Raw genomic sequence first — 128,117 nt, 5'->3', positions numbered from 1 at the left:
TCACACACACACTGCAGGGACAGGAGAGGTCCATACCTTTTCTCTCTCTCTCTCTCACACACACTGCAGGGACAGGAGAGGTCCAACCCTGGCTCTCTCTCTCTCACACACACTGCAGAGATAGGAGAGGTCCATCCCTGGCTCTCTCTCTTTCATACAGACACTGCAGGGACAGGAGAGGTCCAAACCTCTTTTCTCCCAGCCCTGAAACTTTACTTTGAAGTCACTCATGGTCTTGCCCTATCCTTCACACAGGTTTTTATGATGATCTGAGAAGAAGTAAAATATCACCTGCCCCCCCCCCCCCCCCCCCACACATCCAGGGATTGGAATCTGAAAGGTCACTTGGAAGAAAAAACTGTAGACTAGATGGGCAATCTCTCACTCTTCCTGGAGAGAGAAAGAAAGAGGTGATAGGTACGGGACAGAAGAGGGAGTGAGATTTCGGTCCAATCTGTGAAAGGCAAAGCTCAACTACAGCTCCAAGCGGACAAAGAGTTAATCAATGGTGTTTTTCAGGGCAGAGAGCACAGTTTCTGTTTGTCTCACAGGAAGAGAGAGTTTCCCCTCCGCTACTGTTCAGTTCATCTGTGGTGTGATGTCTTACTCAGCTCCTCATGGGGGCTGGGGATGAGAGGATAACAGAAAGCCTGCAGCAAGCAATGCACTAATGATATGAAAGCCACAAAGTCAGGCGTTATTCGGTTTCTACATCCTTCTTTGTCTCAACCAGGGCCTGTGTTCATCTGTCCTTCAGTCCATCCATCTTCCTTTCCTTCTGCTCAACTATCCAGCTATCCGTCCAACAGTCATTCTAGCCATCGTCTACTCACCTGTCCAACAGTTTGTCCAGTTCACTTATTGACTTTTCATCTGTCAATACATCCATCAGCCTATTCATTGTCTATCCATTACATCTTTTAGTTCATTCATTCATCTATACATCCATCCAACCAACATCATCCATCGGTTGCTCATTCATCTAACCATCAGTTCATTCATACATTAGCCCATCTCAAAATCCATCAATCTATTCATCAATGTTTCATTCATCCATCCAGCCATCAGTCCATTTATTCATCCTTCAGTCCATCAACCCAAGAATCCACCAGTTTACCTATCCATTAGTTCATCCATACATTTATCAATCCTCCTATCAGTTCAGATGCCAAACCATCTATCATTCAACCACCTATAACCAGAATTTTTAAAAAACCACAGAATCTGAGCAAAGGTGCATCACTTTCTCCATTATCTACATACCTTTCTTCATCTCAACTATCCTTTCATCCAGCCTCCCACATATCCACTCATCTAATTTCTTATTCAAAAAGATGGGTAGTAAATCCAAATAAGAAATAATAAACTATCTATCCATCCATCCATCCAACCTCCAGACATCCATTCATTCAGCCTTATAACCATCCATTTGTTAATCTTCAATATATCCACTCATCCAACCCCTTTCAATCCATTACCCCAACCTCATATACATGCATCCCTAAAACATACATATGTATACCTTGTCTCCTAGCTTTCTATTCCCCTAGCCGCTATCCATTCCCCAGCCGACTATCCATGCATCCCTACAACCTCCTAGACATGTATCCCTCCAGTCTACCTATTCATTCCCGTAGCCTTCTATCCATCCATTGGTCTACCCAGTCATGCATCTTTTCATGAGATATAAGACCAGAATTTCACCATCTAGCTCTCCCCGGTCGCAGCCCTGACTCCTCCCCCACCCTCCTAACTCCCCCCCCCCCCAAAAGAAAACTCACAAATCACCTGGTGGTCCAGCAGGGGGCCCAGGAGCCATCTGCCGCCCCGGGTCGTCGGCTGCCACTAATCAAAATGGCGCCGGTGGCCTTCAGCCCTACCATGTGACAGGGGCTACTGGTGTCATTGGGGGAGGCAGGGTGAGGAGGGGGCTGGCAGAATTTTGAAAGGGCACTTTTTTCTATTTCAAAATTCTGCCGCCTGCCGCGGTGCCCCCTAAGTCTCAGCACCCTAGACATAGGCCTAGCTCGCCTAGTGGTTCCCCCAGCCCTGCCTCCATCTATTCATTCCTTTTGCTGCCCATTCATCTACTGAATTACCCATTAAGGGGGCAAAATTCACCATCCATTTTGGGCCAAGGACACTGCATGCTTTCTAACCATGGGCTTTGCACCGATTCGCAAAGTGGAAGGATGTGCAGGCTTTTACTGCACTGAGAGAGGGCAGTTTTAAGACAATCGATTCACGTAGGTAAAATGCTTTTTACCCACGTGAATCACTTTGAAAATTGTCTTCTAAATATTAATCCATCCATCACAACAAGGTACAAGATCTCCATCAATCCATCACCATTGTTCTATCTCTCCCTCCCTTCATCTGAGCGAAGGAGCAGCCATTTCTCAGGTTTACTCTCTCTCTCAGCCTTTCCCTCTCCTCTTTCATGTATGTCCTTTCTCTCTCTCCCTCCCTCCCTCCGTTTCTTTTTCTCTCTTTCTTACCCAGACACAAAGAATGTGACCCGCTACAGCCACACAAACCCAGATATAAACTCGCACATGCAACGCACCAACACGCACAGCGCATACAGCAAGCATGCCCAGCTTATGGACACACAGTGCATGCACACACAGCCATGCAGCCTTCTTGCAGCAGATCCCCCGCAGCCCACAGATTTAAGTGCTGAGAGCTCAGTGGGCAGGGGGAGTCTCATGCTGCACATGTCTTCCTACATAGGGGAAAGCAGCTCTTTGACTGCTGGGATTGCTTTCATCAACCTGATCATATCCTGTCTCCTTTTACCTCTTTCTTTCTTCATGTGTAACTCTCTCTCTCTCTCTCTCTAAGCCAAACATACTAAGCTTTTTTTTCTCATCGACATAATATGGGAAAAAAAACCTTTAGGACATCTGGCTCTCGATGCCTCTATCCCTGTTTCTCCGTCTGCCTCTCTTAGGGTGTCCTACTCTGTTTCTCCACCTTGGTCTCTCACTGTCTCTCTCGCACTCCCTCTCTCCCAGGTTGCTAAGAGACCGTGTGTTGGGTGTTTCTGTCACAATCCATTCTGCAGGCACAAGGCCTGTCCTCCTGCAGGGAACGGTTTCAATTTATCCACCCTGAGCTGTGAAAATTAAACACGGAGTCCGCAGAATGGAGGGGGGAAGGGAAGGATGAAGGAAGGGGGAGGGGGGGGGAGAGGGAGAGGGAGAGATCAAGGGTATGAGGGGTGTAGAGAGGAAAGGGAGGGAGTGATGGTGCGATGGGTGGATGTGACTGTGTGTGACTGTGTCAGTTTGTCATGCTGCACACACACAATGCACCCACACCTACATATGCATACTTTGCCTGCTTCACACAGGTTAGATATAAGCACACATATGCACAGACACTGTCACATTTCCCTACAGAAGTGCTCCACCACTCCCAGATCTCATCTCATATTCATTAATGTATGTCCATGTGCAGATGAGCTCTGCACTCATCCATGACAGCTCCATCAATCTGAGGCCATCGTAATATTTCCAGCAATTATAATCTTTAATTAGAAGGAAATTACACTGTCTGACAGAAGAAGAGAGTCCAAGAGAAGGCAAGGATCAGTTATCGCTCGCGCAAGTCTTAACTGGCTAATGTTAACCTAATTCACATAAGACCTAGCTAGCTAAACTACACCCAACTCTCACAAGATCTAACCAGATAATGTTAACCTAACTCCTGCACAACATAACCAATAAGACTGAACCCTTAATCTAGTCCCTAAAAGACTTAACCAGCTAACGTAAACCTAACTCCAACAAGACTTAATCAGCTAATATTAATCTAATTCCCACAAGACTTAACCAGCTAATGTTAACCTAACTCCACCAAGATTTAGCCAGTTAATTTTAACCCAAGTCTCCTAAGACTTATGTTAACCGACATCTCCTAAGACTTAACCAGCTAATGTTAACCTAATTCCAACAAGACTTAATCAGATAACATTAACCTAACTCCAACAAGACTTAGCTGGCTAATGTTAACCTAACTTCTGTAAGACCTAACTAACTAAACTAAGCTTAACCCCCGCAAGACATAACCAGCTAATGTCAATCTAACTCCTGAAGGACCAGCCAAACTAAAACTAACTTTCACAAGACTTAATTGGCTGTTAACTACCCTAGACCTAGCCAGTTAATGTCAACATAACTTGCAGAAGACCTGCCACCTAAGGTTAGTCTACATAACCTACAGATCTATACCGCTAACTCATCCTAACTCTAAAACCTTAGTATCAGAGAGAAAGAGACACAAGTACAGAGACCAAGAGGTGGAGACAGACAGAGACATATATGGAAAAAGACAGAGACAGACAGTGATTACAGGGAGTCTGAGAGCTTACCGGACTCCTTTGGGGCAGTGTCGGCTATGCTGATGATCCTCTCAAGGGCAGCCAGCCCCTCCTCGGCCACCCTCCCACTCTGCAGCAATCTGAGCCGCCACTGTGCCTGGTTCTCGCGGTGCACGGGACTGCGCAGGTGCTGAAGCACGCCCAGCCTTGAACCACTCTGGAAGTCACAGAGAGTGCAGCAATATGGGCCGGGCTCCCCACAGGAGTTCCCCTCCTTATCCAGCAGGAACTGCAGGAGAGACAAAGACAAAGCAACATGAGAAGGAGCAGGGGCGAGCCAACACCGGTGCAGCACTCATGGGAACCCCCCCGAGGGGCATTTGAACCCCCTTCTGCCCAGATGTCAACAGAGGTTGCAGCAGGAGCCGTAGAGAAGAGGGGGCCTGTCGGGAACGCCACACCTTGCTTGATGGGCTCGGTGTGCTGCAGTGGCTACCATGGCACACGGACAACTCCCTCTCACCAAGTACCTTGTAGACATGGAAGTTCTCCTCATGGTCCCCGCCCCGGACGTGGAGCCGCATCTTCTCCTTGCTGTTGGATTCGAAGTCGCAGAGGTTACAGCGCAGGTGGAGTGGGAGGGTGGCAGGGCTCAGGCTGGCCAGCTGCAGGTCAGCACCCGCGGTAGCCACGCCCCCTTCATGGAGATGGGCTGCCAGCTGGTACTTCTGCGCGTGCTTGTCGGTTTTGAGGTGGAGCTGGAAGTTGGCCTTCAGCTGAGTGCCGTACGAGCAGAGCCTGCAGCGGTGCGTGTCGCCGGACACCTCCTTCCACTCGTGCTCCGGCAGGCTCCGCACCAGGCTGCTGTGGTAGAGCAGCAGCTCCAGGTTGTCCGTGGTGAAGGCCTGGCAGACCAGGCAGCGGAAGACTCTCAGGGAGGGATCCTCTGCCGGCGGAGGGGGGGAAGGGGTTTCCTGCGGCGGCGGAGGAAGGCCGGCGGAGGAAGGTGTGCTTGGCAGGTGCTGCCCCGCCGGGGAGCGGGTCTCCAGGGGTGAGGTGCTGCAGCCTGAGGAGGGAATGAAGGAGAAAGGGTGAGAAAGACATTTTATAGTGAAAGGGAGGCAGAGAGACCCACAAATGCAATGCTAGAACCGTAGCCAGGGGTAGGGAAGCAGGTAGTAGAAGGTTACCTGGGATGGCTCCAGTGGCAAAGTTTTACATGGTAGAATCTTACCTGGAGGGGGCTGGTGGTAACATCTACAATGGCGGAGCACAGCTCGTGGGGGGGGGGGGGGGGTTAGGGGGGGATCATGTGATGGCGGTGACTCCAGCGGCAAAATCTTACCAGGAGGGCTGGTGGTTGTGACTGCAGCTGTCCCCTTCCTGTTGGCAGAGCTCAGGTGAAATCCGTTAAGAAGAATGTGGGTGTCCATAGAGCTTTTCTCTTGACGCAGACCCTGGGAGCCATAGTACTGATAGAGGTCAGGCCCTGGCTGCAGAAGCCCCGGCAGACCGAGGGGAACGCCCTGGTGCCTGAGCAGCGTATTCTGCATGTGCTTCTCGCTCGTCATGTGGATCCGCAGGTTCCGGGAGATGCTCGTCTCGTAGTTGCACACTTTACACTGCCAGCAAGCCTTCTGCTTGGGCTGCTTGTCCTGGGGCGAGGGAAGGCTGCTTTCAGGAGGGCTGGCACTCCCAGTCCCGCTGCTCCCAGTGCTGGGGGCAGCAGGCCCTTGACTGGCCCCAGGACCCTGGAAGCCCTGCAAGTTGGCCAAGTGCTTGTCGGACTGCATATGGATGCTGAGGTTGCCCTTGGTGGTGGTGGAATAATTGCAAGCCTCACAGCGGTAGGGCTTGTAGCCACAGTTGTAACTCTCACCCCGGGCCAGACGAGGATGGGGCTGGCCTGAGTTGCAGTAGGTGCAGTGACTCCTTCCTGCCTCTGGGTGCTTCTCTTTCATGTGCATGTCCAGGGTCTGCTGATACTTGTAATGCCAGTTGCAACGGGGGCATTTGAGCGTCTTGCAAGAGTTGCGGGAGTGCAGCATGGACATCTGGCTGGAGAGGGAGAGACTTTGGAAGGCGTTAGGTCCTGAGGTTGGGACGTAGTCATCATTGGTTAAGATGCTGAAGCTGGCAGGGCCCCCGGGTGCTCCACTCTTCTCGGAAGCGATGTAACTCTTGGTGGGGTCTTCTGCTGCTAACAATTTCTCCTTTGCGCTGGGGTGGCTGACAGACTTAGGGCTGTTGCTTTGGTCCTCTGTCTCGTCACCATGGTGGGAACAGGCAGGGAGAAGAGGGTGATCTTCCTTTGGATGGGAGCGGGCCTGCACAGGTAACACTGGACTTTCACACACACTTTGGTTTGTAAGAAGTTGCTCGGGGACTGGAATCCCCTCAGGCTCCTCCGTCTCCTCCTCTCCCATCTCTCCCCAGAGGCTAGCCCCATCAAAGGAAGGAATCCAGTCCAGTTCACCAACCGTCAAATCTTTGGCTTCAGTTGGGTCACTGGATCCTTTGGGGCTCAGGGGAGTTGGGTCGAGGTGAGTTTCCAGTGCAGTCCTTGGGAGTAGCTCCCCATAAAGGGTTGTAGGGCTTCCTGCACTCCCATCTTGGTCCTCCTCAGCCAGGAAGCTACTAAGAACACCCAACTCTAAACTGGAAGAGGTCTGGCTTGCCGGCATCTTGCTGGGAGCACCGGTGGAGACTACATTCACCGATCCATTGAACATTCCGGCCGCTACATCACTGAGGTTTCCAGTAGAGCCTGGCAGCTCCCAGGCAGCTTCAGCAGAGTGGGGGCTGACGGTGCTTGTTTTTGGTACAAGAAAGCTGAGGAGAGGCCCCCTCCCATTTCTGAGGCCCTGCACCATGGCCGAGGTCTGCCCAGACTCTAGGACCTCCTGCTCTTCCTCCAACACCTCTAGCTGGTGAAGGTGCATGGCATGGGTGGTCAGCGAGCCACCATTGTGGAAGGACAGTTTGCACAGCAGGCAGATCCAGAGAGGTTTCAGCCCATGGGGAAGCAAGTTCCCCCCACAAAGAGTTGACTGTTGGTCTTGTTTTTCCTCCATATCATCCTCCTCCTCCTCCTCCTCATGGTTTTCTTTGGGATCATCTTGGTTTTTGGCAGCCTTGCTTTGCTTTAGGTAGTTTTCTTTGCTTCGGAGTCGGACGTTGGTCACATGGAGGGTGTAGAAGGCGGGTCGGCCCCCCGCCCCTGCTGAGGTATGCTGGGATTTTTGGTCAGTAATAAAGCCTTTGTGGACATGGAGAGTGGTGATGGCAGTTGGTGGCATGGCAAGCTCCGGGTCTCCACCGGGCGAGCCCTTTGGTAGACGTTGGTTGAAGAGACCCGGTAAGCCATCCATCCCATTTCCGTCGGTGCAGTCTAGGAGGTAAGCAGAACCATCCGAGGAGAAGTAAACACAGTCTCGGATGTCCTGTGCGTCTTCTTCAGCATTATCATTGTTATCTTGGTCTTCTTCATCTTCCTTCTCGGTCCCTTTCTGGCTCCGGGGTGGAGAAACAGGGGTCTCCTTTGGCAGAGGTGGGCGGGAGGCCAAGCCCAGGCCACATGTGAGCTCTACGGCATCACTCCCACAGCTGGCAGCCTCAGGGCCAGGGTGGGAACGACAGAGCTCCATGGAGGGCCTCATGCTGTCCGCAGAGGTGGAGGAGGAGGAAGAAGAGGGTAGCGGATCGGGGGTATCTTTGGTGATTGGATCGTGGAAATGGAGGGAGGAATCCTCAGGCCAAAAGGGAGCAAAGCGCTCATCATGTCCAGCAACAGGAAGGGATTTAAGGGTGTCCATGATGGGGAGAAGAGCATGGGGCGGTCATCTCAGCTTCACCGCCCAGACCCTACAGAAGAGAGAGAGAGAGAGAGAGAGAAGAGGGCAAAGTGAGGTCAAACAGATACTGTTTCATATAGAAAGATCAAAAATAAACTGAACGGCCTTGAGGAAAGGTCCCAAGGTGGAGGACTGGATTAGAAATGGGGTGCATGACAGACAAGAGAGGATGGTGGTAAAGGTGTTCACTCTGAGGAAGAGGGATGGAATGGAGTGCCTCAGGGATCCGTCCCGGAGCCGATTTTGTTCAATGTCCTGCTGAGCAATACTGCAGGAGGGCTTAGGAGGAGCAGTCTGTCTCTTTGCAGATGACACTAAAATCCCTTCCCCTTCTCCTCTACTGTCAATTCCCAAATCTGTGCTTTCCACCTGGCGCTCAATGATCCCTCTCTTTCCTTATTTAAATCCCGTCTACAAAAACCCACCTTTCTGAGGCTGTTCTTAAATCTTGACCCTCGATTGTCCTGCTTACAATCTCACCACCTACAACCTCATTCATTTTTAAGCATTTTCTTAATACATGAAATCCCCCGCCCCCCCCCCCCACAAGTCTCATTTGCCCGCCATGGTTGCCGTGATTAGATTGTAAATTGTACGAGCAGGGACTGTCAGATAAGGAGTCAGCCACCTAGATTCGCTGGGGTAAAAATCTACCCCCTTTTCCGAGCTTTTAAACATAAAATAAATACAACATGGGCATTCTGGGAGGAGTGTGGAGGTGCGGGGAGAAAAACGATGTGCGTACCTTGGATTTTTCCAACACGCGTGCGTCGATTTTTTTTTTTTTTTTGTGGAAGTCAGCCCTGCGACATAACAGGTGCGAGGATACGCGGATACCCAGGAAAATCCACTTAAAGTTAAGATGGTACAAAATTCCCTTGTACCGTATTTCGCATACTGAGGCCTTTTTTTTTTTTTCTTCTTAAAGTTGACCTCGATGAGTGATCTCATAAAGCCTGAGGTGAGGTGGAGCGCCTAGCGGGTACAGTTTCGACGCATTGAAGTGCAGGGTCATTCATGGGTGCTGAAGTCCAAGGAAGCAGCACCCACGGTGGGCGAGATCTCGTTGCCCTTCAAAAGCAGGAATGAGACCTCGGGGGGGAAAGGGAGGGGTTGCGGGTGAGGGCATATTTGATCATCTCAAGGTAGGGAAAACAGTGCAGCAAGGCGATGGCCAGAACCAGAGGACCACCAAGGATGCACAGAGAGAGGTGTAACCAAGAGAGAGAGAGAGAGAAAGGGAGGTGACCATGCTTCTTGTACAGGAGGATGGCGACGCCTCTCCCGGAGTACTGGAGAGGGGAGAGGACTTGGGAAGGCTGTGCATCCAGAACGATACAGGAAGAGTGAAGGCAGTCCGGACAAAGGTGAACCAAAGGGTGCAGGGTCTGCAGCAGAAGCCCAGTGATATGAGATGTAAAGTGTGCATGCCCCAGAGAAGGGGAGAGATGGGAGGTGCGAGAGCGAGAAAGCCTTCAAAGGTGCAAATACTGCACAAGAGGCAAACCTTTTTCAGCAGAGGCAATTCTGGAGCAAACCTCTAGAGCAAAATGATGAGATGAGGCTCCAAGGGTGGGGTAGAAGCAGGAGTATGCTCGGGAAATGCTTCTTGCGGCCATGAACTGCCAGGTGGAAGATCTCCAGGCAAGGTTCATAGTCCCCAGTGGAAGCAGGGGGTTGCAAGGGGCGGGAATTGTAGGCTCTGCTTAAGGGCGACCCCCTAGTGTCCAGATTCAGGGCTCGTGACCGCAGGAAAGGGTCCTGGTGCACGGTCCTTGGGCCAGAACAGTCGCTGTAATGACCGAACTAGATACGTGGGAGGATGAGACATAAAATAAGGGAAGACCCCACTCCCTACCGGATAGCTGCGAATGAAGGCTCTCGGCACCGGGATCTCGGTCCTGCTTCCGTCCGAGCTGGAAGTAGAAGGCAGGAGGAGAAACCTGCCGCTGTCAAAAAGTAATTCTTAATGGAAAGGGTGGCGGGTGCGTGCCGAAGACAAGAGTCGGGGACAGGCATCCAGGGTCGGAGCTGAGGAAACGTGAAAGGGCCGGAAATCAGCTGGGGTCCTCCTGCCTTGCACCAGGATATAAAAAGTGGGCAGATCAGATGCCATCGCGTTCTGCGGCCCCACGGGGCCACCCTTGCGTACCCAACGGGATGACTGTGCAAAGCCTCTCCACCCCCCCCCCCCCCACCTCCATCCGTCCGTCCTGCCTCAGGGAGCCATCATGCACAGCCTCCATCCTGATGACAACTTCCCCATCTGGCTCTCATCAGGGAGCCCTCATCCATGCAGTCCTCCCCCATCTTTGTCTCATTCTCATTTTGCAAGTTTTTCTAATAGTTTTATGTTCCTCCCTCCCCCCCCCCCCCTCTCCAACCTGAGTTAAAAGGAGGAGGAGGAGGAGGAGAGCTTTGTCAGGTCCCCTCCCATCCATTCTCTGCTTGCTACCCCTCTCCCTCTCCATTTATGCCCTGCCAGGGGAGATGCTGAAGTGATGAGAGAGGGAGCAGGGCGGGTTAATGAATGTTAATGAGTATGGGAAGCATTAATGAGGAATGTCAGGCAGGAGGGGGGGAAGGAGATGGGGGGAAGGTCAGAGAAAGACGCCAGGCTCCACAGAACGGAGGAAGGATCACGCAGCTTACACAAGCCCCCACCACCCACCCATGAACACATCCAGGCCACGCACATACATCGACCACTGAAGACACGGGTGCAGCCACCAATCCATGGCAGGGGGCACACACAGGTGCGCCCCTTCACCTCCGCCCATGGGGGCACACGTTCTGCCTCTCCTGACTGTAAGTTAAAATCAATGTGTTCTGCAAAGAGTCCTCCAGGAGCTCACAAACGCCTCCCCTCCCCCTCCCGGCACCGCAAAAGCCACAGCAGAAATTAATCACATCCCACAACGGCTCAATTAGAACCGTGGCACTCCAGCCCCTCCTCCCCCAAACCACTGCTGACCGCAACGGGAAAGCCTTCAACTCATACAGGCCCTCCCGAAAACAGGAGAGAGGGTCCACAGGGGTCTCGCTCTCTGACCGTGACAGGAAGACAATCACCCTATACACACTCCCAAAAAGAGAGGAGAGGATCCACAGGGGTCTCGCTCTCTGACCATGACAGGAAGACCCTCACCCTATACACACTCCCAAAAAGAGAGGAGAGGATCCACAGGGGTCACACTCTCTGACAGTGACAGGAAGACCCTCACCCTATATCCCCTCCCAAAAAGAGAGGACCACAGGGGTCTGCTCTCTAACAGTGACAGGAAGACCCTCACCCTATACCCACTCCCAAAAAGAGAGGAGAAGATCCACAGGGGTCTGCTCGCTGACAGTGACAGGAAGACCCTCACCCTATACCCCTCCCAAAAAGATGAGAAGATCCACAGGCTCACGCTCTCTGACTGTGACAGGAAGACCCTCAACCTATTACCCCTCTCAAAAAAGAGGAGAGGGTCCACAGGAGTCTGATCTCTGACTGTGGCAGGAAGACTCTCAACCTATACCCCCTCCCAAAAAAGAGGAGAGGATCCACAGGGGTCACGCTCTCTGACTGTGACAGGAAGACCCTCAACCTATACCCCCTCCCAAAAAAGAGGAGAATGTCCACAGGGGTCATGCTCTCTGACTGTGACAGGAAGACCCTCACCCAATATCTCTCCCAAAAAGAGGAGAGGATACACAGGAGTCTGCTCTCTGACCATGACAGGAAGACCCTCACTCTATACCCCTCCCAAAAAAGAGGAGAGGATCCACAGGTGTCTGCTCTCTAACAGTAACAGGAAGACCCTCACCCTATACCCCCTCCCAAAAAAGAGGAGAGGATCCACAGGTCTCTGCTCTCTAACAGTGACAGGAAGATCCTCACCCTATACCCCCCTCCCAAAAAAGAGAGGATCTACAGGGGTCTGCTCTCTGACTGTGACAGGAAGACCCTCACCCTATACCCCCTCCCAAAAAGAGGAGAGGATCCACAGGTGTCACGCTTTCTGACAGTGACAGGAAGACCCTCACCCTATATCCCCTCCCAAAAGAGAGGATCTTCAGGGGTCTGCTCTCTGACAGTGACAGGAAGACCCTCACCCTATACCCCCTCCCAAAAAGAGAGGATCTTCAGGGGTCTGCTCTCTGACAGTGACAGGAAGACCCTTACCCTATACCCCTTCCCAAAAAGAGGAGAGGATCCACAGGGCTCTGCTCTCTGACCAGAACAGGAAGACCCTCAACCTATACCCCTCCCAAAAAGAGGAGAAGATCCACAGGGGTCTGCTCTCTGACCGTGACAGGAAGATCCTCACCCTATACCCCCTCCTAAAAAGAGAGGATCTTCAGGGGTCTGCTCTCTGACAGTGACAGGAAGACCCTCACCCTATACCCCCTCCCAAAAAGAGGAGAGGATCCACAGGGCTCTGCTCTCTGACCAGGACAGGAAGACCCTCAACCTATACCCCTCCCAAAAAGAGGAGAAGATCCACAGGGGTCTGCTCTCTGACCGTGACAGGAAGATCCTCACCCTATACCCCCTCCCAAAAAGAGGAGAAGATCCACAGGCTCACGCTCTCTGACCGTGACAGGAAGACCCTCACCCTATACCCCCTCCCAAAAAGAGGAGAAGATCTACAGGGGACGTGATCACTGACAATGAAAGGAAGACCCTCACCCTATACCCTCCTTCCCAAGAGCAGAGGCTGTGCTCCCAGCCAGATCCTCCATTTGTAGCAGATCCTGAAATTCAGCACTTGGATCTCTAGAACTACAGATGTCCTCTATTTTCCATTGTAAATGTATCCATCTGCACAGTGAGTGATATAAATCCGTCTGTATATATCCACACACACACACAGGCACAGACACACAAATAGGGAGACTGAGAGAAAAACACACAGATATACACACAGCCAGCCAGTCACAGATACATACCCGACTACGACACCCCCACCGAGTACAGAGAAGACACCCAGCATGCTGAACAAGGCTCGAAAATAGCTTTAAACATTTTAATCTCAGCGATTACCTGCTGAGTGGGGTTGCAAGCTTTAAAACCTGACCCAAAAGGCTGTGCATGGTGGGAAAGACAGTACATGAAGACTCCCCAGTGGGTGAGAAAATGTGAGCCCAAAGGGCTTCCAGGAAGCAGAGAAGGCTACTTGCACCTGCTGGGCTCTCAGTCTGGACAAGCCTGCCAGTGGGCTCTCCAAACATGGGGGGGGGGGGGGGGGGGGGGGGGGGGGTTGTCCTGAAATGCAGCCCTTGACCCAGTCTGCTTTTCTGGGTTTGCACAATGAATACACAGCCTGCTAACAATCTGGGAATCCTGGATGAAAACCTGGCTTGGTTAGGGCCCTCGGCTTTGGGAGACCCCGTGGCCCCCATCTCTAAATTCCAGCCACGTCTGGTACCGAGCTGCAGAGGTGCTGCACTTCACAGATCTGCATGCACCCGCTGCTGGGCTGCAGGGTGCAGACAGGCCTGTGCTGGGGTCCGGCTGCGCCTCCCGCTGGGCTCCAGGAGTCCGGGTGAGGCCCGGTGTGCGTGATTAACCTTAACTGTGCTGGCCTGAGCTGGAAGTGCCACTCAGCTCAGCCCGGCACTAAACCAACTATGTCCCTCTCATCCCCCCCGGGCACCCGTACAGCTTTACCTGGAACTGACCAAACCCTCGTCCCACAGTCGGGGAAACGGGATGGGAAGGACCCAAAAGAAGACGCTCCATAACCAGACGAAAAATAATGGAAAAGGGGAGAGTAAGGACCTAGTATTTAGGGGTTACTCCCACCCCCTGAGCTCTCACTGCAACCCCTTCAGACCCATCAAACCCACCCACTGCCAAGTGCGTAGTAGAGGGCCTGCATAGCTGGAAATGGCTTGCCTGCTCCTTGATCTCCAGCCAGAGGAATCGACAACACGGACGCACAAACTGTGTTATATACACACACCTGGGTACGTATGCAGATGTATGGCTCTGGATAGCCAGCCTGACACAGATATACCAGCGTTATTTATAGGGATACAGGCTTCTCTGTACAACTCACACACACACACACACACACAGACGCACAAACTGTGTTATATACACACACCTGGGTACGTATGCAGATGTATGGCTCTGGATAGCCAGCCTGACACAGATATACCAGCGTTATTTATAGGGATACAGGCTTCTCTGTACAACTCACACACACACACACACGCACAAACTGTGTTATATACACACACCTGGGTACGTATGCAGATGTATGGCTCTGGATAGCCAGCCTGACACAGATATACCAGCGTTATTTATAGGGATACAGACTTCTCTGTACAACTCACACACACACACACACGCACAAACTGTGTTATATACACACACCTGGGTACGTATGCAGATGTATGGCTCTGGATAGCCAGCCTGACACAGATATACCAGCGTTATTTATAGGGATACAGGCTTCTCTGTACAACTCACACACACACACACACACACAGACGCACAAACTGTGTTATATACACACACCTAGGTACGTATGCAGATGTATGGCTCTGGATAGCCAGCCTGACACAGATATACCAGCGTTATTTATAGGGATACAGGCTTCTCTGTACAACTCACACACACACACACACAGACGCACAAACTGTGTTATATACACACACCTAGGTACGTATGCAGATGTATGGCTCTGGATAGCCAGCCTGACAGATATACCAGCGTTATTTATAGGGATACAGGCTTCTCTGTACAACTCACACACAGACACACACACAGACGCACAAACTGTGTTATATACACACACCTAGGTACGTATGCAGATGTATGGCTCTGGATAGCCAGCCTGACAGATATACCAGCGTTATTTATAGGGATACAGGCTTCTCTGTACAACTCACACACAGACACACACACACACAAACAATTTAATTGGATGGGGGGGGGTTGCATTTTCACACCCGCTGCCTGGCCCGGCTCCACTCCCCCTCTCTCCCCCTTTCAGTGGAAGATAAGGTTATTGGACGCATAATAGCTTATGAGGAAGGAAAAGGAAAGGAGGGGGAGCGGTGGATTTGTAATTAGATAAAACGGAGATTTATTAGATGAAGGAGAGGGAGCGGGAACCATGGGAAATAAAAGGCAAAATGAGGGAGGGAAACGGGGAGAGAGAGAGAGAGGAGAGGGAACAAAACAAAAGGAGAGGCAGGCGGGACAGAAGCCCGAGTGAGGGGTGTGCATGGGGGGGCTGGGGGTAGGAGCCAGGAGTCCAGGCAGGTGAGGGGGGGGAGGGAGCAGGAACATGGGTGAATGGTGGGACTTTGAGGGTAGGCGAGAGTGCAGGCGACGCATCCAGCTGCAGGAAATCACAGCCCACAGATGTGCAGCCTCCCTCCCCATCCCAGGCTGAGCTCTCCTTCCTATCCAGCAGCAAACACTGGGTAACAGGCCACCCCCCACGCCTTCTCTAGTAACACCACCCAAATCCAGTCCTCTCCAAACCAAAGTGTGGTTTTCTCACTGCATTCTTCCATCCCTCACCTCCACCTCATTCCTGGGTTATGCGCCTTGAACCCCAGCTCTGTCACTGACTGTATGTGTGTGACCCTGGAGAAGTCACTTTATCTGCCCCTGCCTCAGTTCTAATCCCCGGCTCTGTCACTGACTGTATGTGTGTGACCCTGGAGAAGTCACTTTATCTGCCCCTGCCTCAGTTCTAATCCCCGGCTCTGTCACTGACTGTATGTGTGTGACCCTGGAGAAGTCACTTTATCTGCCCCTGCCTCAGTTCTAATCCCCGGCTCTGTCACTGACTGTATGTGTGAGACCCTGGAGAAGTCACTTTATCTGCTCGTACCTCAGTTCTAATCCCCGGCTCTGTCCCTCTCTATGTGTGATCCTGGAGAAGTCACTTTATCTGCCCGTGCCTCAGTTCTAATCCCCGGCTCTGTCCCTCTCTATGTGTGATCCTGGAGAAGTCACTTTATCTGCCCGTGCCTCAGTTCTAAACCCCGGCTCTGTCCCTCTCTATGTGTGACCCTGGAGAAGTCACTTTATCTGCCCGTGCCTCAGTTCTAATCCCCGGCTCTGTCCCTCTCTATGTGTGACCCTGGAGAAGTCACTTTATCTGCCCGTGCCTCAGTTCTAATCCCCGGCTCTGTCCCTCTCTATGTGTGACCCTGGAGAAGTCACTTTATCTGCTCGTACCTCAGTTCTATTCCCCGGTTCTGTCCCTCTCTATGTGTGACCCTGGAGAATGTCACTTTATCTGCTCGTACCTCAGTTCTAATCCCCGGCTCTGTCCCTCTCTATGTGTGACCCTGGAGAAGTCACTTTATCTGCCCGTACCTCAGTTCTAATCCCCGGCTCTGTCCCTCTCTATGTGTGACCCTGGAGAAGTCACTTTATCTGCTCGTACCTCAGTTCTAATCCCCGGCTCTGTCCCTCTCTATGTGTGACCCTGGAGAAGTCACTTTATCTGCCCGTGCCTCAGTTCTAATCCCCGGCTCTGTCCCTCTCTATGTGTGACCCTGGAGAAGTCACTTTATCTGCTCGTACCTCAATTCTAATCCCCGGCTCTGTCCCTCTCTATGTGTGACCCTGGAGAAGTCACTTTATCTGCTCGTACCTCAGTTCTATTCCCCGGTTCTGTCCCTCTCTATGTGTGACCCTGGAGAAGTCACTTTATCTGCTCGTGCCTCACTACTAATCCCCGGCTCTGTCCCTCTCTATGTGTGACCCTGGAGAAGTCACTTTATCTTCTCGTACCTCAGTTCTAATCCCCGGCTCTGTCCCTCTCTATGTGTGACCCTGGAGAAGTCACTTTATCTGCCCGTGCCTCAATTCTAATCCCCGGCTCTGTTCCTCTCTATGTGTGACCCTGGAGAATTCACTTTATCTGCTCGTACCTCAGTTCTAATCCCCGGCTCTGTCCCTCTCTATGTGTGACCCTGGAGAAGTCACTTTATCTGCCGTGCCTCACTACTAATCCCCGGCTCTGTCCCTCTCTATGTGTCACCCTGGAGAAGTCACTTTATCTCCCTGTGCTTCAGTTCTAATCCCCGGCTCTGTCCCTCTCTATGTGTCACCCTGGAGAAGTCACTTTGCCTGTGCCTCAGCTCTAATCCCCGGCTCTGTCCCTCTCTATGTGTGACCCTGAAGAAGTTACTTTATCTGCCCATGCTTCAGTTCTAATCCCCGGCTCTGTCCCTCTCTATGTGTGACCCTGGAGAATTCACTTTATCTGCCGTGCCTCACTACTAATCCCTGGCTCTGTCCCTCTCTATGTGTGACCCTGGAGAAGTCACTTTATCTGCCGTGCCTCACTACTAATCCCCGGCTCTGTCCCTCTCTATGTGTGACCCTGAAGAAGTTACTTTATCTGCCCATGCTTCAGTTCTAATCCCCGGCTCTGTCCCTCTCTATGTGTGACCTGGAGAAGTCACTTTATCTGCTAATCCCCGGCTCTGTCCCTCTCTATGTGTGACCCTGGAGAAGTCACTTTATCTGCCTGTGCCTCAGCTCTAATCCCCGGCTCTGTCCCTCTCTATGTGTCACCCTGGAGAAGTCACTTTATCTGCCTGTGCCTCAGCTCTAATCCCCGGCTCTGCCGCAGACAGCGTGTGGCTCCGAGGGAGTCACTTTTACCCCTTCCCCTCTCTCGCCTCGCGCTGCGGCGCTGAGGGACAGCGAGGGAGCGCACGAGTGACAGAGACTAAGGAGAGTTTCCGCTCTGCTGCCAGGACGGATTAAGGAGGATAGAAAGAAACACACGAGTTCCCTGGATTCTCGGCTGCGGGATTAATTGTTGCAGCGCAGAGCTCGAGGAGCCAGACTGGTCATGGAGGAAAACGAAGGCCTTTGTAGGTTCGGCCCTTACGTTCCACCCACATAAAAAGAGGCTGCAGGACACGCGGCCCAGAGAAGCCACCAGGGCCTTCTTTGGATGCGACCGCAAGGAAGGAGGAAGGGAGTGCTTATAATTTAGGGAACGCTCAATGTCCTTCAGCCTTGTGATCACATCGGAAGGAGGCACCCACGTGGTCTCCAAAACACACAAGGCCACATGACTTTTTTTTATTTTGGCCCTTCTAAAGGAATCCCAGCCTGCCAGGAAAGTTGTCCCCTGGTGCCGAGGGATCACGCAGCGATCCACTAGAGAGGAAATGTAAGTCACCGCCCTGCGTGCACACTGACCTCGCCGGCCCAAGCCCACTCACCCTGGCTGGCCTGTCAGTGATTTAATACAATCCTCACAGCCAAAAGGAAGGGCCAGGCGACGACTCCATTCCTCAGAGGTAAGCAATATACGAGCTGTAATTACATCTATGCTGAGCTGGCGGCCTGCGCGGGGGCTGCACCAGATGTCATCGTATTTATACAGAGCTGACGGCTTGCGCGGGGCCGTTCCAGGTCTTACTTATATACCACTGACAGTGTGAGGGGGGGGCCACACGAGATGTTATTAGACTTACACAGTGCTCACAGTGTGCGCAGGGCCTATGAGGCATTGCATCTATACAGAGCTGACGTGTGCGCGTGGGGCCATACGAATATTTTATATTTTTACAGTGCTGACAGTGTGCGCGGGGCTGTAAAGGTATTATACTTATACCGTGCTGACGGTGTGCACAGGGCCATACGAAGTGTTATTATATTTATACAGTGCTGACAGTGTGCACGGGGCTGTAAAGGTATTATACTTATACCGTGCTGACGGTGTGCACAGAGCCATACGAAGTGTTATTATATTTATACAGTGCTGACAGTGTGCACGGGGCTGTAAAGGTATTATACTTATACCGTGCTGACAGTGTGCACAGGGCCATACAAAGTGTTATTATATTTATACAGAGCTGACGTGTGCGCATGGGGCCAGACGAATATTTTATATTTTTACAGTGCTGACAGTGTGCACAGGGCCATACGAAGTGTTATTATATTTATACAGTGCTGACAGTGTGCGCGGGGCTGTAAAGGTATTATACTTATACCGTGCTGATGGTGTGCACAGGGCCATACGAAGTGTTATTATATTTATACAGTGCTGACAGTGTGCACGGGGCTGTAAAGGTATTATACTTATACCGTGCTGACGGTGTGCACAGAGCCATACGAAGTGTTATTATATTTATACAGTGCTGACAGTGTGCACGGGGCTGTAAAGGTATTATACTTATACCATGCTGACAGTGTGCACAGGGCCATACAAAGTGTTATTATATTTATACAGAGCTGACGTGTGCGCATGGGGCCAGACGAATATTTTATATTTTTACAGTGCTGACAGTGTGCACAGGGCCATACGAAGTGTTATTATATTTATACAGTGCTGACAGTGTGCGCGGGGCTGTAAAGGTATTATACTTATACCGTGCTGACAGTGTGCACAGGGCCATACGAAGTGTTATTATATTTATACAGTGCTGACAGTGTGCGCGGGGCTGTAAAGGTATTATACTTATACCGTGCTGACGGTGTGCACAGGGCCATACGAAGTGTTATTATATTTATACAGTGCTGACAGTGTGCATGGGACTGTACAAGATGTTATGTTTATATACCACTGATGGGGTGTGTGGGGCTGTACAAGGCATTATTATATTTGTACAGTGCTCACAGTCAATGTTCCCTCTAAGGAATGACTAGGTGTATGCACATTTTTTTTTTGTGTGTGAGCAACAATTTTTGAGCACCAGTATTAATGTTGCATTTCTGTATATAGTACAAAGAAAAATTTGTCATCGACATTCTGAAATATATAAGCAATTGCTCACGTGCTCAGCTTAGAGGGAACAGTGCTCACAGTGTGCGTGGAGCCTATGAGGCGTTATATATATACAAAGCTGATAGGTGTGCTCAAAGCCTTATGAAGTGTTATTATATTTATACAGCGCTTATAGTGTGCACAAAGCCATATGAAGTGTTAGTATATTTATACAGTGCTGACAGTGTGCGCAGGGTTGTACAAGCTGTTATTATATTTAGATCGTGCTGATGGTGTGCACAGGACCATACAAAGTGTTAATATATTTATACATGCTGACAGTGTGCGCAGGGTTGTACAAGGTGTTATTGTATTTAGACCGTGCTGATGGTGTGCACAGGACCATACAAAGTGTTAATATATTTATACAGTGCTGACAGTGTGCACAGGGTTGTACAAGGTGTTATTGTATTTAGACCGTGCTGATGGTGTACACAGGACCATACAAAGTGTTAATATATTTATACAGTGCTGACAGTGTGCATAGGGCCGTACGAGATATTATATTTATATATCACTGATGGCGTGTGTGGAGCTGTACGAGGCGTTATTATATTTATACAGTGCTGACTGTGTCCACAGAGCCAATCAAGGCATTATTATAATTTAAACAGTGCTGACAATGTGTGTGGGGCCATATGAGGTGTTATTATATCTACACCATACTGATGACACGCACGAAGGCCATACAAGGCATTATTATATTTCTATGGTGCTGATGGCATGTGTGGGGCTGTACGAGGCGTTATTATATTTTTTCCACGCTGATGTGTGCCCAGACCTGTACGAGGCATTATTACTTTTATATTGTGCTGACAAGGTGTTATAATATATATATATATATATATATACATACAGTACTGATGGTGTGCATGAAACCATACGAGGTGTTATTTTATACAGTTCTGACAGTATGTGCAGGGCCATATAAGGCATTATTATATTTATATACCAGTGATGATGTGTATATGGCCATACAAGACATTATTATATTTATACATCACTGACAGTCTACGCAGGACCGTATGAAGCGTTATTATATTTAGATAACACTGACAGAATGTACAGGTCTATACATGGCGTTACTGTATTTATTCAGAGTGACAGCATGTGGGGACATATAAGGCATTATACTTATATGGCGTTGATGGTATGCGCAGAACCTATAAGAATGTTATATTTATATTGAGCTGCCAGTATGTGTGGGATTGAGAGGCGTCGTTATATTATATATCGTTGACAGTGTGCACATTGTCTACAAGGCATTGTTATATTTATATAGTACTAACTTTATGCATAGGGCTAATCAATGCATTATTATATTTATATACCACTTATGGTATATTACATTTATGCAGTGCTGATACTGTGCATGAGGCCAAACAATACATTATTATATTTATACAGCGCTGACAGTGTGCGAGGGGATATGTGAAGCATCATTACATTTCTACAGCACTGATGGTGTACACGGGCCATATGAGGCGTTATTATATTTATACGGTACTGACTGCGTGTGCGTGGCTATACAAGGATTTAAAATATTTATATGACCCTGATAGAACACAGGGCCATACAAGATGTTTTTGTATTTATACAGCCCTGACAGTGTGCACAGGGCCATATAAGGTATTATTATATTTATACAGCGCTGACAGTGTGCTCAGAGTCATTTGAGTCATTATTATATTTATACAGGGGGGAAGGCCTGTGCAGAGCCATAAAGCACTGAAGGTGTGCATGGGGCCAACTGAGGCGGTGATGGAGTGCACAGGTCATACGAGACATTATTTATACAGTGCTGACAGGGGGCACAGGGTGTACAAGGTATTATTATATTTATATGACAAGAAGTGTGGAGCAATATGAGGTATTATTATATTTCTACAGCCACGATGACGTGCAAGTCCATACGCGATTTTATACAGTACTGATGGCGTGCACAGGGCTGTATAAGGCATTATCATAATTGTAAAAAGCTGACAGGGTTCAAGGGTCATATGAGATGTTATTATATTTATATGGTGCTAGTGGCAGGCATGGGGGGGGGGGGCCCGTACGAGGCGTTATTGGGCTGACGGTGTGTATGGAGTCGTATGAGAAGTTATTAAATTTATAAAGCATTATCGGTGTGCATGGGGCTGTCTGTGGTGTTATTATATTTATATGACAGTGATGGCAGGCACATTATTTTATTTATGCAATGCTGACAGTGTGCATGAAACCATACGAGGTGTTATATTTATATACCACTGATGGTGCGTGCGAGGCCCTATGAGGCGTTATTATATTTATACCATGCTGATGGTGTGCAAGGGGTCATAAGATGCATTCATATATTTATACAAGGCTGATGGCGTGCAAGGGTTCATACAAAGCGTTATTATATTTATACAACACTGAAGACATGTGTGAAGTCATATGAGGTGTTATTATAGTTATACAACGCTGATGGCATGCAAGCGTTCATAGAAAGCGTTATTATAGTTATACAACGCTGATGGCGTGCACAGGGCCATACAAAGCGTTATTATATTTATACAACGCTGATAGCGTGTAAGGGGCCAAATAAAGCATTATTACATTTATACAATACTGATTGCATGTGAAGAATCATATAAGGCTTTATTATATTTATACAATGCTGACTGCATGCGCGGGAGTCATATGAGGCATTATGTTTTACAATGCTAATGGCATGTGCGAGGTAATGCAAGGATTTATATTTATGCAATGCTGACCGCATGCGAGGGGATCATATGAGGTATTATTATATTTATACAATGCTGATGGCCTGTGCAAGGTAATATGAGGAGTTATATTTGTATAATGCTGACTGCATGCTAGGATTCTGACTGCATGCAAGGGGGTCCTACAAGGTGTTATTACCTTTATACAACGCTGATGGCATACAAGGGTTCGTACAAAGCGTTATTATATTTATACAACACTGAAGACATGTGTGAAGTCATATGAGGTGTTATTATAGTTATACAACGCTGATGGCATGCAAGCGTTCATAGAAAGCGTTATTATAGTTATACAACGCTGATGGCGTGCAAAGGGCCATACAAAGCGTTATTATATTTATACAACGCTGATGGGATGCAAAGGGCCATAGAAAGCTTTATTATATTTATACAACGCTGATGGCATGCAAGGGGCCATATAAAGCATTATTACATTTATACAATACTGATTGCATGTGAAGAATCATACAAGGCTTTATTATATTTATACAATGCTGACTGCATGCGCGGGAGTCATATGAGGCATTATGTTTTACAATGCTAATGGCATGTGCGAGGTAATGCGAGGATTTATATTTATGCAATGCTGACCGCATGCGAGGGGATCATATGAGGTATTATTATATTTATACAATGCTGATGGCCTGTGCAAGGTAATATGAGGAGTTATATTTGTATAATGCTGACTGCATGCTAGGATTCTGACTGCATGCAAGGGGGTCCTACAAGGTGTTATTACCTTTATACAACGCTGATGGCATACAAGGGTTCGTACAAAGCGTTATTATATTTATACAACACTGAAGACATGTGTGAAGTCATATGAGGTGTTATTATAGTTATACAACGCTGATGGCATGCAAGCGTTCATAGAAAGCGTTATTATAGTTATACAACGCTGATGGCGTGCAAAGGGCCATACAAAGCGTTATTATATTTATACAACGCTGATGGGATGCAAAGGGCCATAGAAAGCTTTATTATATTTATACAACGCTGATGGCATGCAAGGGGCCATATAAAGCATTATTACATTTATACAATACTGATTGCATGTGAAGAATCATACAAGGCTTTATTATATTTATACAATGCTGACTGCATGCGCGGGAGTCATATGAGGCATTATGTTTTACAATGCTAATGGCATGTGCGAGGTAATGCGAGGATTTATATTTATGCAATGCTGACCGCATGCGAGGGGATCATATGAGGTATTATTATAGTTATACAATGCTGAAGGCCTGTGCAAGGTAATATGTGGAGTTATATTTATGCAATGCTGATGGCCTGTGCAAGGTAATATGAGGAGTTATATTTGTACAATGCTGACTGCATGCTAGGATGCTGACTGCATGCGAGGGGGTCCTACAAGGTGTTATTACCTTTATACAACGCTGATGGCATGCAAGGGTTCATACAAAGCGTTATTATATTTATACAACACTGAAGACATGTGTGAAGTCATATGAGGTGCTATTATATTTATACAATGCTGATGGCGTGCAAGGGTTCATATGAGGCATTATAATATTTATACAACACTGAAGACATGTGTGAAGTCATATGAGGCGTTATTATATTTATACAATGCTGATGGCGTGCAAGGGTTCATATGAGGCATTATTATATTTATATAACATTGAAGACGTGTGAGGTCATACAAGGTGTTATTATATTTATACAACGCTGATGGCGTGCAAGGGTTCATACGAGGCATTATTATATTTATACAACATTGAAGACATGTGTGAGGTCATATGAGGTGTTATTATATTTATACAACGCTGATGGCGTGCAAGGGTTCATATGAGGCATTATAATATTTATACAACACTGAAGACATGTGTGAAGTCATATGAGGCGTTATTATATTTATACAATGCTGATGGTGTGCAAGGGGTCATAAGATGCATTCATATATTTATACAAGGCTGATGGCGTGCAAGGGTTCATACAAAGCGTTATTATATTTATACAACACTGAAGACATGTGTGAAGTCATATGAGGTGTTATTATAGTTATACAACGCTGATGGCGTGCAAGGGTTCATACGAGGCATTATTATATTTATACAACATTGAAGACATGTGTGAGGTCATATGAGGCGTTATTATATTTATGAGGCATTATTATATTTATATAACATTGAAGACATGTGTGAGGTCATATGAGGTGTTATTATATTTATACAACGCTGATGGTGTGCAAGGGTTCATATGAGGCATTATAATATTTATACAACACTGAAGACATGTGTGAAGTCATATGAGGCGTTATTATATTTATACAATGCTGATGGCGTGCAAGGGTTCATATGAGGCATTATTATATTTATTTAACATTGAAGACATGTGTGAGGTCATACAAGGTGTTATTATATTTATACAACGCTGATGGGGTGCAAGGGTTCATACAAAGCGTTATTATATTTATACAACATTGAAGACATGTGTGAAGTCATATGAGGTGTTATTATATTTATACAACGCTGATGGCATGCAAGGGTTCATACAAAGCGTTATTATATTTATACAACATTGAAGACATGTGTGAGGTCATATGAGGTGTTATTATATTTATACAACGCTGATGGTGTGCAAGGGTTCATATGAGGCATTATTATATTTATACAACATTGAAGACATGTGTGAAGTCATATGAGGTGTTATTATATTTATACAATGCTGATGGTGTACAAGGGTTCATATGAGGCATTATTATATTTCTACAACATTGAAGACTTGTGTGAAGTCATATGAGGTGTTATTATATTTATACAACACTGATGGTGTGCAAGGGGCCATATGAAGCGTTATTATATTTATACAATGCCAATGATGACTTAGGGTTCATATGAGGCGTTATAATATTTATACAACGCTGATGGCATGTGTGAGGTCATACGAGGTGTTATTATATTTATACAACACTGATGGTGTGCAAGGGGCTATAAGAAGCGTTATTATATTTATACAATGCCGATGACGACTTAGGGTTCATATGAGGCGTTATAATATTTATACAACGTTGATGGCGTGCAAAGGGCCATAGAAAGCGTTATTATATTTATACAATGCTGATGGCATGTGTGAGGTCATACAAGGTGTTATTATATTTATACAATGCTGATGGTGTGCAAGGGTTCATATGAGGCATTATTATATTTATACAACATTGAAGACATGTGTGAGGTCATATGAGGTGTTATTATATTTATACAACGCTGATGGCATGTGTGAAGTCATACGAGGTGTTATTATATTTATACAACACTGATGGTGTGCAAGGAGCCATATGAAGCGTTATTATATTTATTCAATGCCAATGACGACTTAGGGTTCATATGAGGCGTTATAATATTTATACAACGCTGATGGCATGTGTGAGGTCATACGAGGTGTTATTATATTTATACAATGCTGATGGTGTGCAAGGGGCCATATGAAGCGTTATTATATTTAAACAATGCCAATGACGACTTAGGGTTCATATGAGGCATTATAATATTTATACAACGCTGATGCGTGCAAGGGTTCATATGAGGCATTATTATATTTATACAACATTGAAGACGTGTGAGGTCATACGAGGCGTTATTATATTTATACAACGCTGATGGCGTGCAAGGGGCCATACAACATTGAAGACGTGTGAGGTCATATGAGGTGTTATTATATTTATCCAACGCTGATGGTGTGCAAGGGTTCATATGAGGCATTATTATATTTATACAACATTGAAGACATGTGTGAAGTCATATGAGGTGTTATTATATTTATACAACATTCAAGACATGTGTGAAGTCATATGAGGTGTTATTATATTTATACAACGCTGATGGCATGTGTGAGGTCATACAAGGTGTTATTATATTTATACAACACTGATGGTGTGCAAGGGGCCATATGAAGCGTTATTATATTTATACAACGCTGATGGCATGCAAGGGGCCATAGAAAGCGTTATTATATTCATACTATGCTGATGGCGTGCAAGGGGCCATAGAAAGCGTTATTACATTTATACAACGCTGATGGCGTGCAAAGGGCCATACAAAGTGTTATTATATTTATACAACGATGATGGCGTGCAAAGGGCCATAGAAAGCGTTATTACATTTATACAACACTGATGGCATGCAAAGGGCCATACAAAGTATTATTATATTTATACAACGCTGATGGCGTGCAAAGGGCCATACAAAGCTTATTATATTTATACAACGCTGATGGCGTGCAAAGGGCCATACAAAGTGTTATTATATTTATATAACGCTGATGGCGTGCAAAGGGCCATAGAAAGCGTTATTATATTTATACAACGCTGATGGCCTGAAAGGGTCATATGAAGCGTTATTATATTTATACAGCACTCACAGCATGCGTGGGGCTGTTTAAGGCGTTATTAGATTTATACAATGTTGACTGTGTGAGTGGTCATACGAGACATTATTATATTTATACAGCACTTATGGTGTGTTTGGGGGTCATACAAGGCGTTATTATATTTATACAGCACTGATAGGCACGGGGCCTTTTAAGGTGTTATATTTAGACACCGTGCAAGGGGCTACACAACTTGTTATTGAATTTATACAGCGCTTACTGCGTGTGAGGGGCTGTACAAGGTGGCATTATATTTATATTTACACTGATAGATTGATTGTGGCTATAAGAGGCATTATTATAGTATATTTGTAGGGTGCAGATAGTGTGCATAAGGTCTACAAGGTGTTATTGTATTTATATGGTACTGACAGTGCGCACGGGCCATATAAAGCATTATTATATTCATACGGTACTTATGGCATGTACTGGGCTGCATGAGGCGATACTGAATTTTACAGAACTGATAGCATGCTCGGGGGCTGTATGAAGCGTTATATTCATATATTGCTGACTGTTTGTGCAGGGCAGGATGAGATGTGCACAGGCCATATGAGGTGTTCTTATGACGATATTGTTCTGACAGAAAGTGCAGGGCCGTATGAGATGTTATTATATTTATAGAAAGTTAACTGAGTGCGCAGGGCAGTCCTAGGCGTTTATATCGTGCTGACATTGTGCATGGGGCTGTCTAAGCCTGGCATTATTATATGTATACTATGCTGTCAATATGCACAAGACCATACGAGTTGTTATATTTCTACAACACCAATAGTATGCACAGCACCATTAGAAGCGTTATTACATTTATATCATGCTGACAGTCTGTGAGGCCACAGAAGGCATTATTATATTTATACAGCACTAAGGCTGTAGAAAACGTTATTATACCGTGCACAGGGGCTGTATGGGAGGTGTTATTATATTTATATGGAACTGAGCACGTTCGTTACTGCCTGAGGCGTTACGTCCACGACAGCGCAGATCCAGTATGACTCAGGCGTGTACGAAGAGACTCCCGACCAGCGGTATGCAAACACCCCTGGGTGAGATGCACCCAGACGCACGGTGACAGGCAGCCACCCAGGCTGACCGAGATACATACATGTAGAGGCCCGGCCGCGCAGAAACAATGGGGGCTTGAGGCAAGTCATTCCGCCTGCTGGTGGTCTGCAGGTTGGCTGCAGGAAGGTGAGGGGGTGCCCGGGTATGGTGCTCGGGGTGGAGATCTCCTGCTGACAGCTGGATTAGCACGACAGGCTGGGCAGGGAATTCTATCCACTTTTATTGTTGAATATAGACAGAATCTGACATGGACATGGGAAAAATAGCAGCCGATAAAATATCGGCCTTAGAAAAAAAAAAATGTATGCCTTCAATAATAACAGAAGGAATACGGCTGAAGAGGGACCTCGGGAGAGCAGGCATCCGAAGAACGAAGACGGCGCAAACAGCTGAAGGGTCGCCTCATGGAAGGAGACGGCAGAACGCAGCTGACAAGAGCACGGCCTGCTTCATCTCTGGCCTTCCCCCTCTCCAAGGATCTTCCTAAGTCTGCCCCCTTTCTCTCTCAAAGCCCCCTGCTTGTTCCATGGAAAATGCTCCTCGTGCATTATTTACCTTTCCTTTCAGCTCTCTGAATACCTCTATCATACTCTTTCCTCCCCCCCTAGCTATAAATGTGTAGGTCTTTAAGTCTCATCACTCTCTCCTTTCTGGCTGCAGAACTATACCCGGTACTCCAGGTAAGGCCTCTCCCCCACCACCGCCCCCACCCACCCCATTACAGAGGGACTGTCACCTCCTACAGGGGACAGGGTAGGCGGCCTTACTGAAATATCCCAGGACACCACAAGCAGTGCTTGCGCCTGGTCCTAATCCCTTGGTCGCATTTGTCTGGCGAGTTCTCCCAGGCTGCCTTGGGTGCTTTAAGCTGCTGGACTCAAGGCAGTCCACGTCCCTTTCCTCTGCCCCTTCAGCCACCACTAGGCAGCCTCCTCCCTACTGCCTTACACACCCCCACACACAGGGCTACCCTGTCAAAAGCTTAAATGGGACTTGTGCATTCAAAAGTCAGGGGTTACATGAGTAGCCTGCTGAAATGTCCTTCGGAGGAGCTTCTGTCTCATGTTACTGATACATTTGGCTGCATAAAAAAAAAAAAAAAAGAGAGCAGATTTTTTTTTTTGGAAGGGTGGTGTTGTGAAATGAGGCAGGTAACTTACATTCGGGCCGATACAGTAAAGTCCGCGGGAGAGCGAACGCCCGCTCTCCTGTGCGCGCGATTCTGTATTTAAATGAGGCCCGGCGGTAGAAACAGGCAAAAGGAGGCGCTAGGGACACTAGCGCGTCCCTAGCGCCTCCTTTTGGACAGGAGCGGCGGCTTTCAGAGGGTTTGACAGCCGACGCTCAATTTTGCCGGCGTCGGTTCTCGAGCCCGCTGACAGCCACGGGCTCGGAAACCGGACGCCGGCAAAATTCAGCGTCCGGTTTTCGACTCGACAGCCGCGGGCCGACTTCAAATTTTTTTTTTTTTTTACTGCTTTTCTGTGCACATTCCCGGTGACCGAAGAAATTCGCGCCTACCTTTGGGTAGGCGCTAATTTCTGAAAGCAAAATGTGCGGCTTGGCTGCACATTTTACTTACTGAATCGCACGGGAATACCTAATAGCGCCCGCAACATGCATTTGCATGTTGCGGGCGCTATTAGGTTTGGGGGATTGGACGCGCGTTTTCGGCCCCTTACTGAATACGGAGTAACGCGAGCGCGTCGAAAACGCGCGTCCAATGGCGGGGTTAATAGTGCGCACTGTACTGTATCGGCCCGATTATAAATAAGTAACTTACATTTTAAATTAGTTAGATCAGCGGGTGAAACTGCACACGGATATTTAACCTCGCAACAATCTGCGCCAGATCCGCTGAGCGTACCAAGGAGGCTTGTTCCTGTGCGAGCTCTGCGGTGAAGGACATGCATGGACCCGTGCCGGCGCGCACGGGACGTGCAGACCCCCCCTGTGCGCACGCATACCCGCGGGCGGGACACACGTGTGCCCGGGCAGGCACGCAGAGCACACACGTACGCACCACAGGCACATGCAGGAGGCATCCCGAGCCCACCAGCCTTAGGGAGCTGTGCTTGAGCGGAGGCAGGCAGTCAGAGAGGAGGGAGGGAGGGGGAGAGGGGGGACAGAAGAAGGATTGTAAAATCAATACAATGGGTTTCTAACGGTGTGTTAAGAGAGTGAAATGTCGACAGCCTGTCTCAGCCTGGAAAATATGAGCTTCCCCAAATACACTTCCAGTGGCTGTCAGCTTCTGAGGCCTGGCGGCGGAGAGAGCCCTCTGCACCCAGAGAGAGAAAGAGCCGCAGGCATCCAGAGACGGGGGACTGTGCACCCCAGAGAGACAGACAGAGAGCTGTAGGCCCCGAGCGAGAGGAATGGAACTGTGTGCAAGGAGGAAAACCGAGAGAGAGAGAGACAGAGAGGAGAGGGGACACCAGAAAAGGCAGGGAACCTCTCTTTGTCTCTAACCCACCAGTGAGAAGGATCTCCACGCAGCAGCCAGAGCTAGAGGGATGCGAAGGTGCAGGGGGAGACGCAGGAGCGATGCAGCCCGCTGGTGCATTGTATTTAGCGCTGGAGCCCGAACCTCCAAAGGGACATGGAAAGGATGGAGGCGCTGCAGACAGAGGCAACCAAAATAGTGCAGAGTCTGCCCCAAAGTCCTAAGAGATGAGACTTAAACATGTAAATCCTGGAGGAAAGGAGAGGGGGGGAGGGAGAGATATGGGGTTACCCGTCACCACGCAGCATACGCTGCCATGGGGAGCTCGCTGGACAGACTGGGTGGACCAGTTGGTCCTTTTCTGCCATCATTTCAATGTTACTATAATAGAGAAATTCAAATTCTTCAGAGCAATAAATAATGCACAGGAAGCATCTTCCAGTGGAAAGGAAATTGTACAACAAGGGGGTCACGATATGAAGCTCCCAGGGGGAGCAGATCAAGGAAATATTTCATGGAAAGGGCGCCGGACACATGGAATGGGCTCCCAGGGAAGATGGCAGAGGCCAGAACAGTAAGAGAATTCAGGAAAGCCTGGGATGGACAAAGGGAGGATCCTCAGAGGTTGGGACAGGCACAGAGGATCCTCAGAGGTGGGGGAGTGAGGGGTAAAGCCTGGGATAAGCACAGAGGATCCTCAGAGGTGGGGGAGTGAGGGGTAAAGCCTGGGATAAGCACAGAGGATCCTCAGAGGTGGGGGAGTGAGGGGTAAAGCCTGGGATAAGCACAGAGGATCCTCAGAGGTGGGGGAGTGAGGGGTAAAGCCTGGGATAAGCACAGAGGATCCTCAGAGGTGGGGGAGTGAGGGGTAAAGCCTGGGATAAGCACAGAGGATCCTCAGAGGTGGGGGAGTGAGGGGTAAAGCCTGGGATACGCACAGAGGATCCTCAGAGGTGGGGGAATGAGGGGTAAAGCCTGGGATAAGCACAGAGGATCCTCAGAGGTGGGGGAGTGAGGGGTAAAGCCTGGGATGGACAAAGGGAGGATCCTCAGAGGTGGGGGAGTGAGGGGTAAAGCCTGGGATAAGCACAGAGGATCCTCAGAGGTGGGGGAGTGAGGGGTAAAGCCTGGGATGGACAAAGGGAGGATCCTCAGAGGTGGGGGAGGGAGGGGTAAAGCCTGGGACAGGCACAGAGGATCCTCAGAGGTGGGGGAGTGAGGGGTAAAGCCTGGGATAAGCACAGAGGATCCTCAGAGGTGGGGGAGTGAGGGGTAAAGCCTGGGATAAGCACAGAGGATCCTCAGAGGTGGGGGAGTGAGGGGTAAAGCCTGGGATGGACAAAGGGAGGATCCTCAGAGGTGGGGGAGGGAGGGGTAAAGCCTGGGATACGCACAGAGGATCCTCAGAGGTGGGGGAATGAGGGGTAAAGCCTGGGATAAGCACAGAGGATCCTCAGAGGTGGGGGAGTGAGGGGTAAAGCCTGGGATGGACAAAGGGAGGATCCTCAGAGGTGGGGGAGGGAGGGGTAAAGCCTGGGACAGGCACAGAGGATCCTCAGAGGTGGGGGAGTGAGGGGTAAAGCCTGGGATAAGCACAGAGGATCCTCAGAGGTGGGGGAGTGAGGGGTAAAGCCTGGGATAAGCGCAGAGGATCCTCAGATGTGAGGGAGTGAGGGGTAAAGCCTGGGATACGCACAGAGGATCCTCAGAGGTGGGGGAATGAGGGGTAAAGCCTGGGATAAGCGCAGAGGATCCTCAGAGGTGGGGGAGTGAGGGGTAAAGCCTGGGATACGCACAGAGGATCCTCAGAGGTGGGGGAATGAGGGGTAAAGCCTGGGATAAGCGCAGAGGATCCTCAGAGGTGGGGGAGTGAGGGGTAAAGCCTGGGATACGCACAGAGGATCCTCAGAGGTGGGGGAATGAGGGGTAAAGCCTGGGATAAGCGCAGAGGATCCTCAGAGGTGGGGGAGTGAGGGGTAAAGCCTGGGATAAGCACAGAGGATCCTCAGAGGTGGGGGAGTGAGGGGTAAAGCCTGGGATGGACAAAGGGAGGATCCTCAGAGGTGGGGGAGGGAGGGGTAAAGCCTGGGACAGGCACAGAGGATCCTCAGAGGTGGGGGAGTGAGGGGTAAAGCCTGGGATAAGCACAGAGGATCTTCAGAGGTGGGGGAGTGAGGGGTAAAGCATGGGATGGACAAAGGGAGGATCCTCAGAGGTGGGGGAGGGAGGGGTAAAGCCTGGGATACGCACACAGGATCCTCAGAGGTGGGGGAATGAGGGGTAAAGCCTGGGATAAGCACAGAGGATCCTCAGAGGTGGGGGAGTGAGGGGTAAAGCCTGTGATGGACAAAGGGGGGATCCTCAGAGGTCGGGGAGTGAGGGGTAAAGCCTGGGAGAGACACAGGATCCTCAGAGGTGGGGGAGTGAGGGGTAAAGCCTGGGATAAGCACAGAGGATCCTCAGAGGTGGGGGAGTGAGGGGTAAAGCCTGGGATGGGCACAGAGGATCCTCAGACATGGAAGAGCTATGGGCAAAAGAGGGATCAGTGAGGATCTGTGACCCTACAGCAGAGAGTCAGAATGGACACAGACTGGCAGGTCCTGGAAGAATTTATTTGCTTTTATAAGCTGTGTTTCTCTCTTCACATTTTACAGCACTGAATCTTCCCATTCCCTTCCACCTCAAAACTCCTCCTTACAGTACTGACTGCCCCCCATTCTCCTCCTTATATTATTGATTCCTCCATTTACCTTCTTAGAGCATGCACTCCCCACAACCATTACTGACCCCCTATCTTTAATTTATTCACTACTCTTATCCACTCCCTGTAGCACTATCTCTTCCATCAGCTCCTTAGTTTCCCTCAACTCTTTCCTTACAGCTCAATTCCCCTCCTTATAGCACGCACTCTCCTCACCTCTCACAGTACTGACTCCCCATCCCCAGCATAATGCACTGACTCCTCAATTCCCCTCCTTAGGGCATGCACTCCCCTTACCTCAAAGTAGTGATTCCCCATCCCCCTCCATAATGCACTGACTCAATTCCCCTCCTTATAGCATGCACTCTCCTCATCTCTCACAGTACTGACTCCCCACCCCCCTCCATAATGCACTGACTCCTCAATTCCCCTCCTTATAGCATGCACTGTCACCTCTCACAGTACTGACTCCCCATCCCCCTCCATAATGCACTGACTCCTCAATTCCCCTCCTTATAGCATGCACTCCCCTCACCTCTCACAGTACTGACTCCCCATCCCCACCATAATGCATGAATCCTCAATTCCCCTCATTATAGCATGCACTCCCCTTACCTCTCACAGTACTGACTCCCCATCCCCCACCATAATGCATGAATCCTCAATTCCCCTCCTTATAGCATGCATTCCCCTCACCTCTCACAGTACTGACTCCACACCCCCCTCCATAATGCACTGACTCCTCAATTCCCCTCCTTATAGCACGCACTCCCCTCACCTCTCACAGTACTGACTCCCCATCCCCACCATAATGCACTGACTCCTCAATTCCCCTCCTTATAGCATGCACTCCCTTCACCTCTCACAGTACTGACTCCCCATCCCCCTCCATAATGCACTGACTCCTCAATTCCCCTCCTTATAGCATGCATTCCCTTCACCTCTCACAGTACTGACTCCTCATCCTCCACCATAATGCATGAATCCTCAATTCCCCTCATTATAGCATGCACTCCCTTCACCTCTCACAGTACTGACTCCCCATCCCCCACCATAATGCACTGACTCCTCAATTCCCCTCATTATAGCATGCACTCCCCTTACCTCTCACAGTACTGACTCCCCAGCCCCCTCCATAATGCACTAACTCCTCAATTCCCCTCCTTATAACATGCACTCCCCTTACCTCAAAGTACTGATTCCCCATCCCCCTCCATAATGCATGAATCCTCAATTCCCCTCCTTATAGCACGCACTCTCCTCACGTCTCACAGTACTAACTCCCCATCCCTCTCCATAATGCACTGACTCCTCAATTCCCCTCCTTATAGCATGCACTCTCCTCACCTCTCACAGTACTGACTCCCCATCCCCCTCCATAATGCACTGACTCAATTCCCCTCCTTATAGCATGCACTGTCACCTCTCACAGTACTGACTCCACATCCCCCTCCATAATGCAGACTCCTCAATTCCCCTCCTTATAGCATGCACTCCCCTTGCCTCAAAGTACTGACTCCACATCCCTTCCATAATGCATGAATCCTCAATTCCCCTCCTTATAGCATGCATTCCCCTCACCTCTCACAGTACTGACTCCCCATCCCCCTCCATAATGCACTGACTCAATTCCCCTCCTTATAGCATGCACTGTCACCTCTCACAGTACTGACTCCACATCCCCCTCCATAATGCACTGACTCCTCAATTCCCCTCCTTATAGCATGCACTCCCCTTGCCTCAAAGTACTGACTCCACATCCCCTTCCATAATGCATGAATCCTCAATTCCCCTCCTTATAGCATGCATTCCCCTCACCTCTCACAGTACTGACTCCCCATCCCCCTCCATAATGCACTGACCCAATTCCCCTCCTTATAGCATGCACTCACCGCTCACAGTACTGACTCCCCAGCCCCCTCCATAATGCACTGACTCAATTCCCCTCCTTATAGCATGCACTCTCCTCACCTCTCACAGTACTGACTCCCCATCCCCCACCATAATGCACTGACTCAATTCCCCTCCTTATAGCACGCACTCTCCTCACTTCTCTCAGTACTGACTCCCCATCCCCCACCATAATGCACTGACTCAATTCCCCTTCTTATAGCATGCACTCTCCTCACCTCACAATACTAACTCCCCACCTCCTCCATAATGCACTCACTCCTCAATTCTCCTCCTTATAGCATGCACTCTTACCTCTCACAGTACTGACTCCCCACCCCCCTCCATAATGCACTGACTCCTCAATTCCCCTCCTTATAGCATGCATTCCCTTCACCTCTCACAGTACTGACTCCACATCCCCCTCCATAATGCACTGACTCCTCAATTTCCCTCTTTATAGCATGCACTCACCTCTCACAGTACTGACTCCCCATCCCCCACCATAATGCACTGAATCCTCAATTCCCCTCCTTATAGCACGCACTCTCCTCACTTCTCAGTACTGACTCCCCATCCCCCTCCATAATGCACTGACTCCTGAATTCCCCTTCTTATAGCATGCACTCTCCTCACCTCACAATACTAACTCCCCACCTCCTCCATAATGCACTCACTCCTCAATTCCCCTCCTATAGCATGCACTCTTCTTACCTCTCACAGTACTGACTCCCCACCGCCCTCCGTAATGCACTGACTCCTCAATTCCCCTCCTTATAGCATGCACTCCCCTCACCTCTCACAGTACTGACTCCTCAGCCCCCTCTATAATGCACTGACTCCTCAATTCCCCTCCTTATAGCATGCACTCCCCTCACCTCTCACAGTTCTGACTCCCCAGCCCCCTCCATAATGCACTGACCCCTCAATTCCCCTCTTTATAGCATGCACTCCCCTCACCTCTCACAGTTCTGACTCCCCATCCTCCTCCATAATGCACTGACTCCTCAATTCCCCTCTTTATAGCATGCACTCTCCTCACCTCTCACAGTACTGACTCCCCAGCCCCCTCCATAATGCACTGACCCCTCAATTCCCCTCCTTATAGCATGCACTCCCCTCACCTCTCACAGTACTGACTCCCCAGCCCCCTCCATAATGCACTGACCCCTCAATTCCCCTCCTTATAGCATGCACTCCCCTCACCTCTCACAGTACTGACTCCTCAATTCCGCTCCTTGCAGCTATGACTCCCCCATCCTCCCCGTTACAGCCCTGTCTCCCCTCATCTTGCAGCCCCGACACGCCCCACTTATGCTTCGAATCCTGGCTCCCCCAACACCTCTGTGCAGCCATCTCCTCTCCTCCTCCTTAGAACTGTGACTTCCCCCACTCCTCCTTCCACTGGCGCCCCCAATCCTCAGTACGGCTCTCTCCCCCATCCTTCTCAGTAAACCCTCCATCCTCCCCTTAGCCCTCCCCTTTTCTCCCCATCCCCCTCCCTGCAGGGCAGTGGCAGGAGGCTGAGGCACAGAGAGGTTTATGAGAGGAAATGGAGGCAAGAGACAGGAACCTTATACCAGAGTCACAGGGCCTAGGGAGAAACAGAGGGGGAAAAACGAAAGGAAAAGTGCCAAGGTGCTTTATAGAGGGGAAATAGGGATGACAGTGAAGGTCATTTTCCTAATGGGTGTTAAATTGAATATTTTAGATAATTCTGATTTCCATCTGCTACTCCAGCCGAAATATTACCTGGTGGTAGCAGGGACTTGGTGGGGAGGAGGGGGGGAATTGGTGGCATCTTACCCCTACCCTCACCTTTCCCGTACTGTGCCCTCTCCATCCCCTCTTACCCCATCCCCAGGTGCATCAGGATCCAGGAGATTCACCTCCACACACCAAAAAGACCAGAGCTGCCAATGCATACATTCATAAAATGTAAATATATAATAAAAGGAGAAAGGATTCATTGGAGGGAATGGGGCAAGGGGAGGTTAGGTCTGGACACCCCCCCTCACCCCTCTTCCGCTCCAGACACATCTCCTGCTGAGACTATTTGCCATGTACTTACTGCAGATTCCAGTTCTCTAATGTCAGAGAGGGTTTAAAACTGCCCTCCCCCCCCCCCCCCCCCCGAACCCTTCTCCCGTTGTGCCCCCTTCCCTGACAAACCCTGGCTCCCTCTGACATCCATCCCTCCAGCCCCCAAGGTTAGAGACAGAGCCCAAGAGATGATGCATCTCGCAGTGCACCAAGCTTGGGTACCACTGCTTCCTGGTTTCCCCTTAATAGGATGGCGACTGATAGGGGAGACGGAGACAGGTATCAGGAGCATATCACTAACAGTCAGCCAGGTACAGCAGGTAAATGTTTATTCCACCCTCCCAGAACACATGTCTGCAAGAGACCCCCCCTGCCATTCTCTCTCTCTCTCTTTCTCCCTCTGTTTCGCTCCCTTTCTCTCTCTCTCTCTTTCATCCGCAAACCACAGAGAGGGAGAGAGAGAGAGACAGAGAGAGAGAGACAGAGAGAGAGAGAGAGAAAGAGTAAAAAAAAAAAAAAACTCAGCTAAGATTGAAAAATCAATGTTACTTACAGCTTGGCTGGAGTAAGAGGCGCTGAGCGGAGAATGGCTGAGAGCGGCGGGAGGAGGAGGAGGAGGAAGCAGCCAGGGTCGCTCTCTTTCTCTCTCTTTCTCCCTGTCCCTTATTCCCCCCCTCCCCCTTCCTTCAGAGAGGGAAGATGAAGAAGAAATCGGAAAACCTTGAAGAAAATCGATGCCTCTGGGTCGGTGCCGAGGTATTTCCCAGTCGGAGGAGAAAGCTGTTTGCCATTGATTTACAATACAAGATTCTGTCTCTCTCTCCCTCTCCCTCTCTCTCCCTCTCCTGGATTCATTCACAGCCAGCCACCCACCCCCCCTCCCTCTCCAGCACAATAGAATAATCAATATATACATACACTCTCTCTCTCTCTCTCTCACACACACACACACACACACACACACATTCACTCGCTCACACACACACACACACACACACACACACACGAGCGCGCATGTACAGAGCAGGAGCAGGGGAGCAGGTGCACCATGAGGAAACCTGGGAGATGGAGTTTTCATTTTTCATATATTTCTAATTGTCCTTATTATGCTATACCATAAAGATCCTCCTCCGCTCTCCCTGGGAAACGGAAGGGCGCAGAAGAACGGTGGAGTGGAAGGGAGAGGAAAGGATCAGGAGATCGTCAGGAGGGGCAACAGGAAAAGATAATGAAATAAAGGCAAGAAAAGGAAACGGTGAGAGAGGCAAAGGAAAACTAGGGAGGGCATTTCTGATGTTATCTCGAGAAGAAAAGGGGAGAGGAAAGGCTGTTCTATCTACCAAAGAGCAACGAGGGGGCTGAAAATACTAGGAGGAGATGCTTGCAAAATTTAGAGAGCACAGGGGCTGAAAATACCAGGACACACCAGCAACATGCAGACAGCACAGGGATGAAAATACCCGGGGAGACTCCAGCAAAATGCAGAGAGTGCAGGGGCTGCAAATACCAGGGAAGACTCCAGCAAAATGCAGAGAGCGCGTGGGCTGAAAATACCTGCAGAGACTCCAGCAAAATGCAAAGTGTGCAGGGGCTGAAAATACCAAGGGAGACGCCAGTAAAATGCAGAGAGTGCGGGGGCTGAAAATACCAGGGGAAACTCCAGCAAAATGCAGAGAGTGCAGGGGCTGAAAATACCAGGGGAGACACCAGCAAAATGCAGAGAGTGCAAGGACTGAAAATACCAGGGGAGACTCCAGCAAAATGCAGAGTGCAGGGGCTGAAAATACCTGGGGAGACTCCAGCAAAATGCAGAGAGTACAGGGGCTGAAAATACCAGTGAACACTCCAGCAAAATGCAGAGCGCACGGGGCTGAAAATACCTGCAGAGACTCCAGCAAAATGCAAAAAGGGCAGGGGCTGAAAATAACAGGGGAGACTCCGGCAAAATGCAGATAGTGCAGGGGCTGAAAATACCAGGGGAGACTCCAGCAAAATGCAGAGAGTGCAGGGGCTGAAAATACCAAAGGAGACTCTAGAAAATGGCAGGGAGCACAGGGATTGAAAATACCCAGGGGAGACTCCAGCAAAATGCAGAGAGTGCAGGGGCTGAAAATACCAGGGGCGACTCCAGCAAAATGCAGAGAACACAGGTGCTGAAATACCAGGGAAGACTCCAGTAAAATCAGAGAATGCAGGGCTTGAAAATACCAGGGGAGACTCCAGCAAAATGCAGACAGTGCAGGTGCTGAAAATACCAGGGGAGACTCCAGCAAAATGCAGAGAGTGCAGGGGCTGAAAATACCAGGGGCGACTCCAGCAAAATGCAGAGAACACAGGTGCTGAAATACCAGGGAAGACTCCAGTAAAATCAGAGAATGCAGGGCTTGAAAATACCAGGGGAGACTCCAGGAGAATGCAGAGTGCAGGGCTTGAAAATACCAGGGGAGACTCCAGGAGAATGCAGAGTGCAGGGACTGAAAATACCAGGGGAGACTCCAGGAGAATGCAGAGTGCAGGGCTTGAAAATACTAGGGGAGACTCCAGTAAAATCAGAGAGCGCAGGGGCTGAAAATACCAGAGGAGGCGCCAATCAAAATGCAGAGAGCACAGTGGCTCATAATACCAAGGGAAACTCTGGCAAAATGCAGAGAACACAGGAGTTGAAAATACCAGAGAAGACTCCAGGAAAAAGGAGAGAGTGCAGGGGCTGGAAATGCATACACCATTAAAGAACTACTTTAATAAATCATTTTAAAGCCTTAATTTGGAGAATGGCTAACAAAAACAAAGTGTGTAGCCCAGCGTAAGCTGATCCCCAGGCTGACAGATGCTAATAATAGCAGAGCAGTGACTGCCCAGTCTCATTCCCTTACATCCCAATGTCAATGTGCAGCAAAAGTCATGGCTGGGGCTGCAACCTCCGAGCCCAGATCACGCAGACGGGCTCATCCGGTCCTGGCTCCTGCCTGGATTTGGATTGTACTGGATTTTTCTTTTAAGCCATGCTAAATAATGCTGAACGTGGCATTCAGCAATTTTTTGCTTATTTTTTTTTTTAGAATTCAGGTACAATAAGTCCCTTCCCCAAAGAGCTAGCAATTTAAGTGTGTTCTTGAGGCAAATGGAAATAAAAGAGGGCAATTATCAGCCTTCCCATGGTGCTTGCAGTACCTGTGAACCTGCAAGCTAACTTACAAAGGAAAACGCTTCACTGGATTTTTCAATTCACTTTGCATAGATAAACATGCGTGGATTTCAAAATGAAATCCAGGCACGAAGTTCACCCGGTTTGACCTGGCCTCACAAGGGGAAGGGGGCAGGCAATTTTTAAAGGATTGGTTTTCCATAGCCAAGCTCTGATGTTCCTGGGGAAATATCTCAGAACTACAACTCTGCGCATGCAATGGGGTAAAATCAGGACTGGATCAGCCTGTTTCGCCACTCTGAGCGGATGCTAAAACCCTGCACAGGATGTGTTGGTCTCCATAGCAACCCAGGCTTCCTGGGGCCTAGCAGCACTGCGGAAGCCTTACCTTGGGGAAGGGGAAAAACTACAACTCCCAGCATGCTCGCCCACCAGTAAAACCATCCAGTGAGATTAAAAGCAATGTTTGAGGGTGTTATATTTTGTTAGTTGTAGCCAGGGACCTATTTCGTATTCAATTATTTGTTTTTGGAGCGATTCTGTTCATTCAGACAAAGGCTCTGACAGTCAGCTCTGCAGAATGCTGGGAGTTGTAGTCTGCAGTCCAGGCTCAGGCCAGTGACAGAGAGAAGGGAGGCTGTAGGCCTGGTAAATGGTTTTGAGTTCTCCCTCCTTTCTAGGGAGAAGGGAGGGAGCAGTGAAGGGGAAAGGGAGGAAAAGGGGGTGGCATGGTTCTCGCACGGCATACAAGATTGATTTTTCTTTGGCCGTTCTGGTTCTTGCCTTCATTTTGTTTGCTTGCCCTTGATTTGCAGCTGCTGTAATTCTGGCCGGTCCAAGGGAAAACAGGGAGGGGGGGGGTACGATACGCACTCGGAGCACCGGGCCAAGGATCCTGGTAGGGCGTTCTGAAGTGCGAGCGGTGAAGGGCTGAGAGGCAGGGGGACAGGGAGAGAGGCAGGGGGCAACGCCTCACTAATTCTGCTCCCCTCGTGGCTGCGCTCTTGATATCACAGAATATCATTTAACAAGTGGTGTCGAGAGATCCCATGGGCCTCCCCTTAGAAGAGGAAAAAAAAAAAAATGGAGAGAGAGACCGTGAGATATGGGGGAATGAGATAGAGAGCGGGGAAAGGGGAGGAGCAAGCTGTTCTCATGGCGTTTCTCTCCCTTTCTCCGCAGCATCCGCCATGGCGAGCGGCCCCGCCGTGCTGGAGGTGGAGCGGAAGTTCACCTACGGCCCGGAGGCGGAGGAGATGCTGCAGGCGCTGGGGGCCAGGCTGCAGGGTCGGCTCATTTTCCGCGACACCTACTACGACACGGCGGACCTGCGCCTCACCCTGCGCGACCACTGGCTGCGTAACCGCCAGGGATCCTGGGAGCTAAAGCTCCCCTTCCCCCTGCCTGCCGCCGCCGCCGCCGGCTCCATGGCCACGCGGTACCGAGAGCTGGCGCGGGAGGAGGAGATCGTAGCGGCACTGGAGGAGGCGCTGGGGTGCGCCCCGCTCGGGGGTGGCCTGGAAGCCCGGCTGGCGGAGATGGGCCTGCAGGCCTTTGCCTCCTATGTGACAGACAGGAAGAGCTACGCGGTGCCCGGGGAGGGGCTTCGTGTGGACCTCGACCAGGCCGACTTTGGCTTCGCGGTGGGGGAGGTGGAGCAGGTGGTGGCCACGACGGAGGAGGTGCCTGAAGCCCTGGAGAGGATCAACCACTTCTGTGTACGACTAGGTGAGGTTCTAATCCCTGCCCGTGCAACCCCGGGGGGGGGGGTCCCCTTCATCACTTCTAATCCCCAGCCCCCTCACTGGCTCTCTGTGTGTGACCTCGGGGGGGGGGGGGGGAGGCATTTTATCTCCCTGTGACTGGACTCTAATCCCCAGCTCCGTCATTGACTCTCTGTGTGTGACCTCGGGGGGGAGTCATTTTATCTCCCTGTGACTGGACTCTAATCCCCAGCTCCGTCATTGACTCTCTGTGTGTGACCTCGGGGGAGTCATTTTATCTCCCTGTGACTGGACTCTAATCCCCAGCTCCGTCATTGACTCTCTGTGTGTGACCTCGGGGGAGTCATTTTATCTCCCTGTGACTCGACTCTAATCCCCAGCCCCCTCACTGGCTCTCTGTGTGTGACCTCGGGGGGGGGGGAGGCATTTTATCTCCCTGTGACTGGACTCTAATCCCCAGCTCCGTCATTGACTCTCTGTGTGTGACCTCGGGGGGGGGGGGGGGGAGGCATTTTATCTCCCTGTGACTGGACTCTAATCCCCAGCTCCGTCATTGACTCTCTGTGTGTGACCTCGGGGGGGGGGGAGGCATTTATCTCCCTGTGACTCAACTCTAATCCCCAGCTCCGTCATTGACTCTCTGTGTGTGACCTCGGGGGGGAGTCATTTTATCTCCCTGTGACTGGACTCTAATCCCCAGCTCCGTCATTGACTCTCTGTGTGTGACCTCGGGGGAGGCATTTTATCTCCCTGTGACTCGACTCTAATCCCCAGCTCCGTCATTGACTCTCTGTGTGTGACCTCGGGGGAGTCATTTTATCTCCCTGTGACTCGACTCTAATCCCCAGCTCCGTCATTGACTCTCTGTGTGTGACCTCGGGGGGGGGGGAGGCATTTTATCTCCCTGTGACTCAACTCTAATCCCCAGCTCCGTCATTGACTCTCTGTGTGTGACCTCGGGGGGGAGTCATTTTATCTCCCTGTGACTGGACTCTAATCCCCAGCTCCGTCATTGACTCTCTGTGTGTGACCTCGGGGGAGTCTTTTTATCTCCCTGTGACTGGACTCTAATCCCCAGCTCCGTCATTGACTCTCTGTGTGTGACCTCGGGGGGGGGGGGGAGTCATTTTATCTCCCTGTGACTCGACTCTAATCCCCAGCTCCGTCATTGACTCTCTGTGTGTGACCTCAGATGCCAAGGGAGCAGTACACAATGGAAGGTCAGATGCCGATGGGCACCGAGCAGGACGGAGACCTTGGCGACAGAGCCAAGGGATATTAGGACAGTGCTTCTCAACCCGGCCCTCGGGGCTCGCCTGACCAGCCAGGATATCCGCACTGAATGTGCAGGAGATAGATTTGCAGGCAACGCTTGCAAAATTGTATCTATCTCAGCATTATTCGGAGTAGATATCCTGAAAACCTGATTGGCTAGGCGTGCCCCGAGGACCGGGCTGAGAAGCACTACCTCGCCGCTAGTGCCTCTGGTGAGATCACCTGGAGTATTGTGTCCAGTTCTGCGAAAGGTCGGAGACAGGCTGCGCGCCATCCTCAGAAAACGATATCTCACCAAAACCCCTATGATGAAAGGCCCTTGGATTCTCTGTGGGGCAGGAGGGTGGTAGACAAGAGACCTATATATACGTATAGATATATAGATATATATATACGTATACCCTGGAGGAGCTCAGAGAGAGGAGGGGTACCGCAAAGGTATAAATAATGCAGAGGAAAGAAGGCTCTAGAACAAGAGGTCATGGTAGGAAACATCAGGAAATATTTCTTCACGGAAGGGCCGGCAGACGCACGGCACGGCCTCCGCGGGGAGCTGGTGAAGACAAAGATGCCTAACGGAGTTTAAGAAAACCTGGAGGTGGGGGAAAGCCAGAGATGAGGGTGCAGGAGCTACGGCATCAGGAGGAGCTCGGGCAGGGCAGGGCAGCCCCCCCCCCCCCCCCGTACTGTATCTGGCTGCTCTTTGTTGGCGTTGCTTGTGGCCGCCTGTACCTTGTGTTATATTGTTTGCGGTAATGTGCACTGCAGGGGCTGGGAGGGGGTGGGAGGCGTGGTGCTGCCTCTGGCATTCTGTGGTGGCTGAGGGAGGAGAGAGAATGGGGGAGGAGGGGGGAGGCATCCAGCGGCTGATGGAATTATATCGCCCAACATATCACGCTCTCTCTATCCCCCTTCCCCCCATGCCTGCAAACATTCCCGTCAGCATCTCTCCTTCATCCCCCCCCACCCCTCAACCCAGCCATTTCTCCTCCCTCCTTCATTCACCTGCCCCCCCCCCCCCCACCTCCAACACCACAGTTATAATTAGAGTTAATGAGTTTTCACTCTAGGCCTGATATTAACACTCCCAGCAGCTCCCTGGGGTAGGGGGGAGCCGAGCTTGGGCTGTATAAATACAAATTATCCCTCTTCCCCCCCCATGGGAAGGGGAGACATCCAGGACTTAGCAGGGACAAGCAGCAGCCCCCCTCCCCCGGCTAGGACCCCCCCCCCCCCCCCCCACATTCCCCCACTGTCCTTCACTAGGTCTGCTCCGGCTGCAGCCAGGAGGAGGTTAATACCACAGCGGGGCGCCTTCATTACTGTGGTAATGAGGTTTGGCAGCGCTGGGCAGTCTGTGTGTGTGTATTGGGGGGGATTTTTCATGTCAAAGGAGGAACAGGAGAATGAATATTAAGAATCTGCCAGAGCCCACCTCCCCCTTCCATCTGTTTAACGAGGGGTCCTCGTCTTGTCCATCCCCTCCCCCCCCCCCCCCCCCCCCCCCCCCCCCCCCCCCCACCATGGCCATCTCACCCGATAAGATACTCGTTAGTGCTGGGAAGAAGGGAATTAATGATAGCCCTCCGTTCTTCATAGCCCTCTAGGCAGAGATGCAAGCAAGAAGAGAAGAGAAAGGATGCGAAAGCTTCCTCTTTTATAGCCCCGTTGTATCATTTTGGGATTAACAGCCAGCTTTAACTGGGCAGCCCCAGGCAGGGAGGAAGGCCCCGAGCTGTACCTGCACAGGTGAGAGCCCCAGGCAGGGAGGAAGGCCCTGAGCTGAACCCGCACAGGTGAGAGCCCCAGGCATGGAGGAAGCCCCCGAGCTGTACCTGCACAGGTGAGAGCCCCAGGCATGGAGGAAGACCCCGAGCTGTACCTGCACAGGTGAGAGCCCCAGTTATGGAGGAAGGCCCTGAGCTGTACCTGCATAGGTGAGAGCCCCAGGCATGGAGGAAGCTCCCGAGCTGTACCTGCACAGGTGAGAGCCCCAGGCAGGGAGGAAGGCCCTGAGCTGAACCCGCACAGGTGAGAGCCCCAGGCATGGAGGAAGCTCCCGAGCTGTACCTGCACAGGTGAGCGCCCCAAGCAGGGAGGAAGGCCCCGAGCTGTACCTGCACAGGTGAGAGCCCCAGGCATGGAGGAAGCCCCTGAGCTGTACCTGCGCAGCTGAGAGCCCCAGGCATGGAGGAAGGCCCTGAGCTGTACCTGCACAGGTGAGAGCCCCAAGCAGGGAGGAAGCCCCCGAGCTGTACCTGCACAGCTGAGAGCCCCAGGCATGGAGGAAGCCCCCGAGCTATACCTGCAGAGGTGAGAGCCCCAGGCAGGGAGGAAGGCCCTGAGCTGAACCCGCACAGGTGAGAGCCCCAGGCATGGAGGAAGCCCCCGAGCTGTACCTGCACAGGTGAGAGCCCCAGGCATGGAGGAAGACCCCGAGCTGAACCCGCACAGGTGAGAGCCCCAGGCATGGAGGAAGCTCCCGAGCTGTACCTGCACAGGTGAGAGCCCCAGGCAGGGAGGAAGGCCCTGAGCTGAACCCGCACAGGTGAGAGCCCCAGGCATGGAGGAAGCCCCCGAGCTGTACCTGCGCAGCTGAGAGCCCCAGGCATGGAGGAAGGCCCTGAGCTGTACCTGCACAGGTGAGAGCCCCAAGCAGGGAGGAAGCCCCCGAGCTGTACCTGCGCAGCTGAGAGCCCCAGGCATGGAGGAAGCCCCCGAGCTATACCTGCAGAGGTGAGAGCCCCAGGCAGGGAGGAAGGCCCTGAGCTGAACCCGCACAGGTGAGAGCCCCAGGCATGGAGGAAGCCCCCGAGCTGTACCTGCACAGGTGAGAGCCCCAGGCATGGAGGAAGACCCCGAGCTGTACCTGCACAGGTGAGAGCCCCAAGCAGGGAGGAAGCCCCCGAGCTGTACCTGCACAGGTGAGAGCCCCAGGCATGGAGGAAGCCCCTGAGCTGTACCTGCACAGGTGAGTGCCCCAGGCATGGAGGAAGCCCCTGAGCTGTACCTGCGCAGCTGAGAGCCCCAGGCATGGAGGAAGGCCCCAAGCTGTACCTGCAGAGGTGAGAGCCCCAGGCATGGAGGAAGCCCCTGAGCTGTACCTGCACAGGTGAGTGCCCCAGGCATGGAGGAAGCCCCTGAGCTGTACCTGCGCAGCTGAGAGCCCCAGGCATGGAGGAAGCCCCCGAGCTGTACCTGCACAGGTGAGAGCCCCAGGCATGGAGGAAGCCCCTGAGCTGTACCTGCACAGGTGAGAGCCCCAGGCATGGAGGAAGCCCCTGAGCTGTACCTGCGCAGCTGAGAGCCCCAGGCATGGAGGAAGGCCCTGAGCTGTACCTGCACAGGTGAGAGCCCCAAGCAGGGAGGAAGCCCCTGAGCTGTACCTGCGCAGCTGAGAGCCCCAGGCATGGAGGAAGGCCCTGAGCTGTACCTGCACAGGTGAGAGCCCCAAGCATGGAGGAAGCCCCTGAGCTGTACCTGCGCAGCTGAGAGCCCCAGGCATGGAGGAAGGCCCTGAGCTGTACCTGCACAGGTGGGAGTTGTAGTCTGCAGTCCAGGCTCAGGCCAGTGACAGAGAGAAGGGAGGCTGTAGGCATGGAGGAAGCCCCTTGGCTGTACCTGCACAGCTGAGAGCCCCAGGCATGGAGGAAGACCCTGAACTGTACCTGTGCAGCTGAGAGCCCCAGATATGGAGGAAGCCCCTGAGCTGTACCTGCACAGCTGAGAGCCCCAGGCATGGAGGAAGGCCCTGAGCTGTACCTGCACAGGTGAGAGCTCCATGTAGGCAGGAAGACCCTGAATTGTACCCATACAGGTGAGAGCACCAGACAGGGTGGAAGCCCCTGACCTCTATCCAGAAATTATGGTTCATTACTCCAATGCTGAAAAAAACTGCACTGGCTGCCACGGGAACAAAGGATCAAATTTAAGATTCTGGTCTTAAAATCATTTAAAGGGTCACGATGAACGTTGCATTCACAGGACGATATGCTCCTAACTGCTTCTCCCCCAAGGGGTACTCAGTACGTTGAAACCCACAAACAAGCTTTTTCAACAATTGGACCGCCAACTGTGGAATGATTTTCCTAGGCATCTATGTTTAACACAGGACATTAAACCTTTTAGAAAGCAACTGAAAGCTCTTTTATTTGCCAAGCTATTTGCCAACATTTGTACAATATAATCAATAATTTTAAAACTTGGTTATTGTCTGTTTATATTAAAGTATAATTTTATGAGTTTTTTAATGGTGATTTATGTACAATTGAATGCTGCTTAGCTCATTTTATATGAAATTTGCGATTTATACATCTTTTAAAATAAATAAATACTGGCTGTGACATTCAGCCCCAATACACCTCTCAGTACATAACTATGCTGGGGAGTGCTTTATACAATGCCCACACTAAACTTTCTATGCCATCTTCTTTCTACAGGGGTAACTGGTGTGAAAAAGGTTCCAGGCAAAATGACCACCTACCTGCACCAGTACCGGCCACAGCACTACCAGAAACTGATAGAGGCACATGTGCTTTGATCAAGGTGGAGACAGGAAACACACAGCCATCCTAACCAGGAATCATGGTTGAACCCGCTTTCAATTTCACCTCTACCAGCAACTTCCAATCCTACTGCTTACACCAATCTCTCTGAGAAATCCCACCGCTGCCAACAACTCATTAAGAAACTCAGCTTCAAATCCCCCGGCTGACACCAATTCATTCAGCAACCCACCTTCCAACACTACTGCTAACATCAACCGACTGACACTCAAGAGGCCTTGTTTCCAGTGCATTGTTACCATCAATTTAATAGTTGACCTTCAGACACCCACTTAACCTCCCAGTGTACAATGAACAGAGATGCCAGTTGCTTGAAACGTGAACCTGGTAATGATGTAATTTGCTTTGTATGATGCTGCACCAATTTAACAAGAATAAAGAAAGCTCCTTATTTAGCGTTACAAAAGACTAGCTCCTTCCTTCTAAATTTCAACAGCAAATCACAGCAGAGGTGTCCGGGAAGAGATGTGATGAAATGTGCAATTCTCTTCATGTCCTGGTTATAGGAGATAGATGCCCAGTGTTGCCCTCCAGCATAAGGAAATTGCGCAGCGCTTCTCTCACGTCTCTCTCTTTTGGGTGTCTCCCTCCATTGTTAGTTACCCTCTCTCTGATTTTGTTTCCTTCATCCTTCAATCCTCTCTCTCTTCTTGTCTCCGCCTCCACTCTTAGTAATTCCAGGTAGGCACCCGCATTTTACTCTCTCTCTGGTCTCCTTGCCTCTTCCTAAATCTCTCTCTCTTCAGCGGGTCCCCACTCTCGGCCCTTCAGCTCTCTCCATCACTAACAAGCTTACTGACTCTTCTCTCGCAGTCGCCATAGAAAGACAGAAGATGGTGGCAGATACGGACCCCTTACCCACCCACCCCCTCAACTCCTCTCTGCCCATTTGTGTCTGTTACTGCACTGCCATGGGGCTTACTCCATCTGTGGTGTTCTCCTTCCCTGTCTGCCCCAAGCGTGCTTGAATTGGTCTTGTTTTGGCTCCCGTAACCTCTCCCTCCTTCCTTCCCATCAACTCTTGGATCCCATCGCTCACTAATGTGACAACAAGTAAATCTACAGGTCTAGCACTAACCTTTCAAAAGGGAGATAGTTATACAAAAAATCTAAAAGTTGCAGCTACAAAGGTTAAGAGGGTACAACAGGCGTGGACATTGTTTAAAAATACAATCCTAGAGGCGCAGTCCAGGTGTATTCCACGCATTAAGGGAGGAAAGCCGAATGACGGCTGGCTTGCTTTAGCCCAAAAACTGGAAGGATCCACCTGAAGAAAGTAGCATAAGCATTGGCAAGTTAAACATAGACCACTAAGAAGGCAGGCTAAGAGAGAACTTGAAAAGCAGCTGGCCGCAGAGGCAAAAATTCATAATAAAAATGTTTTAAAATATATCCGAAGCCTGCGAGGGAGTTGGTTGGACCGTTAGATGACAGAGGTGTTAAAGGGGCACTTGGGGAAGGCCATCCTGGAAAGAATTAATTCTTGGCTTTGGTGTTTACAAACGAGGATGTTGGGGAGATACCAGTTCCTGAGATGGTTTTCAAGGGTGATGATCTGATGAACTGAACCATATCATAGTGAAACTCAGAGATGTGGTAGGCCAGATTGACAAACTGAAGAGTAGCAAATCGCCTGGACCGGATGGTATACACCCCAGGGTTCTGAAGGAACTAAAAAATGAAATTTCAGATTTATTACTGGAAATTTGTTACCTATTGTTATAATTCTCCATTATACCTGAAGATTGGAGGCTGCCCAATGTAACCCCAATATTTAAAAAGGGCTCCAAGGGTGATCCGTGAAACTATAGACCAGTGAGCCTGACTTCAGTGCCAGGAAAAATAGTGGAAAGTGTTCTAAACATCAAAATCACAGAACATATAGAAAGTCATTGTTTAATGGAACAAAGTCAGCATGGCTTTACCCAGGGCAAGTCTTGCCTCACAAATCTGCTGCACTTTTTTGAAGGAATTAATAAACATGTGGATAAAGGTGAACCAGTAGATATAGTATACTTGGATTTTCAGAAGGCGTTTGACAAAGTTCCTCATGAGAAGCTTCTTAGAAAATTAAAAAGTCATGGGATAGGAGGCGATGTCCTTTCATGGATTGCAAACTCTTTAAAAGGAAACAGAGAGCAGGATTAAATGGTCTGTTTTCTCAGTGGAGAGAGGTTCACAGTGGAGTGCCTCAGGGATCTGTACTTGGACCGGTGCTTTTCAATATATTTATAAATGATCTGGAAAGGAATACGAGTGAGGTGATCAAATTTGCAGACGACACAAAATTATTCAGAGTAGTTAAATCACAAGTGCATTGTGATAAATTGCAGGAAGACCTTGAGAGACTGGAAGATTGGGCATTCAAATGGCAGATGAAGTTTAATGTGGATAAGTGCAAGGTGATGCATATAGGGAAAAATAACCCAGGCTATAATTACACAATGTTAGGTTCCATATTAGGAGCTTCCACCCAGGAAAGAGATCTAGGCATCATAGTGGATAATACTTTAAAATCGTCGGTTCAGTGCTGCTGCAGTCAAAAAAGCAAACAGAATGTTGGGAATTATTAGAAAGGGAATGGTGAATAAAACGGAAAATGTCATAATGTCTCTGTATCGCTCCATGGTGAGACCGCACCTTGAATACTGTGTACAGTTCTGGTCGCCGCATCTCAAAAAGGATATAATTGCGATGGAGAAGGTACAGAGAAGGGCAACCAAAATCATAAAGGGGATGGAACAGCTCCCCTACAAGGAAAGACTAAAGAGATTACGGCTGTTCAGCTTGGAGAAGAGATGGCAGAGGGGGGATATGATGGAGGAATAAAAAACTCATGAGAGGACTAAAACGGGTAAATGTGAATTGGATGTTTACTCTTTCAGAAGGACTAGGGGGGACTCTATGAAGTTAGCATGTAGCACATTAAAATAAATCAGAAAATTCTTTTTCACTCAATGCACAATTAAGCTCTAGAATTCGTTGCCAGAGGATGTAGCTAAGGCAGTTAGCTTAGCTGGATTTAAAAAAGGTTTGGACAAGCTCCTGACTTAGGGAATAGCCACTGCTATTACTGGCATTAGTAACTTGGGATCTATTTAATGTGTGGGTACTTGCCAGGTACCTGTAACCTGAATTGGCCACTGTTGGAAACAGGACGCTGGACTTGATGGGCCCTGTATCTGACCCAGGACTTATGTTCTTATGTACTAGCAACCCCACTGCCTCTTCCCGCTGTCCTTCCCTCGCTTCTCCCTCCCTATCAGCTTATACCCCCATCCCTCAGCAGCAATCCTGGTCTCTTCCCTCTCCTTCCTCTGCTCTCTCCCTCTCCATCCTGCTTTTTTTCTTCTCTCCCTCCTCTCCATCAACTCTCAGATCCTATCCCTCACTGCAATCCTACCTTCTGTTCCCACTCTCCCTTCCTCTGTCTCTTCCTCCTCCCCATCAGCTCTAAGCTCCGTCACTAGCAATCCTGCTGCCTCTTCCCTCTTTCCCTCCCCCCTCCCCATCAGCTCTCAAATCATACCCGTCACTAGCAATCCTGCCGCCGCTTCCCTCTCTCTCACTCTCAGCAGCTAACCAGACTACATTGATTTTCAGCCCGTGTTTATAGGATTTCCACTTAGTCCTGATCAGTGTTTAAGTACTTTCAAATCCCACAACGTTCTCAGTGGGATCAATGTCATCGATTCCCTCCACTTTCCCTAATAGTGTTACAACAGTGTTAAAAGGCTCCAAAAATCACAGGGAATCCTTGTCAGGCAGGAGGGGGGGGCGGGGGGGAAGGAGAATGAGCACAGGAGGAGGTACCAGCCTTTCCTCGGAAACACAGAATAGAAAAGAAAAACCTAGCACACACGAACAACTCACACTGATCCGGCAATGGGATTCAAATCTGCCTCCCCCCCCCCCCCCCCCACCAAAGAGTCTCCCCTCCTCCCACAATGTTCCAAGAACTGAGACCCGGCCCTATCCTGGAGAGAAAGACACACACACACACACACACACACACACGCATGTGCGCACACATGCACACGCACACACGCACACACACACACACACACAATCCAATCCTCCTCTACAGAAGGCCTCACAAGCAGAGACCTTCACATGCGCACTGCTCCAGCAACGCAAACCAAGATTACTTGAAAAAGACCCCGACTCATACACACACACACATACACTGCTCCAGCAATGGGACACAAGATTACTCCAAAAAGACCCCATCACACACATATGTGCACCAGAAATGGGACCCAACCATACCCTATTCTACAGCAACGGAACCCAAGATTACTCCAAAATACCAGAAATGGGACCTCCCCCCATACACACACATACACTGCTCCAGCAATGGGACACAAGGTTACTCCAAAATACCCCATTACACATACACACACCAGAAATGGGACCTCCCCCCATACACACACATACACTGCTCCAGCAATGGGACACAAGATTACTCCAAAAAGACCCCATCACACACATATATGCACCAGAAATGGGACCTCCCCCCCATACACACACATACACTGCTCCAGCAATGGGACACAAGGTTACTCCAAAATACCCCATTACACATACACACACCAGAAATGGGACCTCCCCCCCCCCGATACACACACACACACACAGAGCTCCAGCAATGGGACACAAGGTTACTCCAAAATACCCCATTACACATACACACACCAGAAATGGGACCTCCCCCCCATACACACACATACACTGCTCCAGCAATGGGACACAAGGTTACTCCAAAATACCCCATTACACATACACACACCAGAAATGGGACCTCCCCCCCATACACACACATACACTGCTCCAGCAATGGGACACAAGGTTACTCCAAAATACCCCATTACACATACACACACCAGAAATGGGACCTCCCCCCCCCGATACACACACACACACACAGAGCTCCAGCAATGGGACACAAGGTTACTCCAAAGAAGCCCCATTATCCATACATACATATGCATATACAGCGGCTAATAATTAGAGCGAGCCGTGCCACTCGTCCGATGAATCACTGGTCAAGGCAGTTAGAGACCTGCTCATTAACGGCTAGAAATCGACTCTCACAGGACCCCGCTTGAATAAGACTCAATCAGATGCTATAGAAACCAAAGCCAGTTCAGGTGAATCTTTAAGAAAACATGCCAGCAGTGCGCCGGCTCGGGTGAAGTTTGGCTGGCATTATTTTCTTGTGAAGATCACTGCAACAGGACTAGGTCCTCTTGAGGAAGCCCATAACAGGGCGAAACAAAAGCTTTTGTGAGGTTATTAGTTCATCTATCACCTTTGGGATTGTTGGAAGCTAATCTTGAACCTTGGGATTGATTTGTACGATATGCAGTGACAGGAAGTCCATTAGTCCAGAAGATGGGTTTGTGGGAAAATGAGCCTGAGAAACAGCTGTGCCTGGCCTAGCCTATTATATAACATATTTTTAGGATGAGAAGCTGTTTTGCATTTTTTCTTTAAAACAAAACAAAAGGTGTTTGATACAGTCCCGCATAGAAGACTCGTGAACAAAATGAGAAGCTTGGGAGTGAGCGCTAAGGTGGTGGCGTGGATTACAAACTGGTTGACGGATAGAAGACAGCGTGTGATGGTAAATGGAACCTGCTCTGAAGAGAGAATGGTGTTAAGTGGAGTGACACAGGGATCGGTGTTGGGACCGGTTCTCTTCAACGTCTCTGTGAGGGACATTGCAGAAGGGATAGAAGGTAAAGTTTGTCTATTTGCAGATGATACTAAGATCTGCAACAGAGTCGACACTCGGGAAGGAGTGGAGAGAATGAGACATAATTTAAGGAAGCTTGAACAGTGGTCGAAGACATGGCAACCGGAATTTAATGCCAAGAAGTGTAGAGTCTTGCATCTGGGATGCAGTAATCCGAAGGAACTGTATGTGATAGGGGGTGAAGCGCTGCTGTGCTCGGAACAGAAGAGAAACCTTGGGGGGATAGTGTCTAGCGATCTAAAATTGGCGAAGCAATGTGACAAGGCGATAGCTAAAGCTAGAAGAACGCTGAGCTGCATAGAGAGAGGAATATCTAGTAAGAAAAAGGAGGTGGTGATACCGTTGTACAGCTCCTTGGTGAGGCCTCACCTGGAGTACTGTGTTCAGTTCTGGAGACCGTATCTCAAAAGGGACAGACAGGTTGGAGGCAGTCCAGAGAAGGGCGACCAAAAAGGTGGATGGTCTTCATCAAATGACTTATGAGGAGAGGTTGAAAGACCTAAATGTGTATACCCTGGAGGAGAGGAGGTGCAGGGGAGATATGATACAGACCTGATAGGTTTTAATGATGCACAATCAACAAACCTTTTCCGCTGGAATGAATCCAATAGAACTAGAGGTCATGAAATGAAACTCTAGGGAGGATGACTCAGAAGCAATGTCAGGAAATCTTTCTTCATGGAGAAGGTGCTGGACACCTGGAATGCCCTTCCAGAGGAGATGGTGAAAACAAAAACGGTGCAAGATTTCAAAATGGCATGGGATAAACACTGTGGATCCCTAAAGGCAAGGGGGAGCAGAATGAAGTAAGGCATGGGGGTAACTTGCTGGTGTGGCGGATACTACCCTTGGCAAATAGACTTCAAAATGTGATGCAACTCCATCATTGCTCACTTCTTCAACGGCAGGGGGAAAAGAGGAAAGAAGGAATTGGATTCAGACAACAACCAACAAAGACATTGAACTGTAGGGTCTGGGAAAACATGGGGCTAACTTGCTTGATGCGGCGGTTACTACCCTTAACCAAAAGCCTGATATTACACTTCTGATGCAGCTCCGCCATTGCTCTCTGATTCAACGGCAGGGGAGGAGGTAAATTGGTCTCAAACAGTAACCAACAAGAGCCCTGATCCTGGCGGTCTGAGTAACTGATCGGTATGGGAACCTGATAATCAGAGGAGCTTGCTGGGCAGACTGGATGGGCCGTAGGGTCCTTTTCTGCCATCACTTTCTATGTTTCTGTTTGTTGTGATACTGCTTTCAGGATGGTATGTGTGTGTGTGAGTGAGTGAGTGTTTTGTGATGTGTTTCATATAAAATTATAGTACTTACCATACAGAAGAGAGGGCAACGGACAGGTTTAATGTAGTTTAATGAAGTGAATAAAATCTATTTTGTAACCTTTGGAATAACAGTTCAATACTAATTGTGTATTTATTGAGGGAGGTATTATTTTGTGTTTTTTGGGTGTATACACATATACACTACTCCAACAATTTGCTCAAAAACAACTCCAGAGCGACCCCATCATATACATACACACAGAGGACATAAGACCCAACCCTAGCCTACTCTGCAGAGACCCTCAAATATATATACACTCTTCCAGCAATGTGACCCACCCTCCCACCCCGTACCAACTGCTACAATAGGACCCAAGCCGAGACCCTCTCACAAACACACCAGAAATGGGACTCTACCCTATAAAAGGCCACACACACACATATACACAAAATAGAACCCAACCATACCCTACCCTACAGAGAACTTCACACACACACACACAAAATAGGACCCAACCATACCCTACCCTACAGAGAACTTCACACACACACACACACACACACGAAATAGGACCCAACCATACCCTACCCTACAGAGAACTTCACACACACACACACTGCTCCAGCAATGGGACCCAGGACTACTCCAAAGGGATATTATCATACAAACACACACACACACACACACAAACATATATATATATACACACATATGCACATATATATACACATATGCACATATATATACACAGTGCATTCAGAAAGTATTCAGACCCCTTCACTTTTTCCACATTTTCTTCCATTACTGCCTTATTCTAAAATGGATAATATGTATTTTTCCCTCCTCAATCTAAAAACATTACCCCATAATGACAAAGCGAAATCAGGTTTGTATAAATTTGTGCAAATTAATTTTAAAAACCCCTGAAATATCACATTTGCATAAGTATTCAGAGCCTTTACTCAGTACTTTGTTGAGGCTCCTTTTTCAGCGATTACAGCCTCCAGTCTTCTTGGGTACGATGCTACAATCTTGGCACATCTGGATTCTCTGCAGATCCTCTCAAGCTCTGTCAGCTTGGATGGGGAGCGTCGATGCACAGCTATTTTCAGGCCTCTCCAGCGATGTTCAATTGGGTTCAAGTCCGGGCTCTGGCTGGACCATTCAAGGATTTTCACAGACATACCCCGAACCACTCCTGCGTTGTCATGGCTGTGGGCATAGGGTCGTTGTCCTGTTGGAAGATGAACCATCATCCCAGTCTAAGGTCCAGAACTATCTGGAGCAGCTTTGCATGAAGGATCTCTCTACACTTTGCTCTGTTCATCCTTCCCTCGAACCTGACTCGTCTCCCAGTTTCTGCAGCTGAAAAACATCCCCACAGTACGAAGCTGCTACCACCATGCTTCACCGTAGGAATGGTATTTGCTAGGTGATGAGAGGCGCCTGGTTTCCTCCAGACATGACGCTTGGTATTTCGGCCAAAGAATTCAATCTTGGTTTCATCAGAGCAGAGAATCTTGTTTCTCATGCTTTGAGAGTCCTTTAAGTGCTTTTTGGCAAACTCCAAGCAGGCCGTCCCGTGCCTTTTACTGAGGAGTGGCTTCCGTCTGGCCAGTCTACCACAAAGGCCTGATTTGTGGAGTGCCGCAGAGACGGCTGCCCTTCTGGAAAGTCCTCCCATCTCCACAGTGGAACTCTGGAGCTCTGTCAGTGACCATCGGGTTCTTGGTCACCTCCCTGACCAAGATCTTTCTCCCCGATTGCGGCCGGCTCTAGGAAGAGTCCTGCTGGTTCTGAACGTCTTCCATTTAAGAATGATGAAGGTCCCTGCATTCTTCAGGACTTGCAATGTTGCAGCAATTTGTTTCTACCCTTCCCCAATCCTGTCCCGGAGGTCTGTAGACAATTCCTTCCACTTCATGGCTTTGATTTTGCTCTGACCTTATATAGACAGCTGTGTGCCTTCCCAAATGCTGTCCAATCCATTGAATTTACCACAGGTGGACTCCAAGCTATTTGGAGGATCATCTCACGGATGTTTAATGGAAATAGGATGCACCTAAGCTCTACCTAAGCTCTACAGATTTGCTCACTGACACCAACCCTGATATCTGTGCGATCACAGAATCCTGGTTAAAAAAGTCTGACCATGTTTTTATCAACCAACTCCCCACACAGTCATACGACATTTTCTCAATCCCAAGGCCTAAAAAAAGAGGAGGAGGCTTACTCCTAGCTACCAAGAAACGCCTCAACCTTAAGCTACAAACCATCTCCCCCCCACCAAGACTTGAAATTGGCCTACTTAAATCGAAATCCCTGCAGATATGCCTTATCTACGCCCCTCCTGGAATACTCGAACAGGACCCATCCCCCTTCATCGAATACATCACTGAAAACATAAAACCAGATATACCCGCAGTAATTCTCGGAGACTTCAATCTCCATATTGACACCCTCCCCGCAACGCCTGCCTGTGAAACCCTACTCGTCACCTTAAACGCCCTGGGTTTCAGACAACTTATCTCCAAGCCTACACACAAAGCTGGTCACACACTCGACCTCCTTTTCGTAAATACAGACATCATAGTACCACACGCACCCACCACCACCCCCATCCCCTGGTCCGACCACTTTCTCATCAATGCCCACCTTGCTATCAACACCAACACACCAATCTCAAATCCACTAAAAAAGAAAACGATCTCTTTCCGTAAACCATGTCCTTCTGAGCAACTCTCCCTAGCATTCAACAATATTAGTGAATATCTCGACCTCACCAATCCAGATACTGCTCTACAGTCCTGGGATAAGTCCATCTCCGACATCGCTAATGCCCTCTGCCCCACCATCCACAAAACCATAACACCGACACACACTGAAAAAAAAAAACCATGGTACACAAATGAACTAAGAACACTAAAGCAAGAACTCCGATCCAAGGAACGCACCTGGCGTAAACAACCCACACCCTCCCTCAATATGGCTTACAAGCATACTTTGCATACATACCGGCAAGCTATTCTCCTCGCCAAACGTGATTATTATGCAGCCAAAATCCATAACTACACTTTCAACCCCAACGCCTTATTCTCCTTCGTTTCAGATCTCACAAAATCCCCCTTTCCCTCCCCCCAAGATGAAAACAGCTTAGAGAAATGTGAGAAGCTTGCCGACTATTTTAAAAATAAAATCTCCAAAATCTTAACTCGGCTCCCATCCAACCCTGCCCCTACAGACCCACTACCTTTCCACAATGGAGGTACCCTCAGCTCCCTTGACCTCACCTCCTTGAAGGAAATTGAATCCATACTAAAAAAGATGCGGCCAGCCACCCACACCGCAGACACCATCCCATCAAAAATCCTCCTTACCATTCCTACCGCCATTGCAAAACCAATAGCAGACATTATAAATTGCTCCATCACCACCGGCAAAGTTCCCGACCCCCTTAAGCTTGCTATTGTAAAGCCCCTACTAAAAAAACCCACCCTTGACCACAATGATCCTGCAAACTACAGACCCATATCGAATCTACCTTTTATCTCCAAAATCATGGAGAAGGTGGTCAACACCCAACTCACAGAATTCCTAGAAGAAAACAATATTTTACACCCTTCCCAATATGGCTTCCGCCAAGACCGAAGCACCGAAAAACTCCTACTCGCCATAACAGATACCATCCTTAAGGGCATGGACCACAGCCAATCCTACATCCTTGCCCTCCTAGATATCTCAGCCGCATTTGATACTGTGAACCATCAAATCCTAGTATCACGCTTAGCCGAGATAGGCATATCAAACACAGCCCTATCGTGGTTCTCCTCATACCTAGATCATAGAATGTACTTAGTCAAACTCGATGACTTCGAATCCGCTCACATTCCCCTCACGCAGGGCGTCCCACAAGGCTCCTCCCTATCATCCACCCTCTTCAATATTTACTTACTCCCACTCTGCCACTTACTCTCTAAACTAGGACTGAAATTCTTCCTATACGCAGATGACGTACAAATTTTGATTCCCATTCGAATATCCCTCAACGAAACCCTGCAGTACTGGGAAACTTGCCTGACCTCCATAAACTCACTCCTCTCCAATCTCCACCTTGCACTCAACACCTCCAAAACTGAAATCCTTATCCTAACAAATCAATCTTCCGACTCGATCCACCATACGATCCAAAATGCCTCACAAGCTCAATCACTACCACATAGCGTCAGAGACTTAGGAGTTTACCTAGACAACCAACTAAATTTGAAATCCCACATTAAATCACTGCTAAAAGGAGGCTTCTTTAAACTCCAAACCCTCAAAAAACTGAAGCCCCTCCTTCACGCCCATGATTTCCGCACCGTCATGCAAACCACCATGTTATCCAAACTCGATTATTGCAACGCCCTTTTCCTAGGCCTCCCAGCCTCTACTACTAAACCTCTTCAAATCCTCCAAAATGCCATGGCACGTATCCTAACAAACACAAGAAAATCCGATCATATCACTCCCATACTACAAAATCTCCACTGGCTCCCCATTGCATTCCGTTCCCAATACAAAACACTTACCATCCTACATAACACTCTATACAAAAACAGCTCCCCCTGGCTTGAAGATATGCCTCAATTCCGACAATCGAACCGCCCCACCAGAAACGCCCTCGCCGGCACCCTCCAAACCCCCTCACTCAAAATTGGGCACCTCACCGCCACCAGGGAAAGAGCCTTCTCTATCGCAGGCCCCTCCCTCTGGAACTCCCTCCCGGCCAAACTCCGACTAGAACCATCCCTGAGCCACTTCAAAAAAGGAATAAAAACATGGCTGTTTAAACAGGCCTACCCCAACTCCTCTCAACCCTAGGCCTCCCACGCATACAGGAACCTGCATTCTCCATACAGCCCTTCCCACCTTTCCCACCCTGGTAACCCTTCCAACACACCCCATGCTCCCCCATAACTCCCCCCCCCCACTCCCCCCCCCCCCCCCCCCCCCCCCCCCGCCTCTTAGCCTCTTCAGCCCCCCCCCCCCCGCCTTCTTTACCATATCAATCTCTCCATTACCTTTACCTCCCCTCTCGCATATTTTCTCCCCCCCTTTCCCTCTCCCCTCACCCCTCCCCCCAACGTTGTAAATAAGTTCACATATGTAATATGTAATTTTAAACCCATATTTTTCCAATTAAGTTATCCATGCTTGCTTTCTCTTTTCTCTCGTTCTTCGCTTTTTACCTTGTTCCTTTTATCCAATTATTATCCAATTCTCCCAGTTAAACCCCCCTTGTTCAATGTAATTTCCTTTCTCAGTTAATTGTGAACCGACATGATGTGTCCTACGAATGCCGGTATATAAAAAATTTTAAATAAATAAATAAATAATAAATACTGTGAGTGTCATAACAAAGGGTCTGAATAGTTACGTAAATGTCAGATTTCAGTTTTGGTTTGGTTTTTTAAATTAATTTGTATACATTTCTACAAACCTGATTTTGCTTTGTCACTATGGGGTATTGTTTATAGCTTGAAAAAAATGCATATTATCCATTTTAGAATAAGGCTGTAACGTAACAAAATGTGGAAAACGCGAAGGGGTCTGAATACTTTCTGAATGCACTTTATATATATATACATACACACACATACAACACACTGCTCCAACAATGTGACCAAAAATGACTCCAGAAAGACCCCATCATACACACACACACACACACACACACACAACGGGAAAAGGCGCATACAGGTTTCTGCACAAGATTTACCTGGGCTTGAGATTCCCACACACTGCATGCTGACGGAGCATTAAAGAGTGGAGACAGACTGCCACCTAGTGCAACTCAGAGGAATCACATGGGAACTCCTTAGCACCTGTCCTCAAAAGCCACCCAACCCCTTCCCTGCAAGCCAGAAAAAAAGGGCTAAGAGATCCCTGGACACCCCTCATAACTATCCTACCCTGGCAGTCACTTCCAGGATCCAACAGGAGACACGCATTGGGGATTGAAACATTCACCTTTCCAAACCCAAGCTCAAGGTAAGTTATAATTCAGAGCTTACGAACAGTTGATACCTAGGGCAAAGGTCATTTGCCCCCAATCACAAGAAGCAACCAAGAGAGAAGTGGGGGATTTGAACCCTAGCTTCCCTGATTCACAGCCCTCTGCTCTAATCATTAAGCCACACATCCACTTACCCACATTAGAGGGCTGGGGGGAGACCAAGATGAAAATTAACCATCAGAATGGACACTGCCTAGTTAGACAAAGTCACACACAGTTATGTAGTGACAAATACACATAGGTACATTTATATATATTTGTGCATGCTATAACACACAAATACAAGTAGTTACAGCTCAAGGATAGGGTTGATGGAGATCGTCAATGTCTATACACCAAGTGAACTGCATCCCGAGGTGAACAAAGCTCAGGAGCTGTATGCATCATGACCGTCATCCTCGGTCCTCACACCTGTTTCAGAGCCCAGACAGGAGAACGACTAGCCTCAGAGCGACCTACCCAACAGAGGAAGCCAAGATCATGCAGCTGGGAGCACAACCCATAAATGAAGATGCCCGCCCTGGGCCACAGTCAGCCCCTCCAGCAAGATGGCGGCGATGCCCTTGGGTGGATCAGCGTATCTTCAGCTCCCCAGGCATCCTGGCAATAGTTTGGTAGACTGGGAGCCGATGTAAAGGACCAGCTGCAGCAGCAGCACAGTGCAACAGGTCCGTAGACTGGAGAAGCGAGCCCGCCCGCCAGCAGCTGCCCAGGGTCAGAAAATCCAGACATACGAGTTTGGTGGGATGAAAATCCCCCCTCCTTCCCCATTACGGTCAACGCTCACCACCAACTCATGGCCAGGCCACGCTCCAGGTGTGCAGGGTTAGCATTTGGGCATAGGATATAGGAAGAAAGGATCAGTTCTTAGTAAGACATCACGATGAGGGAGAAGGCCCAAACCCAGCAGACAAGGGTGGGCGCAGCCTCCGATTGTTGGTAATGGAGAGGTAAGGGGTCATGCAGGTGGAGACACAGTAATGCAGGGTCAGGGAAAACAGCAAGAGTCCCACTCGAGGCTGGAGGTGGTGTTCCTATAAACCGCTCCCCCTGAGGACGTGGGCTCCTTCTCCTCAAAGGCTTATGCCTCAATAAATCTGTAGCTCTATGAAGTGCAACCAGCATCTATACTGTTTTTGCTCCTGCAGAATAACACAGCTTCCCCTCTGGAAGCGCGCAGAGCCCCCTCCGCCCATGCCCGATGCCCCTGGTTAAAGCTGCTCTGTGGCACCGATACCACTGCCCCATCTCACTTCCAAGAGTACAGAGTGTTTAGAAGTAGTTCGATGGCAGAGCAGCCCGACGGTTCTCCGTGGTGGTGTCATACGCGGGACTGGGGTTCGATTCCCACCTCAGGTGTTCTGCTCCCTGGGGCCGTCGGGGCTGGGGATACTTGCAGGACAGGAATCGTAGCCCCCTGGGCGCAGGAGCGCGTGGGAGAGTCCCACTCATTGTGCCCACGGCGATACCTGGTGGCTGGATTTAGGGGGCCCCCTGAGCGCAGGGTGCCTGGAAGGAATCCTGCACCCAGCCGAGGACCGCCGGCGGCACGACGCAGAGGGCGGAAAATCCCCGGAAAGCTGCAAAGCCTAAAAGAGGCGAGGAAATTCGAGAATTCCCATTCGCTGTCTCACCACGGAGCCACTTTATTGATTTCTTTTGTATTTTTTTAGATCCTTCGTTTATTTTTTCGAAATCGTGAAGTTTCTTTTCAAGGCGAGAAGACCTGGGGTTTTCCTGATTTAGGAGCTCAGAAGGCTACGTCTTCCTGCGATCGGGGGCATCTTGTGCAGTTAAGATACCCCATGTAAATGTACAGTGGTAATGAATTCAATTAGATATGATAATATCTTTCATCCAGGCTGGATGCACCACCCCCTCTTCACTTATTCAAGGTATGGCTCATTTTGAGCGGGTATTGCCTGGTTAGGACGCTACGGTTAATTGTCCTTAATTATTTCACGTTTTAGTACGGTCATTGTCCTAGATCCTTTTTCTTCCCTCTCCTGATATTTTTTGCTTATTAAGAGGTAATTACTTAGCGTTTTTACGTTGATATTCATATTGCTTTTTATCAGTTAGTAATTTGACCTCCGTTTTTCTTTTCAAATATGTTTTCAAATTTGAATTATTTATTTATTTATTTATTTAAGGTCTCTTTTATACCGACATCCGTTGACACATCGCATCGGTTTACAAAAAACAAAAACTTTTGGGCGGAGCCCTTACATATAACAGCGCAACAAGATTAACTTTTGGGCGGGGCCCTTACGTATAACCAATAGAGTACATTAAACAGGGGGGTGAAAACTAGAAATAAATATAAATCAATATGAGTAAACCAACTATATACACAGATAGGAGAATTAATGTTAAACTGCAATAAAAATGAAGTTTAGAAAACAGGTTGACGTCTCACAGTCTGAGGGCGAGAAGGAGGGACAGGGCCTTCTCACTCTCGTTACTGCAGAACTCAGTGCCAATAAAAGGGATGATAAAAGTCAGTTATCATCTTGAATACCTTGAATACTGAGTACAATTCTGGTCGCCGCATCTCAAAAAAGATATAATTGCGATGGAGAAGGTACAGAGAAGGGCAACCAAAATGATAAAGGGGATGGAACAGCTCCCCTATGAGGAAAGGCTGAAGAGGTTGGGACTTTTTAGCTTGGAGAAGAGACGGCTGAGGGGGGATATGATAGAGGTGTTTAAAATCATGAGAGGTCTAGAACAGGTAGATGTGACTCGGTTATTTACTCTTTCGGATAATAGAAAGACTAGGGGGCACTCCATGAAGTTAGCATGGGGCACATTTAAAACTAATCGGAGAAAGTTCTTTTTTACTCAACGCACAATTAAACTCTGGAATTTGTTGCCAGAGGATGTGGTTAGTGCAGTTAGTGTAGCCGTGTTTAAAAAAGGATTGGATAAGTTCTTGGAGGAGAAGTCCATTACCTGCTATTAAGTTCACTTAGAGAATAGCCACTGCCATCAGCAACGGTTACATGGAATAGACTTAGTTTTTGGGTAACTGCCAGGTTCTTATGGCCTGGATTGGCCACTGTTAGAAACAGGATGCTGGGCTTGATGGACCCTTGGTCTGACCCAGTATGGCATGTTCTTATGTTCTTATGTACAAAGGTTAGGCCTCCTGGGGCCCAGCTTTGTCACTGCTTCTCTGTGTGGGACCCTGGGGGGAGTATCTGCTTGTGAATCAGTTCTAACCCTCGGCTCTGGCACTGACTGTGCACGTAACCCTGGGGTAGTCACTTTTATCTCCCTGTGCCTCAGTTCTAATCCTCACCTCCTGCACTGACTGTGCACGTAACCCTGGGGTTGTCACTTTTATCTCCCTGTGCCTCACTTCTAATCCTCACCTCCTGCACTGACTGTGCACGTAACCCTGGGGTTGTCACTTTTATCTCCCTGTGCCTCAGTTCTAACCCTCACCTCCTGCACTGACTGTGCACGTAACCCTGGGGTTGTCACTTTTATCTCCCTGTGCCTCAGTTCTAACCCTCACCTCCTGCACTGACTGTGCATGTAACCCTGGGGTTGTCACTTTTATCTCCCTGTGCCTCAGCTCTAATCCTCACCTCTGGCACTGACTGTGCACGTAACCCTGGGGTTGTCACTTTTATCTCCCTGTGCCTCAGCTCTAACCCTCACCTCTGGCACTGACTGTGCACGTAACCCTGGGGTTGTCACTTTTATCTCCCTGTGCCTCACTTCTAATCCTCACCTCCTGCACTGACTGTGCACGTAACCCTGGGGTTGTCACTTTTATCTCCCTGTGCCTCACTTCTAACCCTCACCTCTGGCACTGACTGTGCACGTAACCCTGGGGGAGTCACTTTTATCTCCCTGTGCCTCACTTCTAATCCTCACCTCTGGCACTGACTGTGCACATAACCCTGGGGTTGTCACTTTTATCTCCCTGTGCCTCACTTCTAACCCTCACCTCTGGCACTGACTGTGCACGTAACCCTGGGGTTGTCACTTTTATCTCCCTGTGCCTCACTTCTAACCCTCACCTCTGGCACTGACTGTGCACGTAACCCTGGGGTTGTCACTTTTATCTCCCTGTGCCTCAGTTCTAATCCTCACCTCTGGCACTGACTGTGCAAGTAACCCTGGGGTTGTCACTTTTATCTCCCTGTGCCTCAGTTCTAATCCTCACCTCTGGCACTGACTGTGCACGTAACCCTGGGGTTGTCACTTTTATCTCCCTGTGCCTCAGCTCTAATCCCCAGCTCTGTCAGACTCTCTGTGTGTGACTTAAGGGGAGTCATCGTCCTGTGCCTTAGCTCTAATCCCAGATTTACCTACTTTCCGTATGTGACTTGGGGGAGTCACTTCCCCCGGCTGTCACCGACTCCCTGCCTATGAGATTCACTTTATCTCCCTGGGGCCAAAATAATAAGGTGCGCCATGCTGAACACATCTTTTCTCCCCCTGATGTGCATAACTTTACTTATGATTTAATAAGGATTTTAGCACAAATTCCATCTTAATAAAGGCATGAGCTAGTATTCTATAATACAGGGAGGTGTGGTTAATACCCTCAACGTTTTGACATTAACTCATACCTAATTCCTGCTGCGAGGTAAAGTTAACTCACATTTCTGAGGCTAGTATCATCTGCAGCTTTGCCAACATGGTTTTGAACCTGGAGTTCCTGGGTGCAGGAGTCTTGGACTCAGAGTCTGGGAGGTGGATCACCCATTCCTGGGACCCCTCAGCTCCAGCACCATACACTAAGCCTGGCCCCAGAAATACGACAACTCCTGGGTCAGTCAATGCCTACCAGAGGGCATGGGCAAAACCCGCACGGAGCAGCACTTATTACCCTTAACAAAAGATGGGGATAACCTGCCCAGAGTGGCAGCTGCTATCTTTACTGGAAAGCACAGGAGTTATCTGCATGAATCAGCAGTAATTACTATCGTTAGCAAAAGGCACAGGGCAGGGTTAGGAACCTGTTCAGAGCAGCAGGAACCACTCAAGCAACGTGTGGGGCAGACTGGATGGACCATTTTGGTCTTTATCTGACCAGGGAGGAGGAATAGCCCAGTGGTTAGAGCAGCGGGCTACGAACCGATGTGACATCTCAGATCGAATGTTAACCTCTATGTTAACCGTATATGTTTTTACTATTTAAGCAATTGCTCTCCGCTTATTTTGCTTTGCTCTCCAGTTAGAAATTGTTTAATCTATTCCTCTTCTTCAAACGGCCTTGTTCTACATTCCCTGTTTTAATGTAACTTTCGCTTTCTGTGTTAATTTGGTTTTTCCCCCCTAGTTTATTGTAAAGATTTAGTCTTGAGCATCGGTATATTGAAAGAATTCAAATAAATAAATCGAATGATGGTATATAAAAATAATTAATAAATAAATCTTTTACTATGAATAAAAGTTACATTTCTAATCCTAAGAACCACCAAAAAAAAAAAAAAGCTAAGCACTGGAGAACGCAAATCCAGACCCCTGAGCAAGAGATGCAGCATTGTTGTAGGTGCTTAAGCCCCCTGGGAAAGGCACTTTTTGCAGCAGAAACGTTACCGTCGTGCAACGCTCGTACGGATAACGGCAGAGGTGCTGCAGTCTCAAGCTTCTCCAGCTTCGTCTTCTTTCCTAGGGGTGTAATGGGATGGCTTTGCCTAAGTCTGACAAGCTCAGAACATGTCCAGAAAGCAGGACTGAAGGGTGTTCTTACCCTGACCCCCACATCATGGGACTGTAAAACCAGAAGCAAATAACAGGGAGAAAGCCAGTGGGAGCTGGGAAACTGCGGGTGCCTCTCAAAACCATGGTTTCAGAGGCGCAGATGAAATAACAAATCTTGATCCCATTCCGATGGGGGCACCAGCACCACAGCCCACAAGAGTTGCAATTTTAACAGGGTCTTGCAAACCGCCCTCTGCTTGGCCGGAGCAGAGCAAGGGGAGACCATGAAGACATCTCGAATGGAGCAATGTAGATCCAGAGCATAACTGGTACAAATGATCTCCATCACCCACTGATTAGTTATTTTTGTGAGTCTACTCCCTGTAGATGGGCCTCCCAACAGGCATCAAGAGTGGGTGAACCCGCAGAACCTTATGAGGCAGCTCTACCAACCCCTGAAGAAGAACCAGCATCCCTTCTATTTTCTGGCCCCACGAAAGGACTGAGCCTGGCCTCTGGACTCTGAAAACATAGTGGAGGTAGCACCAAAATATTGTCTACCTGGCCAATACCATCATGAGGCATGGAATTGTACACAGACTCTGTCATAGCTGTTGAGGCGCAGCACTATCTTCCAGCAAGCACTGGGGCTTAGGATCATAAGAACTTGCCATGCTGGGTCAGACCAAGGGTCCATCAAGCCTTGGTTTGGCCTCCAAAAGAAGCCAAACCAGGCCACAAGAACCTGGCAATTACCCAAACCCTAAGAAGATCCCATGCTACTGATGCAATTAATAGCAGTGGCTATTCCCTAAGTAAACTTGATTAATAGCCGTTAATGGACTTCTCCTCCAAGAACTTATCCAAACTTTTTTTTGAACCCAGCTCCACTAACTGCACTAACCACATCCTCTGGCAATAAATTCCAGAGCTTTATTGTGCATTGAGTGAAAAAGAATTTTCTCCGATTAGTCTTAAATGTGCTACTTGCTAACTTCATGGAATGCCCCCTAGTCCTTCTATTATTCGAAAGTGTAAATAACCGAGTCACATCTACTCGTTCAAGACCTCTCATGATCTTAAAGACCTCTATCATATCCCCCCTCAGCCGTCTCTTCTCCAAGCTGAACAGCCCTAACCTCTTTAGTCTTTCCTCATAGGGGAGCTGTTCCATCCCCTTTATCATTTTGGTTGCCCTTCTCTGTACCTTCTCCATCGCAACTATATCTTTTTTGAGATGCGGCGACCAGAATTGTACACAGTATTCAAGGTGCGGTCTCACCATGAAACGATATAGAGGTATTACGACATTTTCCATTTTATTAACCATTCCCTTCCTAATAATTCCTAATATTCTGTTTGCTTTTTTGACTGCTGCAGCACACTGAGCCGACAATTTTAAAGTATTATCCACTACGATGCCTAGATCTTTTTCCTGGGTGGTAGCTCCTAATATGGAACCTAACATCGTGTAACTACAGCATGGATTATTTTTCCCTATATACAACACCTTGCACTTGTCCACATTAAATTTCATCTGCCATTTGGATGCCCAATCTTGAAGTCTTGCAAGGTCCTCCTGTAATGTATCACAGTCTGCTTGTGATTTAACTACTCTGAATAATTTTGTATCATCCACAAATTTGATAACCTCACTCCCTATATTTCTTTCCAGATCATTTATATATATATTGAAAAGCATCAGTCCAAGTACAGATCCCTGGTTCAGATCTTCCCCAAACAGCAGTCAACACTTAAAGGACAACTTCCCCAGCCGAATCTTAGACCAAGAGTCAGCTGTCCAATTGCGTAGCCACTAGAGCCAATGCACTGTGACCAAAAGTGCCACTGACCGGGCGAAACTCTAACAAATCATACAGAGCATCCATCAAAAATGCTGCAGCGGATTCCATCCTGGCCACCTCCTCGCTCTCCAGAGCTGTTGAATCCAGCAAAGAGCCTGAACCACGAGGCCCGAGCAAAAAGATCTGCAACACGGTCACCAAAGAGACGAACAAGCTCCTCAAGGGGTGCTCCCTCTTCCTGTGGGTCCTTCAGAGATACAGCCCCTTCCACAGTGACAGTGGTGTGCCTGGTCGCACCTGGGACCAGGGTACCCACCACCAGCACCTGAAAAAACGTCTGCAGCACAGCCTGCAGAAGACAGATTCCCATTTCACCATCACTACCAACTGCTCTGGATGGAGTCACACACTAGAGCTTCCTGTGGCTTCAGTTCCTCTAGTCGAACACACGCAATCACCTGATCAATCAAAAACCCTCTCTCATCCCAAGGGAAGAGACGGATGACCGAATCATCGTTATCTGCACTGGACGAGTATTGAAGAAGTTGCGGAATACAAAAGACTTTAAATAGATTCAGGCCCAGGAGGAACCTCCCCCTCCTCTAGGGATGCAGAGCTCTCCGCGTCTCTGGGCTTCTGTGCGTCCATAGTACCCTCCCCCACAAGGCTTCCAGCAACTCAATGGCGTAGCCCGCTTGGCAAGAACTGGGGGAAGGCGGGGGAAGGGGCAGAGCCAAGACCTTTCAGAGCCCTTGTAGTCCCCTCGAGGCAACTCCTCCAAGCAAGAAAAGGCACATAAAGGCCTAATACAAAAAACGAAAACATTCTAGCAAGAAGTCCCACCCCCACCCCGGGGCTGACAGACACGCTCCCCAACGAAGGGCCCCACTGGAGGAATCACTGGCACCAAAATCAGCGGGTCACCCACGTCTAGTGCTGCCCCAGGGTCTGGGACCAACGGCGCAGGAGATTCTAAGCTGGTTACCGTCTTGGAAGCCACACGACAGATCACGTGTCACACCCTTCAGAAGTTGGTGCACCAAAGAGAGAAGCAGTTCGTGAGGTGAGAGCCAAGCCCGCCATTGAGCAGACCCAATGTGTCTCACCCATCTGGGCACACGCCAAACACACTGGCCCCTTCTCCAATGTGTCCCAGGCCTCGCAGTGCCGACAAACGTGGGCGTGCCTCTCCATGAGCCCACTGCCGTGAACTCACACCTGCTTCCCTCTAACCCCCCCACCCGGCTGCAACGCACCCAATACCGACGACGCCGGCACTTTCTGTCCAACTGCAGGAGCTGTGGTGGGTAGGGGAAAAGAGAAGAACCAGGAGGAAAACAGGAAACCTTGTAGAATAAAAAGTAAACCACTTATCTGAGGCTCCCCCAGAATGCTGTTCCTCTGACAGGCTCAACCAAACACCCCAATAGAGGGTGGGAGCTGAGGAATGGGCTGGCACTACTGCCTGGCACCTGGTTCTGACCCGAGATCCAACCCCAAGCTGCTGCACTAAACCAGACCTACCATGTGCTGGAGGATTCCTGCTGCTAGCACCACCCCTAAGGAGTGGCAATAATGTCCCACAGGAAATCCGTGGTGGTCGGGAGAAACAACGCACGCGTCAGGGCTGGACTGGTATAGCAGGATGAGATGGAAATGACTGTTCTGCTACAAAAAAGCTTGCATTACAACAGAGCAAGTGCTGCACGCTGCTGACAATACTTTCTTTTTCCTCTTTCCTCCTAGCAGGCCTTTTCAGTTGTCTGCACAGATCTGTGTTGACACCATTTTTCTAACTCTGTAATAATTTAGATGCCACTAGCTTACTGCCACGTGTTAACGCTTTTTTTTAACTCGTGTTTTGAAAAAAAACACACATGGTAAAATTGAGTGCATGGTTTTTGGGGGTTTTTTTACATACATTTTACCACAGTGACCCCCTGCACAGTTGTTCAAATCCCAGATCCGAGGAACTGGTTTATGCACTGTCTTGCTGTCCCCCCTCTCCTAAGCAGCTGCTGCTAAGCTATTCCCTCTCTTTTCTCTCACCTCTGGTATCCTCTTTATCCCCTTTCGCCAGTATTTGTCCACCATCGAAAGAAATGTCAAAACTCTTGGGTGACAACATTTTATTATTAAGGCCTGGTACACGTATAGATCGGCAGCAGATGTGAGCTATCTTGCGTTTCAGGGAACACAGTGGAGAGCACACTATGGGTTCCACCGAGTCCATTCCTTTCTTACAGCGTTGCTTTAACAGCCACGGCCACTCTCTCTCTGACTCAGCAACCTTTCCTGGCATGACAATTTGTGCATGTCTTATCAAAGCAGTAAGTGGTAAAAATGTTAGCGAGAAAAATACATCACTAGCAAGAGACAGTAAAATGAAAGTTAGAAAGACAATTCCTGGGTTCTCCTGCTGAGCTGGATTCTTTGCTCAGGTTACATTTCCGGCCCATTGAGAGGATCCCACAGACTGTGCTGTTCCTCCTCGTTTTGCTGCTCATTCTGTGTGGGAAGTCTTTGATTTTCGCTCTCTGCTCTGAGAAATGTGCATCTCTTCTCTGTCTGTCTCTCTCTCGCGCATAGCAAGACTGGCTTCTTGAGATCTCCAATTCAGTTTCTGTCTGCACGTTCCTATTTCTAATTGGTGGTCCCTTATTCTGTATATGTGAGAGACAGAGGTAAGAGTTTCTGCTAAAGTGTATCAGCAATTTGGCTTGTTCTCTTTTTCCAGTAGGAGGTATAGTGGGGTTCCGGGTCCCTATGTAATAGTTGCTGCACTGCCTTTTCCTCAATAGGGGTGTTGCGGCGTGAGTCCTGAGCGTTGGTGCTGTTTTGGTACGGCAGGTTTGCTAGATAATTGCAAAGGATGCATTTTGCAGAGTTTTGTTACTTCACCTCTTACTCTCTATTGTCAGACTCTCATAGCAAATCTCTTTCTATCTGGGGTAGCCAATGGGCCAGTCTTTCCCTCTCTCACCGGGTGGGGGCAGAGGGGGAGGAATCGCCTGGTTTTTCTCTTCAATGGAGGGTTTGCCGTGCTAGTCTCTCTCTCCTTACACGAGGATGCAGGGGGAGAGTGGAGTAGTAGTGTCACTGTGCTAACGTCTCTCTCTCCCCCCCTTTATAAGGGGAAGGGGTCATGCCAGTGGCTGTGATAAAACTTCCGAGGACACTGCTTTCCCCCCATCTTACACCTCATCCCGCTCTCCTTCAATGCCAGGCTCCTCTATGCAGCACAGGCACCACCCTTCTCAGCCTGCGCTGCAGGAGGACCCTCATCTCCTCAGAGCGCAGCCCATACAGTACCGGAACAATGCATTGGGCCAAGGTGAGAACTACCACACTCCCTGTACCCAGGGCCTGCACATGTGCCAGGGAGAGCCGTCCATGTTGAACTAGGATCTCTAGCAGCTGGTGCACCAAGCCTGGGAAGATGTAGAGCGCCATCTGCAAACCATGGAAGAGGACAGTGCGCCGGGCTTTCAGGTTCAGCTGCTGTAGTGCCCCATCCGCGGAGCGGACAAGGACGATGCTGAAGTAGGAGAAGAGGATAGCACCCAAGCCGGCCACCATGCAGAGGCCCACCAGCGCCTTGCGGAAGGTGTAGGGCACGGGAGCAGCATCCAGCCAGGTGCAGTTCTGGACAGCGAGCAGAAAACTCCAGCGTTGGGAGGAGAAGAGTGACACGCCGTAGGCCACCACCAGAAGCCCCAGCGTACCCCAGATTCCCAGGATGGTAGTGACCACCCGGCGGGGAGCGGCAAGAGCCGGGTAGCGCAAGGGCCAACGGATGGCCAGGTAGCGGTCCAACGCCATGGCACCCAGCATCAGCCGGCCGGCCTGCAGTGAGAGCACCACCAGCAGGAAGTTGAGAGCGCAGAGCATGAGGGGCACCTCACCTGTGGAGAAGACTACCAGCCCGTTGACCGTGGATGCAGCTAGGAAGACCGTGTCGGCCAGCACCTGGGAGGCAAGGAGCAGGAAGCGGGGCTTCTCGCGCAGAGCTGGCTCTCGCAGAATGAAGATCACCATCCCGGCTGACGCAGCCAGGAAGCAGGGAAAGAAAGCTGCGAAGATCAGAGCGACGTACTGCCAAAGGGGCTCAATCTGCAAACCCTCCATCATGCATGAACGCAGAGCGATGGCTGGAAAAATCCGCCGAACTGAGGGGCTGGGGGTGGACAGGAACGGTAAAGTCCAGCTAACACCGCTACCTCAACCGGCCACACCCCCAGGTCTTGGTGCTGCTAACACAGCAGAAAGAGCACCGTCCACCCCCACTTGGGACATCAGGAACTACTAACAAGATAATTAAAAGCAAGAAGCAGAGATAATGACCCCCCCTCATGGGAGTTGGAAGAAAGGACAGGAGAAGGTGAGCACTCCTGAGAATTTCCAGGCCAGTGCGCCGCTGATAGAATTGATGTGGACACAGATTAACCCTTCAAAAAGTAGCATCCCCAAAGGGATAGAGAGGTCACAGTGAGTAAGGTTATAAAAAAAAAAAAAAACAACCCACAGGCTTTAGACTCAAATCTTCTCTGGGTTTTTATTCAAAGTCACAAATATCCCCTCCCAATTACAATCTTTTGCACAGAGAGAAGCGAGTGAGCCGAGAACGTACATGGCTTCTGGGAAGGACACGGTGGGGGGCCTGTGAACCTTATCAGACCCCCCACGCTCCTCCGGCCTTATTCACCACATGAGAGCGTGGGAGGGGACGTCACCTCCGTCGACGGAAACCTGCAGACGGAAGACAAAGAAAAGAGAAAAATGAGGCTGGAAGAAGGAGCAGACACAGACAGCAAAAGATACAGAGCGAGAGAGAGAGAAAGGTCGAGGAAAATAAGTTACCACTGAGAGACGCACAAAGGCAAAACAAAAACTTCTCTCTTTCACCCAATTCAGCCAGAACCTCCACAGGAAACGCGTCTCGCGCTCTCTTGACTATAGAACTTGCTCACCTTTCTTTTTCTTCACTCGCTTTTGGGTTTTCTTTGACCGTTTCACAGAGGGTACCAGGTCCTGGCAAGACAGACAGAGCGAGTGAACTCCCTAGAGCTGTGAAGAGAAATCCGACGACCCCCTCCACCCCAACCCAGATGACTCCGCCACATGGGCTGGGGAGAGGAAGTCAGGGCAGAGTTCAGACTCCTGAACAAAAATCTGCGTGGTCAGGGGTCCCAAAGAAACGGCCTTCCTACGATACGCAAGTATTCATCGCTTTACGATAAAATGCAGGGAGGGAACAGGATGTCCAGCTAAGACCACCTCCCTCACTTCACTAGGGTGTCTGCAATCCCTCAGTGAACCTCTTACCTCGCTAGCGTTTCCGGCTCCCCCCATCAAAGCGCTGATGTCACTGAAGTGCGTCAGGGTCTGCAGCTGCGATGTCATCGCCATGGCCCTCTTCTTCTGGGCCTTCTCCTTCCGTGTCAGGTTCAATCGCACCATCATGGATTCCTCATAGCTAGTCCTGCAAATTAAGGAGGGGGATAAAGAATGGGAAAATGAGACAGCTAACCCTCTCCCCTCTCCCTGGTCTACCACCTCCCATCACCTTGCAACTTAAGCACCAGCTCTGCCCCTTGTGCGGGTGACCTTGCCTCTCTCCCTGTGCCTCTGTTCTAATCCCCACTCTGTCACTGACCCTGGGCAGCGAGTCCCCAACCCCAATCTCTACCCCGCCCCCCCCCCCCCTCCTTACAAACCTGCGCTGCTCCTCCTGGCTTTGCTGCATCATGTGGTAGCCTCGTCCCTCCCGGATCTCCTCCGGTGCTTCCGAGTACTGCTCCTTCAGCTCCCGGATGACAGAGCTGCTCAGGGCTCTCTTCTTGGCCCGCTCCATCAGCTTGTGCGCCCGTTCTGCTTCCGTCTCATCTGTAGGGAGACGGGAGGGGAAAGAGAGGGGGCAGGTAAGTAGAGAAAGCTCCCCCTGCGGCCAGGCTATCAGCATCCATGTGACACCTGGAAATGCGAAAAGATGAACGCGTTGAGGGGGGGGGGGTGGCGAGATGCTATGACATCTCAACAAATCTCACCAAAATGCACCGGGGCAAGGCGAGGGGGCACGTATTTCCTGGTCTTTACAGAATCTTTCTTCCCAGAAGCATTGGCTCCGGCACTTCTGCCATCCTCTTCCTCTGAGTCACTCAACTGTTGGGGGTGGGGGAGAAGAAATGTATTTAATTTTACAGTATTTCTTTGTTAAAATCACCTAAAGCAACATACAGATAAAAAGCAATACAGTAAGAAATATAATCTTATGCCCTCTATATTTTACTGTAAGCGACCACTGCAAACACGGTCAGCAAACTCATGACGACAAGATGAAGAATCCCTTCCACCACAGAGTGCCTGCTCAAAGCACTGCCGTCACGTCTCCAGCCTGAGCTGGCCACTTGGCCTACCACCTAAAGATAAAACTAGAGACTGCTGACTCTTTTCCCCTGTTAAGCTTCTTGCCCAATATCCAGCAGCAGGTTGTTCCACAATGGAGAAAGCCTTCACTCTCAGCCAAATCCAAAGCATCCCAGGTAAACTAGGAAAAGAAAAAAAAAAATCTAAGCTCCCTCACCTAGCTTGGACCTCGTCCACTTGCCTCCGAGGCGCAGGGCACACTTTTCCAGAAAACACACATCCCCCCTGTACGAGCCATGTGCGTAAAATAAGTAACGTGTACCCAGCAAAAAGAAGGTGCAACTTTTGCCCTCTGGTGCGCTGCTGTTTCTTTCAGAAGCTGAAAGCATTTCTCAACAGTTTTCCGACTTTTGGCAGAAAAATCAGCCCGGGGTGCTGCTGTGCCAATCATCATCAGCAGCACTCAAGACACACCCAAAGGACAAACACAGCATGGGCAGCTAAAGAGAGACCTACGGGGAGAAGAGACGTGCTGTAAGATTCCTACCTTGCTGATCAGGTTGTCTGGATTTGGCTTGAAGCGCAGTGGGTCACTTTCATCTGTATAATAACGGGGAAAGAGAATAAGCGCATCTTTTATTGCCACAAGTCACAGAAACGCCTTCGTTCGTCCCCATACCCCTTCTCGCAGGCTCGCCCAGACTGCCAGCGCTCCTCCCTCGCATGCTCACCCAGACTGCCAGTGACGGCGGCTTTCACCAGCTTATCAATCTGATACTTCAGTTTCTGGTCAATGGGACGCATTTTTTCCAAAACCTGCAGCAAAGAGTTGGGAAGACGGTCAGGGAAAAGCCAAGTTCCATTAGATGAAAGGAGACAATATAGCAGAGGAGGAGGAAGGGTGGGAAGTGCTCCAGATTTCTCCCTCTCGTCCATACCGTGCGAATCTCCACCAGCCGCAGGACAGACGGATGTTCTTTCAAGGATTTCCCAGATGTCTTCTCCAGTATCAGATAAGCAACGTCCATCAGGTACATGAGGAGAAGCTGATCCTTCACTTCCAGGAAGCTGAGTCCCTGGGTGCAAGTGACAGAGCTGAGGTGAGTTGAGAAAGGATGAGACAAAGGAGAGAGACAGAAGAAAGAGGAAGGAGAAGGAAGGAAAAGGCCAAAGTAGAAGGCAGAGAAGCAGCAATTGTGAAACCAAGGGCCAGTGGGATCTTCCCCCACCACTCACCTTCTGTGTGGGGAAGTGCCCAGCCCGGACCTTCTGCAGCAGGCCCTGCACATGAGCCGTCACCCCCAGAACCTGCAAAAAAACATAAAGATACCAGTAAGAGAGTCCAGGAGACGGTGCAGCAGGGCTTTCAACACCTGAGGCGGGGAAGGGGCTTCCGCCCCCACCACGCCACACGTTCTGCTGGCCAGGAGCATCCTCAAATGTCCAGGGTCCTCCTCCCAACCAGAATCAGTGCGAGCTTGGCTTCATTACAATTTATTTATAAAACATATACAGTGCTTGCATTTAAAAAGGGAAACAAGTGCCTCACATAAACAATGCCTTTAATATCTCCATGGCCCAGGCAGGTATGGGGGGGGTGGCCAGGCCCCCATCCCAGGGAGGGCTCTAGAGCACAGCCACAGGCTTAGGAAACCTTGCACTGGGTTTTAACTCCTGGGGATTATCAGGCTTTGAATTATTTTGGATTTTTGCATTATTATTATTATTATTATTATTTTGCACAGGCATGAAACCAACGCCCGGGGCAGATAGCGGCCATGGGGGGGGTCCTTACGTCACCGTATCGCCCGCCTTGCGAGCCGGCAAAGCTTCCTCACCTGCTCCTGTAATGCGCTGCACATCTGCAGGGCGGCCGGGACGTCCTCCTCCATCGTCTCCTGAGAGAGAAAACAAAAAAAAAAAAAAAGAGGGAGGGCGTCAGGGCCGAGACCGGGCCGCGCCGGATGACGTCACAGCAGGCCCGACCGCCTTCCTCTCCACGGCGGGGGCTCAGCCTGGGGCACAAATAAATCCGAATAACCTCTTTCTCTCTCTCTTTCTCTCCCTCCCGACCCGCCGCCGCTTACTATCCCACAGTGCGAGGCTTCGCTGGGCAGACGCCGGCCGCACTCACTTCGGCCGCTTTTCAAAATGGCGGCGGGGGCCGTACAACAAAATGGCGGCAGCCTCGGGTGCGAGCCGGCGGCCATTTTGAAAACTGGCGGCCAGTTGGCAAGGCGCCTGGTCCTTGTAGGCTGCAGGGGGTGGAAGGTGTCCCGTGTCGGGAAGCTCTTATTTTTAAACTTTGGGTTGATTTTTCTTTTTTGTTTTGTAAGAGCAGAAGACTTGCCTTGCTGAGTTAGACCGAAGGTCCATCAAGCCCTGTTTCCAACAGTGGCCAATCCAAGTTACAAGTACCTAGCAAGATCCCAAGGGGTAGAACGATTCCAAGCTGCTTATCCCAGGGATAAGAAGTGGATTTCTGCAACTCTATCATAATAATGGTTAATGGACTTTTTTTTATCCTCCAGGAACTTGTCCAAACCTTTTTTAAACGCAGCTACACTAATAGCGTTCACCATATCCTCTTGCAACAAATCCCAGATTTTAATAATGCATTGAGTAAAAAAATATTTTCTCTTATTAGTTTTAAATGCTCTGTTTTTTTAAAAGAGTAAACCACTGCTTAATGTATACTTATTCCATTCTACTCATTATTTTATAGACCTCTATCATATCTCCCCTCAGCCGTCTCTTCTGCAAGCTGAAGAGTCCTAACCTCTTTAGCCTTTTTTTCATAGGGGAGCTGTTCCATCTCTTTTATGATTTTGGTCGCCTTTCTCTATACCTTTTCTAATTTTGCAATAACTTTCTTGAAATGTAGGGTCCAGAACTGCAGACAATACTCAACATGAGGTCTCACTATGGAGCAATACAGAGGCATTATGATATTCTCTGTTTTATTCTCCATTCCTTTCCAAATAGCATTCTATTTGCTTTCTTGGCTGCAGGTGCTGCTCACTGAGTACAGGATTTCAACATCATATCAACGATGACACCTAGATCCTTTTCCGGTGGTGACTCCCAATGTGGAACTTTGCATTATGTAGCTATAATTTGGGTTCTTCTTACCTATGTGCATCACTTTGCACTTGTCCACATTAAATTTCATCTGCCATTTGGATGCCCGGTCTCCTTTTGTGATTTAACAACTTTTAATAATTTTGTAGCATCAGCAAATTTGATCACCTAACTCGTTCCCAACTAGCGCAAGCTGTTTGCAGATTGCCTCATGTCTGGAAGTTCAAGGACTGAGAATGCCAGAGGGGAGATTCCAGCAGACTGCAAGGGGCTTGAAATGACAATGCCGGCAAACTGCTGTGGGCACAGGGGGGCTGAAAAGTCTGGAGAAGGCTCCAGAAAACTGCAAAGATTGCAGAGGCTGAAACGTAAAGAGCCCAGGGGCTGAAAATGCAGGAAGGAACACCAGCAGATTGCAGGGGCAGTGAATGGCAGAGAAGATTTCAGCAAACTGAAGAGGGTGCAGGGGCTGAAAATGCAGGAGGAGACTCCGGCAAAATGCCACAGGCTGAAAAACAAAGGAATCCGATGACTTGAGACTGCTGATTGACCTTGTGGCTCTACTGATTACCGGGCAGTAGGGTTGATTCCTGCTACCTACTGCAGGTTTGCCCTATTGCCCCATAAGGGGGCTATGTTACAGCATGGAGTGGGTCTGGTCTGCCAGGGATGATAAAGGGATATTTATAGCAACTCACGAAGAACTTTGACCCTGGTACTATCGCTGTGTGATGTGAGGCCTGGGGATACTTTGGTTGAATCTCTTTTCCTGTTATTGCAGTTATTCACCTTATTGGACCCCCTCCTGCAGTGCTCAGAGGGCAGGGCCCAGAACCTCCAGCTCCAAGCTGTGCCCTCTGCCGGTCCATCTGTCCTCGCCTTTCACCTGGTGCCACTGCAGGGCATTTCTGTCTCTCTGTCACTCCGTCTGTCTGTCTGTCTGTGTGTGGGTGAGTGCCTCTCTTTCAGACCCTCTCTCGGACTCTCTTTCTTTGACTTACGGGTGATGGTCTGCACCGTGAAGGGGAGGTTTCTGGTGGCGGCTGAACCCTCTTGACAGGGGAATGATGGATGAAGAGTTCCCTAAGAGGCCCTGATGTCCAGGAATTTGCCCTTTCTTTTTTTTTTTTTTGTTTCTGGAGGGGCATAGGTATTTTAAGTCCATGGCCATACGACTCGCTGTCTGACAAAAGGTTGCTTGACTGGGGGGGGGGGATTAGCGAGTTGTTTAATGGAGAACAACACAGCTGCCTGGAGACAGCTGGGGGTGTCACTCTGCGAGAGAAGGCATGGACACCTCATGCATATCTCTCACTGCCGCGCCTCTTTTCTCTGACTTGTTTTCCGTCTCTGACTTGCTCATGGCGAGATGGTTGGGGAGGGGGCAGTTTTAAAATGGTCCACAAAAACTGCGTATATTTTTTTTACCTGCAGGAGTAACCAAGTGAAAGCTTGCACGGGCTTTCGCCTTCAGCCCAGCCAGGGTACATGGTGTGCGGGGCTCCTCGGACTTGTCTTTTCTGCAGGAAGGTTAGGCGCGAGGATTTGAAAATGGCATCTGCACGCGGATCTTTCCGTCCCCTCCCCTTGGGAACGCTTCTAAGTTGAAAGTTGGGTGCATCATGTGCAAAGCCTCTCCTCTCGTGCAAAGAATCTCTGCTCTTGCCACAAATGCACAGTTGATCTCTTTCTCATGCACACACACACATGCTATCATACATAAAGGCAGTCTCCCCATGTCTCTCACACACACGCTATCATACATAAAGGCAGTCTCCCCATGTCTCTCACACACACACACACATGCTATCATACATAAAGGCAGTCTCCCCATGTCTCTCACACACACGCTATCATACATAAAGGCAGTCTCCCCATGTCTCTCACACACACACACACGCTATCATACATAAAGGCAGTCTCCCCATGTCTCTCACACACACGCTATCATACATAAAGGCAGTCTCCCCATGTCTCTCACACACACACACACGCTATCATACATAAAGGCAGTCTCCCCATGTCTCTCACACACACGCTATCATACATAAAGGCAGTCTCCCCATGTCTCTCACACACACGCTATCATACATAAAGGCAGTCTCCCCATGTCTCACCCACATGCTATCATACATAAAGGCAGTCTCCCCATGTCTCTCACACACACACACACGCTATCATACATAAAGGCAGTCTCCCCATGTCTCTCACACACACGCTATCATACATAAAGGCAGTCTCCCCATGTCTCTCACACACACGCTATCATACATAAAGGCAGTCTCCCCATGTCTCTCTCACACATTCTCACACACACATATGCTATTATACATAAAGACAGTCTCCCCATGTCTCTCACACACATTCTCACACACACACACGCTATCATACATAAAGGCAGTCTCCCCATGTCTCTCACACACATACACACGCTATCATACATAAAGGCCATCTCCCCATGTCTCTCACACACACACACACACGCTATCATACATAAAGGCCATCTCCCCATGTCTCTCACACACACGCTCACACACACACACGCTATCATACATAAAGGCAGTTTCCCCATGTCTCTCACACACACACACACACACACACACATAAAGGAAGTCCCCCCATGTCTCTCACACACACACACGCTATCATACATAAAGGCAGTCTCCCCATGTCTCTCACACACATGCTATCATACATAAAGGCAGTCACCCCATGTCTCTCACACACACGCTCACACACACGCTATCATACATAAAGGCAGTCTCCCCATGTCTCTCACACACACACACACATGCTATCATACATAAAGGCAGTCTCCCCATGTTTCTCATACACACACACACGCTATCATACATAAAGGCAGTCTCCCCATGTCTCTCATACACACACACACATGCTATCAATCATAAAGGCAGTCTCCCCATGTCTCTCACACACACACACGCTATCATACATAAAGGCAGTCTCCCCATGTCTCTCACACACACGCTCACACATTTTGGAAATTTACCGCTCAGTATAAAGAATACCTTTGGACATTTTGTGTTCTCCATGGGGTTTGTTAGCTCCTCTCTAGTATGTGAATATTGTCATGTTACATGTTAGACACTTTTGTACTCTTTCCCATGATAGGCATGTATGCATATACACACATACACATTCACAAGTCTAATCATTTCTCATTTCCAAAATCAAGTCAACTTGGAGGTCCAGACTCAGTGGCTCGGGGAGCAGAAAGTTATCCAGGTAAGTCTGCTGCTGAATATTCTCACCTAAACTTTCCCTGGCATCTTTATGACTCCATTTCGTCCGACCAAACTCAATATCAGCGCCACCTGGCTAAACTTAAGCCCTGGCCCCAGAATGTCCCCACTACTGCCCCCTCCCTCTTTTTACCCACCTAAATTTTAGGCACTCGGCAGGGTAGGGAATTCAGATCTCGGGGGGGGGGGGGGGGACTGTCTGGGTTAATCTTCATTTTTGTCAACAGTTCTGGTGAGCCCCAAACTCCGGTTGTGCCGATGGGCCCGGGAAGGGTTAACATGCTCGGGATATCTGTGACTCTGCCACTCTCTTCCCCCCACTCCCTGCTTTTCACAATGCATCCTGTCACCCTCCAGCCTGCCTTCCCCCCCTGTTCTCTCCCCTCTAATCTCCCCTGGCAAACCCAATTTAGACTCCTTCCACAAAAGGACGAGGGCAACGGAGAGGAGAGCGGCTCGGGTGACAGGCTCCAGAATTAGCCACTCATTCCTTTTGTCTTCCTCACTCCGGCTCCTTTTATCACCCTTCCCGGGGGCCTTCCTGTCCATTTTTTGCTTTCCTTTTCTCTCCTCCCTCTTTTCTGTTGCTTTTTCTGTCTTTCTTCTCCACCTCCGGGTGAGGGGATCTTTATTTGTATCTTTACCTCTCGCCTTTCTGTTCTGTCTCTGACCGCATCTCTGTTTTCTCCTTTTGTCTTTGCTCCTTTCCCATTCTTTCTTCCAATTCTCCCCTTTTTTTTCCCCCCCCCTCCGTAAGTGCGTGAATGTTGCTATCCTGATACCTTGAAGGGATGCAAAAGGAAGACCCGGCGTCTCTCCCTTGCACGGCATCAGCGCAGACCGCGCCACGTACAAAGGCAGCAGCAGTTACCTCACCCCTAACGATGCTTGTTCCACATCTTACCTTGTATAGAAAGTAGGATGATCCCATTACTGAAGCAATATTACAAAAATCCTGTTTGGTTCCCAACCCCTAGGAGAAGCATCCAGGATCCATGGCAGAGTATTCTATTTATTTCATTTAGATGTTTATATTCTGCTCTTTGGCACATCACAGTGGCTCACATTCAGGTCCTATAGATATTTCCCTATCTCCCCCCCCCCCCCCCCCCGGGGCTTACAATCAAACGGGCCGATGCAGTAAAGTGCGCTCAAGCGTTTTCCACGCGCTATTTTTACCCCTTATACAGTAAGGGTAATAGTGCGTGGAAAACGCACGTCCAACTCCCTTCCCCCCGAGAATAATAGCGCCCGCAACGTGCAAATGCATGCTGATGAGCCTATTATTTATTCCTGCGCGATACAGAAAGCAAAATGTGCAGCCAAGCCGCACATTTTACTCTCAGAAATTAACGCCTACCCAAAGGCTGGCGTTAATTTCTGCCGGCACCGGGAAAGTGCACAGAAAAGCAGAAAAAACTGCTTTTCTGTGCACCCTCCGACTTAATATCATGGCGATATTAAGTCGGAGGCCCCAAAAGTAAAAAAAAAATTTTAAATCTGCCCGCGGGTTGGAAGACGGACGATAAATTTTGCAGGCGTCCGTTTTCCGAACCCGTGGCTGTCAGCGGGCTCGAGAACCGACGCCGGTAAAATTGAGCGTCGGCTGTCAAACCCTCTGACAGCCGCCGATTCTGTCAAAAAGGAGGCGCTAGGGACGCGCTAGTGTCCCTAGCGCCTCCTTATACTGCGGGCCCTCAGCATATTTTTTTTACTGAATCGCGCGCCCAGGAGAGTGGCCTGGGCACGCGTCGGGAGAGTGGGAGCTCGCCGGCTCTCCCACGGGTTTTTCTGTATCAGCCCGAAGGGGGTAAAGTGAGTTGCCCAAGGTCACAAGGAGCGACAGTGGGATTTGAACCCTGGTTCACAGCCCGCTGCTCTACCACTAGGTTAGTCCTCCAATCCCACTTCTGTGTATCTGCCAACCTTTCTATGGAAGAAAAAAAATGACCTTAAGGCCCTCCCTTAGATTTTCTGCTTCTGGAGATGTGATGTTCAGAATGTGACACAATACTACAGGCAAGATCTCATCAAAAGATTAGAACAGACATATTATATATGTATATATATATGTATTTGTTTTTTTCTGTTGGTTATATCCCTTCCTCTGCACCCTGGCTTTCCACTGATTCTCATCACTGCCTGCTGATGCCGTTTGACAGCCCTGAGGTCGTCATGTATGGTCAGCCCCAGAGCTCCATCCTTTTTCGCCATTGGTGATACCCAACCTTCCAGCTGCTCTCCTGGATTTCTGCACCATAACCGCATCACTTTGCTCACCGACCCCCAACCACCCTCCATGGTTCATCCCCTTCCATTCATCGCTCTGCTTTATTTCCCTGATGCTTCCTTCTCCGTTCATCTATTCATCGTGTCCTTCCTGCATCATCTGTCATTCCTTCTGCCCGTTAATCAGTCTTCCATTGTCATTCATTCATTTCTGCATCCATCTTTCTTTTCTTCCGTCTGAATGATCACTCTTGTTCATCTGTATCTCCATCATCCAACCACAATCATCTCTATTATCGATTTTTTTCCCCATGTACATTCTTCTACACCTATCTCTTCGTCTACTGCATATCCATCTGTCCATACATCCTACCCTTCCGTGCTTCCGTTAACCATTCGCGGAGGAGGAAAACACATAATATCGGGATCCGTGAGTCTCTCTCTCTACTACAACGTCCATGCTGCAGAGGCCCTGCCGTGTGAACTCTATTTTACCCAAACGAGGGATTCCCTCTGTTGTCCTCTGAACTCATGCTTCAGAAATGGCTTGCAACTCTTCTGCCAGAAAACAATGGGATCCCCCACCCCTCAGTGACAAAAGAACAAGATTTATCATGACAGAGAGGGGTAAGTCTAGAATGCATCAGGCTACCCCTGACCGGAGGGGAATCCCCTTCCTTTTGTCTGCCCTCCAGTTGTTGACATTCCAGGCTGCACTAGGGTGCCAGGTAACGCTCCATTGTTACCAAAGCCAGTGGGTGTAACCGTCCCCACTGCTGAATGAAATTCCAAAGCTATTGTTTAAACTTCCAAACAGAACAATAGGATTTGGGGAAGTCTAGCCAGCAGCATCCTATCCCATCCTGGCACAATGCTAAGGGGAGCCTCCGGGCAGATGGATTGCAAACACTTCCACCTGCAAAAGGGGGCCACGCCCAGAGCCCATGCCAAGGGCACGGAAATCCAGTTTTGAGTCCCTCCGCCTCCTCGGGTCCGTTACGCAGGCTCACACATAAATGCAGTCCCGTTCCTCCTCTTATGCTTTTGGTCTTTCTTGCGTTTCTCCATGATCTGCCCGCTGCTGCTGAGATTCCCGGTGGCTTATGAGGCGCTGCAAGATGTACTCAGCGCCGTAGCCACGCATATGGGAGACAGCCCCATAACAGAAATGGGGCTTTGCTTGCTTGTTTTTATTTTAGAAATTATTAAATTAGGAAGGCCATGATCAGGGAGAGAACCAGGGTTTACAGTTGAAAAGTGGCCTAAAAAAATGGGGGAGTATTTTTATTTATTTTTTATTTTTTTTAGGAAGGGGTTTGAATACGGTGGGAAAGGGGAATATAATGCACCTGCTCATGGGGGGGTCTCCTGCAGGCATTGAGCGCAGCCGGCTGGAAAACACGGCGCTGTGATGAAAGAGAAAGGGTGCAGTTGAAAGCAGCTTTGTCTAATTAATGACGTTTCGGAGGAGAGGTAAAAGAGAGGAGAGACCACGGGGAGCGAGCCCCGAAAAGAAGGGGGGTACATGATCCCAGTGGCGCTGGAGTTGTAAGAGAAGTTGGCGTGCCTGAATTTTGAAGAAACTGCAAATGGAGAGAGAGAACGCAGCAGCGGACCTGCGAGGGGTGTGCGGGAGGTGGTGAGAGAGCAGAAAAGGATTTTGACAGTGTGCTCGGGGAGGAAGGGACAGAGTTTGGTAGTAGAGAGAAAGTAGCATCATAGTATAGCAGCATTAAGGATATGACGAGGGAGAGTGCAAAGTGATCATAAGATTTCAGGTGGAGGGGACTGGGAGGATAATGGTGTCCTCCATAGTGATAGAAAGGGGAGGGGATGGGGGGGATTCAGAAGCTTTGCCTTGGCCATGTTTAGTTTAAGATGACAGTGGGGGACATTCAGGAGGCGATATTGGATAAACAGGCTGAGATTTGGGACGGTACTCTTGGTGAGAGTTCTGGTACAGAGAGGTAGATCTGCGAGTCATATGCATGAAGATGGCACCAAAAGCCACGGGCAGAGATCAAACTACTAAAGGAAAGAGTTTAGCGAGAGAAGAGGGCCCAGGAGAGAGTCCTGAGATGCCCTCACCCTTAGAAGGGCAGCGCTGGAGGAAAATCCACCGGAGGAAACAGTAAAAGTACAACGAGAGAGGTAAGAAGAGAACCAGACTAGAAAAAAGTCACAAAGTCCAAATAGGTCAAAGACTTGCATAAAGGCACCTGGTCTTAGCCTTGAGGAGGTCACTGGAAACTAGGGATGTGAATCGTTTTAGGACGATTAAAATTATCGTCCGATAATTTTAATATCGTCTTAAACCGTTATGGAACACAATACAATACAGATTCTAACGATTTATCGTTATAAATCGTTAGAATCGTGAGCCGGCACACTAAAACCCACCCCCGACCCTTTAAATTAAATCCCCCACCCTCCCGAACCCCCCCCAAATAACTTAAATAACCTGCGGGTCCAGCGGCGGTCCGGAACGGCAGCGGTCCGGAACGGGCTCCTGCTCTGAATCTTGTCGTCTTCAGCCGGCGCCATTTTCCAAAATGGCGCCGAAAAATGGCGGCGGCCATAGACGAAAAAGATTGGACGGCAGGAGGTCCTTCCGGACCCCCGCTGGACTTTTGGCAAGTCTCGTGGGGGTCAGGAGGCCCCCCACAAGCTGGCCAAAAGTTCCTGGAGGTCCAGCGGGGGTCAGGGAGCGATTTCCCGCCGCGAATCGTTTTCGTACGGAAAATGGCGCCGGCAGGAGATCGACTGCAGGAGGTCGTTCAGCGAGGCGCTGGAACCCTCGCTGAACGACCTCCTGCAGTCGATCTCCTGCCGGCGCCATTTTCCGTACGAAAACGATTCGCGGCGGGAAATCGCTCCCTGACCCCCGCTGGACCTCCAGGAACTTTTGGCCAGCTTGTGGGGGGCCTCCTGACCCCCACAAGACTTGCCAAAAGTCCAGCGGGGGTCCGGAAGGACCTCCTGCCGTCCAATCTTTTTCGTCTATGGCCGCCGCCATTTTTCGGCGCCATTTTGGAAAATGGCGCCGGCTGAAGACGACAAGATTCAGAGCAGGAGCCCGTTCCGGACCGCTGCCGTTCCGGACCGCCGCTGGACCCGCAGGTTATTTAAGTTATTTGGGGGGGGGTTCGGGAGGGTGGGGGATTTAATTTAAAGGGTCGGGGGTGGGTTTTAGGGGGTTTTAATGTGCCGGTTTTTCGATTTTTAACGATTTTTCACGATATTTTACCCCCCCAAACGGCAACAATACGATTCCCTCCCCCTCCCAGCCGAAATCGATCGTTAAGACGATCGAGGACACGATTCACATCCCTACTGGAAACTCGGTTTCCACTTCAGGATGCTGCAGTCTCACCCTCAGAAACCTGGTCAGTATTCACCATAGACTCGCTGTCTAGGACTGGAAGTGCTCCCTGATATAAAAGGAGCACCTAATGCAGCATCGTTCTATGAGGTACAGCTGGATACTAGGGAACCAATACATGGAAAAACGCAAGAATGAAGGGGCTATGTTTTGCGATTGAAAATAACTTGTCTGTGATTGTGATTAGATGTGAAAATCAAGATGTTTAAAAGGATTATTCGATTTGTCTATGGAGGTGAATGATGTGCTTAGGAGGGAGATACCATTGAAGTCTATGGAGGTGAATGATGTGGTTAGGAGGGAGATACCATTGAAGTCTATGGGGGTGAATGATGTGGTTACGAGGGTGATACCATTGAAGTGAATGGAGGTGAATGATGTGGTTAGAAGGGAGATACCATTGAAGTCTATGGAGGTGAATGATGTGGTTAGGAGGGTGATACCATTGAAGCCTATGGAGGGGAATGATGTGGTTAGGAGGGAGATACCACTGAAGTCTATGGAGGTGAATGATGTGGTTAGGAGGGTGATACCATTGAAGTCTATGGAGGTGAATGATGTGGTTAGGAGGATGATACCATTGAAGTCTATGGAGGGGAATGATGTAGTTAGGAGAGTGATATCATTGAAGTCTATGGAGGTGAATGATGTGGTTAGGAGAATGATACAATTGAAGTCTATGGAGGGGAATGACGTGGTTAGGAGTGAGATACCATTGAAGTCTGTGGAGGTGAATGATGTGGTTAGGAGGGTGATACCATTGCAGTCTGTGGAAGTGAATGATGTGGTTAAGAGGGTGATACCATTGCAGTCTATGGAGGTGAATGATGTGGTTAAGAGGATGATACCATTGAAGTCTATGGAGGTGAATGATATGGTTAGGAGTGAGATACCATTGAAGTCTATGGAGATGAATGATGTGTTTAGGAATGAGATACCATTGAAGTCTGTGGAGGTGAATGTTGTGGTTAGGAGGGGGATCCATTGAAGTCTTTGGAGGGACATGGCATGGTTAGGCGGGTGATATCACTGAGGTCCTGTGAGGGAGTCAGTTGGACCATTAGATGACCGAGGGGTTAAAGGGGCTCTTAGGGAAGATAAGGCCAATGCAGAAAGACTAAATGAGTTCTTTGCTTCCATGTTTACTAACGAGGATGTTGGAGAGATACCAGTTCTGGAGATGGTCTTCAGGGGTGTTGAGTCAGATGAACTGAACGAAATCACTGTGAACCTAGAAGATGTAGTAGGCCAGATTGACAAACTAAAGAGTAGCAAATCACCTGGACCGGATGGTATGCATCCTAGGGTACTGAAGGAACTCAAAAATGAAATTTCTGATCTATTAGTTTAAATTTGTAACCTATCATTAAAATCATCCATTGTACCTGAAGACTGGAGGGTGGCCAATGTAACCCCAATATTTAAAAAAGGCTCCAGGGGCGATCCGGGTAACTATAGACCAGTGAGCCTGACGTCAGTGCCGGGAAAAATAGTAGAAACTATTCTCAAGATCAAAATCGTAGATCATATAGAAAGTCATGGTTTAATGGAACACAGTCAACATGGATTTACCCAAGGGAAATCTTGCCTAACAAATCTGCTTCATTTTTTTGAGGGGGTTAATAAACATGTGGATAAAGGTGAACCGGTAGATGTAGCGTATTTGGATTTTCAGAAGGCGTTTGACAAAGTCCCTCATGAGAGGCTTCTAAGAAAACTAAAAAGTCATGGGATAGGAGGCGATGTCCTTTCGTGGATTACAAACTGATAAAAGACAGGAAACAGAGAGTAGGATTAAATGGTCAATTTTCTCAGTGGAAAAGGGTAAACAGTCGAGTGCCTCAGGGACCTGTACTTGGAGCGGTGCTTTTCAATATATTTATAAATGACCTGGAAAGGAATACGACGAGTGAGGTTATCAAATTTGCAGATGATACAAAATTATTCAGAGTAGTTAAATCACAAGCAGACTGTGATACATTACAGGAGGACCTTGCAAGACTGGAAGATTGGGCATCCAAAGGGCAGATGAAATTTAATGTGGATAAATGCAAGGAAAAATAACCCTTGCTGTAGTTACACGATGTTAGGTTCCATATAAGGAACTACCTCCCAGGAAAGAGATCTAGGCGTCATAGTGGATAACACATTGAAATCGTCGGTTCAGTGTGCTGCGGCAGTCAAAAAAGCAAACAGAATGTTAGGAATTATTAGGAAGGGAATGGTTAATAAAACGGAAAATGTCATAATGCCTCTGTATCGCTCCATGGTGAGACCGCACCTTGAATACTGTGTACAATTCTGGTCGCCGCATCTCAAAAAAGATATAGTTGCGATGGAGGAGGTACAGAGAAGGGCAACCAAAACGATGAAGGCAATGGACCAGTTCCTCTATGAGGAAACACTAAAGAGGTTAGGGCTGTTCAGCTTGGAGAAGAGAAGGCTGAGGGGGGATATGATAGAGATCTTTAAGATCATGAGAGATCTCATTCAGAAATCCATTGTAAACGAAAACACGCACTGGCTCAATTCCCCCTTCCTCACGTCACAACGAGACCCATTCAGACTATCCTTCAAGGAACGTTGCACCTACCCTCCCTGAAACTCATCAAACTCACCTCTACTACAAAAAGAGCTTTATCTCTGGCCGGCTCTACCCTCTGGAACTCTATGCCGCATGAACTCCGCACTGAAACCTTTACACCCAAGTTTAAAAAAAAATTAAAACCCTGGCTGTTTCAGCAGGCCTTCACCTAAATTCCTCAACGCCTCGGCTATTTTCAATTGACTTCCCTCTGCTCACCCTCAGCTTCCCAAGTGCCCCTTCCCAACTTGTTTCAGTCGCTCACCCATTAGTGTTTCTTCCTTTCTCCAGATCTTATACCTTTACCCTTTAATCACCTGTCAAATTAATTCTCTCCCCCTTGAACCTCTTGCCAATTATTCGCAATGTAAATATGCCATTCGTACTTATATAAGCTATATGTATATTTATTATCTTCCTGGTTTAATTGCTGAACCAAAGTTAGCATTCGATGTTTTACTTGTTGATCTCTGTTTATTCTTATCAGTATCTTATTCTGATACTTATCTTGTTGATCTCTGTTTATTCTGTTTATCATTATTTATTTTGTTAATAACTGTTCTATGTTTTATGTAAAGGATACGCCCTTTTTGTGGCTTTCCATTTTGTTCCATGTAAACCGGTACGATGTGCAAACGGCTATCGGTATATAAAATGGTAAATAAATAAATAAATAGATGTGACTCAATTATTTACACTTTCGGATAATAGAAGGACTAGGGGGCACTCCATGAAGTTAGCATGTAGCACATTTAAGACTAATCGGAGAAAATTCTTTTTCATTCAATGCACAATTAAGCTCTGGAATTTGTTGCCAGAGGATGTGGTTAGTGCAGTTAGTGTAGTTGTGTTTAAAAAAGGATTGGATAAGTTCTTGGAGGAGAAGTCCATTACCTGTTATTAATTAAGTTGACTTAGATAATAACCACCGCTATTACTAGCAATGGTTACATGGAATAGACTTCGTTTTTGGGTACTTGCCAGGTTCTTATGGCCTGGATTGGCCACTGTTGGAAACAGGATGCTGGGCTTGATGGACCCTTGGTCTGACCCAGTATGGCAATTTCTTATGTTCTTATGTCTCTGCTGGTGAATAACATGGGGAAGGAAGATTTCTGTGTGTGGTGCCGTTGCCTATTTTCCTTCGTCTTTCTTTGTGGTTCTCCTCACCTTCTCTCTCTGTCCCTCTCGCTGTCTCACCCTCCCCTCATCTTTTAGTGCTTTGTGTGATGTATTTTTAGTTTCTCTGCAGGTCCATAAGGGGCTTGGCCTCTGATACCTGATACCTCCCGATATAATGCCTGTCGGAGAGGGACAAAGAATCAGAGAAGTGACCTTCCGTTTCTCTTCCCCGGCTTCCTTATATAGAGCTGCTGGAGGGATTGGCATAAGATACAAAAAAGCATACAAATCCTATTATTTATAGAAAGGGTTTTTTTTTTCATTCTCTCGGCCTTGTTTTATATTAAATTATAATCCAGCGACTCGGAACCTTTCATTAGCTAGTGCAAGAGTTGCTCTTATTCCTGTAAGAATGCCTCAGGCAATGTTGCAATGGGACAGCTTGGTCAGAGATAATTCTTGGGTGCTCCAGAGCCTCATCAGCAAAACGGTAAAAGGTAAACTCAGCCGCACACCTCAGGTGCAGGCAGTGGAAGGGGAGGGGTGGGAGTGTGTGGTGTGTGTGATATCATAGAGCAGTTCCCCCTTCCCTCTCCACAATCCACAGCTCCACCGGTGTCTCTCAGCCCTAAATCTGCAGCACCCCCTGCAATTCCAGTACTGAGCCTCAATCCTCAGCCACAGCTCTGCAAGTGAATCCCACTCCTTCCCTGATGAATGCCCCTGTTAGTCCAGCACTGCGTGGCATCTCTTCCTCTCTCTTTTACTGCCCACATCTATCCTCCTCTTCCTCGCTCTTGCTTTCCTGACACTCCCCGCCAGCTGTGAAATGCCTGGCCTTCCTAGAAGCAGATATTTCAGATATTTTGGAAGCCGTCGGCCCCTGAACCTGTTGTCTGTCAGCACCATGCCAGAACAATGACGCTCAGATGCTATTGTTCTCCAAGGGGAGCGGGAGGCGGTGAACGGATTCCAAATCTGGAAGTGAACTCGAGGCGGGGTGGATGGGGGAGACAGACAGGTATAAATGCACAGGCCGCTGGCTGCTTGGCAGATTCTCCCCTTTCTGTCTCTGGCTGTGTTGGTGTCAGGTAGAACACTATGTGTGTGTGTGTGTGTGAGAGAGAGAGTGTGCATGCGTGTATGTATCTGTGTGTCTGTGTGAGTGTGTATGTGTGTGGATCAGTGTGAGTGGGTGAGTGTGCTTGCATCTATGTGTGTCTGTGTGAGTGTGCATGTGTGTGTGTGTGTGTGAGAGAGAGAGAGAGTGTGCATGCGTGTATGTATCTGTGTGTCAGTGTGCGTGTGTGAGTGTGTATGTGTGTGGATCAGTGTGAGTGGGTGAGTGTGCTTGCATCTATGTGTGTCTGTGTCACTGTGCATGTGTGTGCGTGTGTCAGTGTGTGAGTGTGCATGTGTGTGTGTGTGTGTGACATTACCAGTGGCGTCAGCTGTGGCTGTACAGGGGAGATTTTCTGTGACAGCAGAGGGATCAAATCTGAAGTTACTGGGACGGCTTGTAAGGCTCCCTCGCTGATTTTTCTGTTTGTGGTTGCAGGAGATAGCAGTGAACTCTTCCTTTTTCCCAGCATCCTCCGAACAAAGGTGAGCAGGGCACAGGTGCTTGCATGCTATGTGTCCCTTCATGGCTCTTTGCTGATATTTTCTGCTTTTGGCCGCAATCTGCCTCGAACTTACGTGTTCGGGGTAGGGCGGGTTATGAAAGCTTAGAAATAAATAAATAAATGCGTTTGATTTGTTTCGACTTCTTGCCCACCAAATCGAAAAGTTCCTGGCGGGGCAGGGCAACTGGAATTATCACGTGAGGATGCCAACTTCGCAGTGCATCCGGGGTAGCCCTGCGAGGGGCTGAATTTTCACGTAGCCTGCGTGGTCTTAAAGCGTAGGACGGCCCGAGCGGGTGAGCGGGGCGGCGGGGGAGCAGCGAGGCGCGACGAGGGGGGGGGGGGGAAGGGGTGTTAACGCGAGGCGTGGGTGGGGGCGTGGGTGGGGGCGCGTCCTGTGCCCCAGGCGTGACCCGGGCGTGCCCGGCGGGTGCAGGAGGAGGCAGAGCGGTGCCCTGACGTCCTCTCTCTTTCTCTCTCTCGGGTCAGGCGCAGCCATGGGAGACGCAGAGATGTCAGAGTTCGGCGTCGCCGCCTCCTTCCTGCGCAAGTCGGACAAGGAGCGTCTGGAGGCGCAGACCCGGCCCTTCGACCTGAAGAAGGACATCTTCGTGCCCGATGACAAGATGGAGTACATCAGGGCCAAGATCATCAGCCGGGAGGGGGACAAGGTTACGGCGGACACCGAAAATAAAAAGGTAAGAGAGAGCCCCCCCCCCCCCCCGGAACACCTCTGGTCAGGAGGGGAGCAAGCCTGGGGTTTTATCTCCCTGAAGCACCCACAGTGGGACTCAGCCGCCGCGGCTTTCCCGCTCCCTCCCTCCCTCCCTCACACACTATTTATTTATTTATTTATTTATTTATAATTTTTTATATACCAACGCTCCCTCCCTCCCTCTCTCACACACTATTTATTTATTTATTTATTTATTTATAATTTTTTATATACCAACGCTCCCTCCCTCCCTCTCTCACACACTATTTATTTATTTATTTATTTATAATTTTTTATATACCAACGCTCCCTCCCTCCCTCCCTCTCTCACACACTATTTATTTATTTATTTATTTATTTATAATTTTTTATATACCAACGCTCCCTCCCTCCCTCCCTCTCTCACACACTATTTATTTATTTATTTATTTATTTATAATTTTTTATATACCAACGCTCCCTCCCTCCCTCTCTCACACACTATTTATTTATTTATTTATTTATTTATAATTTTTTATATACCAACGCTCCCTCCCTCCCTCCCTCTCTCACACACTATTTATTTATTTATTTATTTATTTATAATTTTTTATATACCAACGCTCCCTCCCTCCCTCTCTCACACACTATTTATTTATTTATTTATTTATAATTTTTTATATACCGACACTCCCTCCCTCCCTCTCTCACACACTATTTATTTATTTATTTATTTATAATTTTTTATATACCGACGCTCCCTCCCTCCCTCTCTCACACACTATTTATTTATTTATTTATTTATAATTTTTTATATACCAACGCTCCCTCCCTCCCTCCCTCTCTCACACACTATTTATTTATTTATTTATTTATTTATAATTTTTTATATACCAACGCTCCCTCCCTCCCTCCCTCTCTCACACACTATTTATTTATTTATTTATTTATTTATAATTTTTTATATACCAACGCTCCCTCCCTCCCTCTCTCACACACTATTTATTTATTTATTTATTTATTTATAATTTTTTATATACCGACGCTCCCTCGCTCCCTCCCTCCCTCTCTCACACACTATTTATTTATTTATTTATTTATAATTTTTTATATACCGACACTCCCTCCCTCCCTCTCTCACACACTATTGGACCGGGAGCCGCGTTGCAGGGCTGATCTCCAGGATGCTCCCCTAGAATCAGTGCAACGAGAACGCACGGGTTGTGTGCGCGTGTTCACCTGCACTCTGGTGACTGCTAGGGAGGCCCCCGCCGGTGCAGGGGATGCTCGTATCCGGAGAGATACCCGCGCGTCCCGGCGCTCTCGCGCTCCTGCCCCAACACTCATCTTCTGTGTCCTTTCCAGACGGTGACGGTGAAGGAGAGCCAGATCATGCAGCAGAACCCCCCGAAGTTTGACAAGATCGAGGATATGGCTATGCTGACCTTCCTGAACGAGCCCGCGGTGCTGTATAACCTCAAAGACCGCTATGCAGCCTGGATGATCTACGTAAGTGTCGTACTGCCCCCTGCCACCCCGTCCCCGACCAGCAGTCCATCATCACCCCCAACCCTGCCCAAGGCTGAACTCTGCCTGTATCTCTCCATCCCCATCCACAGACCTACTCAGGGCTCTTCTGCGTGACCGTCAACCCCTACAAGCTGCTGCCTGTGTACAATGCAGAGGTGGTCGCCGCCTACCGAGGCAAAAAGAGAAGTGAAGCCCCGCCCCACATCTTCTCCATCTCTGACAATGCCTACCAGTACATGCTGACAGGTAGGGATGTGCATTCGTTTCATTTGTTTAATTCGTTTCATACGTTTCCCATTACATGCCAATTAGATGTTCATTCGTTTCATACGTTTCATATTACATGCTTCTATAGGAAACGTATGAAACGAATGCACATCCCTACTGACAGGTAAGGGGTTATCTCATGCTCTCCCTCTCACCCCCCAGCTGCCTCCCACACACCTCTCCCTCTTCCCACCAGCCCTGGTCTCTCACTCACCCTCCATCCTCCCTCTCACCCATCTCCTGCCAGTACATGCCGACAAGTAAGGGGTTATCTCATGCTCTCCCCTCCACCCCCAGCTGCCTCCCACACACCTCTCCCCCTTCCCACCAGCCCTGGTCTCTCACTCACTGTCCCGCCTCCCTCTCCACATTTCCTGCCAGTACATGCTGACAGATAAGGGCCATCTCTGTCCCACAGCTTCCCACACACGCAGACCCCCTCACCCTGTCTATCACTCCTCTCCTGCTAGTGCATGCCAGCAGGTAAGGGGCCATCTCTCTCCCACAGCTTCCCACACACGCAGACCCCCTCACCCTGTCTCTCACTCCTCTCCTGCTAGTGCATGCCAGCAGGTAAGGGGCCATCTCTCTCCCACAGCTTCCCACACACGCAGACCCCCTCACCCTGTCTCTCACTCCTCTCCTGCTAGTGCATGCCGGCAGGTAAGGGGCCATCTCTCTCCCACAGCTTCCCACACACGCAGACCCCCTCACCCTGTCTTTCACTCCTCTCCTGCTAGTGCATGCCGGCAGGTAAGGGGCCATGGCTCCCTCCCTCCCACACGCCCTACCGGCACACACTGAGAGGTAAACAAGCATCCCTCACCACCAGATTCCTCACCAACGATGGCAACAATTGTGAATAACCCGCATTGTTTGCAGCGTGCGCAGGACGCGTTTCACCCAGACAAATTCCCTTTTGAGTTTTGGCAGAGCCGAAGCAGGCGCGATAAACTCACCGGTGAGCTTTCCGCCTCCTAATCTGCACAGCGGGCCGAGCGTACGGACGGGGTGGAAATCAAATGTTTTATGCCACCCCCCCCCTCCCCCAACCTACGGAGGCCTGGAGGAATTGCCCCCTTTCCCCCAAGCTCCTAAAAGTGCGCGCGGTGCTTTCAGCCAGCCGGGTACTTGGCTTTTGAAAGTTGCATCCCCTCTGCCCGCGGTCCCTTGAGGCGCAGGTCCGTCCGCCTGCTGTTCTGTCTTACCCAGGAAGCTGCTAATGGGGACGTCCCTCCGTCCATCTTTTTTCTCTTCCACAGACAGAGAGAACCAATCCATCCTGATCACGTAAGGACTCCCTTCTTTTTTTTTTTTGTTTACTTTTCCTACGTTTTCTAATTCTCTGCTCCCACGCGTTGTCGGCTTTTAACCGGGAGGTCTTTTCTTCCTTTCTCCCTTCTTCCCTTCTCACCTTGCCCTCCCCCCTCCCCCTCGCAGCGGAGAATCCGGAGCCGGGAAGACGGTGAACACGAAACGTGTCATCCAGTACTTCGCGGTGATCGCCGCCATCGGCGACCGCAAGAAGGAAGCCAGCGTCACGGGCAAGGTGAGAGATTGCTCTGTGAACCCCCCTCTTCCTTTCGTCCTCTCTCCTCCTCTTTCTCGGTGTTTCTCTCCTCCTCGCTCGTGTTTCTCTCTCTCTTCTCTGTCTGCTCTCTGCTCCATTCACGTTTTAGGGGTTCTTCTTACTTTCTCTTCCTTCCTCTTTCCTTATCTTTCTCTGTATGTATGTTTCTTTTTCCCCTTCTCTCTTTCTGTGTCTCTCTCCCTCCCCCCCCCCCCCCCCCCCCCCCCCCCCCCCACCCGATATCAACCGAAAAAATATTGGTTTCTTTGTTTTGCTTAACATCCTCAGGGAACATTGGAGGATCAAATCATCCAGGCCAACCCTGCTCTGGAGGCTTTCGGCAATGCCAAGACCGTCCGGAATGACAACTCCTCCCGATTCGTGAGTTCCCCTTTAAGGCCTCTTTATGTTCGGGATGCAAGAAGGAAGTGGGGATCCCACTCTTAATCTGCAGTGGTGGTTATGTTAAACAACAATTTCCTCTCCTCCTTTCTCTCTCCCTCTCCCCAACTTTCTCCAGGGTAAATTTATCAGAATTCACTTTGGAGCCACCGGAAAGTTGGCTTCTGCCGATATTGAGACCTGTGAGTGCACTCTCCTCGATATTTATTCATTTGCAAACAAATGCGGACATTTTCTGACCGTGTCTTTCTCATGTTTTACTCTTCTTCTTCTTCTTCTTCCAGATCTGCTGGAGAAATCTCGCTGCATTTTCCAATTAAAATCGGAAAGGAATTACCACATCTACTATCAGATCCTGTCTAACAAGAAGCCAGAGCTGTTGGGTAGGCGTCCTCTCCTATATATCCAGCAACAGAAACTCCCGGCACCAGAAAAGTCAGGGAGTGAAGTTTTTCCTGTAGGAAGGACAGAAAGGACTTACCGTTTGGTCTGACGGTGCACCAGCCACAAACCAGTACTACAGGAGCAAACTCTTCTTTGAACTTTCCAGTTTTCTCTTATATTCTCTATCCCCTATTTCTCTCTCTTTCTCTCTCTCTCTCTTATCCAGTCTTTTATTCCATTGGTAATCTCTTGTCCTGGCTCTGCCTATCATCCCATCTCAATCTTTCCTCCCTTTTCTCCCTAGATATGATGCTGGTCACTAACAATCCCTACGACTACGCTTACATCTCCCAAGGAGAGACGACAGTGGCCTCCATTGACGATGCAGAGGAGCTGATGGCTACCGATGTGAGTGGACGAGGGGAGGGGGGGGGAAGAGGTGTTGCCACAGGGAGGAGGGAGTTGATGTGTGCTCATTAGTGTCGTTGTCCCCCCCCCCCCCCCCCCGGAAGACAGGGAAGACCCCCTCAGGGCAGAGAATCTGGGACTGGAGAACTTTCCCAGCAAACATTCTCTGGTCCTTTCTAAGTGTACTAAGCGTGATTAGCGCTGCTCCCTATCCTTGCAAAGTATAAAGGGATGGAAGCGTCTGGCAGAGGGTTCCATGCTGGTGAATCTCGGTCCTGCTTCTGGTATTCTTTGCTGTGATGCATTTACTGCAGATGTAGCCCACTTGTTTTTCCAGCTCCTTTAACCTGTTTTACCTATCAGTTGGGCACAGTTCCTTGTGGAGCTTCTCAAGAGTTTCTCACATTCTCCCTTTTTTTTTTTTTTTTTGCCTCGCTTTTCTTTGGATTTTTATGGCCTGACAGTCCTTTCTATGTCCAGCTCAATCAAAATCCGGGCTGGGATCTGGTGCCTTAAGCCTTCATTCACAATTAATCTGCGTTTTTCTCCTAGGTTATGTTTTCTGTCTCTCTCCCTCCAACCCCAATCACACCTAGTATGGTTATTGCAGTGATAGCCTGGGGCTGGAGGGGGGGGGGGATGCACCGAGGCCTCTTTCCAGCCTTAAGCAAACACCACAATTCCCTCCTCCCCTCCCCCCTTCCATTGCCAGGGGCTGCGCTGCCTCTGTAGCACCTCCATCCCCATCCGACCCGGTCTGGTCTATATATATTAGCCTCCCTGCTAACTCCACAAAACCTCTACAGATGTTGCAAAACGCTACAGCAAGGATTCTAACTAAGACAAACAAAAGAGACCACATATCACCCATCTTGAAAAACCTACACTGGCTTCCTATCAAATTCAGAATACTTTTCAAAGCCCTCTCATCAATCCACAAGGCAATACATAACATCGCCCCACTCGAGCTCAAGATCCCTCTTCAACCCCGCACCTCCGCCAGACCAGTGAGACAAGCATATAGAGACAATCTACAGGTCCCTCCGATGAAGACAGCATTAAGTAAAAGAGCTCTCTCCACTGCCGGTCCCAAACTTTGGAACTCTCTCCCATCAGACCTCAGACTAGTGCAATGCCCTATTGGATTTAAGAAAAAACTCAAGACCTGGTTATTCAACCAAGCTTTCTCCTAACTTCAGCTTTTTATTTGAATTCCAACCTATGAGCCCTTTCATTGGTAACCCCCAGAGAACGCTCTTGTCATTTATCTCTATGCAGTCTAATGTTAAAAACCCAGCCTTATGCCTAACATCTGTTCTTAACTCCAGCCTACATTAGGCTCCATAACTTTTACTTTATGTTGTTAACCCCATTTATTTGTATCCAAGTTCAATCTACCTGTTAAGACATCATCTTGTCATGGTTACTGTTTAGAATGTAAACCGACTTGATTAGTACTTCTGCTACTGGAAAATCGGTATAGAAAAGTGCTAAATAAATAAATAAATACATATTTTCTTTTTAATGAGGTAGAAGGTCAGTCTGCTCTCTATGCATAGTGCGGCCTTCTCTATTACCAGCTTCCTAGCTGTCTCTCTCCTTTCCCCTCCTCTGTCTCTCTCATCTCCACCTCCAACTTCCTGTCCACCTTACTCTCTCTTTCCGACCCTCTCGGTTCAGATTCAAGATATCTTAGTGGCCTGAAAGTTTGTGCAAAGTAACATAGGAGGGGATAAAGAGAGAGAACTGGAAAGATGAATTTATGTGCGTCAGTTCCTTTTCTTTCTCGTGTACAGAGTGCCTTCGATGTCTTGGGCTTTACGCAAGATGAGAAAAACTCCATGTACAAGCTGACAGGAGCCATCATGCATTTTGGGAACATGAAGTTTAAGCAGAAGCAGAGGGAGGAGCAGGCGGAGCCTGACGGCACGGAAGGTGCGTCCCCGCTTGCAGCTCTGCCTCTGTTATGGGCGGTAATGCCTGTTCCTCTCTGCGAGGAGCTGATCTATAGGAAGAGTGGGCTGCCATGTGTGTGGGTGCGAGGAGCTGATCTATAGGAAGAGTGGGCTGCCGTGTTTGTGGGTGCGAGGAGCTGATCTATAGGAAGAGTGGGCTGCCATGTGTGTGGGTGCGAGGAGCTGATCTATAGGAAGAGTGGGCTGCCGTGTTTGTGGGTGCGAGGAGCTGATCTATAGGAAGAGTGGGCTGCCGTGTTTGTGGGTGCGAGGAGCTGATCTATAGGAAGAGTGGGCTGCCGTGTTTGTGGGTGCGAGGAGCTGATCTATAGGAAGAGTGGGCTGCCGTGTTTGTGGGTGCGAGGAGCTGATCTATAGGAAGAGTGGGCTGCCGTGTGTGTGGGTGCGAGGAGCTGATCTATAGGAAGAGTGGGCTGCCGTGTTTGTGGGTGCGAGGAGCTGATCTATAGGAAGAGTGGGCTGCCGTGTTTGTGGGTGCGAGGAGCTGATCTATAGGAAGAGTGGGCTGCCGTGTGTGTGGGTGCGAGGAGCTGATCTATAGGAAGAGTGGGCTGCCGTGTTTTGTGGGTGCGAGGAGCTGATCTATAGGAAGAGTGGGCTGCCGTGTTTGTGGGTGCGAGGAGCTGATCTATAGGAAGAGTGGGCTGCCGTGTTGGGGGGTGCGAGGAGCTGATCTATAGGAAGAGTGGGCTGCCGTGTGTGTGGGTGCGAGGAGCTGATCTATAGGAAGAGTGGGCTGCCGTGTTTGTGGGTGCGAGGAGCTGATCTATAGGAAGGGTGGGCTGCCGTGTTTGTGGGTGCGAGGAGCTGATCTATAGGAAGAGTGGGCTGCCGTGTGTGTGGGTGCGAGGAGCTGATCTATAGGAAGAGTGGGCTGCCGTGTTTGTGGGTGCGAGGAGCTGATCTATAGGAAGAGTGGGCTGCCGTGTTTGTGGGTGCGAGGAGCTGATCTATAGGAAGAGTGGGCTGCCGTGTTTGTGGGTGCGAGGAGCTGATCTATAGGAAGAGTGGGCTGCCGTGTTTGTGGGTGCGAGGAGCTGATCTATAGGAAGAGTGGGCTGCCGTGTTTGTGGGTGCGAGGAGCTGATCTATAGGAAGGGTGGGCTGCCGTGTTTGTGGGTGCGAGGAGCTGATCTATAGGAAGGGTGGGCTGCCGTGTTTGTGGGTGCGGGGAGCTGATCTATAGGAAGAGTGGGCTGCCGTGTTTGTGGGTGCGGGGAGCTGATCTATAGGAAGAGTGGGCTGCCGTGTTTGTGGGTGCGAGGAGCTGATCTATAGGAAGAGTGGGCTGCCGTGTTTGTGGGTGCGGGGAGCTGATCTATAGGAAGAGTGGGCTGCCGTGTTTGTGGGTGCGAGGAGCTGATCTATAGGAAGAGTGGGCTGCCGTGTTTGTGGATGCGAGGAGCTGATCTATAGGAAGAGTGGGCTGCCGTGTGTGTGGGTGCGAGGAGCTGATCTATAGGAAGAGTGGGCTGCCGTGTTTGTGGGTGCGAGGAGCTGATCTATAGGAAGAGTGGGCTGCCGTGTGTGTGGGTGCGAGGAGCTGATCTATAGGAAGAGTGGGCTGCCGTGTGTGTGGGTGCGAGGAGCTGATCTATAGGAAGAGTGGGCTGCCGTGTTTGTGGGTGCGGGGAGCTGATCTATAGGAAGAGTGGGCTGCCGTGTTTGTGGGTCTGCGTGTATGGGCTGGGAGGGTAGAGGCGGTCTCGGTAAAGCTCCAGTCTGCCTGCCCCCGGGGACTCAGCACCCAGTGCCTCCTGCTTTCAGATGCCGATAAAGTGGCCTACCTGATGGGCCTGAACTCAGCCGACCTCCTGAAGGGCTTGTGCCACCCCAGGGTCAAGGTGGGCAACGAGTGGGTCACCAAGGGGCAGAATGTCCAGCAGGTAAGAAATGCATGGGGGGGGGCCTGGGGGGTGTACCGTGTGTTCCTCTCTCCCACCAGAGTTGTAACTCTTTTTTTTCTGTTGCACGTCAGTAGCCGTGGTCTGTCTGTCTGTCTTTCTCCCTGTCTCCTCCTCTCCCTATTTCTCTTTCTGTCCTTTTAGTTTATTTTTTTCATTTCATTTATGACTCAACCTTCTCCCCCCCCCCCCCAGGTGTACTACTCCTGCGGTGCTCTCGCCAAATCAGTGTACGAGAAAATGTTCCTGTGGATGGTGGTGCGAATCAACGCTACGCTGGAAACCAAGCAGCCCCGCCAGTACTTCATCGGTGTGCTGGACATTGCAGGCTTCGAAATCTTCGACGTAAGATGCATTCTGCCCCCATCTCTGGGCGGGAGGGGGGAAATGTAGGGACTGTTAGAGGTGCATTTGCAGTGGGGGAGAGCTGGAGGGGATGGTGGAGGGGAGCTGTAGGGGATGCTAGAGGAGAGTTGACTGTCGGGCAGTTGTATGCATAGGTGGAGAAAGGCCCCGAGCTGACCTCTCTTCTCTCCTGTTCTCTCACAGTTTAACAGCTTCGAGCAGCTCTGCATCAACTTCACCAATGAGAAGCTGCAGCAGTTTTTCAACCACCACATGTTCGTGCTGGAGCAGGAGGAGTACAAAAAGGAGGGCATTGAGTGGGAATTCATTGACTTTGGCATGGACCTGCAGGCCTGCATCGACCTCATAGAGAAGGTAGGAAGGAGACAGACCAGACCAGCCTCTTTCCACTGTAGCTCTCACAGAGACGAGGCTGTCACAGATCAGGGCAGTCTCTTCCTATCCATCACTGCTTATTACTGAAGCCCAGATTATCTCAGATTTAACTCGATTGTTCAGTCCTCATAACCACTGGCTACAAACTGCTCATCTTCCCTATGGCCCCTAGGTCATGTGTCTTTTAGTTCTCTTAACTATCCTTGTGTTGTGATTCCATGAGTGATGCCTTTTTTATCCCCTTCTTTCTCAGCCCATGGGTATCATGTCCATCCTGGAAGAGGAGTGCATGTTCCCCAAGGCCACGGACATGACCTTCAAGGCCAAACTCTACGACAACCACCTGGGCAAGTCCAACAACTTCCAGAAGCCGCGCAACATCAAGGGCAAGCCTGAGGCGCACTTTGCCCTGATGCACTACGCGGGCACCGTGGACTACAACATCATGGGCTGGCTGCAGAAGAACAAGGACCCCCTCAACGAGACCGTGGTGGGGCTCTACCAGAAGAGCGCCCTCAAGCTCCTGTCACTACTTTTCGCCAACTATGCCAGTGCTGACTCTGGTATGGCTGGAAAACGTTTGCTTGGCTGGCGGGCGCAGTCTGACAGGGGGCATGGTGGGGAGTGGTGCTGTCGGTTAGTCATTCCACTTACTTTATCTCTGGCGTTCTGTGAGCGGCTAGGAGCGGCCATCTTGGATGAGAGTGGTAGCAGTGACCTCACATGTAATCGCAGCGATGTCATGAGAACACCATTCCCAAGATGGACCAATCAGAGTCTAGCATATGGGTAGATGGATTAGGTGTCAACTCAGTGTCAGTGTATCACCCTCTGTGCGTGTGTGTGTGTGTGTGGAGGGGGGGGGAGGAGGAGGTGTGTGTCTCTGTGTGGGGGTGCAGGTCTGTGTGAGTCTCCGCTTCACCACAGCTGTCCGAGCCTGAGATTTTCGGAGCCAGGCTGTTGTGCGTTTTTCAGCCCAACGTTACGTGTATAGAACTCTGGGCTCAGAATCCGTGCCGGACGCCTGAATATTTGCAAACTTAGTGTTTTTAGGTGGCCTCCAGTTTGTCTTTTGTTTCCTTTTCCTTTTCCATCTTGTTTCCTTGGTCCCTTGGACTGTTGAAGAGCAAGTCACCAAAGGAAAGGGCGCCAAGAAGAAGGGGTCATCCTTCCAGACCGTCTCAGCCCTGCACAGGGTAAGGCCCGGCCTCCGCTCCTCTTCCAGAGTCCACGACTTGCTATTTCTCTTTGCACGTTTTGCCATAGCTGCTCCTCCTCTTATTTCATAATTTCACTTTCTCTCTCTCTCTCTCTCTGTCTCGCTCCTTCCCTCGCTGCAGGAGAACCTGAACAAGCTGATGACGAACCTGCGCTCCACCCACCCTCACTTCGTGCGCTGCATCATCCCCAATGAGACCAAGGCTCCAGGTGAGAGCACAGCTGCAGGCCCCTTGCGTCGCTCTCTCTGCCTGCCGCGTCTCCCACCCTGGCTCCCGAACACACTGCAGGATCTGACCCGCAAATATCACAGGAGGCCAGCACATGAAAACCCCCCTTGCCCAAGTCCTCCTCTCCAGCTGTCTGTGCTGTATTCATGCTTTACGTGTATCAGTGTGACGCCTGCATGGGGCTCTGATGAAGATCTGCTCTTCAGCTGTCTGTGCTGTATTCATGCTTTATGTGTATCAGTGTGACGCCTGCATGGGGCTCTGATGAAGATCTGCTCTTCAGCTGTCTGTGCTGTATTCATGCTTTACATGTATCAGTGTGACGCCTGCATAAGGCTCTGATGAAGATCTGCTCTTCAGCTGTCTGTGCTGTATTCATGCTTTACGTGTATCAATGTGACGCCTGCATGAGGCTCTGATAAAGATCTGCTCTTCAGCTGTCTGTGCTGTATTCATGCTTTACGTGTATCAGTGTGACTCCTGCATGGGGCTCTGATGAAGATCTGCTCTTCAGCTGTCTGTGCTGTATTCATGCTTTAAGTGTATCAATATGACTCCTGCATGGGGCTCTGATGAAGATCTGCTCTTCAGCTGTCTGTGCTGTATTCATGCTTTAAGTGTATCAGTGTGATGCCTACATGGGGCTCTGATGAAGATCTGCTCTTTAGCTGTCTGTGCTGTATTCATGCTTTAAGTGTATCAGTGTGATGCCTGCATGGGGCTCTGATGAAGATCTGCTCTTCAGCTGTCTGTGCTGTATTCATGCTTTAAGTGTATCAGTATGACTCCTGCATGGGGCTCTGATGAAGATTTGCTCTTCAGCTGTCTGTGCTGTATTCATGCTTTAAGTGTATCAGTATGACTCCTGCATGGGGCTCTGATGAAGATCTGCTCTTCAGCTGTCTGTGCTGTATTCATGCTTTAAGTGTATCAGTGTGATGCCTGCATGGGGCTCTGATGAAGATCTGCTCTTCAGCTGTCTGTGCTGTATTCATGCTTTAAGTGTATCAGTATGACTCCTGCATGGGGCTCTGATGAAGATCTGCTCTCCAGATTTCTCCAGTTTGCATCTTTACAGTTTATAACAGTTGAAGCAGCTAAATAGGAAAAACTTAAAAAACCAATCACAAATATGTTGGCAGGAAAGGAAATAAAAAGTGGAATGGATACAAGCAGGATGCTAATGACTGGATTCTCTCTCGCACGCTGCCTCTTTCTCGTTCTCTCACTCGCTTTCTTTGCCGCTTCCTTACTCCCCGCCTCTCACCCTGTCTCTGGTAGGCGTGATGGATAACCCCCTGGTGATGCACCAGCTGCGCTGTAACGGGGTCCTGGAGGGAATCCGGATCTGCAGGAAGGGATTCCCCAACCGCATCCTCTACGGGGATTTCCGTCAGAGGTCAGTCGCCGCTCCACAGGACCCTGCTGGATGGGACGGAGCCTTGGCTATCTCTTACTGGTATTCTGTTCTCAACCCAGGTACCGAATTCTGAACCCTGCCGCTATCCCCGAGGGACAGTTTATCGACAGCAGGAAGGGGGCAGAGAAGCTGCTGGGGTCTTTGGATATTGACCACAACCAGTACAAGTTTGGGCACACCAAGGTGAGTCTACAAGAAACGAACAACCCTCATGTTAAATATAACATATGGGAACCTTCTTACAGTGAGAAGGGAATCCATCTACGTATAGACTTTTACATATTTGCTCTGTATGATGTCTGCTCTTCTTCATCCTCTGCTATTGACTAGCGTTTAGAGCCTTGTGTGTTTTTTTCTGTCATGTCGGCTCTCCTGTTTTATTGACCAGTCATTATCTCCTTGTCTGCTCTCTGCCTGGCAGGTGTTCTTCAAGGCAGGTCTCCTGGGGCAACTGGAGGAGATGAGAGACGAGCGTCTATCCCGCATCATCACGCGAATCCAGGCGCAGTCCCGCGGTGTCCTCTCCAGAATTGAATTCAAGAAGATTGTGGAGCGCAGGTAACATCCATCATGCAAGGCTGGGCAAGGGCGTTGGAGGGAAGAAGGGGGGAAAGAATTGCCTCTTAAAGGAACCCTCTAATTCTTTTTGTCTCCCACCCAACCTGTATCTTTGTTATCTGACTACCCATCCCGCTATTCACTCTTTCATCCAAGCATCCATTTCTTCATACAAATGTCTTTCCAATCACTTATCCAACTATCTATCAATCCCACCATCTTCTGGAAGGTACTTGATGGAGACTCATTAGAAGGGAATATATTGGTTGAAGACTTGATATCATCTAGTACCAGATGGGTTAAGAGACCTCTAGAATTAGTATTTAACCAATGAAAATTATTCTAGAGGGGAAGAACCCTTTAATCACCTCCCTAGAATCATTTTTATAGTTTAGTGCATGGTAGGTGTAGAAAAGTGCAATAGCACCTGTCGTCCTCCTCCTCTCCTAATGCCCCATGCCGCCTCCTGTCTGATCTTCCTACACAGGGATGCCCTGCTGGTCATCCAGTGGAACATCCGTGCCTTCATGGGGGTGAAGAACTGGCCCTGGATGAAGCTCTACTTCAAGATCAAGCCCCTGCTGAAGAGCGCGGAGACTGAGAAAGAGATGCAGAACATGAAGGAGGAGTTCCAGAAGCTGAAGGAAGCCCTGGAGAAGTCTGAGGCCCGTCGGAAGGAACTGGAGGAGAAGATGGTGTCCCTCATCCAGGAGAAGAATGACCTGCAGCTTCAAGTCCAGGCTGTGAGTGATCACCTCTCGTATTTACAAGGTGTAATGAGGATGACATCATCAGGAATACTGGATGTTGTATGAACAGCAAACATAACACATTGATCAATGGTTGTGCATGGGTATTCCTGACTCTTTCCTGATTCATTGACCATTAGATGGGTATAATTTCTTGTCTTTGCAAACCCAAGCTCATTGGGTTTATCTAATTCCTTATTTTTTTTAATTATCTTGCACAAATCTAGTTTCTTTCTTTACTGTTGACCATTAGGAGGTCCACATTGAGCAGACAGGGAGCCAGAGTTTCCCAGGATGACTCTAGGAGAGAAATTCAGTGGGACTTACCTGAATATACTCTCCTAACGTTATCGGATAAAGGTACCTGGGCATCTTTAGGCCAACATTTTCTCCGACCAGACTAACCTGCATAAATGTAGTCGGGTTGGACTCAATATCAGTGCTGCCCAGCTAAAACTAATCCCCACCCTCCCTCTCTTTACCTGGGTAAAATTTATCCAGTGGACGGGAGGAGGAATATTCAATTACAGGTTTTTGTCTGGTAAATAAAAACTTACTTAGACAAACCCCTTTGAATATGGACCTCTAGGTATATAAGTAATGCCTTCCTTTACTGAACAATGCTGGAGATACGACTGAATCCTTCTTATATAGTTATCCACCTATCTTCATCCTGCCCATTCCTCCTCTGGTAATGCTTTTCATATGATTGGACTCTTGTTCGTTCTTCTAATGACCATTGTATTTCTTGCCTTCTTTTATTGAGTAACAAAATTTGGAATGAGGAATTGGTTGGGAGGTGTTATGTTTTCTCTCTATGAAAGAAATGGGGCCTTTGCCTGTTAAATTCTTTGATTAAGGCCCATGATTCCTATGTGCCTCCAGGAACAAGATAACCTAGCAGATGCGGAGGAGCGCTGTGACCAGCTGATCAAGAACAAGATCCAGCTGGAGGCCAAGCTGAAGGAGCAGACAGAGCGGTTGGAGGATGAGGAAGAGATGAATGCTGAGCTGACCGCCAAGAAGAGGAAGCTGGAAGATGAGTGCGCCGAACTCAAGAAGGACATCGATGACCTTGAGCTAACTCTGGCCAAGGTAGAAAAGGAGAAGCATGCCACTGAGAACAAGGTAAGGAGCACAAATTCATTTCTCCTTGACAAAGACCCTGAAATAATTATTATGGATCTCCTGACTGTGTCAACTCTCTCCCACCTCCTAACAGGTCAAGAACCTCACTGAGGAGATGGCTGGTCTGGATGAGATCATTGCCAAACTGACCAAAGAGAAAAAAGCTCTGCAGGAGGCCCACCAGCAGACATTGGATGACCTTCAGGCTGAGGAAGACAAGGTCAACTCATTGACCAAAGCCAAGGCCAAACTGGAACAGCAAGTGGATGATGTAAGTAAACCAGTGGATTTTGAAATGTTGCTGAGATGGGGAACTTTGTGAAGGAGAAATAAGCTTGATTCTAGCTAGCAGTGTTGGATCTTCTGTATACCTTGCTTTTACCGTTCCTGCCTTAGACTTTATTTCTTGGAGCTGTAGTGCAGTTCCTGTAGGAAAGCTTCGGAGATGCCATTTTTGATTCTGTCTCATAGTTGGAAGGTTCCCTGGAACAAGAGAAGAAAGTCCGAATGGACCTGGAACGAGCCAAGAGGAAGCTGGAAGGGGACTTGAAACTGACCCAAGAGAATGTCATGGACTTAGAAAACGATAAAATCCAGCTGGAGGAGAAACTTAAGAAGTAAGGAGACCTTGAGTTCTGCTCAAAAGAAAAACCTTTCAGAGAATGAATCTTGACCTCAGAGGGCTGGTATTTACCCTTTCAGCTCTTGGCCGGCATGATACCTGCTGACCCTCCTTGGGTTTATAAATTGTAACGGTGGATTACCAGGTTAAATCAATAATCAAATTGAAATACTGTCTCTCTTTCACTTCTGTAACATTGATGCTGTCTTGTTTCCTTTTTTTTGCTTTTAATCACTTGTCAGGAAAGACTTCGAGATGAGCCAGCTGACCAGCAGGATTGAGGATGAGCAGAATCTAGCTGCCCAGCTGCAGAAGAAGCTAAAGGAGCTTCAGGTAACTCACCGGTCTCGAACTCCCACAAGGTTCACCTGGTCTAGAACAAACTGTCTGCTTTGCTTCGTTCTTCTGACTGAAGACATGTATTGCCTTGTGTTTTCGGACATTGTTAAATTGAATTGTGTCCTTATTTCATGCACAATCCCCCTTTTATCCAACAAATGTCAACTTTTGTTCTAGAATATCATTCTGGTATTTCCCTCTGTGTTCAAGACCATCAACTCAAATGAGTGTCACTTTTTCCAGGAAAACAGTCCTCTGTTTTAGAACATTTGACTGGTGATCGCTGTTATAAGATGGCACTCTAAAGCCTTATATCTAAAGTTCTAGAACTGAGTTACTGTCTATAACATGATCTAGAACATCTTTCTGATCCATTACCTCATCTTATCTAGAAGGCCATTCCAATGTCTCCCTCCTCCATTCTAGACCTGAGTTTTCAGTTTTTATTTTATTATTCTTGGGAATTTCAATATTATAACAAAAAACAATCAGTGGAAAAATAATTTTGTTATAACACATGGGAGAAAAATCAATGGAAATGTCATTTTTCCCCCGGTTTTTTTTTTATTGTTATAACATTGAAATTCACAGGAAAAATAAAAACTGAAAATGAAGATCCCTAATTATAGAGCAGTACCGCAGAACAATTCATACACTGTTCTTGAATTCTTTTTGGGAATATTCTGTTCTCTTCAAGAACTCCATTCCAACTGTGTTCTAGAATATAATTCTGACACATTTTCTTCTGTGCTCCAGGCACGTATTGAAGAGCTGGAGGAGGAACTAGAAGCAGAGAGAACTGCCCGTGCCAAGGTGGAGAAGCTGCGCTCGGACCTCTCCCGGGAGCTGGAGGAGATCAGCGAGCGGCTGGAGGAGGCAGGGGGTGCCACCTCCGTACAGATAGAGATGAACAAGAAGCGGGAGGCAGAGTTCCAGAAGCTGAGGAGGGACCTGGAAGAGTCCACGCTGCACCACGAGTCTACGGCTGCCACGCTACGAAAGAAGCACGCCGACTCGGTGGCCGAGCTGAGCGAGCAGATTGACAACCTGCAGAGGGTGAAACAGAAGCTGGAGAAGGAGAAGAGCGAGTTGAAACTTGAGCTGGATGATGTGGCCTCCAACATGGAGCAGCTGGTGAAGACCAAGGTAGCTTTCAATCAAGGATTCTCCTTTCCTTTCATCCTCATCACCTGCTTGCCTCATCTCTCTTCTTCTTCCCTGTTCTTATCTGGCATTCTTCTCTTCTTCTCCTGCCTCTCTCTTTTCTCACCCTCTTGTCACTGCTTCTTGTCCTGCTTGCCTGTTCCTCTGCTTTCTTTTCTCTCTCACCTTGATCTCTTCTCCTCCTCGTCCTTCTACCTGCCTTTCTTTGATCTCTCTTCCTTCTACCTGCCTTTCTTTGATCTCTCTTCGTCGCTAACCCCTCACATCCTTTGGCTCTCAGGCTAACCTGGAAAAGATGTGCCGGACTCTGGAGGACCAGATGAATGAACACAGGACAAAGTCAGAGGAAACCCAACGGGCTGTGAATGAGCTCACCACTCAAAGGGCCAAGCTGCAGACGGAGAACGGTACGCCTTCACTTCCGGAACGCCCTGTAGGCCAGTTTACTATAGGTCATTGGTGGGGGAGCATAGGAATTTAGAGATCCATGTTCAGCCGTGGGACAAGTCATCCGGCTAAGGTTAGCGGGATAAACGTCCTGCTGAACGTATTCACCTCAGACTATCTGGCTGCATGTTAATTAGATAACTAAAGTTCCTAACTGACTAGATGTGACTATAACTGATTAGATTTTTTTTTTTGTTCTCCAGCCTTGTGTGGCCGGATGATTCGCTGCTTAACTGCGTAGCTTCAAAGATATCCAATTAAATAGCAATGTAAAAAAAAAAAGGGGGGGATATACATGGGCTTACGGCCCAGTTCTCTCTTTCTCTCCCTCCCTCCCCCACCTCAAATTTCAAATAAGGCCCTGTCAGGCTGGGCACCCTCATCCCCCAAACCCCTCAGAAGTTGCCTATTATGTCTCGGAGCCACAAGCCGGGTCTCCACCAACCCCTTTCCCAGTTCTGTAAATAGAAATAAAATCATGTCCCCTCCAAACTGCTCCCCCATCCCCCCCCCCCCCCCGATATCCGTTCAGCTCTGCTGGGAGGGAGGTATGAACTCACCCGCTCGTAAGTTACGCTTCCAGTGCCCGTGAGGCCCAGGACTTGCACGGTTTTATTTCTGTTTTCAGGTCCGGGAGAGGGGTTGGGGGTGGGGCCTGACCTGCAGACCCCGGGACACGTCAGGCGACTTATGAGGGATTTACGGGGGCCGGAGTACACGACACCCCTGAAATTTGGGGTGAGGGAGAGAATCGGGTCACGGTGCTGTTTACATTTTTTTTTTGACCGTTCTACTTAACCGGATGTCTTTGGAAATATCCAGTTAGGAGGCTCGTTATCCCACCACGCAGGCCAAACAACCTGCGACCTGCACAAGGCCCAATAACTTGGCTGGTTATAGTTAAAAATTGGCCAAATTAGCCGCATAACTTAACTCCTCCCCAAAACACCCCCAAGAATGCCTTTTTGATTTGGCTCAGTATCCAAAGCCTTGCCATTTGGAAGGATCACGTGTGACCTCATAATGTCTTCATTTGTAACATACCCGCTCCTCCTGCCAACAGGCGAGTTCTCCAGGCGTTTGGAAGAGAAAGAGGCTCTGGTCTCCCAGTTGACCCGTGGTAAACTCTCCTACACTCAGCAACTGGAGGACCTCAAGAGGCAACTGGAAGAGGAAGGCAAGGTGAGTGTAAACAGCAGAGAGAAGTCTCTGTCACGTCTGCGCCAGTAGCTACCTTCTGTTTCCAACTGTCCTTCTACATCAATTTGACTGGACATTTCTGTCATACTGAAACCCGGAAGGTGTCTTTGAGTAGGAAACCTTTTGAACTGGGCCCTGTTTCCTTTGGGAGTTGGGAGAAGCAACAGAAGAAGGGGAGGAAAGTTGATTTGTTATATTGATTTCTCGCCCCTTTAACACTCCCAGGCCAAGAACGCCCTGGCACACGCTCTTCAGTCCGCCCGGCACGACTGCGACCTACTGCGGGAGCAATACGAGGAGGAGCAGGAGGCCAAAGCGGAACTCCAGCGCATCCTGTCCAAAGCCAACTCTGAGGTGGCACAGTGGCGGACCAAGTATGAGACAGACGCCATCCAGAGAACTGAGGAGCTGGAGGAGGCCAAGTAAGTGTCCTTCCACCCAGGAGGAAGCAAAGTGGTTCTGGTACCCAACTGCAAATCTGTCTTCTGCATGGGCAATGAGTAAGAGTCTTGATAGGCCAGAAAGGGTTCTTCCACGACCACATGGGAGAGGAGAAAATAGAGTTCTAATTGCCAAGTCAATACCTTTCTTTGAAAAGGGAGGAGACAAGAAAATAGTTGCTATATATATAGATAGATAGATTCTCTTGAGAATGTTTCTCCTGTATAAGGTGGCAGAAGTACAATAGACCCACTACCATCGTCTGATTGTACGGGATGTTCTAGGCACTGCACTATATTGCCCCAAGTGTTCCTCCCTAGAACATGGTTTTTGATGGTGGGGGTCTAGGAAGCAGAGGGAAGAGCCTTAGCGTACAAAGGCAGGGCTGTGGGGGGTCTCCTTTTTCCACTGCCCCTTCTTCGTCCGTCACGCTGCTGCAATCACCATTTCATCTTCTAACAGAGAAACTTTTTGTTTGCTTTTATGTTTTGGATGGGAATATAAGACGAACAAAAGGTTTCTCTGTTGGCAGAGCCACCGCTTCCAGCCTATCAGGGGTGATGACCATGAATCAGGTAACAAGAGAGGGAAAGTGGAGGGATCATGCCCATCTTCCGTCTTTTTTCTCATAGTTATATTACCCCCAGTGTCTACCTTCATGGTTCCTCCACGTTGACAGAATACTCTCTGTAGTCCCCTCAATACCGGTTCCCCAGTGGTTTCTTGGCCACTCATTAATGATTCATTCATGGTTCCTTGGTATTGCTAATCCTCCCCCACCCCCCTGCACACACACACAACCCTGGCAGATCCCTCAAGTAAGTATTCTCTCAGGGTTCCTTGGAACTGTTAGATTCCTCTGTAGACCTCCAGCACTAAATTGTTCTTCCTATGGTTTCCTGGCAGGAAGAAGCTGGCCCAGAGGCTGCAAGATGCAGAGGAGGCCGTAGAGGCTGTGAATGCTAAGTGCTCCTCCCTAGAGAAGACCAAGCACCGACTGCAGAATGAGATCGAAGACCTGATGGTGGATCTGGAGAGGTCCAACGCGGCTGCCGCAGCACTGGACAAAAAGCAGAGGAACTTCGACAAGGTGAGCAGAGAGTTAGATGCTAGGAGGGACTGAAGTACATATGGGAAGAGGAGGATGGAACACAACAGGAGAAGAGAAAATGATTTAGAATGCAAGTGGAATAGCAGGCAAGAGAAGTGATACATTTTTAGGAAAGAGAATTAAAGAAGCACAGAAAAGTGAGAGGAAGAAAATCATAAAGAGACAATGTATCAGTCAAGCAAAAAGTCATTGTGCAAGTACACAAAGCCAATATAAATGAGAGTTCCAAAAAAAGCCTAGGAATGAGGTAGAGAGATTCATTTCACACTCAGATACATAATCTTTGTCAATTTGGTGGAATGCAGCATCTGACACTAAAGGTGGCCAATTTATGACCTTTGCCCTCTGACCCCCAGATCCTGTCCGAGTGGAAGCAGAAGTTTGAGGAGTCCCAGACAGAACTGGAAGCCTCTCAAAAAGAAGCCCGGTCTCTTAGCACAGAGCTCTTCAAGCTGAAGAATGCTTATGAGGAGTCTCTGGAACATCTGGAGACCTTCAAGCGAGAGAACAAGAACCTGCAGGGTGAGGATGTGAGCTTGGGAGGGAGCTGCTGACTCAGTCATGGTTGTAGAAGATCCAAGGCTGAAGAAGAGTAGCCCTGTACACATTCTCAAGATGTAAGCATGTTCTGGTGCTCCTCTATAAATCTTTCTTTTCTCTCTCTTTCCCTCTCAGAGGAGATCTCAGACCTCACAGAGCAGTTGGGAGCAAGCGGGAAGAGCATCCATGAGCTGGAGAAGATCCGGAAGCAGCTGGACCAGGAAAAGATGGAGCTTCAATCCGCTTTAGAAGAGGCTGAGGTGAGGTGGTGGCCAATGGCCATAGCTAAAGCAGTGTAGGTTGTCAACATCATATGTCTGGCAACTGAGAGATTTCCTTAGATAAAGCAAGAAGGCAGAGGAAACTGGGCAGAGTGGATTAACCAAATTGTCCTTATCTCCTGACATCTAGCATGTTGGCTTATTTCTCTCTTCCCTCCCTCTCTCCCCTCTCCACTGTCTTTTCCATGACATTGTGCCTGGAACTACATCAGTGTAGGGAAGTTGACCTAGCTTCATTCCATCTAGGGATTCCAAAGGGACATCTGTGTTTCAGAGTCCAGCTGAAGGATCCCCCTTGGCTTTAGCAATGTGAAATCAAAATGAATGCCCAGGTACTCCAGGATCACAAAAGCAGGAATGTTACTTTTACTACATAATCTTATGACAGTCCAAATACCCTATACCTTTCAAAGCATAATATTTAATCAATATCATACAATCCATGCATCTAGAACCAGATGCAGGTATATCTTGCTTAGCAGAAGATTCAGAGGATAGCTGGATTTAATAGATCTCTGGTTTTCTTTCAACCTAACCAACTATCTAACTTTTTAATGTTCCCACAAGCAGCAGAGGCCCAGATGGTTATATTTTTCTTTCTCTTTCCAGGCTTCTCTGGAGCATGAAGAAGGAAAGATCCTCCGGGCACAGCTGGAGTTGCACCAGCTGAAGGTGGACTTTGAGCGGAAGCTGGCCGAGAAGGACGAGGAGATGGAGCAGGCCAAGAGGAACCACCAGCGGGTGGTGGACTCCCTGCAGACCTCGCTGGAGGCAGAAACCAGGAGCAGGAACGAGGCACTGAGGCTTAAGAAGAAGATGGAAGGGGACCTGAATGAGATGGAGATCCAACTCAGCCAGGCCAACAGGATGGCAGCTGAGGCTCAGAAACAAGTGAAGACCCTGCAGAGTTACCTGAAGGTATTGTGACCTTTTTCTCAAATGGTGGATGGCCTATGCATCTAAAGGGTGGCATTAAGAACACACTTAAGTTTACAAAAACAGTATTATTATCCTTCAGAATGCAGGCATGATCCATCTCACATCTTCTCTCAACACGTTGGAAGGGATTGCTTTGCTGCTTGAGATGCTGTCTTCCTTAACGAGGACACTGACTCTCCCTTCTATTTCTAGGATACACAAATTCAGTTGGATGACGTTCTCCGGGCCAATGAGGACCTGAAGGAAAACATTGCTCTCGTGGAGAGACGGAACAACCTGCTGCAGGCTGAGCTGGAGGAGCTGAGGGCCCTGGTGGAGCAGACAGAGCGAGCCCGCAAACTGGCGGAGCAGGAACTGATCGAGACCAGCGAGAGGGTGCAGCTACTCCACACCCAGGTGAAGAAAGTTCCCTCCCACACACACCACCTCTGCCATTAATCGTTCCTTCCTGATCTGGTGCATCCCAGATCTAATCCAGTCCACTAATGGATCAACCCAGATCCAGTTCCCTTCAGTAATGGATCATTCAGGATCCATCCTTTAATGGTTCATGAAGTATCCAAGACTCTTCCCTTTATCCCTTCATCACTCATTCCGTATCCATTAATTGTTCATCCTTGATCGAATGGCCTCTGTGCCATTCAATCATAATTCTCCCCAGAGCCAGATCCATCCTGCATGGTATATGGATGGCATATCCCATTTCCTCAAGGCCATGCCATATTGATTTACTTTGCAGGTTTATCCCATCCAGAAATGGTCTGTTATGACACCCCCATCTTTACAGTGTTAGGCCTGCTGTTGAGGGGGAAAGCTGTGAGTAGGCTCTCTTTGCGTTCTGGATCTCGTTGGCTCACTGCTCATTTCCTTGTCTGTCCACCCAGAATACCAGCCTGATCAACCAGAAGAAGAAGATGGAGACCGACATTGCACAGCTGCAGACAGAGGTGGAGGAGTCGGTGCAGGAGTGCCGCAATGCGGAGGAGAAGGCCAAGAAAGCCATCACCGACGTAAGTGCCCGAGGGAGGCCAGCAGTGTGCCCTGTGCTGATGCAGTTCCTCCCTCATACTCTGCACCGTCCTGAACGGGCATCCATGCAGATTCAAGCGATGCACCCGAGCCAGGGGAGCTGTCAGCCATGGGGTTTCTGGGACCTTCAGGGGGAATCTGCATGGAGGGCTCTCAGCACCTGCTCAAACGAGCTTCTCGTCAAAGTTGTCAGCAATCTTAGAGACCTTCTTTAATTCACATGTTTGTAAAGGTCAAATAATTACAAGGCTATCCTCTCATATCACTGTCCCCTTCCTTCCCTTTCCCCTGACCGGTCAGGCGGCCATGATGGCGGAAGAGCTGAAGAAGGAGCAAGACACCAGCGCGCACCTGGAGCGGATGAAGAAGAACATGGAGCAGACCATCAAGGACCTGCAGCTGCGGCTGGACGAGGCCGAGCAGATCGCCCTGAAGGGCGGCAAGAAGCAGCTGCAGAAGCTGGAGGCCCGCGTGCGGGAGCTGGAGAACGAGCTGGAGGGGGAGCAGAAGCGCAACGCCGAGTCCGTGAAGGGCCTGCGCAAGTACGAGCGGCGCATCAAGGAGCTCACCTACCAGGTAGGGGGTCCCGCCGTGACTTCTCCTAGGACAGATCATTTCGCGGTTAGCGTTCCTGTGGGGCCGTGTAGGAGCCTTTCCGGACTTCATTGCAGTGGGGGGGAGGAAGATGTTGGCTGTATACTCACCCGTTTATTACTTGCCCCCCTCCCTTTCCTCTCTCCCCACAGACGGAGGAGGACCGGAAGAACCTGGCCCGGCTGCAGGACCTGGTGGACAAGCTGCAGCTGAAAGTGAAGGGCTACAAGAGACAGGCGGAGGAGGCGGTGAGCATGTCTCTCATCCTGCACTCTCTCTCTTTCTCTCCTCTCTCTCTGATGATCGCAGAGGAATGATACCTGCTCTCTCCATCCTTCTCCCTTCTTCCTTTCCTCAGGAGGAACAGGCCAACAGCAACCTAGGAAAGTACCGGAAGGTTCAGCACGAGCTGGATGAGGCGGAGGAGCGAGCCGACATCGCAGAGTCCCAGGTCAACAAGCTGCGCGCCAAGAGCCGCGACCTCAGTTTGACCAAGGTACCCACGTGATAAAGAAACTGGAGGGGCTAGGCTGGATCTGGGAGTGCAGGGAGGGGACCTGGGACTGCAGGGGCTGGGCTGGATCTGGGAGTGCAGGGAGGGGCCCTGGGACTTCAGGGGAAGGGCTGGACCTGTGACTGCAGGAAAGGGGCTGGATCTGGGAGTGCACTGGAGGGGCTGGATCTGGGAGTGCAGGGAGGGGACCTGGGACTGCAGGAAAGGGGCTGGATCTGGGAGTGCAGGGAGGGGCCCTGGGACTTCAGGGTGTACATAATTTCTGTACGCAGGGCCAGGGCAACAAGAACACTTCAACTCAGCAAGAGGTTTTTAAATTTAATTTATTTGGCTTCTTAAAAGAGGAGTCAAAGACAAGTGTTCCTGGGAGATGCTATATGCCCTCTATCTGTGATAACTAGCATCTCTTCATTCACTTGAACACCTAAGTGCTGACAGAGAATGAAAGAACCGAGATTCTGCATAAAGTCATTCCCACAGAACAAAGAAAAACGCAAAAATCAGGTATAAATTGTAAGCCTTGCAGTCCATATAGTATGTAAGAACTTCTGTGGCCAAATATAATTTCTGCAATCAGTGCGTATATAGTTCTTTTAGTAGGATTCAGTGATGGCAGAGTAGAATCTCTTAATTCCTTAGATTGATTTCTTAGGGGAAGGGCTGGACCTGTGACTGCAGGAAAGGGGCTGGATCTGGGAGTGCAGGGAGGGGACCTGGGACTGCAGGGGCTGGGCTGGATCTGGGAGTACAGGGAAGGGACCTGGTACTTCAGGGGAAGGACTGGACTTGTGACTGCAGGAAAGGGGCTGGATCTGGGAGCGCACTGGAGGGGCTGGATCTGAGAGTGGAGGGAGGGGACCTGGGACTGCAGGGGCTGGGCTGGATCTGGGAGTGCAGGGAGGGGCCCTAGGACTTCAGGGGAAGGGCTGGACCTGAGACTGCGGGAAAGGGTCTGGATCTGGGAGTGCAGGGAGGGGACCTGGGACTGCAGGAAAGGGTCTGGATCTGGGAGAGCACTGGAGGGGCTGGATCTGAGAGTGGAGGGAGGGGACCTGGGACTGCAGGAAAGGGGCTGGATCTGGGAGAGCACTGGAGGGGCTGGATCTGAGAGTGGAGGGAGGGGACCTGGGACTGCAGGAAAGGGGCTGGATCTGGGAGAGCACTGGAGGGGCTGGATCTGGGAGTGCAGGGAGGGGACCTGGGACTGCAGGGGCTGGGCTGGATCTGGGAGTGCAGGGAGGGGACCTGGGACTTCAGGGGAAGGGCTGGACCTGAGACTGCGGGAAAGGGTCTGGATCTGGGAGTGCAGGGAGGGGACCTGGGACTGCAGGAAAGGGGCTGGATCTGGGAGAGCACTGGAGGGGCTGGATCTGGGAGTGCAGGGAGGGGCCCTAGGACTTCAGGGGAAGGGCTGGACCTGAGACTGCGGGAAAGGGTCTGGATCTGGGAGTGCAGGGAGGGGACCTGGGACTGCAGGGGCTGGGCTGGATCTGGGAGTGCAGGGATAGGATTGGGAGTACACATACACACACATGCACACTCACAATTGCCGCCTTGTGTTGGTTGTGTTTGCAGAAGGGAATGACTGAAGAATAAGCTGTCGCTGTGCAGACATGTGGCACTCTGAGTGCGCTCTCTCCTCACCTGAGCTCCTCTCATCCTTTCTGTAGAATAAAACTGTATTTAGCTTCTGCTGCTATCTGTCTCTGTTCTCTTTGTCTGCCTCTCGAGGTAAGATTGTCGAAAGTGACACAATCATGGTCCATCAGTCTGCAGCCCATTAGAGTATTGTGAGCCGTGAGCTAAAGGTCCTCGTGGGGATGCGCACATGTACGTAAGCAAGGCACACACACACACACAGGGTCGGTCGTACTTACGTGTGCATGCCTGCAAGGGACAGCACAGATAAGCAAAGCTGACACATAGGTCACGCCCTTTACCGCTTACCTCGCAGGGCAGTCCTGGGTGTGGGACTCCACCAGCCCTCGCGTTCTTGGTAGCCGGTGCCTCCACCTGGAAAAGAAGGTGGTAGTGGGTGGGATTTCCCTCCGTTCACTCCAGGAGAAATCTGGGACTGTGAACAGGACTGGCAGTGGGTGCACATACGGTACACACAGGCTGATTGCACCTATATGACATATACATATACAGGCTGATTGGACCTATATGATATATACATACACAGGCTGATTGCACCTATATGATATACACACAGGCTGATTGGACCTATATGATATATACATACACAGGCTGATTGCACCTATATGATATATACACACAGGCTGATTGCACCTATATGATATATACACACAGGCTGATTGGACCTATATGATATATACATACACAGGCTGATTGCACCTATATGACATATACATATACAGGCTGATTGCACCTATATGATATATACATACACAGGCTGATTGCACCTATATGATATATACGTACTACACAGGCTGATTGCACCTATATGACATATACATACACAGGCTGATTGGAGCTATACGATCGCTAACGGGGATGTATCTGCTGGTGGTCATTAGTCTCAGGCCACGCCACTATTTACATTTATATATACGTAGCAGCATATGGAGACGGAGGGACATCTTGCCCTCCCACGTAATGACCTTTCACCAATGCCTACCCCCCTTTTGTCTCCAGTCTCACCCGTGTGAAAGATGCACCTGGCCCAGTGTGGGGGGGGAGGGGGCAGGGCCATTGTGTCTAAACCATCGTGGTCTCCTCTGCTCCGTGTCTGCGCCACTGGGGGGGACTCTTGGTCTGCCATCGGGGTCCGAGGCCCTCCTGGGGGGGGAGAGCCGATTCTGCCTTCTGCTTTACAGCTCCACCAGGCTCACGGTTTGTCCATCGCTCGGTGATTCAGGGCTCTCAGCAGCCCTCGCCTTCAGGGACTCCAACTCAGCTAACCTCAGGGCCGGCCGTCGGCTGTGACCTGGCCTGGAAAGGTCACCTCCTCGCAGCCCAAAGGCCCAGGGTCCTGAGAACTAAGCACCCAAGGCTTCCGACCCCCTTTCTTGGTCGGGCTTGCTGGAAGGGGTTTTCGGTCCATTTCTATCATGAATCCGTCTCTTGCACAATTCTGCAATTCCAGACTTTTTCAGTCAAACACCTGTCAGATGGGATTTCCCCAAACCAGAGGGGTCTGGATGACCCAGAGATAGACTGGGCTAACTGGTGCACTAATTGGTAAAACTGGGAATTTCCTTCGCGCGCACACGTTATAAAATGTGCTCGCTTGCGCGCGTAAAAGCCGACAATAGTCAAGGAAAATACGTGAGTGACGTTTCCTCCTGCCGGTGCTTAAAATGAGAAGCAAGCATGCGCGCACTAGACATGTTTTATATAATGCGCGCGCTAGACATGTTTTATATAATGCGCGCGCTAGACATGTTTTATATAATGCGCACGCTAGACATGTTTTATATAATGCGCGCTAGACATGTTTTATATAATGCGCGCTAGACATGTTTTATATAATGCGCGCGCTAGACGTTTTATATAATGCGCGCACTAGACATGTTTTTATAAAATGCGCGCACTAGACATGTTTTATATAATGCGCGCGCTAGACATGTTTTATATAATGCGCGCTAGACATGTTTTATATAATGCGCGCACTAGACATGTTTTATATAATGCGCGCGCTAGACATGTTTTATATAATGCGCGCACTAGACGTTTTATATAATGCGCGCACTAGACATGTTTTTATAAAATGCGCGCACTAGACATGTTTTATATAATGCGCGCACTAGACATGTTTTATATAATGCGCGCGCTAGACATGTTTTATATAATGCGCGCTAGACATGTTTTATATAATGCGCGCACTAGACATGTTTTTATAAAATGCGCGCACTAGACATGTTTTATATAATGCGCGCACTAGACATGTTTTTATAAAATGCGCGCACTAGACATGTTTTATATAATGCGCGCACTAGACATGTTTTTATAAAATGCGCGCACTAGACATGTTTTATATAATGCACGCACTAGATATGTTTTATATAATGCGCACACAATTGTGCAGACAACGAAGAGCTCCATATTCAAAAGCATTTATTCGGCTAACTTGGAAGTTAGTCGGCTAAGTTGATATTTGGGCACATAGCCGGCTAGTAAGTTAGGTGGCTAGAAGTCACCCAGCTACGTTAGGGGCGCTGCGGGGGCGTAGCTGGGAGGCGTTGAGTTCGCCGGCCTGATAGCCGGGTGACTTTGCTCTCCGGACTGTGCTTGAATGGGGACCTCACAAAGCTCGTGCACGTGCGCCCTCGCGCCCACATAGCTGCATATTTGTTTTAAATTACCCTTTGAACTGGTAGCGTGCTCGGGGGGGGCACATACACATGTACATACATTCAGATATACATAGAGGCTGCCCAGCGGAAAGTTTCCTTCCCAGAGCCGAAGCTGAAACCAGGTAGTAAGAGTCACTTCATCTTTTCCAAGGACAAGAGGTCGCACCCCTATCTGGGAGGTCAGGGGGGGCCCTGTACATCTTTTAAACACGCATGCACCATGTCAGCCTTTTCCTCTCTGTATCCCCCCCCCCCTCCCGTTCCCGTTCTGCAGTGCAAGCAATGCTCGCCCATCCAGCTGTCCTTAATAGACAGGATAATGCAGTGGAAAAGTTGTCCCCTCTCTCCCACTACACAGAGAGAACGATGCACTTTGCATGGGAGGGATGGGGGGGGAGAGCAGGCTTGCACAACCAGCAGCTGGCTCCCTGCGCCGGCTCCCTCGTAGTCACAAGGACACGCTCTCTGCCCAGCAGAGCCTCCCACTGCCGTCCGTAGCGGGCTGAGCCCAACCGGGCGGGAGCAGGGAGCTCGCGAGGGCTAGCGCTGTCTGCAAGACACAAAGCAGGCCCACGCGGAGAGAGATTCGAGCTTTCACCGCCGTTTCCTCCTTGCTCGGCAAAAAAAAGGGATTATTACGCCAGCTCATGCGGCATGTTTAGAAATATGAACGCGTCCCTTCCTGCTCTGCGCATTTTCCAGTATCGGACAGCCCTGCACCATCACGTCCCACCCACAGTGTGGCTCCTGCCCCGTGCATTTCCCTCGTGTCATCCCATGGAGTCACTGCCTCTCCACTGCACCTCTTCTCTTTCAGTCAGTCCAGCCCCATGCATCGTCCCGTCTCGTACCACGGAACATGGGAACATAGCAGTTAAGGATCACTGGGCCCATCCGGTCCGGGGAGCTCCTCCCGTCTGCTCTGCTGAGGATCCATCCTAGCTGTCACCTGCAGAAGCTTCAGCACTTGTGGGATTATATGGCTCCCTATTCACGTCTGCTTGTGTTGCCTTCCTGTGTAGGTCTCCACTGTCCTGTGTCAATCAGACACTCGGCGGCCTCCTACGCCACTGAGGACATTGGCGCACCGGCTCCGTACATTAACGAATTAAACACGGGTCAGGCTCTTCCACCCAGGCAATTACAGTGTTAAATAAAGCTGATCTGGAAGGGCTTGTTCTTGATTCACTGTGCAAATCCAGATTGCCTCGGCCTGGCTCCGGGTGCCTTCGTTCAGGATCCGCGTAGCAGAAACGAGCAGCTGAAACGTCACCCGTAAGCTGCAGGCAACAAAATGGGGAATGCACCCAGCTCTGCTCAGACCTTCTGGGCTCACCTGACTTCACACTGGTGCTGAGACTGTTTGCCCAGGGTGGAACTGACTTGCCCACAGGCTGCCTTAAACCCCAACTCATGTCAACAGTTTGCATGGATTTGCTGAAGAATTGTGGCAGAGGAATGGAGCGCCTGGAAGGCTGTAAATCATCTTCACAGACCGTGCAGCTCCTTTTGGTCTGTTCATTGCTCACGGACGGCCTGTGCAGAGAGGGGGAACGGGCTGAGATGCGCACCCCAGTGGAGTTTCACTCCTTGCATTTTCACATCCCATTGCATGGCGTCATGGCAGCTCCGTGCTCTTCTTCTGTTTCAGGATAGTTTCAGGGCCTGCATTTCCTCTGTCTCATCACACGGTGTCAGGCTCCCTCCATGTATTCCCCCTTTCTCTTCACTTGAGGCTTAATTCACTTCTTTTTTTTCCCCCCCCCCCCCCCCCAGTAGATACAGAATGGGAGTAGCCCATGGTGTCATTCCTGCTCCATACAGGGCCGAGCATCGCTCTGTGTCAGCCTCACTCCATGTCTTTCCCTTTTGCAGCCGCATGGAATCATTGCTCCTTCATGCATTTTCCCTGTGTCTCCACACCATGTTACTCCTTCTTCTTGAGGTTCCTGGGCCTTCATCACATGGGGTCACTCACTGCTCCATGCGTTTCCTCTGTGTCACCACACAGTGTCACTCCCGTTCCATGTAGTTCGGTTGTCTTCATCACATGGTGTCACTGTCCGCACCATGAGTTTCCTCTGTGTCAGCACACGGTGTCACTCCTGCCTCATATAGTTCCGGTGTCTTCATCACACAGTGTTACTCCCACCTCATGTAGTCCGGTGTCTTCATCACACGGTGTCACTCCCGTTCCATGTAGTTCGGTTGTCTTCATCACATGGTGTCACTATCCGCACCATGAGTTTCCTCTGTGTCAGCACACGGTGTCACTCCTGCCTCCTATACTTCCGGTGTCTTCATCACATGGCATCACTCCTGCCTCATGTAGTTCCGGTGTCTTCATCACACGGTGTCACTCCTGCTCCATGTAGTTCCGGTGTCTTCCCGCTTCATGTAGTTCCGGTGTCTTCATCACATGGCATCACTCCGCCTCATATAGTTCCGGTGTCTTCATCACACGGTGTCACTCCCGCCTCATGTAGTTCCAGTGTCTTCATCTCACAGTGTCACTCCCTCCTCATGTAGTTCGGTGTCTTCATCACACGGTGTCTCTCCCGCTCCATGTAGTTCTGGTGTCTTCATCAAATGGTGTCATTCCCGCTTTATGTAGTTCGGTGTATTCATCACACGGTGTCACTCCCGCTCCATGTACTTCCGGTGTCTTCATCACACGGTGTCATTCCCGCTCCATGAAGTTCTGGTGTCTTCATCACACGGTGTCAGTCCCGCTCCATGTAGTTCTGGTGTCTTCATCACACGGTGTCATTCCCGCTCCATGTAGTTCCGGTGTCTTCATCACATGGCATCACTCCTGCCTCATGTAGTTCCGGTGTCTTCATCACACGGTGTCATTCCTGCTTCATGTAGTTCGGTGTCTTCATCACACGGTGTCACTCCCGCTCCATGTAGTTCTGGTGTCTTCATCACACTGTGTCATTCCCGCTCCATGTAGTTCTGGTGTCTTCATCACACGGTGTCACTCCTGCCTCATATAGTTCCGGTGTCTTCATCACACGGTGTCATTCCCGCTCCATGTAGTTCTGGTGTCTTCATCATACAGTGTTATTCCCGCTCCATGTAGTTCCGGTGTCTTCATCACACGGTGTCACTCCCTCCTCATGTAGTTTGGTGTCTTCATCACACGGTGTCACTCCTGCCTCATATAGTTCCGGTGTCTTCATCACACGGTGTCATTCCTGTTCCTTGCAGTTCCAGTGTCTCTCAAGGTCAGCCTCAGCCCACTGCATATTCCCTATGCTGCAGATTTAATACTACAATGGAAGAATCCGCATCACCACATCTTGCTACAAAAAACCTGTCATGTCCCAGGGGCTCAGCAATGTGCACAAAATTATATGTTTTAAATAATTCACGGGACACGTTACATATAAGCAATCAGGCATTCTTTTTTATTTTGTTTTGTTTGGTTTTTTTGCGAGAGGAGATCATTTATAAAGGTCTTTGGCATCTGCTCCTGTTTAGTCCTGCTTGCTGATTTGGCTGCTTCTGCTTATGAGACCCTTATGCAGGCATCATTGATACACGAGTACAGCGTGAACAGTGGGACTCGGGGAGGGGGGCACGAGGCCATAATAAAAAGTACATATCTTTTATTCCAGGGGAGGAATTCAAAAATATAAGGACAAAATCAAAAGGAGCGCTAGGAATAAGACCAAAAGTGGACACTGTGTAGCAAGCAAGCCGATGTTTTAAAGAATCCCACTTAAAAGTTAGAAAAAATATTTGCCTTCTCCAAGACAACAACCTGCTTCTCTACCTCTGGTCTTATTCCTTATTCTCCTCTTTTCTTTTCTTTTTTTTTTTTTTTATTTGCTTAGAATAATAATACATGAGCATCTTTTGGCTTTGGCAGTTAGGACCCTTGGCCTGACTAATCTCCAGCTTTGGGGATAGTTCTCAGTTGATTTCAGGCTCTAGTTACACTGGGGGGAGAGGATGGTGGTCACCTCAGCGCCCTCGCTCCCCTCTCCCTCACCGATCAGCTAAGAGGAGCTTCCAAAAAAAAAAAAAAAAAAAGGTACAGTATACATTTCCATTCTGGAGCGAGAGAAACGACCGGGCCCTGATGGCTACCTCTCGGGTACAATGCAAATCCTCTTTGCTAACTCGTTTTTCATTGTCTTGATTTGTTGACTGTGGGCTACTGATCGAGGGGGGGGGGGTGAGGGGTTTCCCAGCATCAATGAGATCTAGACCAGAAACCTTTCCGTCTTGACTGCATTGAACAACAAAGAAAAGAGTTTCCGCTCTGCTGGTTGTCAACCTCTACTCACCAAAAAAAAAAGTGAAAGAAAGGAATTTTGTACCAAGGCACCTGATTTGGTATCAACCAGAAGGCCAAGAATGACTCCTCTGTCACGAAGCGGTGGTCACCTTGCAGGGGTGATGGTGGGGAGTGGGGGTGGGATCCCTCTCAAAGTTGCTTCTACAGTCGTCTCCCCCCCTCCCATTCTCAGAGGACAGGGACCCCCATGAAGGGGCACAGAGCCCATCCGCCTTGAGACACCCAGGGGCAGGGCATCCTGGATTTCAGGAGGGCTCAGCAGCTTACCCGCAGCCCCTTTGGGCTCCTCTGAACACCCCCCCCCCCCAGTAGCAGGAGATCGGAAGGGTCTCCTCCTAACGCCCTCTCCCCCACCTCGTGCACAAGCACGTGTGGCCTACGGCCCGAGCACGCTCTCACACAGACCTCCAAGCTGCCATGCGCCGCGCACAATCCGTAGCCTGGCTTATGTCCCCCACAACCTCAAACCCCTCCTCTGTCTCATGCTGAGATGCAAAATTCTGCTGCGTCTAGAAGGGGCCCGCGTACAGCGCTGTGCGTTACGAGAAACAAGCAGCCAGCAAACGTGTAACAGAGAGGAAGGGGAAAAAGGAGAGGCGAGGGCAGAGACAGTGAAGCCCAGAAACAAGTAAACGAGAGGAAAGGCAGAGCTGGAGGGCCTGGAGAGAGGGTCCCGATACCCACTGTCAGCCCGATGTGGTGGAAAGAGAGTGCTGAGCCTCGCCAGAACGTGGGAACAGCTTGGTTTTCCTTTTCCCTGCCTTGGAAGTCTTTCCTCCTATTACTTTGGCAAGGTGAGAACGAGACAGCCGGCTGAAGAAAGTACTGGAGCCGGAGAGACAGAGACAGAGAGAAAACAAGACCAAGATGGAGAGGGGAGAGACGGAGGGGACAGAGACGCTTCTTACAGAGCTGACATTGTTCTTCCTGGTGGTCAGAGCCTCGGTGAGCTGGGGGAGAGGGGGACATCGACCCTGACTTGCAGGTGCCTTGGGTGTGAGGAGCTGCAGGTTGCCAGCACTCAGAGGCATCAGGATGTGGCCTCCCCATAGCCTCTATATACCCAGGGGGAGGGTTGCCAAGCCTGCAGGGAGGAGAATAAGGACCCTCCCCTCCCCCCCCCCCCCCCCCCCCGGCACAGTATCAGGTCTCATACTAGAAGGTCAATTCGGAGGGCCTTGATGTGTTAGCACTTCCAGAGGGGAGGCAGCTGGAATATTGGGCACCATGCAGGCTCTTTTCTTGGAATTGCACACACACACACACACATACACACATACTGTGCCATCCTAACACATATACACACACACACATACACACAGAGCCCCAGCAAGGTGACCCAACCCTCTAACACACACACATACACATATATATATTGTATATACTGTGCCATCCTCACAAATATATACACACACAAACACACACACACACACACACATACTGTGCCATCCTCACACATATACACACACACACATACACACAGAGCCCCAGCAAGGTGACCCAACCCTCTAACACACACACACACACACACACATACTGTGCCATCCTAACACATATACACACATACACACAGAGCCCCAGCAAATGGACCCGACCCTACCCTAGCGATAGACACACACACACTGCTCCAGCAAGGTGACCCAACCCTCTAACACACACACATACACATATATATATTGTATATACTGTGCCATCCTCACACATATACACACACACACAGAGCCCCAGCAAACGGACCCGACTCTACCCTAGCGATAGACACACACACACACACTGCTCCAGCAAGGGGACCCAACCCTACCCTAGTGATACACACACACACACACACTGCTCCAGCAAGGGGACCCAACCCTCTAACACACACACACACACACACATATACTGTGCCATCCTAACACATATACACACACACACATACACACAGAGCCCCAGCAAGGTGACCCAACCCTCTAACACACACACATACACATATATATATTGTATATACTGTGCCATCCTCACACATATACACACACACACAGAGCCCCAGCAAACGGACCCGACCCTACCCTAGCGATAGACACACACACACTGCTCCAGCAAGGGAACCCGACCCTCTAACACACACAGAGCCCCAGCAAATGGACCCGACCCTACCCTAGTGATAGACACACACACACTGCTCCAGCAAAGGGACCCAACCCTACCCTAGTGATACACACACACACACTGCTCCAGCAAGGGGACCCAACCCTACCCTAGTGATACACACACACACACTGCTCCAGCAAGGGGACCCAACCCTACCCTAGTGATACACACACACACACACACTGCTCCAGCAAGGGGACCCAACCCTACCCTAGTGATACACACACACACACACACACACACACTGCTCCAGCAAGGGGACCCAACCCTACCCTAGTGATACACACACAAACACACACACACTGCTCCAGCAAGGGGACCCAACCCTACCCTAGTGATACTCACACACACACACTGCTCCAGCAAGGGGACCCAACCCTACCCTAGTGATACACACACACACACACACACACACACACACACTGCTCCAGCAAGGGGACCCAACCCTACCCTAGTGATAGACACACACACACACTGCTCCAGCAAGGGGACCCAACCCTACCCTAGTGATACACACACACACACTGCTCCAGCAAGGGGACCCAACCCTACCCTAGTGATAGACACACGCACACACTGCTCCAGCAAGGGGACCCAACCCTACCCTAATGATAGACACACACTCACACTGCTCCAGCAAAGGGACCCAACCCTACCCTAGTGATAGACACACACTCACACTGCTCCAGCAAGGGGACCCAACCCTACCCTAGTGATACACTCACACTGCTCCAGCAAGGGGACCCAACCCTACCCTAGTGATAGACACACGCACACACTGCTCCAGCAAAGGGACCCAACCCTACCCTAGTGATAC

The 128,117-nt window shown here is 49.4% G+C and overlaps 5 protein-coding genes across 5 annotated transcripts; 2 read left to right on the top strand and 3 right to left on the bottom strand.

The window, feature by feature from the left end:
* Positions 1-4,352: 4,352 nt before the first annotated feature.
* On the bottom strand, positions 4,353-38,056 carry ZFHX2 (zinc finger homeobox 2). Its single transcript, XM_029581414.1, has 4 exons — positions 37,766-38,056; positions 5,670-8,188; positions 4,855-5,390; positions 4,353-4,613 (listed from the first exon to the last, which is right to left on the bottom strand). Exons 2-4 carry the CDS (start codon positions 8,137-8,139, stop codon positions 4,353-4,355), a joined length of 3,267 nt encoding a protein of 1,088 aa, XP_029437274.1. The 5' UTR covers positions 8,140-8,188; positions 37,766-38,056.
* A 2,867-nt stretch (positions 38,057-40,923) lies between these two features.
* THTPA (thiamine triphosphatase) lies at positions 40,924-48,344 on the top strand. The gene is made up of 3 exons (XM_029581658.1): positions 40,924-41,005; positions 41,540-42,085; positions 47,796-48,344. The coding sequence occupies exons 2-3, from the start codon at positions 41,548-41,550 to the stop codon at positions 47,894-47,896; spliced, it is 639 nt and encodes a 212-aa protein (XP_029437518.1). The 5' UTR covers positions 40,924-41,005; positions 41,540-41,547; the 3' UTR covers positions 47,897-48,344.
* Positions 48,345-71,706: 23,362 nt separating this feature from the next.
* Positions 71,707-72,618, bottom strand: LOC115078488 (galanin receptor type 2-like). Its single transcript, XM_029581413.1, has one exon. It carries the CDS (start codon positions 72,616-72,618, stop codon positions 71,707-71,709), a length of 912 nt encoding a protein of 303 aa, XP_029437273.1.
* Positions 72,619-73,026: 408 nt separating this feature from the next.
* NGDN (neuroguidin) lies at positions 73,027-77,007 on the bottom strand. The gene is made up of 10 exons (XM_029581637.1): positions 76,695-77,007; positions 76,093-76,164; positions 75,795-75,932; positions 75,588-75,672; positions 75,404-75,456; positions 74,538-74,652; positions 74,208-74,376; positions 73,816-73,972; positions 73,461-73,521; positions 73,027-73,239 (listed from the first exon to the last, which is right to left on the bottom strand). Exons 1-10 carry the CDS (start codon positions 76,746-76,748, stop codon positions 73,220-73,222), a joined length of 924 nt encoding a protein of 307 aa, XP_029437497.1. The 5' UTR covers positions 76,749-77,007; the 3' UTR covers positions 73,027-73,219.
* Positions 77,008-91,543: 14,536 nt separating this feature from the next.
* LOC115077839 (myosin-7) lies at positions 91,544-118,239 on the top strand. The gene is made up of 40 exons (XM_029580133.1): positions 91,544-91,608; positions 92,076-92,122; positions 92,632-92,840; positions 94,202-94,345; positions 94,456-94,612; positions 95,896-95,923; positions 96,074-96,182; positions 96,492-96,584; positions 96,724-96,787; positions 96,890-96,988; positions 97,294-97,397; positions 99,194-99,332; positions 101,141-101,259; positions 101,473-101,622; positions 101,827-101,997; positions 102,272-102,581; positions 103,144-103,214; positions 103,359-103,446; positions 104,748-104,865; positions 104,946-105,069; positions 105,308-105,444; positions 105,932-106,187; positions 107,079-107,321; positions 107,416-107,592; positions 107,793-107,938; positions 108,186-108,276; positions 109,039-109,428; positions 109,727-109,853; positions 110,957-111,075; positions 111,319-111,515; positions 112,441-112,624; positions 113,002-113,167; positions 113,321-113,445; positions 114,076-114,384; positions 114,598-114,801; positions 115,290-115,415; positions 115,735-116,010; positions 116,181-116,276; positions 116,387-116,524; positions 118,118-118,239. The coding sequence occupies exons 3-40, from the start codon at positions 92,640-92,642 to the stop codon at positions 118,136-118,138; spliced, it is 5,817 nt and encodes a 1,938-aa protein (XP_029435993.1). The 5' UTR covers positions 91,544-91,608; positions 92,076-92,122; positions 92,632-92,639; the 3' UTR covers positions 118,139-118,239.
* The last annotated feature ends 9,878 nt before the right edge of the window (positions 118,240-128,117 follow it).

Source organism: Rhinatrema bivittatum, chromosome 16, assembly GCF_901001135.1.
Source record: "Rhinatrema bivittatum chromosome 16, aRhiBiv1.1, whole genome shotgun sequence".
Taxonomy (NCBI): Eukaryota; Metazoa; Chordata; class Amphibia; order Gymnophiona; family Rhinatrematidae; genus Rhinatrema; species Rhinatrema bivittatum.
Note: the sequence above shows the minus strand (reverse complement) of the source record. Positions and strands in the feature narration are given on the sequence as shown.

What these genes read in the sequence shown, in the direction of transcription:
- ZFHX2 (XM_029581414.1), bottom strand. Translation starts at nt 8,139, where the DNA reads ATGGACACCCTTAAATCCCTTCCTGTTGCTGGACATGATGAGCGCTTT. An exon ending in CACAACCACCAGCCCTCCTG is followed by an intron (nt 5,391 to 5,669) that starts GTAAGATTTTGC and finishes TTCCCTCCTCAG; the next exon opens with GCTGCAGCACCTCACCCCTG. An exon ending in AGAACTTCCATGTCTACAAG is followed by an intron (nt 4,614 to 4,854) that starts GTACTTGGTGAG and finishes TCTCTCCTGCAG; the next exon opens with TTCCTGCTGGATAAGGAGGG.
- THTPA (XM_029581658.1), top strand. Translation starts at nt 41,548, where the DNA reads ATGGCGAGCGGCCCCGCCGTGCTGGAGGTGGAGCGGAAGTTCACCTAC. An exon ending in CCACTTCTGTGTACGACTAG is followed by an intron (nt 42,086 to 47,795) that starts GTGAGGTTCTAA and finishes TTCTTTCTACAG; the next exon opens with GGGTAACTGGTGTGAAAAAG.
- LOC115078488 (XM_029581413.1), bottom strand. Translation starts at nt 72,618, where the DNA reads ATGGAGGGTTTGCAGATTGAGCCCCTTTGGCAGTACGTCGCTCTGATC.
- NGDN (XM_029581637.1), bottom strand. Translation starts at nt 76,748, where the DNA reads ATGGAGGAGGACGTCCCGGCCGCCCTGCAGATGTGCAGCGCATTACAG. An exon ending in CGCCGTCACTGGCAGTCTGG is followed by an intron (nt 75,457 to 75,587) that starts GTGAGCATGCGA and finishes GTTATTATACAG; the next exon opens with ATGAAAGTGACCCACTGCGC. An exon ending in GAGCCGGAAACGCTAGCGAG is followed by an intron (nt 73,522 to 73,815) that starts GTAAGAGGTTCA and finishes CTGTCTTGCCAG; the next exon opens with GACCTGGTACCCTCTGTGAA.
- LOC115077839 (XM_029580133.1), top strand. Translation starts at nt 92,640, where the DNA reads ATGGGAGACGCAGAGATGTCAGAGTTCGGCGTCGCCGCCTCCTTCCTG. An exon ending in CTACCAGTACATGCTGACAG is followed by an intron (nt 94,613 to 95,895) that starts GTAGGGATGTGC and finishes TCTCTTCCACAG; the next exon opens with ACAGAGAGAACCAATCCATC. An exon ending in GAGGAGCTGGAGGAGGCCAA is followed by an intron (nt 111,516 to 112,440) that starts GTAAGTGTCCTT and finishes GTTTCCTGGCAG; the next exon opens with GAAGAAGCTGGCCCAGAGGC.